The 133,220-nt window shown below is 43.3% G+C and overlaps 2 protein-coding genes across 2 annotated transcripts; one reads left to right on the top strand and one right to left on the bottom strand.

Moving 5' to 3' along the window:
* Positions 1 to 2,105: 2,105 nt before the first annotated feature.
* Positions 2,106 to 79,288, top strand: LOC143322654 (A disintegrin and metalloproteinase with thrombospondin motifs 20). The gene is made up of 39 exons (XM_076733980.1): positions 2,106 to 2,348; positions 2,527 to 2,888; positions 7,149 to 7,317; positions 17,436 to 17,683; positions 19,908 to 19,991; positions 20,693 to 20,817; positions 20,923 to 20,963; positions 21,306 to 21,411; positions 25,057 to 25,203; positions 28,363 to 28,504; positions 29,046 to 29,150; positions 38,234 to 38,379; positions 38,679 to 38,860; positions 39,636 to 39,772; positions 40,306 to 40,423; positions 43,548 to 43,643; positions 45,752 to 45,918; positions 46,002 to 46,131; positions 46,907 to 47,033; positions 47,154 to 47,364; positions 47,684 to 47,848; positions 48,435 to 48,605; positions 49,570 to 49,689; positions 50,666 to 50,773; positions 52,119 to 52,283; positions 53,052 to 53,321; positions 54,846 to 55,007; positions 55,279 to 55,455; positions 66,973 to 67,140; positions 71,453 to 71,626; positions 72,516 to 72,686; positions 73,191 to 73,397; positions 73,590 to 73,719; positions 74,611 to 74,705; positions 74,808 to 74,902; positions 75,027 to 75,160; positions 76,442 to 76,533; positions 76,756 to 76,860; positions 77,153 to 79,288. Exons 1-39 carry the CDS (start codon positions 2,258 to 2,260, stop codon positions 77,240 to 77,242), a joined length of 5,733 nt encoding a protein of 1,910 aa, XP_076590095.1. The 5' UTR covers positions 2,106 to 2,257; the 3' UTR covers positions 77,243 to 79,288.
* A 15,682-nt stretch (positions 79,289 to 94,970) lies between these two features.
* LOC143321687 (uncharacterized) lies at positions 94,971 to 96,508 on the bottom strand. The gene has a single exon (XM_076732202.1). It carries the CDS (start codon positions 96,379 to 96,381, stop codon positions 95,365 to 95,367), a length of 1,017 nt encoding a protein of 338 aa, XP_076588317.1. The 5' UTR covers positions 96,382 to 96,508; the 3' UTR covers positions 94,971 to 95,364.
* Between the last annotated feature and the right edge of the window lie 36,712 nt (positions 96,509 to 133,220).

Here is a 133,220-nt window from a genome sequence, read left to right on the forward strand (position 1 = left end):
CACTCGGCTCTCCATGATGAGAGCACAGTGACAGTGGTTGAGTGGAATGAATAGCCTCACAGGAGGTTTGGAGACTGAATGAATAACACATCAGGGAGGCATCAGAGGAGTTACAGTGGAGAGATTTTGCTCAAAATTACAATAACTTCATCTCGGGAGCGCTGAAATCCAGATGCAGATTAGCCAGCCTGCTTGAACACTGAGCCTCGCAGTGCGTTTGAATGGACTCTATCCGTTCTCTTATGGAGGTTTTCAACTACAGGAAAACTGAATGGGTGAAAACTTTGGTTGTATAAACAAGTTTGAACTGTTTCCAGGTGTGCTTTTCCTATTTGAATATTGAAATATACAAAATATAAGTGGGTTTTAGAGCCTGTCTGCATATATTGTGCCATATTCAGCTAAATAAAAAAAGTTTGGTCCATGACAGCACTGTGATTTTAGCTGAAATGTGTCCATGAAAGTTCACAGAAAGCGAGAGAGAAAGAGAGCAAGAGAAAGAGATGAGCGAGAGAGAGACTTTTAAAAAGTAATAGCCATGACTTGGAGACTAGATGTTTTGTGTCAAAGAAAGAGCTTACAGGATCCAAAAGTGTTTCCGGTGAGCCAACCGAGTCTAATTACTCACAATGCTGTGACATTAGTCTTCAAAGGACATGAAAAACAAGACTCCTTTCACACGTCCATCAACTCTGTGTAAGACTTTACGTGCCCAAATGATTAACGAGACGCTGACCACATCATGGCCAAGGAAGTCTACTTCCTCCAATAGATGACAGTGAAGAATGGCTTATAATGCCCTCTGTGCTAATTATTTTCTGCTTTGATTGCCTAATATTTTCCCACGAGTTATAATTATGTAGTACTGCTGATACCTCTGAAGTAGCCAAAATAATACATTAAATTAACAGTGGTCAGTGTGCATTTTATAAACACTATTAGGAACTGTCACAGCCTTGCACTGGTGATCTTGCTGCAGAAAGATGCACATATAGAACAATTAGAGTCAATTCATAGTATTACAAGCCCTTATTGGTGCAGACAGTATTAAGAATATTGCACCACTGGAGATCAGGATGTAAGAGGCTGCTGCAGTTTCAGTACATGTTATTAAGTTCACCTATGCAGCTGCATGCTGTGCAGTTCAGTACATCCACCCTCCAATAAATCTTTGCTTTATGAAGCTTGTTACATTAAGTTTTGATTTCTGCTGCACTGCTGCACTGAGCCAACATGTCTACACCAGTGTGTCCAAAACTGATATCAACCCTCCATCAAACTGGTACAACAGCAAACAGACTGGCCCACGAATGCTGAAGTTATTGAGCTTTACTGGGATTAATTAATGTATTGTAATCACTGAATTTCAAATTGTAATTTCTCACACTACTGCTCTGAAAAACAGTAACTCAGCACTGACCTCAAACACATCTTTGGCATTTCTGTGCTGCAGTTTCTTGTTATTTAAAGGCTGCCATGTGTCCCATACATCAACGATGAGCTAATAGTGGTGGATATATCTGCCTGATCAGTATATCGGCCTGTGCTCTGAAGTCTGTGGAGTAAAACAAATATAAAGTCACTATTGACCACCGCAGACTCGTCACACCTATCTAACATTAGCCTCATATGGCAGTATTACTACTTTAACCACAGCAGATACTGACTGATAAAATAAGATCAGTTTAGTGTTAAAGAGATCAGAGACTTTCCTCTAAAGTCTAACAGCTGCTGGGGACAAACCTTGAACTGAAGATGATTTTGGTTGCTTTTCACATCACGACTGATGCATTTCATTTCCAGGCATTTTTTTTTCAGCACCGCAGCACTCCAGCCTGCCCCATGTGTGGTGGTCGAGGCGCACTCACCATTGGCTCGGCAGCCTGTGGGGGCGTTGCTTCGCGGCTGGTGAGTGCTTAGGGTGCACGGGGTGTTCTAGGGATGGCTAAGGGAAAGCTTACTTGGCACTGATCCCTCCTTTCAGTGTAGACTGCGGTTTACATTAGGCAGCATTTTTTTTTTTTATGTCATGGGGATGAATGTGTCATAACGCTCAGAGAGGGGCAGTGGATGCATGTTTTAGCAATGCGATGAGGCCGGTGCACTTTGCAAGACTTGCGCTGCAGAGAGCCTCCGCGGATCCCACGACCTGTTGCTGACAAGCCGCGGAAAAGGAGAGGGAGCGGGGGAGCCGCTCGGGACAGACGGAGGGTACTGCCTTGGAGACGACAGCCCGGGTTTCTTCGCGGAGGAAATCATGCAGTTTGCAATCTGGCTGGTTGGACTCATGTGTCACCTGTCAGCACTTGTCCGGGACACTTTGCAACACCGAATGCATCCGAAACAAGGTAGTGTTTTGCTTTGATTTATGAGTGACACTGCTGAAGGTGTTTTAACAGTAATCTGTGTTTGAAGAATGATGCTTGCTGTGAGGTTGTCAGGCTGCAGCTGCGTTTATCACACCGGCACAACTCTGAATCACAACTTTCTCTGACTCTTTTTTTTTTTTTTTTTTTTTTCCTGCAGAAAGCTTCATCAAGCAACTGTCATCGTATGAAATCATCACGCCGCTCCGTGTCAATGACTTCGGAGAATCATTCCCCCACAAATTGCACTACAGGAGGAGACGGAGAAGTTTGGATGATGACCTGTCGGGTTTACGGGTTCATTACAGGATTGATGCGTTCGGGGAGCGCTTTCATCTCAATCTGACCGCACACTCCGGCTTCATCGCCCCCTCTTACACAGTGACACACTTGGGAGCGGACCAGAGCAACGCCGCGGACTCCCACTTCCAGGACCCGAGCGATATGCGCCACTGCTTTTTCCGCGGACACGTCAACGCCAAGAGCGAGTACCCTGCCGTCTTCAGCCTGTGCACTGGCCTTGTGAGTATCACTACTTTCAAACTTTTTTTTTTTTTAGACCCTTTAATCAAGCCATGCTGACAGGCCTCCACGCTTTCTCCCATTTCAACGGATTCCATCCACGCATGTCCCCCATAACCCGCAGCTTAAGTGAAGTGTGCAGGAGTGTAACAAGAGCAAGTGTTGCTGGGCTAATAATGTCACTGAGGAGGAGAGGGTGCAGCCCTGCGTCTCAGTGCCAGTGGGGTGATGCTGCTATTGCACAGTGCAGCCTGGCAGTGATGCACTCTGCTGGAGTGTTCATGAGCCAGATGCTAAAGATGCTGATCAGCCAATCAAAAAGGCAGATTTAACAAATCTACAGCACGTGCAGCTATTCGGTGTCTTTATCAACAACTTGTTTGCAGCTACAAAACACCTTTAAATCTTCACAAAATACGCTGTAATAACAGCAGACATGCTAAAAAAAATGAGTGGATGGTTAATCTAGTAGTTGATCACCAGAAATGTTTGATAATCGATTAATAATGGAAGTAATTTATCAATCTATACTAAGCATTTTGTGGTTCCAGCAGCTCAAATGTGACAACTTGCTGCTTTTCTCTGTTTTATGTTGTAAATTGCATACCTTTGTATTTAAGACTGGACAAAGGCTGGCTGGACAATGCCAGCTATTTGATGCCACTTTCTGATTCTGGGAATTATTTTGACATTTTTCATAGAGTATAAAAGTATTTGATTCGTGGGAAAAATAACCACCAGATTGGTCGTTAATGGGAGTAATTATTAGCCGCAGCCTCAAGAATCAGACGTTATCATTCAGTGTCAAACAGCTGTTTGCTTCTTGATTGCCCTTCGTCATATCTGTTAGATCTGATGGGGCTGTAAGGGAGTTATTAGGCTATAATGATTTTACAGCCCCATTATACCATCTGAGGATCCTGATGCCCAAGTTCTTTTGTTTGCTGACTCCTGTGTGAGAGAATCTGATAAGTGTTGAAGGGGATGACTTCATGGGTCACCTAAGGTTACTGGTCCAGGGGCAGGGGGTTGACCTCAGTCGCGCCAGCCGGATTCTGGCGTGGACTCTGCGTGGTGGGGGTGTTTGGCTGGCCACAGCAGAGAGGAGGACCATAGCCTTGGAGTCTCCCCGTCACAACCCCTATCAGTGACATAATCCTTATTTTAGATAGGTGCACTGTGTACAGTACCAGGATAGCATGTCACAGAGTGTGTATCAGCTGCATGCTTCTCAAACTCGTATATTCACAGTGCATGTAGAGATTGCACTCCTGTTGAAATCTGGTATAATAATAAATAAAAGGTCATTGTGTATTATCACTGTGTTGGGATTAACCGCCATTCAGTGCACCTTTGTAGAAAACAGACCACCAAATTAAGTTTTCTCATGTGTGTATAGTAATTTAAAAACGTGAGGTATGCAGGAATTATCAGGGTAATAAGCCTTTAATTGCCCCTCTGCCCAACTTTGATGTATGACTCGCTTATCCAAACATGTTTGCGTCCTTTTTCAAGCAATCTTTGTTGCTTATCCGCATCATCACTCATTGAGAATGACAGCACAATGGAGACAGCACCAGAGGCCATTGGGTCATAAATGTGTCCGTATCTGATCACTGGGGCTTAATGGCCGGGCACATTTTGTTGGGATGAGGTCATTAAGGAATAATTAAGCCCTAAAACAAAGGGGTCATTCTAGAAAAAGCAGGTTCCCCTTTCGTCCAGAGTTGCTCAAAGCCGTCCCCAGGGGGGAATTGGGGTGGGGGGGGGTTGAGGAGCTTTTGGCCTTTTCAAAGTGAGCTGTGACGGACAGAAAAGAGAAGGAGAAATGCTGTGAAGAGGTTGTGTGGAACTTAAGGATTGCTCACACCGTGGGAAATGTTAGTTCCTGAAGGAGAACACTCTCTCAGTTCACTCACATAATAGAAGTGTGTGGTGAGTCAGCCTGTCCTGAGAAATGAGGCTATCTTCATTCCTGCACCAGGCGATGAACGTCTGTGTAAAGATCAGCCTCATGACACCTTTATGTCCTGTTTAACTTTAGAGATTGACCGCAACTGTACGCCACTCATGCATGACTCAGCGCCCACGGGGTTTGGAAGTGCCTTTGTGGGATTTGATAAAACAGATGTGTGCCAACAGTCATTCCAACCATGTCATGAGTGTGACCTCGCTTCAAACAGGAGTCCCTCAGTTGCGAGGTCCAGTTCAGCACCCACTACTGAACAGCAACCATTGTGTCTGTCCAAACTTTTGCCAGAGTTGCTGCTGAGCTAATGCTGGGAAACCCTGAAACTCTGCCCCCTCCATTGACTAAACAGAGCATTTGTCTGTTCAGCCTTCCGTTAACACCACATGAGAACTTTTGAAAGGCTCAACCATAATCATCTAATTAAAGTTAACTCACCATAGATAGTGATTTATGAGATACAGGTAAACATCTACCAGTCGTAACGTCGTATAAATCATTCATTACATTTAGATCACTACAGCAGGAGTTGCAGTTAGGCTGCTACATTCTCATATTTAAGTATAATGTACCTAAATCTTTGAGCAGGAATAATTTGACATGCCACAACCGGATGAGATTAAGCAGAATGTTTTAAGTTCTGGAAGTGCTCCTCAAAAAGGAAATGTGCGGTTCCTACTGGCCAACCTCCATCTAGTGAAGCTGAGAGATGGCTGAAAGATCCAGAGCAGTTACTAAAGGAACCTGTGTTCAGGATAGATTTTCACAAGCAAATTCATTTGGAGTTTGACTTTTTCCTCAAGTCCAAACATACAGAATTTAAGTCTCTGTTGCTCATAGGAGTGGACTTGAGTGGAAATATGTTTCCCTGATTTTTGCTCTGTATGTGCTGGGATGGACTCCTTAACAGCTATATAAAGTCATGAATGAATGAATGAATGAATTTTGATTGTAGAGATAGTTTAGTGAATCCTGGGAAGCCTTTGTGACATTGCATGCTTTGTGCCTGAACTGACTGACTGCATCTTAGGTGTCTAACATTGTCTCTACAGCTAATGCTGCCTTTGTCTTAAGTAACGGATTGATTGCTGCATTGCAGAAGTAGTTTAATTCATCCACTCTGGTTTGTCTGAAAGAAGAAATGAAAATATTGAATGCTGAGTACAAAGAGAAACGCTGGGGCACTGAGGTGTTTTTCTCAGTGCTTCCATGTTTTCCAACCGTTTATGGTTGCACAACCTTCTTCTGCTCTGTTTATTTTATTAATAAGTTCCAATGTTTAGTGCCACTAACTGGCTTTTCTTCTTCATAAGGTGTATGTATGTTAAGCTATTGTCAGGCTTATACTATAAAAGTGATATAAAATGAGCAGGAACAGTCAAAGAGTCAAATCGTTAATTGCAGTTATTTGTACGACAGTTAATCATCATCTAAAATTACATGATCGGACGGCCCTATGTGTCAGGATTTCACAAGTTCAGCGCACTGCAACGCTGAACACATGTAACATCCAAGGCCTATAGCACTTTCGAGGAAGTGTGGTGCATATGTGCAGGCCAGCTAATCCTTCACCTTTTGAAAGGTATGCAGGAAAGTTACACATACAGTTTGTACACGTTTTCCATATCCGATTTGTGTGTTTTCCATTGTCAAACGTCCATCACCTGTGGGGATGGTTGTGGAATAATGCAGCCTTAAAGATAACATTCCAGTGTCCAATATCCTGTTTAAGTGTGCGCATGAAATTACCATACAAACACCACTGTGCCTCATGGCTGAGTGAGCTAAGAAGCTTTGTGAGGGACTGAGCTGCCAAATCAATATTAGCATTCCTCTGTCAGCAGCTCTGTCCATATATGATGATGTCACTCCTCCCAGTGTCAGGGTTGTGAGGGGAAATGCGTTTTCACAGTCAGGACAGGTACTCTTAGCAGCCTGTGCATAAAGGTTGGAAATGGTTTACCAAATCATGATGACTGAGTTGTGTGTCAATAAATGTATGAAATGTCTCAGGGTTACAATTTCAACAATAACTGATAGTGAACTGTTATCGATTCTGACCTTTCTGAATCAGCATGTTCTTTCAATTTGCACCATTCAAAAGCATGAAAATAATGTGCACCGTGGTACATAAGGGCAACGCAGAATGACTGTGAATAACTCACAATAGAGCTCCTTAAATGAAACTATGCCCTAATCTGTAAGTGAAGCCTACTCACATACAGTAGACACACATGCAAGCGCATGCTTCATACCAAAGCCATCAATGACACCTCTTTTTTCTGCTCTAGATTGGAACTTTTACGACACAACATGGTGAATACTTCTTGGAGCCTCTTTTAAATGCTGCGGGGGAGGAATATGACGAAGAGCACAACAAACCTCATCTTGTCTATCGACATGAGAGGAATAAGAACATCTCGAAAACTGACAACAACACAGAGCCCTGTGCTGCCTCAGGTAACAGACTAACTGCCTGTAACCACTGTCTGTCTGACTTTTGCCCACAAACACTTACCTTCTGATGACCTGCGTTCACTTTCTGAGCCACGGCAATAAACACTGCCCTAAAATGTAAATTATACTCAGTCACGAACTTTGGCTTGCAGGATACCCAAGAGATTTCAACCTTGAAGAAGGGTTGTTACTGAAAACTCCTCAACTTAATTAAGCAAAACGTGCTCCAGCACTGCCTGGTGTTTTTTCTCATGTTCGGCTGGAGTATTCAATCCCAGGTCTGTGGCTGGAACTCAGAGGGAAGGAATAATTACTTTTTAGTTTGCAGTTGCAATGAAAAGAACTGGAGAGGTTTTCCGCTTGGGAGGCTGCTTGAAAGTTCCCCCTATTCCATTTGAATTTTTATGGTTGAGGTCTTTGGGTGGCAGAGAGGCCCTCAAGAGAAAGTGGGGTGACCGAGTGGAGTTCACCACGATGGAGGGCCTTAGAGTCGTCCTGGCGGGGAGCTCCGTGGGCGGCCTTTGTCGTGCAATGCAATAAATCTTTAATGTGCAGACCGCTTGATTTGCTTGTTGTCTGAACCCGGCCATTGTCGCCTGGTGGTGGCCATTGTGTGCAGCGGCGGTTTAAAGAACTTGGACTGACCTGATGGGCCAGGGCAATACCTCGTTAATATGCTTTACCCTTTCACTCTCTAGGTCTGTGTGTGGTAAACAGAGACTGAGAAATCTGGAGGGTCTCTCAGCCCCTACTCTGAGGCACTCTTAAATATACTCTCCCTCAAGAGCCAAGTGGGTGAAAGCTTAGTGAATGACCCCTGACTTCTGATGTCCCCAGAACATCCATTGTCATTATTCAAGTCATCATTTAAGTCTTGGCTAGTTATCCTTTAATATCTACTTAAGATACATACTTGTAGAAATTATGTTCAGTGTACAGCAGGAAGCTGTGTGCATGGATGAGACACCTGTAGGGCTTGATCAAAGGGTAGCAGGTAAACAATGTCTGAAAAGAACCAGTGGGGCTGGATTAGGACTGTGAGGTGTCCTCGGCTGCGGCTCCTCAGCTTTATCAGATAGGCCCCTGTCCAGATGCGGTGATAAATGAGCTCTTTGAAGGCCATACTGAGCCAAGACTAACAGGCCTGTCCTGTCTTTTTATGGGAAGGAGTGCAGCACACGCGGCTACTAGCAGGTTAAATGTAAACACCGGCTTGGCGTGTGTTGTTCTGCTTGCAAAACACTCGTAGGAGCTGCTCCTGCTCTTGGATTTGGACATTCGGCTTTGGACTTTTAAAAGTGTCAAATGTTTTTGAGAAAACACACATCCAGCTCTGTGTGCTATGGTCTTGTCCCTGAATCATGTCTCTTCACTCCACTCTTCACCATGTCTGTACAATATGTCTGTCTTTCTTGTTCTTATGTTCCTCATCAGACTAAATCAGTGTCTAAATAGGGGGTTCCCAACCACACTTTACTGTTTAGTTGTTGGGAATCACAGAACCAAGTAGAGTCCTTGTTAGCGGGTGAATTAAGACCTGGATCTCTAAACAGCAGTGCCCTGAAAATTGAAATGTGTACCTTTCTGTATGGTACAGCAAAGATCACGGAGCATCTAGTCTAAACATTGTAGACAGTTTAACTTCGTTATTATTGGATTGCAGAGAAAATCTAACTGGCTACAAAAACTGATCAATGTTTCTCAGTGGCAGATTATGGATAGTTTGGGAGTGCTTGCTGAGGCTGGCTTGATTGTCCATTAGGAGCAAACAACAGTTCAAGGATTTGTTTGCCGAACCAAACAACAAACAATCCCACTGAATCCTGAGTCCAAGAGGGGCAAAGCGAGAGGCGTAGTCGAAGGCACGATGCTCAGGTCTTTACTAGGGGTGCTAGGTCAGAGACAGGCAGGGTCAATACCTGGAAAGCAATCCGAATAGCAATGCTGCAAAGTCTTGCATGAAGGCAAAGAACAATCTGGCAACAGGTGAGTGTGGAAGAGCAGCTTATGTACTGCACTGATTACAGATGAGTGCCAGGTGTGCGCCAGATGATTGAGCAGGTGGGCGCGGCTGAATGGTGGAGTGCTGGCTCAAGCAGGTGAGGAGATGAGAGGGAGAGTGGCAGCAGGTAAGAAGCCAACAAATGTGACAGTCATGTATGGGTTAACAGAAAATATGCTTTGGGCTAAATTGTTATTTAATTTTGTTTTGGTTTAGTGCATTTTTGTCTTCAGTATGACTCCTCTCCCCCCAAAGCAACTGATTTATTGAACATTAAGAAGTCAATATTGGGAGCTGGAGTTTGAGTGCTGAGGATTTTGGCAGGTTTGAAGCTTTAGAGGCCTTGTAGGTCTGAAACATGCCAACTCCCTCAAACACATGGGAATGCCGAATGCCAACAATGCCTCCAATGCCTCCAATCTGCTAGTATTCAACCCTTTCCCTCTGTAAAGACAGTTTGCAAGACCTGTTCACTCGCTGTGGTGGTGATTATTCTACATCTGGCTTTCTTTTTGTCTTGTACCAAAAGAAAACATCTTTTTGAAAATGACAAAGATGAAACAAGCTGCATTTTATCAAGCGGAAACAAAATGTGTATCAGCAGAAAGATACGTCTGGTGAGATAAGCTTTTCCCTCAGATATGATGTCTCAGTTGTGCCTTAGTGTGCTACAGACAGTGCCAGAACAACAACTGGGACTTCTGTATCTATTGAGGCAGTAAGAGTTTCCAAAGTTTGTACAGTCCCTACACACCTCTGTAAAAACGTGTTGAAAGGAGAGGAAGGCTATGTTTCCACATGAATTTAACAAAGATAATTTTTTTCAACTTGGTGCGTGTCATCTCTGACATGTACAAATACTTGACTTTTTCGTACATGTGCCGTCACTGTCTGTGAAGTGTCAGCAAGAGAAGTGCATCGATAAGGGCTTTTAAAGTGTTACATTGATGGGAAATGGTGTTTTGTTATTTCAGCAGTCATGACAAGGCCATAGACCTGTCCTCAGCTGCTTTTCTTCACTGTGTGTGTTCATGCGCTGTTGATAAAGCGCCACTGCATCTTTCTATGTGCTGTTGAATGCAAGTTTAGAATATGTTTCCGAAGAGAGACTGCACTAGAAACCACAGCAGACCAACACTGTATATCAGAAATGTAACAGTGAATCAACTCTGAACAGTGTGACCATCAAATTTGGTCTGATGTTGCTAGCGACTGTATCAGTCTTTAGTTTGTGTCAGCCAACCTGGGTGGCTGCCCCGCTGTTTGGAATACCTCTAGTGTAGGTAGCTGTTGAGTGGGTGATTAATGCTTTAAAGTCACAGAGTGCCTTGTTGTGCCTGGTTCTGGCTTTTAAAAGCCTCAGGAGAAGGAGCCTACTGGGCTCAAATCACAACACTGCTCCAACCTTTAATGACACATTCTATGGGGCATCTGTCTCTGAGCTTGCATGTGAATCCCTGCGTCGTCCTTCGATAGAGATAGCCACAAGGATGAGGGTGGCTACAGATAGGGGCGGGTTGTTCTCCCGTTCTCTCCGCTTTGCTTTCTAAAATCCATGTGAAGACAAGAAAGAGACTGAGGGAAGGGGAGCTGTCTGCCTGTCTAACGCCGTGGGGCGTCATATTTTGTCTGATTTAGAAACAGTGAATTGAATACAGACAGCTTGACAGCAAACATTACCAGCTGTAAACACCAATGTTCCTGAGCGTTTCATCCAATTTCTGGATGGCTCACTGAGGGCAGATGGGACAGCAAAGTGATTGCCTTTGATGTGACAATACTTGGCACACATGGCATCTGTGCCCCCTGACCCTCAACACAATCATTGTATAGGATTCCCCCCTTGGTGCCCACTGTGTATACATGGTGGTTCAAATGCTAGCATCAGGTTTTTGGTCAATGGGTTCATTTACATGGAAAAATACCCTCCCCCGCCTGGGGTTTGAACTACCCGACTTGAATCGCTGCCCGCTCTCCCTTTGCGCTTTCATGTATGTGAATGGAAGCACTTGTTGATTGTGACCTCACTTCCCCCTTTGTTTGGAGTCACTCACTGGACGGGTGGATGTGACCTTGAGTTTTTCCCCTCCTAGAGGTGCGTGGTTACTGGGCTTGCTGGCTTATTTGCTGGGCTTCAGTTAGAACTATATATGCATTAAGCTCTTTGTTTTCCTCTTAACTGCGGCTCTTGACAGGGGTCACGAAAGGTGGCCAACCAGGGTGTGATGGACTGGTGCTGATCACTCAGACAACCTCTTCACCTTTAGGGTTTGGTTTTAGATGGTGTGGAGCTTCTGAATGTCAGATGGCTCCAAAAGGCTTAGGCTTACTCCGTGCCCTCATGCCCCCTGGACACACTGAATCTCCCCCATTCCCGGAAGTACCTATTGTTGGCAAAAACAGTTTGTTTTTGGCCCTTTGTGCACTCACATAGATGTAGTCTGCTTGTGATTGTGTGCTCACATCCATCAGGAGTGCGTGTCGTCTCCTTGGCCTGTCCGTGGACGAAGTGTCCTGCTGAGTATTGGGAATTGCTGAGCAAGCGGTGCAGAGGAATGGAGAAAGGACCTCCTTTCTTCATTTGTTTGAGCAGTCCTAGCCTGCGCTGCATGTGCCTGTCTGCTTTGCTCCAGAGTTTGGCAGAGGCCCCAGCATTTTTCCCCAAGCTCCCACTGCCTGCCATTCTTCTTTTACACCTGCTTCTCTAAAGTAGCTGTCTCTCCCACTGCCTTGCTATTGGCCTACATAGACGAAGAATCAGAATTTCCTTTGATTAGTTGTTCTTTTGATTGGACGTAGCATTTTCTTTGGAACGCCAACATGATTATGTTAGACAGAATTGTCAAAGGTGTTGAAAAATGTGTTTTGCCATGCACTGACTGCCAATCTTGAGCCAACATGTACTATATTAGTTTTGCGTAATGTGCACATTTTCCCTTAAGAGATGATGCATTGCCTCAAATTTCATAACGCTGCTTGACAGATAATATGGTCCATTGCGCTCATTGTCGTGTGATTTTAAGATAACAGATGATCTGGACAAGGCTGAACAGGGCTGGGCTGCTACAGACAGTCTATAACTTTAATAGCTGCCATGTGTCTGCCTGCCCTGAGGCCTTAGCCCTATTGAACCCAATGTGTTGTGTTGTCTCGGGAGTTCCCGTGACAGATTCCAGCTGGGGCTATTTTCTGCCACTGTCTACTGTCTGGGCATTCTTAACAGATGGGGTCTGATTGGAATGGTTAGAGCAACTTGAGTGACAGTGACTGACTGTGTGGTGGCATGGGAGACAGTCAGAGGTGAGAGGGGGTGACAGGTGAACGACAGTTTCCCACTGAGGTGGACAGGGGAGGGGCAGTGCTGAGAGGTGGTCAGTGAAACATCAGTGTCATCGCCTGCAGCTCTGGTTGTTTATCATCTGAGAGGCCAGACATCGCTCAAAACAGCAGATCTACTTTGTTTATGTCAAGACAAAACTACTGTTTCAGGGTCTGATACCAGAATTTTGAACTTCAATGCAATACTAGTATAAAAAGACTTACCATAGCAAAAAGAAAAATAGTCGTAGGCACACGAAAGAGGTACACATTTCACTTGTGATACAGGAAAAGTCACTGAACACATACCAACACGTTTGTAATAATGTTCACAGTAGGAGGTTTGTTTCTAGCTGCAGTACTTTTGATACTATCAAAGGGATAATTAACAGCAATCATATCATTTTAAATACATAGTATCGAAAAAGCATCAATACTGAACTATAGCCGTGATTGGTTTCTGTTTTTTCTATGTATACATACTGTGATATTTACAAGTTCTTAATGCATGAATTCTGGTTTATTTCAAATTCTGTCATAATATATCATACTTTTGTCTATCCTTTCTAAGGTAACATACTCACCAAAGTAATTTCTGAGATCAGGTAGCATGGTGACATTGCTACTACAAAGTCCATTTGTCTGACTCAGCGATACTCTTCCCAGAAGATGGTGAGTCCAATGTTTTTTATTGCCAATAGGAACGATGGCCAAAACTAAGAAAATAAGATCCAAGTTACAATAAACCAGAATTGCCCTTCAAGGAACCACCTTCAGGTTCTCATTAGATGCCAAGTCAAAATGTTAATTTTTGGTTTTATAATGCCATGGTTAACATTACATTGTAAACCATAAACTCCTTTCTCAAAGTGGATTCCTTATGCAATAGAGATACCTCTAGACACCAATGAGGTTTTTTTTTCATCACTGTTTGTATGTTTGTTACCAAGATGCATAAAAAAAAAAAACTAGCTAAGTTCTTCGAATGAAATTTGATGGTGTAGCCATTAACCAAGAAGGTGTTGATTAGTTCTTGATGTGCATCTGGATCTAATGGCCCCAGTGTAGAAGAGATGTTCTGCCTTTTTTCCTGTAAACACCCTGAAAATTTCATCCAGTCTTCAGCAGATTTATTACACAATGAGCCTCCAGAAACTCTGTTTGATCAGGGTGATCCTGTAAACTTTGATGACGTTTTGTCTTTTTGCAGCTGGCTCTCCAGAACAATTGTCTAATATCATGAGTATTTCGATACAGACCCCGATTTCCAGTTGTTAAAACAACAGATTAAAAGAATTGCGCATGTTTGAGGAGCTGGGTGTAGGTATGCACCCAATGACTACTTTCTAGTTTTAATAACTACAGTCATCCATCAATCATTTGATCTACAGTATGTCAGGATGAGTTTCTTTAAATCTGATCCTCCGAAACTCAGTTTGATTCTGACAAAAGAAAACACCCCAGGCCCCTGCCCATCATTAGGAGTGCAGATCCATAAGTGGTGTTTTGTCTCCTCAGAGGAGGTCTGCTACTCCAAACACATTCTTCAGCTGACCACCATGCTGTCTTTAGCATGTCTTAGAAAGCTCAAAATAACAACTGAACCCTGAGAGCACTGTAAGTGCACGAAGCTCACCGTCTTCCAGTGAGGTCAGAAACCATGCCACTTCACTTTTAAAAGCCTTCTTCGGCAGCAACAATTAGCTGCCTTTGCTGCTCTCTGTCTAGCCACAGAATTGCACTTAATTGTGCCTCTGTCTGCAGGAGTTTCAACATTTTTTCCCCCTCTTGAGTTGTACTGCGGAGTGTCTGACCTTGTATAGAACCAGGGCACTACCTATACTCAATGTAACATATACTGTCTATTTAATTGGCACCCGGGCAATAGGGCGCTTTAACTCTCAGCGAGCAATCGTAAAAGAATGTTAATTAGTTCAACAATGAAATGTGTGTTCCCCATTGTTGGGCTCCTGGCATTGATACTTTTGACATAGAACTGAAGGAGAGTCAAAGAGCAACTCTTTGATCTAGACTGAAATCTCACTGAGTTCCTTTTGAGCATGCTGGATGGTCATGAATGGGCTCAAACAGAAAGTGCATATACAAGCATCAAAGCTTCCATAATTTAATGTTTATGAATGAGTGTGAACATATGGCGGCATTCAAACCCCTCTGAAATCTTGAAATAAACTCTTCAGTCATAATGTGTGTGGGGTGCTTGGTGCGCAATTAAACATGTTATTGAGTGAATACATAAGCATTGTTTATAATAGTCGTTGTGTTTGATTAGCTTTTGGCTCGGTGATAAAAAGATTTTTGCAAGTTTACAAGTCAAGTAGGCGTTGGAGCAGAAAAGTGAGTGTGGTGTGGGTCTGTTTCAGCTTTGTGCACACTGGAGCCAACCAAATTACAACATTTATAAATGCACACACTCATGCAGTGCAGGGCCCATTTTATTGTTCTCTGTTATGAGAAACCGCTGGAGATTTAAAGGCTCAGGCTCATGAAATTAAAGTGTAAAAAGGAATGGAATCTGTCACATTTTGATATTTTAAAATCAGTTCAAACATGCTAAATCCAGAGAGGTGGACATGCAGGTGACGCTGATGCGATGCCCAGTAAGGGTGATGTCATGTCTCTGTGTGTCGGGCGGGTTCAGGACGGTCACCCCTGTCTTCTCATGGTGTAAGTAGCAGCTCACTACCTAGTGAGAGGGGGATTTGAACCTAAGGAGATTTGGGAAAGGTTGTGTGTGGTTAATCTGCACTGATTCAAAGGCTATTATAACAGAGACCATATTTTCTCCTCCTCCTCCTCTTCTCTTTTTTCATCTCGCTTGCACTGAGACTTAACACCAGTTTCTGTAGATGTAGATACTTTTCTTTGATAATCCCTTTGATGTCAGACCGTCTCCAGTGATGAGTCTGTTTAAGGGGTTTAGTGTAGTGGGCTTGGCCTCGGAGAGATTTTTCCTGGAAAATACAAAGCTCTGTTCTGGCCCAGCTGCCCGGGCTGTGTGCGCGGGCACAGACGGCCTTGGCGCTGACTTGGATGCTGGCGCTGGCATGTGGCTCGGCCTCACGGCGGCAAGAGCTGTGTGCCATTGTGCCAGGGAGTCACGCTCCGCCTCGCGTGCCCACTGGGGGCATCGCTTGAATAATCTCGGAGTGCCCGATGAGTTTTCTTTCCTCGTTTTTTTTGCTTTTCTCTGACCTAACAGTTACACACAATCTCTCTCTGTTCCACTGTCTGGAAAGATTGAGTGTTGAGAAGACAATGGAACTCTTCACTATAATCGGGTTATCCAAAGTTGAGGAGGTTGTTTAGGATGACGGACTCCAAACTATGCTTGGCTTGTAACCACTAGCAGTCATATAATATGCCTGAATGTCTTTTCATTTTTAATTTATATGCCACTAGATTCAAGTTAATTTTTTAACTTGTAACCTCAGAAGCTGTCAGTCACGTCATTTGTCATGTGTGCAAACAACAAGCAAAATGCTTGACAGTTGTGATGCAATAAGATCTCTCAAATTGTGTGTTTGCATGATTTACTATTCACTCCTGCTACATTTTTGTGGCTGTTTATCTGTTGGCTGCTGAAATCCATCTCAGCCCAGTTGAGAGATGGTAGAAACTACTGCAAGCAGTCTGCCTTGCAGAGTATCACATGTGGCTATGCATCAGTGCAAATCTGGGCAGCACAATGACCTGTATGTATATACGTACTCCTCAGACGGCCTGTTTTAGCACAAAAAGGCTTTGGAAATTCATCCATTCTTTCCTGAAACATTTTTGACACTCAGACTATACAGACGATCTTTGATGTGTTCGTCATTAACTTGATTGATGATGTTGGGAAGGTTTTTCTTGGTCCATCACTTTAGAGTTTTTAGCATAGGGTAATGGGAATATACTTTTTTTGAGCCATTTGGAGCTTGACTACGTGGAGACTAGAAACCCTGCCCCCTCCTCTTGTTCCCCTGCTCAGGCTACAGTCCCTGTGGACATGGACATGCATGTATATGGAATCAAACCTGCTCTGACCTTAACTTTTGCAGGTTTCTCTTTTCCTTTCATCCAATGAAACAAGCTCTTTACGTCTGTGTCTGTGTCTCTGCCCCCGTCTCCCTCTTTTAACTCCACTCTGTCATGGTGAAGGAATCTATCGCTCATAGCCAGCTCAACACGTGCAGTTCAGCTGAGAGAATGTCAGTTGAGTATGCACAGTATACGGCTGACGTCCTGGTTCTTGGCTGAGGCTGATGTTGAAAGTGTATAAATGGAACCGTTTGAATCTGGGATCATATATTTGATTTGGTACCCTTCAGCACTATTGTCCATATTTCACTTGCCATTCAGATTATATATTGCCAGGATTCAGAGAGGTGGGATAATTTGAGGATTTTTATATCCTCTTGCAGACTGCAGACTGAGACTTGTCCCTCTGTGAGTGAAATGCCGTCCTGGGATTTTCTTTGCGTGGCTTACATTCATGCAGAGGGAGTGCACGCTGCCTGACCTGAAAACTCTAAGCTCACCACTGACCCCGTGTCTCTTGGTACAACTGTTTTCCTGAGCATTGGAGTGACACAATAATTTATGGCGGGCTTTTGCCATAGAAGCCCTCTGTTATGTCATTGGAATTCAGCTAAGCTAAAACCCTCGGCTCCTAGCTGTAGGTGTACCAGCATGGAAAAATTCAAGTACTTCATAGTCCAATTATCCCATATGGTCAAGATTTTAGCTCCAAACATCCTCTCCACATCATCACTCTATGATTTTTCTCCCTCAACAACAGAAGACTCCAAGAGGTCAGTTGTGTTGGAGGGCAGAGAGAATTTGGGAGAGGAGCTGGACTCGCTCACGGCCACGTTAGATGATCAGCACATTCATGACAACAACGGCACGCACCCCAGATCCCCACGCAGACGCAAGCGATTCCTCTCCTACCCTCGCTACGTCGAGCTGATGGTGACGGCGGATGCCAAGATGGTGCGTCACCATGGACGCAACCTGGAGCACTACATCCTAACAATCATGTCAGTAGTAAGTAAAATAATGTTTCTAAAAATTATTATTTTGTCTCAATGTTTTTTATTTTGCTCAGTATGAATAGTTGGTTTGGTGTGAGCTTGGGGATGTGTTATCATTGTAGGTGAACACTACTGAAAACGCGTTTATGTACGTATGTATGTTATCTTTAGTTTTACAGTATCTGTCCAGGTTCAAGTTTCAGCCCCCACCTTAATGACAACTGAAGGTGGCACAGCAAAGTGATGCTTTAAGCTTGGGGGTATAATGACTACACGCAGGGTAGCTGGTTAACTGGCGAGCTAACAGCTAACACACCAACCAACTAGCTTCCTGAGCTAGCTAGCTTGCTAACTGTCAATTAACTCCAATCAACGCAAGTTTTGTTGCTAACGGGAAAATATGTTGGCACAGACATTACTCAAGACATGTGTCCTGTCTGAAGCAGTTTATACACCAGCTAGCTAATAAGCTAAAAAAAAAAAAAAAAAAATAGTCCCTGGATTTTTGACCCTCCAGCTCTCCGTTCCACCAAGTTCAGCACTGTCCCCACAATGAATCCACATGACAGAGCTCCCCAATTTTGAACCTGACATGAAAGATTTTAAAATTTAGCTGTTTTAAAAACAACAGGGCCTAAATAAATCCTGTTACTCTATCAGACATGAACAGTTTTCATTTAACCTACATTTATAAGAACTAGTCCCCATGAAATTGTATTGGGATGGTGGCAGAAATCTTAAAGCCTAAACTATCTCCAATGGCATAAGCCAGATAAGAAAAAAATGTGATTTGGTAAACAAAGCCTTTTAAAATGTGAAACAAAATCCTCCCGTCCAGCTCTGTGTGTTTCGTTACGTTACTGTTTGACATTTTGGTTGTAAACCCTGTTGTGACCCGACATGCTGCTGCTTCAACAAAAGTGGGCCAGTTAATTGGTAAAATCCTGACTCAGCACCTTGACCTCTTTACAAGTCCCATATCTGACTGGGAGGGCTGGCTGGTAATCAGGCCAGTAACACTGTGATTGACTGTGCTGGGGGAGTCTGTGTGTTAAAGCAGGACAGGTTATCAATTGTACAGAACTGTGTGTCCCTTCTGTTGTGTCTCAGTAGTATGACAGACAGAATGTCCAAAACACTCATTAACTTATAAAGAAGTAATGATTGCCAGTGGACTGTTATCCTTAAGTAAGGCTGAGAGGGTACAGGCAGTGTTAAATGTGCCAGGGCACTTTTTATTTCCACTTTTGCAGTCAAAACATCAGTTCTGCCATGCTTACGTCTGCAGACCAGTGGTGCAGACATACACAAACGCACTTTTTCTTTCACAGCCTCGCACTCACTTTCCTCGAGCCGCAAGTTAACCAAATCTACCAAGTGAGGTTTTCAGGTATTGGTCATGCTGATTTTTAAGACATTTTGTGTAGAAAATATTAGAATCAGGCTTAAATAAAAAGAGCACCATATGCAATGACCTTAGTGTCCTCGATGGTAGCTGTGGTCTGCTGATGTTTCTTTGTACCTTCAAAGCTTGTTTTAAGCTAACTGGCCATGAGAGACACTGTTGTGATGCTCCAGTGTAGACTGTAGTCCCCCTCACTTCTGTTTTCTGGCACTGGTCATACAGTAACATACACTGTGACGTGAGCGTCCTGATCGATGTCCTGTGTCACACTTGACACAAAGACAGGCTCTCTTTGCCCACTCTGGACAGGCCCAGGCCACATTTGCCTCCCCCCCAGGCTAAGACAAGCTAAATGTTTATAGTGGACTAATGAGTTCCTGTCAGGAGGCCGCACACGGCCTCAGGAGACTGCTGGCCAACCGTGACTGGGGTGCACGAGAAAAGCAAGAGAAGCAGAGGGGAAAAACTACAGAGGGAATGTTTTGCTGTCCTCATAGAGGGGCTCTGAGCTCCAGCTTTGCTGAAGTTTCACATTTGTTGCTGGGTCCAGCTTTTAGTTTATTTTTTCTTTGCTAAGGTCTGTGGGGGAATTGTAATTGGTTTTAATACCCTGTTGATTAAACTTACCCTGAAGGAGACATTTTTTGTTTCTTCTGACTTCAATGAACTGTTGCTGTTATGATTAAACCCCATGGAGCTTAACCAGAAACCAGAATTTTCTCATTCCAAGTAATGAGGTAGGAGAAGTAGACTAGCTTTTATACTGTCTGTGCTCTGGTTCAGGTTTGTGGAGGTTTGCATTTTTTGTCTGTGTGTTTTGTCTTTGTTACAGGTAGCAGCGGTGTACAGGGACCCCAGCGTAGGAAACCTCATCAACATCATGATTGTCAAGCTAATCATCGTCCACAATGAACAGGTGAGTGCCGCGTCTTGAGTACTACCTGCATCCAGGTCTCCTATATGGCTTACGTCAGTGCAGGTGTCCCTGGCCTGGCCTTTTCTCTGTGGGGCCTGTTTGAAAGGACACTGCCTGCCTTGTCAGTCTCAAGCCTCAAGAGAGGTCTCTTTGGAAAACAAACGATACTATAGTGAGGCAGCTAGCCACCTGCAAATGAGAGGTGGCTGAAGAGGCCCGCTTTGCTTTGCTTTGTCATAGTATATACGTACATATGGACTATCTTGTTAGATGTTGCAAATGTTTCAAAGTGGATGACTACCGGCACCGGGTTGGATCTAAAATACCGAAACACCTCTACCTCAAATCTGCAGCTGTTCCTAGAGGTGGAGGACCTGGGGCAAGAAGGATGCTGTGCATATCCCAAGGATCTCTACGGGGCTGTTTTCTCTGTTTATTTGCAGATTAACTAAAAGACTTAAAGACCTGATTTTTTTTTTTTTGAACTGAGGTTGTTTGATCTTTGCCCTCAGTCTATGTCATTCTTTATGTTTATGCATCTACAACAGAGAGAGTAAAATATTATCATGACCAGGAGTCACGACGGTTGAAAAGTGCGGGATTTTTAGTGAGATTTTAAGACATACTTACGACAACTACTATTTGCAACATTATAATGCGTATACCCAGTTTCTTGATCACTATGGTTTCATCCCAAACAGGAAGGGCCCACAGTAAGCTTCAACGCTGCCACGACTCTCCACAACTTCTGTGTCTGGCAGCAGGGCCAAAACGTCCAGGATGACAGCCATCCCTCTCACCATGACACCGCACTCCTCATCACCAGGTACACACTCAGCTCCCATCCTCACATTGAAAGCAAAGCCAAGTCTCTCCAGAAAACTGTCCTCTTCAAAAAAAAAGGGGTAACATCATTATATGCTTTTTTCAGGGAGGACATTTGCCGGGCGAAAGATAAATGTGACACATTAGGTAAACTTCTGCCTTTGTCTTTGCACAAATATCTCCACCTCATGTCCATTACAATTAACTTTCCACTCTGTTAACCACAGCTCATAAACTGTGCAGTAATGAGTTTATGGCAAGCTGTCAGCTAATAATATTATAGTGACAGAGCAGAGTGGTAGAAAGGGGAGGAGGGAGGGAGCTGGTGGCGGTGCTAATCTCTTTCTTACAGAACAGAAGTTTTGATGGTTTAATCGCCTTGAACACTCAAGCAGCACTTTTTTTTTTTTTTTTTTTTCAAATAGCTGTGTGTCTGTATGTGTTTATGTTCATCTGTGTGTTTTTCTGTGTGTGTACGTGACCGCGTAGGGCTCGCGGAGCTGGGGACCATGTGCGACCAGTACCGGAGCTGCTCCATCAGTGAGGAAAATGGAATTAGTGCCTCCTTCACCATTGCTCATGAGCTGGGCCATGTGTAAGTTGCAGCACAGCACTTGCAGCAAACCCCAATATACACAAACACTCACACATACTGTATACACACACACACCCTATCTCACCCCCCCACAGCCAGCTTTGACCAACAAAAGCCCTCTTATCAAGAGACGTAGGGCGCAGGAGACACAGGTGCAAAACATAATAAAGTGAAAAACTTGACTTTTAATAACATGCCAGCCTATAATACCTCACCACACAGCTCAAGAAGTTAACCCTGTGTGTGTCAGGGCTTTGTCTTTGAGAGGGAGACAAGCTCAGAAGAAATTCTGGGTCCTCTGTTCTCTAAATACAGTAAATACAACCAAAGACCCTGAGAAAGTGACACATAGAGCTTTGTCAGACAGTGCAAGGCTAAACATTCGTTCGCTCGTTCCCAGAACTTTTTCATATATCAGCTCCAAATACTGATAAAACAAGCTGAAGATGTCATAGTGCCGTCATATGTTGCTTGTCTGTTCGCGAGTAATGGCAGTGTTATCATAACACGCCTGTCTGCCAGAGAGTGTTTTCACAACAAGCAAATATTGCCACATGTGTGAAGTGAAAAAATATGTATCATCTCCATCCAAGTGACCAAGTCAAAACATGTGGCTTTATCTCTCATATGGGGGCCTGTTTACTCCAAACATCCATCAGGCAAAATTATGGTAAATCACTCATTACCACTTTTTTCTTGTAACCCAGTTCAGTTAATTGAAATGTGGTGCAATTGAAGAAGCCTTGGATCTGACGTTTAGCACAGCGGTTCTCCTTTCACATGTACATCTTCCCCTGAGCGAGTTCGCTTTTGGGCATATTTTCGGAGGAAGATGAAGCATGCATCTTTTTTTGTCTGTGCTGTTCTTTCTTCCTGCCTCCCCTCCTCCCTCGCGGAGCACAGAAGAAAAAGTGATTGAGAGGTTTTCTTTCCGGTCTGCCTGTCCGTTTGTGTAGGATAGCAAAAAGGACCAGTGTCGTGTGAGCTAGTGAGCCAGCGGTTAAGAATGAAAGATATTCTTCTTCCTCCTCTGTCCCGCTCACACATTCTTCCAGTGGAGGGATCGGACCAGAGCAGCCAGATGGACGGGTGCACCCCCCTCCCCTCCTCTCGTGTGGATCTGTTTTTGCTGCAGTTCAAGCAGCTGGAGGCCCAGTTGGCTCTGCTTCTTGGCGTGGCTAATCACTGCGTTCACAGGCGTCAGCTCTCAAGGGTGTTTAGCACTCGAGGAAAGCCAGTGTCAGGTAGTGGGAGCCACTCAAGAGTATTGCAGATTAAAGAAAGACTTAGACTAATGGATAGGAGGCCTTTCTCAGATGACTGCAAGAACGTGTGATTACTAATAGCCATCATGGGGATTTTCAGGCGAGGCGGTGTCACTTGATAGCCGTTCAAAGGTGGCACATATATTCAAACGTCTGCATCACGGATAAATCACCCTGACATTTTGATATGACGTTAGAGTCTGCAGCCTGCAAACAGACTTTCTTGTTTAACGTTTTAAGAAGTATGAAAAGCTGCAAAACTTCACTGGCATTATCCTGATCACACATAACCTTAGCGAGCTGGCTAACTGGGTAAAATTACTGGGATTGTCAAAGATGGTTCCATTTGGGAGGCACTAAATTTGTAGGAGCTAAAATGTGTAATCCAGTGACACAATCCATTTTTCCCCTGCGGTGTCACTGAGCTCTGTCTCTGCTGAAGTGCTGATAAAGGCTGCTCCTGCAGACTGCGCTGTTTTGCTGTGGCTCTTATTTATGTACTGCCAATCTGGAGGAATTCACAACCAGGTCGCCGTCGCTCCAGCAGCCTGTCTTGCTCTCACAGTTATTTACGGCCGTTTCAGGACAGAAATCTGTTTTTGTCTTGCCGATGACAAGGGTGTGATTTGCAAAGCAGTTTGTTTTGATGAGTGCAGTGTCTGAAAGTGAGTGTACTTTAAGTAATCACATTTCAGTCTGGATGCTAATAATTAAGTGCTGGGGTTGATACTCTCCCAGTGGAATGGACTCTGCTATTGATCTGTCCCTCGAGGCTGCCAAGCAGAACCACAAAACTTCCTGATTTATGACCTAATTACACTGAAAGGCTCTCATCTCAGGATTTCAAGCCAGTGTCCTCATTTGTGTCCTTAAGATCTGGGTCAGCTAAATCATCATAATCTGTTAAGACTACAATTTAGGTGCAGCCTGTCACAAATCCCCATCATCATCATAAGAAAGGCTGCATTCTTGTGTCAACGTATTGAGATGTTCATTTTCAACTTGCTTGTCAGTGCGTGCATCGCCCTGGTGCACCTGTGCGCCATTGTTAGTGACAAAGAGTACTTTAGAAACACCACTTGAGCCAGATTTGATTTTGTCAGCATCAGCCAACAGCTTGATTTGTGTTTGCGGAGCTCATTACTGTGCCAGAGGCTTAATTATTCCCTGGGTGTTTGCCTTCAGGCCCTCGGTCCCCGTAGGGTGGGCCTCGTGCCAGCCATGCTAGGTCTTGTTTATGTGGCTGTATTGAGTGACCCACAGGATTGGCCCACATCCTGCTGTAAACATCTCAGACATCATACAGCTGCATGGGATCCAGTGTGTGTATATACATGTGCTAGCATGTGTGCATGCACTGCATTTATTTATGGGTATATGCCAAACCGCAGCACAAAACAGGACATCCGCACTGGACAACACTGTTCTGGACATGATCAAGAAAACTTGCTTTATGAGACTGCCAACTGAACACAGCCTGGATGAATTCATTCATTTATGGATACGATCGGTTTGTACAGCTGCTGTTCTTCTGTGAAGACTCTTGTTTTATTGTTTATTATGACTGACGCTGAAACAACTAGTTGATTAACTGATTTGTGGAGCAACATAAAGCAAATTATCAACGATTTTAATAATCGTTTAAGTTTTTAGGTCATTTATTAAGCCACATACCAGATGTTTTCCTGTTCCAGCTTCTCATTTATGAGGGTTTGTTGCTGTTCTGTTTTCCAACAGTGCAGATTGAATGTCTTGGAGCTTTGGACTGTTTTTGAGGTAATACAGGGAATTTATTTGTGCTTTTGGAACTTGTGATGGGCATTTTTCACAGATACAAAACACATATGTGTAGATGTGCGTGGTGTTGCTGCCCCTACCTCTCCCTCTGCATTAAGTCCTTTGAGAATGTGAGATGGTGACCTTTGACCTCTCGGCAATGAGCTGGAGGTGGGTCTCACTAGCATATTGGCCATGATGGCGGAGTGGATAGATACTGATGGTAAATGCTGCACCACCTACTAGCCCGTCGGAGTTTTGTTGAAGCCTTTTGAAAATGTAACTGTATAAACATTTGGGAGATTGCGCAAAGAGGGAGGCACATATGTTAAAAGAGACACAAACAAAAAACAGACGAATGGAGGGAAAGGTGCAGAGTGTGTGGTATTACTCACAGATGTGTCTGTGGCTACATCTGTGTGTGGTGGCCCACAGGGATGGTGAGGGGTGATCCCCTGTTAAAAATGGCTGAATGTAAATCTTGTGACATTTATCCTCCTTGCTCCGACTGAGCCATTAAGCAGCTGATAATCACTTTGTGTGTGTTCCTTATATCCTTCGCCCCATCGCTAACGCCCCCATTCTTTTTCTTTCTCTGCACCAGGTTCAACATGCCTCATGATGACAACCCCAAGTGTCGGGAGGCAGGCATGAAGCACCAGTATCATGTAATGGCTCCCACCCTCAACTATGACACCAATCCCTGGTCGTGGTCCAAGTGCAGCCGCAAGTACATCACAGAGTTTCTAGAGTAGGTACCAGCTCTCTTCTCCAGTTTTAAGCTGATTTATTATCAAAACAGGTTCTTTTCTCGTGGAAAAGCGACAGATGCTTCTCCATTTCTTTTCCAATCTGATGTTATCGCATCCACATTTTAAGTGTGCCATTAACTTTTACTTGTTGTGACGTGGCCAGCTAAACAATCTGCTTCTACGTCTCTCACAGTTCTCTGTAGACAGGTCAGCGCAATGTAAACTGTGTTGAGTTGTTATTGCCTGGTGTTGAAAGAGTATTTCCTGTTTGAATCCGGGGTTCTTCCTCAGCTGACCTTAGCAATGGATATTCTGCAGCCCCTCAGCTGTCTCTCCACTCAGACAGAGCCCTGTTCTCAAGATGCTGGGCAAACAGTAATCTAGTCACTAGCCTGCTTTCCGCACCAAAACCTGTAGCGCGGGGCAACGGCTCATTCAGCAACTCCAGCCCGCACCGTGGCCGCTGATGCTGGTGAAAGGCTTCGCTTTAAGATGGGAAATGTCAGTTATAATTAGATCTTCCCTGGACATGACCCTTTAATCTTTGCCTCCTTTCCACTGTTAATTGTGGAGGCCTTCACAAAGGATGGCCTTGTTGACCAGATGCATCTCGAGAGCGCAGTGTTAGGCGACGCCTCGTATGGAGTTTGAAGGTTGTGCTTCACATAGTTTCCAACCAGCGATGACCTCAACGTGGAGTGGTCGGAACATTCAGCTGAAGATGAGGAGAATCTCCATGAATCTCTCCATTATTTGGACCGCTCCATGTCAGCTTTGTTGGGTTGATTACTGCACAAAACCAGGAAGTACATGATGTAAATTTCAAATGCATTTGTGATGAACTGTTATTTGGACTATATAACAAACACATGCAGGTATGAAGAGAGTAAAGCAGTGTGGGAGCTGCAGTGGTGGGAAAGGCCCTTCAGAGTGTAGTCCAAGTGCTTTTGAAATCCGTTTCCAGCCAACAATGAGGAGCATTGATAGAAACTAGCACTCCTACGGTACTACTCCTGCTCAGCGGGCTGACCTGGTCAAGTACGTCGGTGTTTTGACTGCCTATTTTCCCTGAAGAGAAAATTCAATCTGCACCACTCTCCTACCAGTTTAAAGAACGAAAGGCCGGGCCACCTCTCAAACGTCCCTTTTCTAAAGGCAAACGATTCGCCTCCTCCTCCCTCTTATCTCTCTAATAATGTGCACTGAACTCCCGCACCTGAAAGCCGATGAAAAGCGTCCTGCTGTTGTGCGGTGTTATTATGTGTCAACCGCTACATAAAGCGACCATTCATTCCCTGTCTGGCACTGTGCCGTTTGATTTAAGCCTTAAAATCCAAATATAAAAGTAAAATGCCAATCTTTGACTGTTGCCACCCACTAATTGTTGTGTTCTCTGGTGTTGAAACCACGTAATCATTAGTAGTGGGCGAGCCCTATCATTTTCCATTACACAGCTCAAAAATTAGCCTAGCCACTCCAACGGCAGCCACTCTTCAAAACTCCCATGTGAAATCATTTTTAAGTGCTTTTTTTTCCAATATTAATAAGCTCAAGATGGATCTTTATGAACCGTATGTTGCCCCAAATTCAACTAAATCTCTGTGATTATCTTGTTCTGTATCTCCATGCACAGTAATCATTACATGCTGTCAGAGACAAAACTCTGACATGACAGCATTGCTGCAGTTTATTTGCCGCTGTTTGATCAAACACTGTGCAGTGATGCTCTGTGTCATTCAGCCCTCTGCAAAAAGCATCAGCCTGACATGCGAGCAGACTTCTTGCGCTGTTTGCGGAGGGAAATCCCGTGTGATGTACATGGAAACTATTATTGTTTAGTCTCTTAAGACAAGCACACAACAGCCAACTATAAGTCATTTTATAAATAAACTCACTTTTAAGTTTCCCAATGGCTGCCAGGTGTGGAATTTCTTCTGGTGCCAGAGAGGATTTGCCTCGCTGTCTCGAATCCACACAGCCAATACTCTTAAAAACGTAGAAATTTCCTTTACAAAATGACCACGCTGACCCGATCTCCCTCTGTGTGTCTGTCGGGGTCTTGATAATAATTCCATTAAATTCCAGGGCACTGATTGGACAGATGACCAGCTGCTGAAAGACGCTGCAATATGGGACTGTGTGATTCCTTGACAGGCTGCTCCATAGTTTTCTTTCACAGTATCGTTATTCTTTTTATGCCTTCGTCCCCCTGCCACCCAGCGCTGTTTGCCGCAGTTTCTTATGTTATGGCTGGAAATGAAAGGGGAAAGAAACAAAGTGACGTTAGCTGAGGGTAATCCCGTGTAATTATTGGCTTGTCACATCAGGTGCTGCTGTATGGAGCAGGTGTTTTAGCAGCTCAATCCTGGATTACATTTGTCAGAGTGATGCAGACATGTAGTGTAATTACACATCTATACATGTCTCATCCACAAGTTTCCTTTTTCAAAAGTAAACAGAAAAAGGAGAGATCCTTTGAGGCTCGGCTCGCTCCGCTAACATGTTTGACTTGCGCCTTTCAGAGCCGTAAAGGCTGATGATTTTAGATGCAGGCTTGTTGGTGCATACATTCAGTCCAGCTGTGCTTTTGTTGTCTCTGTTACTGTGTCGTGTCTCAGGGTGTGGCTGACATACAGCACAATCTGTCATTATCGTTCAGTGCTGGCGCTGGCACAGATTTATGTAACTTAATCAAGGTGCTTTATGAGTTCAAATTCTCTTTTTTGAGAGAAGTACACCTTGGATAAAAATGTGGTCAATGTGCAGATCCTTTTCAGTCTGTGTCAAAATGCTGTTTTATTCAGTCTGTGGCGCCTGACTCCAGTTTCATAGTGACAGCATTTACTAACAGGCCATTGAGGGGAAGTGGTGTCAGTCTCTCTGTTAGGTAACTCTACAGACCACCCACAGGGGAAAACACATCAGAGGATGATCACAGACAATGACATAAAAATGTTTACTTTGCTCTTATGAAAGATGATGGCACATGTTGATACTTTTTGGGGTCAGAAAATTCTGGATTATCATGAAAGTGTTCATACCATGAAAGTTTGCCTTGTGTACGTGTGTGTACACGTGTGCATTGGTCTGTTTGTGCGCACACTTGTATGAGTTTGTGCTTTTTCATTTACTGTACACACATTCTTACTGTTCTTCAGCACTGGTTATGGGGAGTGCCTCCTTGATGAGCCTGTAGGCAGGACGTACGAGCTGCCCACCCTCCTCCCTGGTCAAATCTACAATGCCAACAAGCAGTGTGAACTGATGTTTGGACCCGGTTCCCAAATTTGCCCTTACATGGTAAGTTGGCTTGCTATCAGTACAAGCAAACCCACACTTAAAAGTGGAGAAGTAAGATCTGGGATGGTTGTTGTGGACTCAGACGTACAGAAGAACCTTGTTGTTATGAACCTTCAGACATTTGAGCAGAGCAGTTATTCATACAGGCCAACAGAAAAGGAAACTGTACCCGGCTAATTGCGTGACTCTTTGTTGTAATACAATGGAATACATACATACAAAGAGGCAGTTTAACTCAGCCTATTGTTGAATGCGCGGCCACTAATTAAAACCTGATGCTGGGGCTTTTAAATGCATTTTGCACATGTCTGGAATATGACATATTCCAACCAACAAGCATATTTCAATGTTCAATCAAAATCACATTCTTCCTCCCAAAAAAAGACCTAATATGGCAGGAAATTGCAGTTAAGCTTTTCTGAACAAAGTCAAAAGTCATTGAATGAATTAAACACTCTGGTCATAAGTGTATCTTCCATGTGTGGGACGCTTGTAGAACGTTCTCGCACGATAGATAAGTTATTTTCTTATTTCCCCACAGAAACAGTGCAAGAGGCTGTGGTGTACAAGTGCAGAGGGGGACCATAAAGGATGTCGAACACAGCACATGCCGCTGGCCGACGGTACTGACTGTGGACATGGAATGGTAAGTTGGTCCATATATCATCTCTATGTGCAGATATCAGCAGCCTATAAATGCAGAATCTGTTGGTAAAGGACAAGGATTTGGCAGCAGGTTCGTTTTGGTTTCCGTTTGAAGTCTGAGTGGTAATGACCAAGTGCTACATCCTGATAGCCCTGAAACACTGCAGTGCACACACTTTTTAATGAACACACAGACGTTTTAATAAGTAGACTGAATGCTTCATGTATTTCCTCTGTTCCCTCATCAGCGTTGTAGTTAAAGCTGGCCTCAGTGCATTTTAGACAAAATACATTACTGGCACAAGCCAAACTGCACATGCAGTGCTGCTTTGAATCCTGATGCCTTTCCCTTCTAGTTTACTTCCTCTACCAAGAAAAAGGAATAATTTATCATCCATTACTCTCCTGCCTGCTTTCTGGTCGCTGGAACCCATGTAAATGTGGTCAGGTGATGGCCCTAGTTAGAAACTTGAAGCTTTACCCTCAGTGTTGTAATGGGGCCCCAACCCCCATTAGCCTTCATGTTCTCCTCGCTCTGGGATGCTATGCTAATTAGGGCTGAGACGGTAGGTCAGGCACTGAGGATACATGGAAAGAAGGGCTGCAGGGGAGGGGGGCAGAAAGAGAAAGAGAGAAAGAGGAAAGAAAAGAGAGACAGAGGGGGCGAAAAAGAGGGAAAGAGAGTCTTGAGAGGGAAAGGTGAAGACGTTGGCCCTTTGAAAGAGGATGCCGCCCGCCGTTCACAGTTGAGTCACCTTGTTGTGAACCCATGACCCTAAAACCTCTTTAAAAGGCGGGTGAGTGGGTCAGTGGTCAGGCCGTAACAGAGCCCAGGCTGAGGCCAGCCAGCGCTCTCACAAAAGACCTCACATCAGTGATTCTGCAGTGCAGGAGGTGGGAGGAGAGGAGGGAGGAGGAGGGCGAGGAGGAGGTACAGGGGGATGAGGATGTGGAGGGCTGGTGTTTAGCATTCGGAACATGCATGAGAAGGCGAAGAGAGAGGGAGAGAGGGAAGGAGGGTTCTCTTCTCTCCTTAACCTTCTGCCCTCAAGGAGTCTTTTGCAGTGTGGGCTCATGGAAGTATTATATCCCTTATATCCTTTCATCTGGCTTCATCTCCCTCCTCACCATGTTAGGTCCTGGATCAGCCCTGTCTACCGAGGAGAGGTTAACAGGGGATAGCTAACATCTTAATCCAACTACAACAACCGGACTTAACAGTAATGGTCCTGGGACGGCGGCTCCCAGACTGCTCTCAGCCTGTATGTGGGAGAGACGTTTGAGGAGACATGGTGTTAGTTTAATCACACCAAGTGGTTTGCTTTAATAAGCTGCAGACCCTTAGCTCAGTTTGAGCTGACGTAGCTAGATTGCAATAGATGTCTGGTGTTTATTGGAACCCTGTAAACACTGATTTGGTAACGTGCAACTCCAAAGAGACCTACCTGTTGGGAAAACCAATGTCTGTACCTAATTTTATGGAAAGCATGCAATAATTGTCCAAACATTTTGCTAAAAATCCAAAAATGTTAACCTTGTGATGGCGGTAGAGGAAAGATCACTGGATCAGCAAAGCCATCAGGATTCATCCTCAATTTAAAGTCAGACCATCCAATATTTGTGAAGATATTTCGGGCTGACCCAAAGTGGCAGACTGAGATGGTCATCCCTAGAAAACGATTGGTATGTGATCTTATAGTGGTGGTCGTTTTCTCTATGAACAAACACAAACAGTTTTCCTTCCTTTCTTTGTGTTTGAGTCGAGGCACCACCTTTGTTTGTAGTGCCGAGGGCCCGGTTTCATCTTCATGCAGGAGGCTGTTTGAAGTAGCGTGAGTTGAAAGAGAGGGGGACCCTGCACCGGCACTCACCTGCCCGCACAAGAGCTCTTTTATGTGGTATATGGTGTGTTTGTGTTCATCCTTATGTCAGCCTCAAAAGTCTGATAATCTGCAAACTCAGATGATTCTTCTTGATTCTCTTGTGTCAGCATTGTGTTGCTCTTTCTTTGTGCCTCTCAGTGCCTCTCGTGCATTCGCCCGACGTGTCTTTCTCGATCACTTCTTCCTCCTCGCCTCCTCTTACGACTCCTTTCTCATTCTTTTGACAAAGAAGTCATGAGGTTCAGGTCGAAGGCTTTACAGGGTCTTGGGTCGAGCTCCTGGCTCTGAGGTGTCTGTGGAGCCCTGAGGGGGAGTGTGTGTGTGTGTGTGTGTGTGTGTGTGTGTGGAAAGGGGGGAGTGTCAGATCTGGAGGATTACAGCTAAGGCCTCTATGGGGGGAAACTAGCAGCAGGTATTGTCTTAGCAACCACAGCTCCCCTTTGAAGATCTCTTTTGTGGCCTATCATTAGACCAAAGCCTGCCGTGTCATTCTAAGCGATTACACGGGAAACGTCATCTCTCGTAAAAAGTGCGTTTTTTGAAGGGCTCGCTGTCACCTCTTGTCTGGAGAGAGTTTTTGTTTTGTCGGGTTACGAAACAAAGTAGTGACCGCATCGGGTAATTGAGGTCAGTGCCCAAAAAGTGGGAGAGAGGCACGTCCCCTAAATGAAGAGTGAAAAAAAGTTTGTTTGTATACAGCTTAGTTGAAATAGGGCAGTGGGCACTGCAGGGTTCATGGGTAGTTTCCTCCCCCTCCGTTCCCTTCTCCTCTGACTCTCTCTGCTTCTCCACTTCTGCCTCCCTCCCTCTCTGTTGCTCAACGGGCCCTCTCACAGGGCGCTGGAGTGAGTAATGCGGTCACATGACCTCTTGGCGGCGCGTCTGTCATCTGGCTCAGTGGGCCGTGCACTAACGAGGGCATCCCATCACTTGTTGTCTATAAATACCGCCACCACACTCCCTCCCCTCCATCCTCTCCTCTCCTGCTCTTTCTCCCTTACTCCCCCCCTTTTCGGTCCCTCTCACTCTTCAAAAGGATCGTGTGTGTGTGTGCGTGTGTGTGTGTGTGTGTGTGTGTGTAACTGTTTGTGTGTGTGTTTTGATTGTGTGTGCTTACATGCATGCAGCACTTTCGTGTGCCTTTGCATTTATATGCTTGCAAAATTAAATACATGTAAGTGTAAGCACATGTGCATTTGCAGCTGTGTGTGTGTGTGTGTGTGTGCGTGTGTGGGGGTGTGTGTGTATGTGTGTGGATTAGGAGCCAGCCAGCGTGGTCAATAAGTGCCTGTCAAGCCAAAGCCAGCGACGGCTTGGCCCTGTATCCCCATCCCCAGCATTTGAAGATCCCCGCGCTGCTTCTCACCACGTCGGCGCTCAGTGGGTGGCACAGGGGAAAAAAGTGGCGACGGAGCTTGAATAAACTGCGGCGTTTTGTTGTGAAAGTTCTTATTGTTCTCAGTTTTGTTTCCTTTCATTCTCAACTTGAATGTGGCCTTGACTGAAGGTTCCCTTGAAAGGCTTTTTCGGGGGAATCTGTCACAAAACGACAAACGAAATATTCAAGAGTTTTTGATTTCATTCAGTACGATGGGCGCTTGCTGACCTTGCTGAGTAAGTGTAAAACCCAAAAAGCTTTCCCAGATACTCTTAATAGAGGCTTAATTGAGTGGTTAGTGTAAGTGAATAAACGGGAAGTTGTTTTTGATTTCCAGAACATTCCTCGGAAAAGAATGACGACCTGCTCTGGTTTCAGCCAATTAGAGTGAGATAGTGAGGTCTTGAAAAGTGAAGCCAGGGCAGAATGGAGTCTGTTGGCGGAGGCGGTGAGTGTTGGCTGGAGCTCCCTGGCAGCCTGACAGACTTGTCGTACGATGCTGGGACGGGGTGTGTGCTTTGTGTGTGTGTGTTCCTGTGTGTGCATGTGTCTATACTGGAGCTCGGGATTGCGAGGTTGGTATCAGTGTCACTCCCAGCTAATCTCTGGATATTTGCAGGATGTTGCCACTTTGATTTGCCATCATCACAGACATATCTGTGGATTTGGGCTAACAAGAGGATTGTTGTCTTAGCATTCACATAGTTTGCTGATGGACTTACTGTGTCCGGTAGCCATTGAGTGGAGCTTTCGTTGCTCGCAGTGTGGAAGGAAGCAACATGTGTTTGCGTGATTATGATGTGGTGTCAAAACATGGCAAAAATGTATCCTCTAATACACAGTTATTAAAATTAGGAGCCAGCTAGCATGGTCACTATAATTTAAATTGTACCTTTTCTACTGTAAGCATATTTTGATGTTAATACTTTCACTTGGAACGGAGTATTTCTACACTGTGGTACTTTCACTTGTAAAGATTTGAGTGCTTCTTCCACCGCTGGTTAAAACAAACACATGTCATTTGAAGGGGGGTCACTCGTAGTCTCACAGAGGATTATCACATGACTCTGCACTTTTCTCACCACTAGTGTTTTTTTTCTGTGACCTTTAAGTCATTGTTTGGGTTTTCTAGCTCACAGCTTTACTGTTTTTATTCACTCTCATTGCTCCCATGGCAAAACACTCAGTACACTACCAGCCCAGCACCAAACGGCAGACTGGCAAGGTTAGATAGAACTTAACGGAGCATTTACCAGTGCTTAAAGATGAGTATATAATAGAGTCCAAATGAATTTCCATATTAGCTTCATGTGGTGCCATTTTCTGTGTACAGCTTATTGTGCTGCCCCCAAGTGGTCAAATGAAAAGTGCAGGTTTAAAAATGAAAACATGCTAAAAGGGGCTAAAAATCTCTGTAGCGCAGCACAGCTGGATGATAATTCTGTTTTTTCACTGCAAGGGACTCCTTTACATATAATCAGTCATATAATCAGTCTGTCCATTGTCAGTGGAAAAAATATGAAGTTTCAGGAGTTAAGAGGTGTGTGTGTGTGTGTGTGTGTGTGTGTGTGTGTCTCAGCAGTTGCACAGAGATGATAATGAGTGAGAGAGACCAACAGTAAAAGTGTCTCTGAGGCACAAGTGAATGGAACAGCTGAAGGGGCAAAACTACTCATTCACGCTAATGACAACCCTTACACTTCTTGGAAAGATGTGGGGGAAGGAGGGATCACAGACAGTGGAAAAAGAGGATAGGAAACAAAATAAGGAGGTACAGCAGGTTGAGATACAGAGGTTGGTCGGGGTCATGGTTGCATCACGTTGTCTCCCTTGCTCTCACTTTCCCCTCCCTCTCCTTGGTTCTCCTCCTCCTGTCTTCACACCCTGTAAACACAGAAACTATGGAACTAACAGGGAAAAAATGCATGACTGAAAATTAGTCAGTGGAAATGCAGTCAGTAACAACAGCTGTCATTTCACGTGTTTCCAGTCCCCTACCTGCCCAGAGAGAGCTCTGCAGAGAATCCCTCACTACTGTGCAGCCTCATGGGCTCTCTGTCGCCTCTCACCATGGGGTCAACTTATTATTCACTGTCACTAGTGAATGATGTGTTGTGCCAACTTCAGATGTTTTAGTTTTTTTGGGATTGCAGTCGGTTTTAATTGTGCATTGTGGAGAGGACAGAGGACTCCTCAGAGACAAAGACACAAAGCTCTGACAGGCCAGGGCCAAAGTGAACTCTGAACCCATGAGAAAGACAGCGCAACATGAAAGGTGATGCCTTTTGGAAATGGCCGTGTTAAAATGAAAGGGCTTTTTAAATCAGTCCTCTGCCTTCTCATTCCTGCAGTGATGTATGGCTTGGGTTCAGAAATGAGGTGCTCTCTGCAACAGTTTCCTGGCAATTACAGGGCGCTAACTTCCAAGCCAGCCAGCTGAGGAGCTCAGAGCAGATGCTGCTGTCCTTAGATACTTTTCCCGCTGTCCAGGTTAGCATGCTGTACGGCTGAGTTGGTGTATTTAGTCTGTTGGTGATTTTGCAAAGATTTTGTGTATTTCCCTGCGTGCATTATATGTGTATCTGTATACAATGTGCAAAATGCATGCATGTGATGGCACTGTATGTGTATGCACATATGCACGTGTCTTGTATGAGTTTATGAGTCAGTGTGTGTCTTTGTGAAATTCCTAATTTGAAACACATGCTAGTCACAGCTGGACAGGTTTCTCTCACAAGACCTTCAAATGTCTCACCACATTCCCAATTGAGGGCAAATTTTGACAATCTTTCTAGGAAAAGGTCTGCTGGTGTCCTTACTGCTTGTTTGAGCTTTACAAAGACCGGCTCTCACCTCAGCGTTGTCCAAGGGTGTGTTTGCGCACTTCGGAAAGAGGGGTTAATTGGAATTGAGCGTGGCCCCCAGATGCCTCCAGACTCCTAGCAATCACTCTCACACTTGACACACATTCACACATGTGTGTGCACACACATACACACACACAAAGTCATGTGCATGCTCACATTTGCACACACACACACACACACACACACACACACACACACACACACACATATACATCATCTCACACAGATGTTTTTTTCCTTCCACTCCCCCCGTTCCTTCTTTCTTCTTTTCACCCACATCACCTTTTCAAGCCAAACAAAACGGTTGTAAACACAGGGTGCCAGTGGGGGGAGTGGAATGCCTCAGAGGCTTACACAGGCTTTGGTCCTCTCTGACAGACAGTCCGCCTTGTGTTTGACAGTTCCTTGGGTCCTGCCGGCTGGTTGCACTGTGGTGGTCCCTGCGTGGCCCTTGCAATTTCCCATAAGGGGATAAGGGGGATGGGTGGCTGTGGAGAAAAGGTATAGAAGGGATGCACAGGTCTGGGTTGACAGTCCCTAAACTGAGGTGGAGGAGGGGGGTGTGTAGGCTATAAGGGGAGGCAAACTCTTTGTTGTGACAAAGAAAAAGTCCTAGAAAACTTCTTCAATGGTTTTTTTTCCAAGAACTGGAGTCAAAAGCTCTTTTTTTCCTGAGGAGGTTGCTCAACCAGCAAGGAGCAGCACCTGTTTGCCCGTTCGTGGTGCGGATGCCATTTTCACTCATGCAGATGTTTTATCACGTTCCTTTTTTATTTGAATTGTTCTCTAAATCCATTGTTAGTGCACCAACAGCATTATCAGTGCCTTCAGTTTGCATTTGCAGTGGAGCAAGACAGGAAGAAAGACCCAGGCCATTACTCAGACCAGGTCTGGATTATGGAAATGTTTGTGGCTTGTTTAGTCCATAGCCTGCAGCTGTTAACACCTGTCTGTCATTGTGCACAGACTTTACACTCCATCATTAGACCGGCAAGAGTGTAAAACACACATGCAAACCAGGATAGAAGAGGCAGCGCTGCCAAATTCTCTGTGTATTTACATGTGTTAGTGCGTATGACTTTGCACTTTTGCAGGTGTTCACCTGGGGTAAAAGGCTGCAAGTTGTGAAATTATGTTAAATTAGAAACTTGCCAGATTAACCGTGATCCAGGAGATGACTTTGATTGATATTCTCCCTTGTTTATAAGTGTAATTATGAAAATCCACTGAAGCGGATCTCACATGGTTCTGTTCTCCGTTTTCATGAGTCTTCAGAACAGGCGGTTTTAGTCTTTTTATCTGGAGCAGGGGATTGAATGTCTTGTAGTGGATTGGGAGTGTGGCCAGTTGAAATGACAGCAGTTTCATTTCTCATCTGGAAAGAGCTGATAATGGCAAGAACGACTTGTGCATCAACCTCACAGACCAAACTCTGAAACACAGTCAAAATGGACCAACTGAGGTGGAGCATCCTCCTTTTCAGATTGCAGGTTTAAAGCTGTGTACCTGAGCAGATAGACCGCTGAACAGGAGAAGGGAGTTCCTGATGTCAAGCCAGTAATGAACTTTGTTCCTCTTGTTATCACAACTCTAGAGTTTCCTTATCACGGTGCCACTGCTCCCCGTGCCTGTGTGCCCGGACGGCGGGCTACGTACCCAGACAGACGCCGTCTTGTCCTGCATTCTTTCAGTGAACAGGACCCTTCGATATCTTAGTCACTGAGAAGGGGATTTGGTTACACACAAAGGGAAATGGGCCTGCTTTGCTTATGAAAGCAGTGTTAGCACTTCTTGGCAAAGGCTGGTTAGTGGTTACACACTGTTTGATACCAGGCGCCTTATTTTCCTTGTCAAAGTGGGTCTACTGTATGAAGATCAGTGTTATGTAATTTTGGATTTACAACCCAAGCCGAAGATGATTTAAGGAGTGAATTTAGCCTGGATTTCCTCCATTGTCAGCGCAACAGCAAATGGTTTTCATTTTGATATGTTTCTTGGCTAAACGAATATTGTGCTGTGTAACAGAAATGTTTTACATACATTTGGCAACATATGAGAGTCAAACTGACATAATTATTTGTATTAACTTATTTTGACTATAGGCTTCCATATTGTGTTGATGAAATGCATTTTTCTTACTGTTTTTTTTGTAACACTTTATATTAAGGTACACATTCACCATTAACTAGTAGCTAATTAGCATGCATATAGTCGCAAACTGGCTCTTTATTAGTCATTAAAAGGCACTTATTAATGCCTTATTCTTTGGGTTAAGGGATTAGGGTTAGGTTATTAAGACAGAAATTCACATGCAACAACATACTTACTTACTTACTTACTATCAATAAGCAGTAATTATGAGGTTATTGAGAGAAAACTGAATAAGGCATTAATAAGTGCTTTATAATGACTAATAATGCACCAGTATGCTACTAATATGCATGCTAATATGCAACTAATTAATGGTGACCTTAATATTAAGTGTTGCTTATTTTCCAATCAGTTCAAGCCTAAAGGTAAGTGTGATGTGATTTGTGAACTGCTGACTTATCACCTTAAAAAACTTCCCCAAACACATCATAGATTTGGCTGACTTCGAGGATTGTGGCACATGCTGTACTGGTTGTTCTGGTTTTGTCCTGTCTTCCGCTTTCTCTATTCCTCTCTGTATCCATGTCGCTCCCTCCCTCTTCCATTTCTCTTTGGACAGCTGGAGGAGTTGGAAGCCTTCCTCCAGGGTAAACAACTGCTGAATTAGGATTTCTTTTAAAATATAGCTTGAGATCCAAACAGAGGCTTAAGAATTCAAAGAGGAACACCACTCCCAGCTGTGCATGCACTAATTCTGCAGGAGAGTCGTGCACAAAACAGTCTGTGTTTGTCTTCAAGACCGCAGGAGTCACAGTCATGGTATTTAACAGGATCTATATGTGTGTTTGTGTCTATTCACATGCAGTACTGCAGACATGGCATGTGCGTAAACAAGGAGTTGGACCTGCAGCCAGTACATGGAGAGTGGGGTCCCTGGGGGCCCTACAGCATTTGCTCCAGGTCCTGTGGTGGAGGAACCCGGAGCACCAGCAGAGACTGCAACAAGCCAGAGTGAGAAAGGATCAGATAGTTATGGCAATCAAAATCATTACAGACTGTCAATATGTGTAAGACCCTGAACCAGTTAGAGATGTAATAAAAAAGAGAGCTGTGAACAAGCTGGAGTAACAAATCTGCATGTCAGAGTCACAAAGTGTCAGCCTGATGTTAGCCAACAGTTTCCTCAGTGTGAATTTAAATGTAAACAAAGTGGGTTTGAAGTCACAAAGAACCCGTCAAACAAGAGCAAGCATGACCTTTACACTGAGACTAAGCGTGGTGCTCCTGTGATCCATCCCGGCTCACTCTAGGCCCAGGAATGGCGGGAAGTTCTGCGTGGGTCGCAGGATGAAGTTCCGCTCTTGCAACACTGAGCCATGTCCGCGAGGACGGAAAGATTTCCGCGAAGAGCAGTGCTCTCAGTTTGACGGCAAGCACTTCAACATCAACGGTCTACCTCCCACCGTCCGCTGGGTCCCCAAGTACAGTGGCAGTGAGTGCACCAATGTAATCCTAAAGCATGTCGTTTGAATGTCCTGTGGTCACTTGAGCTCAAGATGAATGCTATTTACATCCATACATTCTAATGCAATTTTCCAGTAAGTCCACATTGTGTGTAGGAGGGATGTGTTGGCCCAGATGTGCAAAGCTATGATGTATTTTGATACAAGAAGTGAGAAGACTTCGTGTTGACAAATTGGTGGATGTGTCAGTAGGAGTGCACATCTGTTGTGTGTCTTTCCTTTGTCGTACTTTGCATACCCATGCTAAGAGCTGCCTGGGATAAACCTTGAGTTGACACTAAACAACAACAACATTAAAGCAACGCACAGCCCGTCCATATGAACATCCTGGCAGCTTTCCCTCTTGCAGCAGTATCTCATTCCTTGCTGCTACGGCCTGCCCAGCTACATGAGATTACCATCTGGCAAAGCCCACCATGTCTAAGTTACTGCAAGTGATTCATTCATTGAATTGATGCTACACAAGCAAACAGGCCAAGCCCCGGAGCCAGTGCGCTGTCAGATACAGAGTGATTTTTCCAAACAGCGGATTAAAATTTGACAATTCCAGCCAAGAGTCTGTTGAACAAAAATAAAGTAAATAGGTGTAAGATCAAAACAGGAAGTGTTACGCTTTCAGCGCAGGCAAGTCAACGCGAGGATTTTCCTCTTGTTATTGTTCAAGATTTTTGTTTTGCTAATCTTATTATCTTAATGAGCTACAGTCCAACTTTTTTCCATAACTTGTTTTCCTTCTCCATCCAGTTCTAATGAAGGATCGCTGTAAGCTCTTCTGCCGGGTTGCCGGGACGACGGCGTACTATCAGCTGAAAGACCGCGTCATCGACGGCACGCCGTGCGGGCCGGACACTTACGACATCTGCGTTCAAGGCCTCTGCAGGGTATATCTGATGTACACACACACACACACAGAAGCTTCAACCTCAGCATCAGCTCAGCCTTAATTCATCCTCATCCAATCACGGCACTTTCACTTTGTACTTTTACATGATTCACATTTTTTAATTATGGGAAAGGCTGAAGAAAAGGTAGCAATCAGAAACACCTTCAGTTGGCAAGAGGGTTTTTAAATTATTTATTTAGCTTAAGAATCAGAGGGGCTTTCTCGACACGTTAAGAAACGCAAAATAAGCTAAATGCTTATCAGAAATATTCACATTCTAAATTTGGAGATACATGGTTTTCGGTGAACAGGAACTGTATGAAAAATTGTAAACAAAGAGGTAATCAGTAACTAAAGCTGCCAGACAAATGTAGTAAAAAGTACAATATTTGCCTCTGAGATGGAGTGGAGACAAGAATAAAGATACACAAAATACACCTAAGTATAACTACCTTGAATTTGTCCTAAAGGTTGATGTTAAATCACACTAAATCACAAGTTGTTACCTTCTCGTCCTCTGTGGTCCTTCAGCAAGCAGGCTGCGACCACGTTCTTAACTCCAAGGCCAGGAACGACAAGTGCGGAGTGTGCGGGGGGGACAACTCGTCGTGTAAAACCCTGGCAGGGACCTTCAACGATGCTCAGTATGGTGAGTCCCGCTGCTCGGATTACATGTAAGGTACACTAATAGCTCCCAGTTCAAGGTGTTGCCATTAAACATACTGTGTGTCAGCAGCTTCTGCAGATGAACTGTGATGTATGTGATACGCGGTAAACATAGAAGAGCTGAGAAAGACTTTGGTTCCACGTGGCTGCAGCGCTGACATGTTACACGCTCATATTAGGTGCTGATGTCATGTCTGGTTATGTTTAAACATATTAAGCTTGATTCTCAGCAACACTGCGTGCTTCAGCTTAATTTGGAAAAATGCAGAATCTTCTCTCAAGCTTTAGAAAATGATTAACAACAGCGATCTCACTCTGTCGGGTCTTTCGATAGCGAGCACATATCTGACGTCACCCCTTTGAACTGTCCTGCTTGATGTTTTGCTTCGATGTGGGCCAACTGCTGATTGCATCCAATCCTTTTTTGGGTCTGGGCAGCAAAACAACAGAAGCATAAAAGCATGAAAGCCCTGGGTGTGGCCTCGGTCATGTTTACTCCGCGTTAGTTTGGCGCTGAGCTTTCGCGTCTCTATCCATCTGCTTTCTCCCTGTTGGCTGGAGGGTTCAGGGTTTAAGGTATCAAACCGAGCACTGTCCTCAGCCCTGGAAAATCTGGCTTGACCCAAAGAAAGAGAACACGAATGGGAGTGCAGCCCAGGCAGGATATCCCCTCTGCTCCGAGGCCTGTCGTTCTGCCTTTCACCGTTTCGTCCTTTTCATGCCAGATGTCTCTCTATTATTAGTCTCTACCTTTGTCTCTTTCCATCCATCAGTCTTTGTCTTCATCTCGTTCTTTCTTTCCCTTCTTCGCCAGACTAGACAAACCGAGTTTGAAGACCAGAGCAAACCAGAGAAACCAGATTTTACTTAGTCTTTTGGAGAAAGTCAAGTCAAGTCGTCGCTTTTTCCAATGCTATAGCGGGTAAAAACTTGACACTTGGATATTTTTGTTAGGTTTCTATCTTTACATTGTCAAGTTTCAAGTAAGTTAAGACTTAAAGCCATCAGGTGTAATGCACGCTTTATGTAGCGTTTCATTGTGGAAGGCAATGCAGCAAGAAAAGCAAGCTATGGTTTGTGTTTGACTGCATGTCTTTTGGCCAAGAATTCGTGACTATGATTGCCTAATCTGACACAATGACAGTCTCCAAAGACAAAAATATTGTGCGGTTTCATCTACGCCTGAAGTCTCATTTTTGAGCTTAAATCTGACTCAGACTTCTTCACCAGACCCAGTGGATGCTTAGACTCTGTACCCAAGCTTTGTAAGAGGACTCAGCTTTCTAGATTTTCTGGTTTCTTAACTTGAAACTAAAGCAATGAGTGCATAAAACGTAAACCAGCAAGACAAACTCGGAGGTTACATGCGTCCTGTTTCACAATGGAGAAATAATCTAATCGCAGTTAATACAAAACAAGCAAATGTTTGTCATAAATTCAGGCTCTATCTTCTGACAACTTGCATCAGGGTGAGCTGGTGACACCCTCTAATTTTCCTCTGCAGGCCATTAATTCATCATCTTCCCTCTTGCCAGTGGCAGTGAGAAGCATGTTTGAGGTAAACCCTAGCATTCCCTGAGTTCAGCGTGGTTGTGTTTTCTTTCCCTGAGGCTGTGTTCACTGTTCATTCCTGGGTCACTCTGCGGTGGCTGAGGATTGTGTGTGTGGTCAGCTGCTAAGCTGGGGAATCTCAGAGGCCTCTGACGGCTCGTGGATGCCATGTTTCCTCGGAGGGGGCCATGTTGGCGGTTTCTGAAGTTCATGCGTCTCTGTTTTTATATGAGCTTATCCTGTCCCTAGTGTTTAGGGAGGGAATTTGACATGACACTTAAACGGGAAACTCAATATAGGTTTTTTTGTGTTGAGGTGAAAAGGTCTTGGTTTTATTTTGAAGGAGTACGCAAGGTAGTTTCTTTTCTTAGTGGTGTTTATGAATATAGAGTAGCTTCCTGTACAGTGTGCCTTCAAGTAGAAAAGTTTTCAGTCATGACTGAAGTGATGACGTTACAGTGTGCGTGTGTGTGTGTGTGTGTGTGTGTGTGTGTCAGTGTGTGTCAAAAGATGGCTGATGTGAGGAACATAGGTAAACCAAGTGCTGCCCCCGAGTGGTTCAAGGTGTCCGACTAACCATCAGATCACACCGGCCCACACCTTTCCCCTCATTCCATTAAGCTGTTGCTTTATTTTGAAGGTAGCAGTAAGTACATGAGGTGAGCTGAGGCGAGCTGAGGTCTCATAATGAAATAATTGAGCGAATATGAACTCCTACTGAACAAAACATTTTTGCCATTATTAGCCATTATTGCACTCATGGTAATCTCCGAACCTCCAGTGGTTTTACTGGACTCACTCAGTGGCCAAACGTACAAAACCGTGGTCGCACCAAGCAGCTGCTCATCATAAGAACACTGTGTTACTAAGAGTGTCTTCTTCCTTGTATGATTGAATAGAAGTTAAACAGCATCTGTGTCTTTGAGTTGGGTCTCATCACAACATGTACAGAATGAGTGGATACTGATATGATCGACTGTGTGTCAGGATCAGTCTAAAATCAGTATAATGATGATATAAAACCCAAACTAGATGATGAAAGAGTAAGTGAGGAAGAGCCCTTTTGGTCCCTTTTTCTTGATATTTTTCTGATTTCATACCCTACCCCCTGTTAAGTCTCCATCCCCGCATTTTTGTCGTTGCCTCTTGGCTGTCACGTGCTCTCTCTCCCTCATGCTCACTCATTTTCTATGTTAGTTTATCATTGGACAGCAGGCCTGGTGTAGTAATTACAGGCCAAAGGTAGGTCCAGGGAATAATTACATATCATTTCACGGTCGGGCCTCTGAGACTAAAACAAGGCCTCCTGCAGGTTATTTGAGAGGACTGGACCTTTTTTTGTATTTTTCCAAGTGTGACATTTAAATCCCTGGTGGCTGGAAGTGGACTTCCCTGACTGGCGTTTGGTGTAGCATAGTGAAGCTATTATGAAAATCAAGGTGGGACCGCTCACCGCTGTTATTGTGGCTACTTTATTCCCCTTTGAGACTTAAAGATTGTGTAACTTTCCGTGCTCTGTCTGTCTGTCTGTCTGTCCGCCTTTTCTTCTTCTTCAGGTTACAACACAGTGGTGCGGATCCCAGCTGGAGCCACCAACATTGATATCAAACAGGTCAGCTACTCTGGAAAGCCAGAAGATGACAACTACCTCGGTGAGTGTGCTGCATGTGCCAGTGAAATAATGTGGTTTCAAGCAACACTGTATGAAATTTCAGGTTTTCTTGCGAGTTTCAATCCAAGATGGAAGCAGTCCAACCCAATAAGATGTATATATTACACCCTTTCAGTTCTCATCTCATAGGTCAATGCCATTATCCCCTAACATGACCGTAAACCACCCAGACTTGGTGACCCTGAGCTGTAGAGGCAGGCTTTTAGTGAAGGGCCAAACTGTTGTCAAACCATTTTCATGAGGGAAACTGTCATTTGTACTGAGTGTATGTGGAGGAAACGTGGAGGGGCGCTGGTCCATCTGGTCATGGCAAAGACGGTTGGTTGGGAAAGCAAATGGAGTGTCAGCCCCTGAGAAAGATAAATGAGGCAGCAATAGGTGCTAATTAGAGGCATGTGGAGTCCAGGCTGCATGAAAGTGGATATGGGGGTATAGGGTTAGATAGACCCACCAGGCTCAGAGTGTGTGTGTGTGTGTGTGTGTGTGTGTGTGTGTGTGTGTGTGTGTTTGCCTGCATTTGAGAGAAAGAGACAGAGAGGCAGAGAAAAAAGCGGAGAAAAGGAGTTTTCCCTAAGTTGTAAGGGCGTGCACCCATTTTCAGATGGTTCAAGTCAGGTTCAAGATGTTTCAAGTCAAATTGTCAGAAAACACATCTGGCAGGGTCTCTGCGCTGCTGTGAAAAGCTTCACTCCCGCCGTCGCTGTTGCCACAACCGCACATTGAGCCAGTGGTGTCTGTTTTAAAAGTGGTTGATATTTGCAACGCCCTGCGATTTTGTCACTCCGGCTGGTACAGTATGTAGGAAATGTTGTGAGAAGATCACAGCACTCAGGACATAAAAAGGAGACCGAGGCTTTGTAGTCGAGACTCCTTTACTTTGAAACACCCACCTGTTTAGATTTGCCTTTGCTTAGTTTTATTTATCTCTATTGTGTGTCTTTCTTTTGTCTTGTATTGTAGAGTCTCATCTACACATGTGCATAAGAAATACAGTTTCCCCACAGTGCTGTGGTGCAAAAAGTCTCTGCACACTTTGGGTCCAATGCAAATATTTGATTAAGTTTTTTGCTCACTAGAACTTTATCTGGGGAAATGTTTCACAACGAAGCTTAGAATAACATCAGGAGAGCACAACTATGCCACAAATACAACATAAGGAGCAATGGAGCTGTTCTGGAAGCTCATGGTGGATCAACACATTTTAAAGGCACCTCATTTTGGGTTTTCTTGTTATTTTTGACTTGCCAGTGTCAAAGCATACAACCACAGATACTTAGAAAGGCTTGTGTATCAGAAAACTAACTACATCTCGCTCTGTGCCACCATGTCAACTCATTTTCTCCTCTTTTCAAGCAAAAGATGTGATTGTGTGTCTACGCATTTTCTACGGCATTGTTGTTTTTTTTCCTCCATTTCTGCAAAGTGTCAGTGATGACAACCAGAGTCTGTAGATCATTGTCCAAACCTCACAGACCCCACAGCTGTCTCTGGGCTAAAGACTAACTGGCATCCAACATTGTGCAGACTTAAATGTCAACAAAGTTGCGTCGAGAGACTTAATCACATACATTGTTTTGGCATGCAGGCTGAGATTGTATTTAACTGCATGTTTCTTGGAATCGTAGCGTTTGAGGTAGAGAAAGAGGTGGTCGGTGTTCATTTTGGGGTTATGTGCTAGTTTGCCAAGTGTGAGTGCCTATCCTGTGTAGTTTATATGTTTAGGTACTTGTTTGTATTTGCGTTCAGTGGCGCTCCCTTGTTTGCATTGCAGTCATTAAGAAGAGTCACGCAGTCTAACTCCAAATAACAGCAATTTGGTACAACCAGTGTTTCAGCATACCTCCCCTCGACAATAGCTTTGCAGAACAATAGGCTGGCAACTCAAACATTGTTTACTTAACATATAGCCTGAAATGATAAATGCCACATCTTGTAAACATTCCCAAAACCTTGTTTCTGCAAGAGCCAAACTTGCTTTAGGGACCAAACATTCCTTCACTTAAAGCTGAACTCTCTCACATTCAGAGTTCTGTGTTTATGGCTTGTGGTCCGATTTCATGCTCTTATTTGTTCATCTGTTCATTCCAGCATTATCTGATAGCCAGTCCAACTCCCTCCTGAATGGGAACTTTGTGGTGGCCATGTTCAAAAGGGAAATCACCTTCAAGGGAACCGTCATTGAGTACAGCGGCTCGGACACAAAAGTGGAGCGCATCAACTGCACCGACCGCATCGAGGACGAGCTCATTCTGCAGGTATAAGGAGGGAGGCTTCTCCTGTTTGTTTTTAGTCACTCTTGAGTGTTTTGACCTCACCTCTCCCGCCATTGTCTCCACAGGTCTTGTGTGTGGGAAACCTCTACAACCCTGATGTCCGTTACTCCTTCAACATACCCATCGAGGAACACAGGGAGCAGTTTGTGTGGGATCCCTCAGGCTCCTGGCTCGAGTGCAACCGCATCTGTCAGGGTAAGATCTCGGTGTGGTGTCCAAATCCCCCGACATGAATTACACCATCGTTTCTCTTCAGTAAATCTTAAAAAGAGTTGTGCAGCTATGATATGCATAAGCACATGTTTTATGTGCTTTCTGGCCCATAGTTATTTCACAAATTGCAGTAATTGTTCTTGTGCAGAAAGGTTTATTGCTGTAGAGCTTTGTGGTCGACGTATGGCATAAATAAAAGAAATTTACCACTAAAACTCCAAAAGTGTCAAATTTATAGCAACCATAATGCGTCTTACAGCTCCTATTACATGGACACGGATCCAAGTGTCAGTGCACATTAGGATTAGCATTTCTCTTGCATCACTTACACACACCTCTGGATTTAAAAACGTACTCATTCATCCCCTCCTTCCATAAATCCCTCTGCTGGCAACCCCAACGCGACCCCAGCCAATCACATCGCCCGACACCTTCCCTTTAGCCTGGCCCTTAACCCGACTAAGCCCATCAAATTTCCCTTTTAGAAGCAAGTTAGTCAGGCTCCCAGCGGGTCAGAGTTCACAGTCGGATCCAGTAAAGAGATGTATTTGTGAGGTCTGAGACTGACATGGACCCCTAAGGCTGTATGATGAAGGACTGGATGTCAAAAAGCTGGCCAGACCTGTTAAAGGTGAAGAAATGTGATATTTTGGCAAGCGAACTGTCTGCCAGATGTTGTCATTAGAACCCTGCTTTTCTTCATGTGTCTCTGTGCATGTGTGTGTGTGTGTGTGTGTGCTTGCGTGCGTGTGTGCAGGTGAGCGAAGGCGAAAGGCAGTATGTGTGCGTAAAAGTGATCACCTTGAAGTGTCAGACCAACGCTGTGAACATTTACCTCGTCCTGTTGCTGTTACTGAGCCCTGCAACACTGACTGTGAAGTCAGGTGCGTGTTAATGCACAAACACACACAAACACACACACACACACACACACACACACACGCCAAGTTCATACAGACAACACAAACACATCCAAACATTTTTCCACGTCTTCCCTCACACAGGTGGCATGTTGCTGGAAAGAGCGAATGTTCTGCTAAATGCGGCCCAGGCTACCGCAGCCTGGATGTCCAGTGTATGAAATACAGCCTGATGAAGAGACAGAGTGAGAGGGTGGAGGCCAGCACCTGTGGAGACGCTGTCAAACCTCAGACAAGAGAGCCCTGCCATGGCGACTGTCTGCTCAAGAGCTGGCAGTACAGCGCCTGGTCACAGGTAGAGTCAATGCCAGAAGTGTATTGTGTAGGCTGGACAAACAGAATGAATTTAATTTGAAAGGAAACCATAGAGAGACCCCGGTCTAATTAGGGGCTTGTTTTCCAGGGCTACACTGTGCTCAGACATATCTTTTGGGTCGTTTTAGTCATGGTTTCATGCATAGAGGATGTTGCATCTTCAATATATAATTTTCGAACAGAAAGAAAAACTAAATTCTCTTGCAGAATATTTCGTATTTGCACTATAATTTCATTATCTTAATCATTCCATGAACACAACAATTAACTGAACATGTTTAATGCGTTCTTGCACGCAGTGCTCTAAGACATGTGGACGTGGGAGCCGTAGAAGAGAGTCTTACTGTATGAACAATCTGGGTCGGCAACTGGCGGACAGGGACTGCAACGAATACCAGAGGGTGGTCACTGAGACCTGCAACGACCAGCTGTGCCCGAAGTGGACCGTGAGCGAGTGGAGTGAGGTGGGAAGCTCTCAAACACGTCACATACACAGAAACACACTTACAAAAGCAGCAGTGCGGTTTGAATGCATCTGTGTTAACCCCAAAAGGAGGACTGCAAAGCGTAAATCTACAAAATTTAATATGCTTACAGTAACAAAACTAGCCTCCAGCACAGCTCAGCAATAATAGAGGTTAACAGTAAGGGGGGTATGATATAATGCAGGGGGTGGACCAGATTGCTATAAAATATAATGCAGTTATAAGGTTACACCGAGCTACAACCAGCGCAGCTCAACATAAGAGTCCTGCAATAAATCCTGCCTTTATGAAGCTTAAATTCAGCTTTTATTGACACTGTGTCAGACAGTAACTCTATGTTCATAAACACTGTTGTATAAATCACTGTTGATTTGTACTGCATAGCATTAAAAGGTGTTTCTGATACGTTATCCTCCCCCAGTGACAGAAACTGTTAGAAATCAGGGTTTACTGCCAACTAGTTTGTAACTAGTCTGTCTGATTTTGGATGTCACTTTGATATTAATTACTCTTTCTCTGCCTTTGCCTTTTCCACCATCGTGCGACACCCTCCGTCCTCGCGCAGTGCCTGGTGACTTGTGGGAAGGGGACGAGGCACAGACAAGTGTCTTGCAGCCCCGGAGCCGGGGAGGAAAAGCTGAGCGAGCACTTCTGCGACCCATCCAGCAAACCTCCTGCTGTGGGGAGCTGCGAGCTGCCCGAGTGTGCATCCTGGCAGGTCGGCGTCTGGGGAGCGGTGAGTCCTGCAGATGTGCGCGCGCACACACACACACACACACACACACACACACAGATAAGACATAGACACACTGGGGTGAGGTGACTTGAAGCAGTGTTTGACTGAGGAAATGGGTTTCACGTGTGGCTTGCTGTCTAGGAGTTTGACTCAAATCTGTTCCTGTGTGTGTGTGTGTGTGTGTGTGTGTGGTAACAGAGAGAGAATGCAGTGTGTAGGAATGACGGTGTATGTTTCAAGTTTGTGTGTGTGTGCGTGACCTGATACACCGGGAAGTTACGGAGGAGTGTGCTCTGACTCCAGCTGCCATTTCCTCCATGGTGCTTTCACTTTGGCCTCATATCCTGTCAGACTAAACCTGACCCACACATGCACACACACACACACACACACACACACACACACACACACCCACACCCACCTTCCTATGCAAGATTCTACATTTCCAGCTGTGTCTGTATAGATTGAGCTCTGTTAGGGTAAAGCACAAACTGAACAAAACATGCATGAATGGGCGTCTTTGGCCATTCATGGACTTCGTTTATACATATAGATCTAATGCCCTCCCACACATCTTTGTATGAAGTCAGTGATATTTACAGAGCTGGAATGTATTGGCTGGTTAATGCCTGTGTAATTATAATTTGCTGGTCAAATAAACCTATCCTCTGGCACTTCCTCTGCTCTCGTGTTGTACCTGGACGGGGTCGGATCACCTCGTCCGCAAGGTAAAAACTGGGTGAAGGGTCGAACCGAAACTGCGGGTTTGTATGTGACCGCATGTGTCCGTATGTGTGTATGCATGTCTTACTCGGGCTCTGTTGAGCTGAACCTTGACTGTGGCCTCGTCTAAGGTATCAACCTTGACATACTTAGATAGAGTTAGCGATAGCTTGCGGTTGACTGGACTTCTCCGCTCTTGTGTTTAAGCGTGTGTATGCATGTGTGTGATTTTGTCTTTCAGTGTGCGGTGACCTGTGGCCACGGCTACCAGATGAGAGCTGTCAGGTGTGTGTCGGGGGCCTACGGTGACACAGTAGATGACAGAGAGTGCAATGCTGCGGCGAGGCCCAGAGACAGTCAGGTAAAGAAAAAAAAACTTGGCTTGGTGGTTTGTGCTTGGGGTAAAGAATGAAAATGTAAGTCATTCAAGACAAAAAGCATTCAATGCTGCACACAGGAAACAATGCAGATGTAACACAAGGCTCATTACCAAAAAATTAAGTTAAAAATTATTTTCACCCTGTTTTTGTGCTTCATAAACCACAAAAGAACTGCTGATTGTTACCGTGAATCCTGCGACCAGACGTGCCAGATCTAGATCAGTGTTGAGCCAGGAGTATAGGCTGCTTTTAACTGTTGAATCAATCCTAAGAGACAGTCCTCCTTCTAAGCCAAGTTAAAGCTGCATTAAGTGATTTTTTTGACCACTTTGGGGTCAGTGGAACAAGCTGAAAATATACTATTGGCCTGTTCTCACTTTGACGATGGTCCTAAATCAAGCAAACTGCAGTGAAGCAACATCAGGAGCCTCTTTAAATGTTTGCCTGTTTTGCTTTGCTGTGACCCAAAGTCCACCATCGAGGTGGACAAAGACCGTAAGGCTGCAGCACACTTTTACCTGAGTGGTTTAAGCATCTTGCATAAGAACCTTTAGACACTGATGGACGCAGAGACCATTGAGCCGATGACCTTTCAGTCTCCAGATGGATGATCTGTCGCAGCTGTTGGGCTTGAGGTCACCATAATATGGACAGACGTTATATATACATGCTCTGGGAAAAACAACTAAACAATAAAGGGGCTTTCTGCAGTCGTGCTGAACAGATGTCTAAACGACTTGGTGTCTCAAGCATCTTTTGTTTGGTTGTTTGTGTTGTTTTTCTCTGATCTGCTCCTTTAGAGCAACTGTAGTTATTAGGCCTCCACATGTCCTGGATCTTTGCATCCAGTGGAGTCTCTGTAATGTGTTTACAAATGGTTTTGGCATATTTACTTCAATGTAGTGAATGCCACAATGGTTACTCATTTTATTGTGTTTGCATGTCTGTTTTTTGCAGGACTGTGAGATGCCGGCGTGTCCGTGGGCCTCTCCGGCACAAAGCACACCTCGTCCTGAAAACTCCGCTCAGCTCCTGACTCAGTGGAGATACGGCTCCTGGACTGCGGTAAGGAAACAAATAGGGTTTATTGGGTCCATCAGAGCACATTACAGCTGGTACGTTTACCTTATAGAGTCCAAAGAATATACAAAAGCAGTGCAGTTTTTGTTGAACAGTAAACAAATTCTTGTGCTGTTTCGTTCGTCTTTCTGTGTGCGCAGCTTAGGCGAAAACGGTCTGCTAGGATCTAAAGAAAGAATGAAAGATGAGAATACGGATGAAAGAGTTTGTATACGTGTGTGTGTTTATGTGTTTAATAGAGGAAAACCGCACTCATAATGATGGGTCTCAATGCATTTGTGTTTGCAAATATTAGGCTGACATATTAAACTTTATTGTATATCCCAACATTCCTCCATCTAGTACATGCTGTTTAGGATCTTGATCCTCTTTGGCATTGTCTCTTTTACCCCCTGCCGCACCTACACACTCACACACACATATACATCCACGGACACACACACAGGCTCCACTGTCTGGGCTGAGAGGCCCCTCTGTCTCTCTGATACTTTGCATTGTTACTCATCACAAATGAAAACCAGATTTCATCTAAACACGAGTCTACGGTTTCTAAGATTGAACCCCGTCTGTCAGTCTCAAAGTCGGTGTGAGCTCACATGTCAAAGAGGCCAGCGCCAGTGTGGTCTCAGAGACGACACACACATAATACCCACACCACATGCACACATACACTTGCATACATTCCCCCAGGGCAGCGGAACTGCCATCCTCTATAGAGCGTCATTGATATGAGAAAGATATTAACGTGCCTATTTGAGCTGGAGCCATTTGATTGCATTAGGCATTCATCCGCTCTCAGATGTTTGCTGTGTTGTCCCATTGAAGTGGCAGCGGTCTGACTGGAGAGTATGAGATGAAGGTTGATCAAGGATCATTTAAGGACACAACGGTAGAAAAAAAAACGACCTGTGGCGGCAGGTAGAGAATCCACAATGTAAAATACATAAAGAAACAACCCTGAAGCCAGCCAGCTTGTCAGCACAGGCAGAAAAGTGGAAAAATAAAAGAAAGATCCTTTACCTTTAAACAAGTTTAATAATCTAATGCAAACTGTGCTTCATCCCAAAACAGGATATTCTAAGAATTGCAGCAACATCTGGGTCATCATAGGTCCACCTCAGGTCCTATAGACCTATAGATGCATATTGTATACAGTATGCTCTTATTAACACCCTGAGCTGCTGTATGGCACAACTTACACAGCACTTAAATGTCATTTTGTCAGGAAAAGCAGAATGCAGTTAGTGAACCACATGATACAAACATTTTTGAAATTCCACGTAGGACAAGTATTTATCTCAGCTCTGCTTGTACCCGCATGTCCTCTCAGTGCTCGGTGTCCTGTGGCAAGGGGAAGCGGGAGCGTTATGTCAGCTGCAGAGATGCCCAGGGAGGGGTGGCCGACGAATCACACTGCGCCCACCTGCCCCGCCCCCCGGAGTCCTCCGCCTGCTTCAGCCCTTGTGGCCAGTGGCGTGCCGGGGAGTGGTCTCCTGTGAGTAAAAACATCCGTCACTGTGTCCAATCAATACAGATGTTTTCCGCTCTGGAGACCCTCAGTAATCACTCGCATGTTCGTTTTTCCAGCTATGTTAAAATCGCCCTGACACAGAACGGGCATTTGGTGCTGTGATCTTTGACGGTGTTGATTTGTGAATGTCAGCGTGGCAACAGAGCCGAAACGCTTGGTGATGTCACTTAAAGATCGCTGGCAGTGAAGCAGGCAGAGATGATTTAGACTGATGCTCTTGATCTTTTAATCATTTGTTCGTGTGAAATGAAATATCTCAGAGGACAAAGTCTTAAATTCATTAAATTGATGTCATTTTAAGTTGATTTCTACTCCTGTTGTATTAACACTTACAGACTCTTGGGGCTTCGCATCACAAGGCCTCACATCATGAAACAATACATGGGAGCAATGAATGAAAACACTCCCAACACTCAGGGCTGATTTAAAACCTCGAAAACGTCCCAAAAAATCTCAGTAGAGACATAAAAACTGAAAGAGGGTAAACAAAGATTACGTGTCAGAATATTTTGACGTTTAGACAGTATAGAACCACTGCATCACATCATGACATCACATGGGCCTGTGACTTGCTTCTCACAGCAATGCAGACATGTAGTTGAGTTTGATTTAAATGAGATGTCTATCTTTGGGAGACACCCAGCACTCAAAGGGAACCGTCAGAGGAAATCTTCATCAAGATTACATTTCTGTTCACCTCAGTTTTTAACACCTTTGCACTCTCTCCCCCAGTGTTCAGTGACTTGTGGCGTGGGACGAATCACTCGACAGGTGGTCTGCTCCAACTACCACCAGCCAGTGGACCAGTCTTTCTGTGACCCGGATGAGAAGCCGGCGACGGAACAGGAGTGTACCGCTGCGCCCTGCTCCTCCATATACCACCGTCAGCGCATCAATAACCAGCCCTACGGGTACCCCCAGGACCCAGGACGCCATCCTGGACACAGCAGCTGGAACGTGCCCTCAGCAGACAACCAGTGGAGGACCGGACCCTGGGGCGCAGTATGTTCAGCATGTGAAATTTTGTATTGATTTGTCATGTACGGGACGCCAATTGAGACGTTTATAGGCACACACACGTTAACATCCATAAGAAAAGCCGATGGAGAATTGAATATTTTTTATGTATGGACAGCATAGTGCACCGTATGTTTGAGGTGTTGTTATGAAGGTCTGTGTGTGTCTGTAAACACATTCTTGTGAACACATTAACTTGGAGGTAGCAGATGTTTTCATTTCCCAGGACAGAGGGCCATACATGGTAAAGGGCTTTACAAACAGCGCCAAGGGACGAAAGCAGTGCATGCTAAGGACTGCAGAGTGTATATATATGGTGTGTCAGTGCGTGCATAGACGTTAAGGACTGTGTAACCAAAAAAAAATCAAGGTTACGTCAAGCTTGAGCTTCGATTCTCTGGCTGAAATTGACCGGACACAAACGGTCCCAAATGGTTTGGAGCAGTTCAGGCTCTTAATTCTCTTAAAGTCTCTGGCCTTGAATCAAATTGTCAAAAAGTAGGCACAATGTGGCGTATTTTGCCAGACCAACCTTGCCTCAGACATTAGCCAAAGAGCTGTTTGTGGGTAGGTAGTCGATTAAATCAGTGTAGCTGTAACAGCTGCTCTTTCAATCTTTCAATTCAATCGAGTTGTGCTTATGTTTGCATTTGTGTTGTGTTTTGTAATAAGCACAAGTCAGTGAACAGATGGCTCCATCCGTCAGTTAACAGTTACTTCATCCACCTGGTTGTTTTATGGCAGAACTCTATTTTAGAGGAGATAAATGTCTTCTTGTGTTTTTATCTTCTTTTTCTGAAAACCATGAGAAGAACATTGTTATGCTTTCTAAATCCCCCCCAAGCAGAGCCATTCATCCCACCACACTGTTCAGTCTCACATGATGAACTCGACTGGAAGCGCTGCTGTTCAGGCTCACTCTGTGCTGTCCTCCCTCGCACATAGAGAGCACTGAATGTACTCACTCCCACCGACAGTCGGGATGTGCCATTTTAATTGGATGCAGAGTGTGCCTACTGCTCTGTTCAAGGCTGTGTTATTCAGCGTTGGACATTTTCCCTCATGGACTGATGTTTTCCATCTTTGAAGGATCATTTTGAACAGTGCAGCTGGGTTTGGTCTTGGTTAGACTCAGATAGATTCAGCAGAAAGGTTTTGTATTTATTCGTCGTCATTCTGGTTTGTAAACAGTGAAAAGGCCTGAATGTAATAAGTGGAATCTATAAAATACTTGACCATGCTATAATTTGTTTTATTGGACCCTTGTAAAAACAGACCAAATGCTAAATGCCTTTAAGTACTAGTTGAAAAGTAACCATAGTGTGAGCTTATTTTTGGCATAAAATGAAACAGCGGTGAATTGTAAAACATTTGCAGATACTTTCTTACAAATGGAAAATAATCATGATCAGCTAAATCCAACCAGTTGTGGCCTGTGGGTTTAGGCATATCTGTGTCTGTGTGTGTGTGTGTCGCTCTCCTCACTGACTCACTGTGTGTGCTCTGCAGTGTTCCAGTACCTGTGCAGGAGGCTTCCAGAGGCGAGTGGTGGTCTGTCAGGATGCTGACGGACGCAGTAACAGCTACTGTGATGAGAGGGTCAAACCCGCCGAGTCCAAGAGCTGCGACTCTGGGCCCTGCCCGCTGTGGAACTACGGCGTCTGGGGGGAGGTGAGGTTCAAAACGCTGCCGTGAACCTTTCTACATTTTCCCACACAGCTTCAGAGTTTCATCTTTATCGTCTGTTATGTCTTCTCTGTGTGTATGTCTGTGTCTCTCTTATCACTTACGATACCAAACACAGGCATTTGTTAACAGTCTGATAGTACTATTATTTAGGTCAGTTAGGTGAAAGGACACCAGTTTTATTAAGTCACGCACATTATAAGACACATTGTTATTAGTAATACTATTCAACATGATTTTTGTTTGCTAACCTCAGTGCACCCAGACCTGTGGTGGAGGGAGGAGGACTCGCCTGGTGGTTTGTCAAAGGCCCAGCGGGCAGAGGCTCAACGACTACAACTGCGACGTCCTGGACAAGCCGCCCGACATGGAGCAGTGCAACCTGCAGCCCTGCCCAGGCTCTGCCTCCTGGCACCGCCGACCATGGAAGCCGGTACGATAGTACTAACCCGTTTTCCTCCAACACTTACCTTCCTCACTGAGGGCGCGTCACTGTGAGTAGACACGGTGTGTGCGAAAATGTCGTCACACCTGTGTACTGAGTGTGTTTTTAGCCTAAAACTGTAGGAGATCCTGAAGTGAGCGCTGGGTATCTCGCGCCACTGTTGGTTCCCCAGCTCCAGCCCACCCAGATGGGCCCAGCAGTGGCATGGTGCTGATTAGAATCAAGAAAAAAAAAGGAGAAAATACACAAAAACACAATGCTGCTCCACTTAGGGGATCATTAAAAACACATGGATCCCATTTAGAGCCAAGGCTCCAAATTAAAACCTATAAATCAGGGCAGTGTTGTCCAACAATGCCATATATTTGAGAGGCATAACTCTAGAAAATATTTATTTCATATATGAGGCGTGAAGTAAATGTTCTTTGTTGTTATTGCTGTCTTCACCCTGTATTCGAAGTACACAAGTGTATATTTGTGTATAAGAGTTAATATTATGACCTTTATTGAGCAGCAACAAATGACTGTCAGTGTATTTTGTATATGTATCTTTGTACAGTATGATTTTGTTTTTCAAGTAGTTTTTTGGTTACTGAATATTATATTTAATATTTTTGCTGGTGCTCTTGGTCAGACCTCTCGTATCTCCCGATGAGTAAACACAGTTTGTACAGAGGAAAATATTTTCAAGACATGTTTCATTTGTATTTTTGATAATGTGTTTTTTTACTCAAGTTGAAATGCAGTTTAGAACGGCTTCATCTCTGTCAGGTCAAACTGTTTTAAACTGTTTTTGTCACAGCAGCAAAGAAAACTATTAAACAAGAGCCACAAACTAACCTTCAAAACAACATACAAAAGCTTCATTAAGAGTAAATGCCTTTAAATGCAGGATGATTGACAAATAAGCATTATTTGAAAGAATATTTCTAAACATATAAATTGTTATTTTATGTCTCAGTAAAGTGTATTGTCCAGTATATGATGTAGTCTATATCACATAGGAAAACAGGCAGAAATGCTTATAAACCACACTGTAAGTACACATTCGTACGTCCGTGTTCACCTGGTTTCTACTTGGCACAAGCGGTTGTTTTTGTGATACGTCACACAAACGCCGGCTCGTCCTAACGTCCTGTCTGTGAAAGGAAGTCAGTCTGAGGTTTGATCCAGTTTCTCTGCAGACGGCCACATGAGCAAAAACTTTCAGATGCAGTTCATAGCGATGCTGTGATACTTTGCCATTAAAATAAGGTGCTATTACATTTTACATAATGGTGCATTGTCGGTATCATGAAGACAGAGTTTTATCATGTTTCCAGGCTTAGAATGAATTTATTTATTGTGTCAGAGGTAGGCAGCAGCATCAGTGCAGCTTATCGAAAACTGTCAGCGCAGTAAATCGAGGTCGCCGTTGAGCCGTTCCCTTTCAGCTCCCATCATTGTCCATGCAACACACTAAAGCACACAGATACCTCCTTATAAATATTATAAAGTTATAGTCATTTGTTGCTGTGTCTCTTTATTCCTTTGGCCAGTTTTTGTATTTCTGAAGGATTTTTTTTTTTTTTTTTTTTTCAAATTAAACTTATTTATTTGTTTACAATAGATTATTAATTGTTGCAGCTTTAATGTTTTGTTCCCGTTTAGACTGATGTAACACTAAACTTGAATTGTTTGTCATCATACACACATGTCACCTGAACACAACCGGTCGGGGCCTTTTACACAATGCTAAAATACAGCCTGCTTATAGGCGACATGAGTGGCTTTGGCTCTGTTGCATTATGCTGCTGTGATGGGCTAGCAGGTAGAAACTACTCACTCTTGGCTACAGGTTACAGCATCATGTCAACATATACATCTGAAGCTCCGGCTGGTCAGCCAGTATAAAGCATGAAGAGCAGATTTTAGCTCAACAATAAGGTCAAAGGAAGCTTCAAAGAGAAACTAAACAACAGCTTAAAATCTTGTTTTTCCTCAACTTCAGTGGTTTAACCTGCAAATTCCTCCTGCATGGCTGCATCACGTTCCAGCTGCGATATGGCGGTTCATGATCGCGGCCATTCCAGACGATGCCTGTGATTCAGTCACACTTGTCTATTTTCGACAGAAGCCGCTCAAAGTTGCGTAGAGTGGATGAACCAGACAGGAAGTGAGAAACAGGGACGGCATGGTCAATTTTCAAAATAAAACACCCTGTGCAGACTCCTGATGGTATATCAACAATAAACACAGTTTAAATGGACAACAACAGAAACCATTTAGCTACATGACCTACTGACTAATGGCAGAAGCACAAACATGAAAAAAAAAAAAAAAGTCCAAATCAACAAAATCTGAGCACATCAAGCCATGCAGGAGACAGAATGTGACACAGCCATGCCAGCTGGACTGTCTGGGTAACCCTTCGCCCTGCTGCAGCGATGTACTCAAAGGTGTGTCAGCGCACCATGACATCACTGACAGGTGTGGTTACAAGTGCAGCCAGGCACACACTGATGGCAGAGGCTGCCATGCACGGTGCCGACCCCATTCAGACACACTCACAGAGCCATTTGGGGTTCAGTATCTTGACATGCAGACCAGAGGGGCAGTTCAGACTTTTAGTGACAACTTAGCTGCAGGATCCTCAGTACGTTTGCCGTGTACAGTCTGAGTATGCGTTGAACTCTGCTGCAGTGGCGGTGCAGCTTTGCAGATTCAGGCGTCTGCAAACAATTTGTGATCAGTCTGAAAATGTGACATGTAGGAATCCTGAATTATATTTTGGTTAAGGCAACATAAATTTATCACAGCACATATTTCAGGTGAAGTGTTGCAGTCGGGTCTGTATTTACGTCGCTGTCCTCGCAGTGAGGATGTCTGCAGTCTCCTCCTTTGTTTTTTTTTGCTTCTCTTGCTGTGTGTGTGTGTGCGTGTGTGTGCGTGTGTGTCATTATCAACCAAGACTTCCACTGCAGCCAAGACTCCTCAGAAATGGCAGTTTCACACCCACTCCTTCATTTTTCAACCCTATGGTGCAAAGTTGCCAAACTCAAGGGAGCAACTTCACTTTATTTTGCATATTTTGGTTCGCTGTTGTTCTTTTTGCTATTTATTTCATTCACGTGCAAAAATACATAAACATGTTGAATTAGCTTTTTCCCAATGTAAAGATTATTAAAGAAACATAACTGTGAAGTTTGTGTTGTTTCTCAATGCAATATTTTACTGACAAAGTAAAGACAGGATTGTATCTTATCAACTGCAGTATCTGCTTTGTAGTCTGAAGGGAGAGCACAATTTATGTCATGTGGGCAAGACACACACATAAATCATCAGTGCAGGGAAAAGCCTTAAAAGCTGGGCAAGCAAAATAAGGCACTGCAAGATAGTTAAACTTGGAAAATATAGTTTATTGCTTTAACAGGGGAACAGTTGCTTCGATACAGCAGTTATTGTTTAAGTAGCTTCATAGTATGCTAATATGCAGTACACTTACAGTGTGTTTATGCAGTATATCGTATGTAGGTGAGTTAATGTAAACGGCTCATAGAAGAGACTTAACATGGAGGTCATTATGAGGTATTTTGACATTTGACCCTCAGTTGACTCCACTCTGTTGGAGATTTTTCAGTAATCTTTATAATAATGAAGTCTTGAGGGGCATACTTGAAATGTGTTTCTGTAGTATCTGTAGTACTTTACATACCTCTGCATAATGTAGTGTAAAAACACTGCAGGCCTTCTCCTTTTATTACGCCCTCTAACAATTTATTTTGTAATCTCCCTGGAGGAAACACATGCAGTCCAAATCAAACTTTGGCGCTGGGTGGTACATCTGTTTACCATCGTGTTAATGGAGCTCTGGCAGGAGACCACCATAGTATTACTTTTACTACAACAATAATTGGTATTAATTCATGCTGGCAAGGTTTGTTTAGTTGAGAAGATCCAAAAACAAGTCCTGGGAAGCCAGTATTTACACGATTAATTGAATTATGTAGTTGATATTGTCCCGCATTCTTTAGAGGGATCATTCTTTGAAGGAAGACACACATTAAAAAAGCTTTTTAAAGCACCTGTGTGAGAAGTGATACATAAAGTATATACGATACCTTAGGCTTCAACTCAGAATATATCAAATTATAAATTCTACAGTATGAAATCTCTAATTAACCGACCGCAGTGAAGCATTCATTTAATGTAGCTCACTCTAAAACAGTCATTTGTCATAATGCTTAAACTCAAACGAGAGGCTAACATTGGCTGTTGAATCAGCTTCACACATGTGACTTCTATCACATATCACAGGAAGCCTTCACACCAGTTTTCAGATTTTAAATCATTTCATAGACCCAAAAAGTAAATATTTTCCCAGTGAAATGACAAATGTTCAGCAGCTGATGCTCTTTTAGAGGTCAGAGGGGGATAAATGGTCTGGGGGCTTCTTGTATTACATAACAATGTCCAAATACTTCTCATGGCTTCAGAGGGCGTCTTACCTCATGTAATGGCCTCTTCTGTTGGTCGTGTCTCCAGAATATTTGTCTATGCTACATAATCAACGATGGCAGTCACATCCGTTTGCAGCAATAGCTCATGAATTAGTTTTTGTCATTATTATTTTTTATCTAGCAAATATATTCTTCGAAAATATGTCTCACACATGCACTTTAATCTCGCTTTTTATTGTACTCTGTTTAATCCCTTCTCAGGAATGAAGTTAACACATCTGATATCCCACAGATACAGTTACTTGTAGGACATGTTAGTCAAGCCATTTCTTCAATGATCCAGTTTTTTTTCTCATGTTTCAGAAATAAGCTACATTCCAGGAAATAAACCTAAAGACTTGTTAACAGAGAAATGGCTTTATTAATGATGGTGTGCTGCCATCTTGACAATATTCACAAATGTGCATTGCTTCCTGGTAAACATTTGATCAAGATCTAATCTAATCTAATTCTACAAATCTAATTAAATCTTTACTTAAGTTTGTCTCACTGGATTCTTCATGATTTCTAATCGTGAACTGACTGCTTCAAAAACTCTGAATCACTGATTCATCCCCCAAATACAGGTCATCAAAACACATTTGTAATGTATAAAGAAGAAAAGACACAAAACAATTATCACATTTATTGCACAAATTGAAATTGCAGACATATAGTTCAGCATAAACAGTCACAAATGTAAATATCATTAACTAATGGTTATTACCTTAAAAGCAACACTGATGTCAAAAGCAGCAACAATAAGACTGTGTGTGATAAATTAGCGACCAAGGCACCGTTTTTGGTAATTTATACCTGTTTGTTGCTAACAAAAACATACCGTTTCCTGTCCAGAGCGGGTTTCCCATGGAGGGGGATCGCGGTTGAGCGTCTGTGAACTAATCATGCTTCAAATGAAATCCACATGCACAACATTGACATACTTGACTTTGGCTTGAGGGCAGTGGGCATGATTACTCTCCAAACCTGTCACCCTGGGGTCAGTTGGTCGTGACATCATTGGGCTTGTGTTTCCTGATCCTGCCCATACGCCAGTCGAGTGTGAGCAATCGAAGTGGCGGCTGGAAGGTCCCCCCCACCCCCACCCCCCCGGTCCTCACAGGCATGGTTCTTGTCATGGCTTTAATCTAAATCTGAGTCGGGAGATAATGTTTCATTTTGGCCTTTGAGAGAAAGCAAAATAGGTCAGTTGATGATTTGCTGGTTAGAAGTCAAGCACCATGGCCTGCAGATTTTGGCAAAGCGTTAAGACTTGGGAGGCAGAAAACCAGATGCTGTGAGATGTTATCTGAAGATTCAAAATATTTGGATCACAGCATGGCGTTCACATTAGGAATGGAAGTCTCTCTCAGGTCAAGCGGTTGGATAATAAGAGAAGTTTAACATATTGCGCACGGCTTTCTCTGCCAGCACACGCACAAACGTCCTCACAATTTATTGTATCTTAGAGCGCAGTTAAAAGATGTCGGAGCGACGCCTGATCTGAAGGAGCTGACTCTGAACCGCAGCGAGTTTTTTCAGGTCACTGGGAGAAATTAAGAGAGGAGCCCATCTAGTCGGGGTAGATGTTATTTTGTGGGTGATCCAAGTTGGGAGCAGATGCAGTGAGATGAAATGAGAGGAGACAGGGCGTGAAAGTCTGGAAGCGTTTAGGTGGGCCTACCCCAGGCTCATCGAACGATCGGGGACACGGCCTCACTTTGACACTGATAGACAGCACCTGCTTTTCCTCAGCTCGTCGCTCAAGTATTATAAAGTGCTTTTAAGCCTCTTCGCGTCCCTTCTCAGGCTCCACTTCAGTGTACTCACAAGAGGCTACCACGTCAGACCGGACGGGGCCTGGTCCTGTTTGGGCCTGTCGATGCTATCAGGTTGATGGAGTGAGTTTGTGGGACTTGATGTCTCTGTCAAAGAGCTTTTTTCCCCTCTTCTGGGAGCGACGGTGATGGATTGGGTGTTCTAGCCCACTAGCTAATAGTCCTTCTTGTAAGCTGGCACATAGACTGTGTGATATTTTAGCGACGCTGAACAGGGTTACAGATTTAGTCATACTCGTAACGTACTATTTGAGTGCGAGCTGGCTGCCTGTTTCTAATGGTTGGTCATTCTGTGGCCTGTTGTTAAGTTATTTCTTCAGTCCCTTTCTTTTGCATGGCTTTATGTTTATATCTTTTTTTTTTCTTGTAGATGTAAATGTAAGTCAGGATCTTCCTTTTTTTTATCTTTTCCATACTTACACTCTGTATGCAAGCTGTGGCAAGCTGGAAGCTATGACAGATTAGAAAAGCAGCTGCGTAACATTTAGCAGGAAGAGGGAGTTAGACTTGAATGTCCTGTGTCAAAGGTCACTCCTTACAACTTTACGGCTGCTCTGCTGTTTGTATTTTTCAAGCTCCGTCATCGAGAATTTCCTTTTTTCTATCGTTTCTGTCGCTGTTGCTCGTTTTCCACATGTGCAGCAGAGTGCTGAGCAGGGCTGCGTGTTTCAGTACAACACAGCGATGGTAAAAGCTCTCAGCGGAATGTTTAGACAGGCGGAAAAAGTCGGCTGTTTTGTCGTTTCATTTTGACTTATGGTTGCATGGTGTATCTTTTCTGAGTGGTGTTGACTTAAAAAGGAAACCGTGCTGAAGAAACTGTATATGCCTACTCAACCAGTTGTTTATTTAACTCTCTAAAGATGACAAAGTCAGACTTTAGGAAGCATGTGTCGTTTTAGCCAATCGGAAGTGACTGTCTGTCAGGAATTGCAATGACAGAGACAGGAAATGATATCCACATCTCACAATCAGTCCCGTCCGGGGATGAATAATACGGCAAAATGAACTTGTCACATCTGAAATTCATCATTGTATTTTTATTCTGCATGTGGATTTTTTTTTGCACATGCTTTCTTTGAATTCATCGTGTTATTTCTGTTGTGAGATTAAAGCTAAATGCGTGAGGTTGGTTAAGGTTAGCATGAGATGTGCTGGATTTACAAACGTTAGGATTTCACACTGCTCCTGTGTGTGGTTTCAAACAAGCCTGGGAGGCTGTTTTGGCCTGATGGATAAGAGATCTATGACTCTTGGCATTCCTCTGCCCCATGACGCCGCTCTTACCAGCTGTTCACATGTTGACAACATGTGTTGTTTTGACTTCTGTCTTTGAAACCTCTCTACGAAACAACACCACGAACAGAAACGCTGCCTGAATATTCTGTGACCTTTTATCTTCCTCGCTGTGATTTACAGTGTAATCTTTGCACCAGAGAACACGGTGATCCTGATGAAACTGTAATAAAAGACATGACTCTATCTAAGAGTGCATTCAGTTCCAGACTATTACTACTTGCTCTTTGCTTGATTTGGTGTTCAGATAAATGAAGACTTTGCAGGCGTGTGGTCGATCCAATAGAGCACTTAGCTTCATTTGAAGATTCTGCACCTCACGGCCTTGACAACACGTAGCCCAGGGTATAATTCTACACTCCCTTCACAGTCTACACTTGCAAGTTTGTTCTTGCTCCGGGTCAACACTGGGCTCCTTTGAAGAGTCTATGGAACCACAGTTACCATATGCTTGGTATTACCATCCTCTTGCATTGCGAACGTGCTGCAATGCGATCGGAATTCGACCTTGGCTCTCACATTTTCAGATATGGTCTCACTTAGAACTGCTAAATATAGGAAAAATAGAACAAAAAAAACTTGGTGGTCTGAAAAAGCCTTGACTTTAATTCATTCTGTTGCAGGGCGCCATCGTAACAGCTAAGAAACAAGCTGAAATTTAGAAATAAACCAGCATGTCAAACCATCCCGTTAAACACGAGTGTCTGTATCACTGATCTGGCAGAAATCTGATGTTTGGACAAAAACTCACATTACGATGTTTACGAGGGTCTTTTTGATTTCTAAAGCCCCGACATAAACCAGTGTTTTCAAAACACTCAACTTGGCTTCTATCGCCAAACAAAAAGACTTTTATAGTGTAATTATAGTTCTCACAGTAATAAATGTTTTCATGCACCGCTTGAGGCCAGAGTGATCATCAGTGATCAAATGAGCGCACATTTACGCACAGAGCCGTTTTGATCTCAGCTGAAGGGGTTAGCTGGGTTCGTGGAATTTACCTTCTTGTGAGGTGCTGTACAGTATCAGCTGCTTTGATTGCCATATTGGCTGACTGACAGATATTTAAACTCTAGCTTAGATGCCTGAATGTTTCCATGTGTCTTACTGGCTTACCTGTTCACAGTGGAGCAGTGGGTGGGGTCACCTCGAAGCTGCTGCCTGCAGGTCCTAGACAAAGACATAAACGCTCAAAAAAAAAAGCGTCTGAAATCAGTCTGCTGAAATCTGTCGGTATGAGATCGTATTTTGTTATTTTTAACAAAATCAGGCAAACTCTGCAGGTTGTTTTGTGGTTTTATAGCTCACAGAAAAGGCTTGAATTAGCTGGCTCTGGTTTAGCACTCAATTATGTGATTTGTTCCAGAACTGTGAAACACCATCAAATTAAGAATGCCGCTTTGGAGCCACTAAGTAGAATAATTAAGAGCTGCCTGTTCATTACGTATGGCTTTAAATATCAATTATGTCTTTCTATGCGCAAGTTCTGTTCTGCTCGGTGGAAAAAAGAAATCTTGTTTCACAAAAGCTGTTTTACTTGGCTGATTTTCAACTTTGTACAAAATCTAAAGCGGGTGAATCATTCGGTTTTATGGTAATCCACATTATGCCTAGATGAAGCTCACCGGATTATACCAGATTTAACGCAGCAAATCATGTGAAATTAATTTCTGGGACAACGTGGGCGGGCAAATCTGTCTCAAGAGTGTCTCATTTCCCGTGAGACACCATTTATTTATGTGTTTTTCTCGAGGAGTTGCTCTTCTTCATGTTAAAGTGGCCCTGAGACTTTTTCCATGCGTTCAAAACACACTCACACAACACATTAGCAACAGGAACGTAATGTAACCGAGACGCAACCAGTTTGACCTGAATATGACTTATAAAGAAGTCCAGATAAAGTACATGTAATCTAAGTACGGAGCACCAAAAGCTGTCATGGAGCTATCAGAATCAGGCACCAGCTTTCAGACATCCATCGTAAATTTCAAACACAGGCATCGCTGTTTTAGAGCTAAAGAGACGTTAACTTGTCACACTTGCAGCGGCTGAAAGAAAGTGATAAGTGGAATACTCTTACCTGAGTGGGTGCTGGTGAGTGAAGCAGCCCAGCTGTAGATCGGTGAAGCAGAGGTCCCTGAGTCCTTGCCCTCTTCTTGCTCTCAGAGGTGAAGCTGTCCTCTGGTCCCACGAGCCGTGCCAGCTCTCTGTGCTCTGTGTTACCAGCCCTGATTAACTAATGGCTGACAGATGAGGTTGGCAGGATAGAGGGAGGAGCACAGCGCCGTATAGCGTCTTTTCTCCCACCGTTAAAATGCAGATACAGTTCAGCTGGGGGAGCATAGCCCGTATGGCTGCGATTTCCTTTCTTCCTCCCTTTTTTTTTCTTTCTCTTTTTCTTCCTCCTGCTTTTACAGCAGTGAGGAGGGGCTAGCCCTCTGCCTCATCCACCCCCCCCACCCCCCCACCCCCCAACATGTTTGCCTGTCTCTGCTCTTGTTTGAGGTAGAGGGAGTTCTGTTATCATTTTTGAGTGAGTGTGCAGCGGGTATGTGAATCCACGCTCAGGGACCAGTCACTCGGCTCTGGTCTCGGCTTTGATGTTCTCCGTCAGCTGAGCCAGCCCTGTGTTTAAAATGCCTCGGTAATTACAATGTGTATGATGCATGTGTGTGTGCGGTGTCAACCACAGCCCCGCACCACACTTAAGAAAAAAAGGCTGGAGGTCGCTTTGTTTGAGGAGTTCAGCTGGAGACCCAAACCTTGATGCGTAGATATTTTTAATGGGAAAAAATTCATTTTAGCTCCTGGAAGACATTTGCACATTCAGATTGTCTTTGCGTGGTCCATCAATGGTAGTATGATCAGTACCATGAGCGCATAGGGGGAAAAAATCGTGTGTTTGGCGTTATGCAACATTCTGAGATCATAATTAGAGGACAATGCAATATTATGTTGATTATCTGGACTGGAAAATATGCTAAGACAAAATGTAACTCTCCTCGACTTGTGTATTCGATTCCAGCACCCCATTTTTGGAGTGGCTTTGTATGGGGGCGCTCACTCGTCAAGCAGAAATAGCGGGCACCCTAATTGCTGTCTGGCCTCATGGGGACCGAAGAATATTTTCATCGACAATCTCAGGCAAAGGCCTTTTTACAGAGCTTTCATCGTGGTGTCTGGTTTTTATTCATCTGGGGGTTTTTTTTCCTTTCTTGGCTCTTTATTCGTACCAGATGATTGTCTCGCCGTGCGCATGCATCCATGTTTCGCTCTGCATGTTTTCTTCCTCTGGCCTCTGCCGTTCACAGCAGCTCTAAAAGTAATTCCACTGTTTACAGGTTAAATAGTTGGCTGCATTCCAGCAGCGTGTGAGTGTTTGACCAAAAACGTTTTGGTTAAATCCATCTAAGTTGTTTGGCTAGATTTGTTTGCAGCCTGTTCACTCGACCTTGAAATGCAATAAGGAAGCTGTTGGGTGCGCCTTGTGTTGAAGTCTAAATGCAGTATATGTTGTACTACGGGAAACACTTTGTTGTGCGTCGATATCTTTACATCGGTGGCTCTGTTGCAGCAGACATAATACAGATAATCATTGCAACTCGCTATCACTGATTTTCATTGGAACTGCTTTCTATCAAAGATGGTTGTCTATGCGTCTGTTCACTAGAAATTCATCATTACATCACACTGAAATGTACACAAAATATTAGCTTCACTGTGAAAAGTCATTACAGCATAACAGCAACTTCAGTATTTATACTTTAATACCTGTTTGTCACCATGATCTTGACCACCATCACCAGACACTGAAAGCTATGTTCTTCAACAGGACTTCAACTGCTAATATCCCCTCTCATTCTCCACCCATCCCCCCCTCTCTCCCTCTCCAGTGCTCAGTGAGTTGTGGTCGGGGGACCAAGCAGCGGGAGATAGCCTGTGTTTATCAGAACCAGACCAAAATAGAGGACGAGCACTGCACTCATCTGCCTCGGCCGCGGACACAGAAGGCCTGTCGGGCGCGAGGATGCCCCAGTTGGAAAGCCAACAGGTGGAGGGAGGTATGTTTGCTCTCGTCGCCGTCTCCTCTGGACCCACAAACTCGCCCGGGCCTCCCAGGGACCATACAAACAGTAACTGCTGCTAGCAGCTGAGACACAAGCACAAACATCAGAGGTTGCAGATGTAGGACATGTACACACAGAGCACCTGTCCAATCACCACTCAGTTTATTCTTGTTCAAGAGTAATGTGTCATTTCCTCAAGTGTGAACTAAACACCGCAGGCTGGATTTGTAAAACTGTTTATGGGGCGCACTTGACGTTTAGATGTCAGGTTTGAAATATTCAGACAAAGTGTTGAAACGGTTGTTTAGTGTAATGTGCAGTACAGCTTTATGCTGAGGGAGTTCTGCTTTTGAAGCTTTTCATCAGACCACACACTGAGCAGTACATTACATATAAATTATCCATTATATCTGCCTATCTATCTATCCATCTGTCTATCTATTTATCTGTCTATCCGTCTATCTAAATTAGCTGTCTTAATGAAACACAGTTAGCATGGAGATCCAGCCGAGCTTGGCCTCCCACACAGATGAAAGCTTGATGTTAAGAATGACACACCTCCCGCAGCACAGCAGGTTTCTGTACAGTTGTACACTAGTGTAACCGGACACCGGCAGGGCAAAGGCAGTGCCTACAGGAGCCTCGAGGGGGGCGAGGTGGCAGTCACCCTGGAGCCGACCACACAGCCGAGGTATCTCCAACAAAGAGGAGACGTCACGTTGCGGTCCCGTAGGGAGGAAAATATTCCAAATCAAATTTATGACATCGTAGGGCAGACTGAGAAGGGGAAGGCTCTGTCATGCTCTTTGTCATGCTTTGTCCCATTACCCTGAAGAACAAACATACTGCGTGTTCAACAGCACACCGTTCCTCAAAGAGCTCGCATTGATTGCCTCTCAAACCTGCAGTAGCGTGGGAAACGTCTGTGAACACAGCACTGAGTTTTTAAGTTGATGTCACTGACTTGTTAACAAACAGCTGCCTGTTTACGCATCCAGTAGATACGGAGCAGCATTAGCATTCAGCTAGAGTGCCCTTTGTGTCTATTTGTTGAATGCAAATCTGATATTCGCTCATCATTTAGCTCTGATTTGCTCATCACCGACTCCTAAAGGACATATCCATCTCTTTAGCTGCCAAATGCTCCAATATGGTCGACAAGTAGTCACTAACTTTGTCTGCCGGTGCTGTGCAGGTTGTGTACTGTGGGTTTTTAGAGCTTTAGAGCTGCTGGAAATGTGACAGATGAGCGCAGTGACAAAAACACTAACAAGTAACGGGCTGAGAAACCAAAACAATGAGTAAGAAGGTGGTATAAAGTTCAGGTGATAATTATTTGTGGGTTCATCACCATGAGTGAGCCCTCAGCTAACAGTGTTTACTGATCACCCCCTTCTTTTTAAATTCCAGTTATTCTCAAAAATCTCCTCTTAGAAAATCCAGCGTATCCCTTCTCCATTTCCAAGTCACTGTTAAATCCCAAAGGGTCCGTGAAGACCCACGTCTGCCTCCCTCCCCTGCCACTCCTCACTCTTTGAGGGTGTCCTCCTCCCCTCTCACTCTCTCCCTCGCTGGTGTCTGGAAGCAATCATCTGCCTCCACATACCACCAGCAACCATGAAATCCTCAACTGGAGCATAAAGACATGTTTTATATCTTAATATCCATGCATGTGACAAGTTTGAAACCTCAGCACCCACTGTTTGATTTATTCCACAGCTACCCGGCCCTCTCAGTCACCTCTGACTGGGGGTGTAATGGGCAACATGTTCAGGGAGCTGTGGGGGTGTCGACTGCCCATTGAAGCAAGGGAACAAGAGTCATTTCCCTCCGTTTACTGGCTGCTTGTAATGCTGTGAACCTATATTTTTAGTGTAATATTTTAAATTGGTATTGGAGGATTGGTTCAAATTGCATTAAATATATGTTTTAATTTTTGCATGGAGCTATCCAGCTAGGTGACGCTAGGTTTTAATTTTCCTTGTTTCTAGATTTCTGTATCTGAAATATCTCCCCTGCACTTAAATACAACAGAGAGGAACTGAATTTTGTTTGAAGGGCATACAGCATTGAAAATACATTTAAAAAATGAACAGCAACATCTGTTTCCAGAACTGTGTTCTTGTTAAAGTGGATAATCCACAGCGCGGGCTGTCAACAGTTTTTATCGGCCCTGTAAAGCAGTTCCAAAGAAAACAAATTTGTTTTGTGGATTATCCAGAGGGACACTGTTCTTGAAGACACATTGTTGTTGGAGTTTTCAAATGCAACTGTTCAATACTGTGAACAGCAAAATGACATTCAGTCACCAGCAGCAGAAGTCTCAAAGGTGGAGCTCACAACCCAAAATGATCTGTAAGGTTAGATATCACTGAATGTAAGTGAGAAAATGTGTTTGGCAATTTGGGTGAAATGACCCGATACAGTAAGTTGAAGCTCGTTCAACACTGTAACGAAATCATTAAATAGTCGTCTCATTTTTCGTCTATAGTTTCACGATGTCCCCTCCGTCTCTGACGAAGTGGCTACAGGTCTTTTGCATGTATCGAGAATCAGGTTTCTTGAGCTGCAGCAGTTAACAGTGACTGTAATCGCTTTAACAGCAGGTTCTGTTTTCATGCTTTGTAAGATTTTAAAAAAGCATTTTTTTGATGTGAAGGTCAGATTTCCTACGGTGCTTTTTGTTCTCCTTCCAAACTCAAGGACTTGACCCTTCACATTCAACCGCACTGTACCGATAACACACACGACTGCAGTGAGACACGAGCAGCACAAATACATCTGGAAGTTTTCGGGAAATTTGATACTCGCTGTATAATGCACAGATTTTTGTGACTGTGTGAAATCACGGAGGCTCTTTTGAGGTCTGTAGGAGAGCCGGAGAGAAATCAGGCTGATCAGCTTGAGCCTCACAGGCCGCTTCCTCAGTATGCAGGTATGCTTCTCAAAGCACATCAAAGAGATGCTTCAGATAGACCTTTGTGTGACCCTCAGATCGTCTCAGCGTCTCACAAAGAAGGGACAAACTGGACTTGGATTCATTAAGTGCAGGAGCATCAGCAGGAAGTCTGCAACAAACATTTTAAAACATTATCACATGAAAGAGGATGAAATGAGAAGAAATGACACAATTATTCTGACAACTTGACTTCAAAAGTAATACAAGACACCGTCACTTTATTAAATACTCTCACAGTTCTACTTACCAGCAGCAGCCTGTGGTGGTTCATGTTAGCAAATGTCAGATTTAGCCATTAAACTGACATTATACTGAGTCAGTTCCCTGACTTCAGGACCCTCCACTCAGTTTTCTCATATCACAAATATTTCAGATATTCACCAGAGGACATGTTTGTTGTTTTCTGCTTGCTGTCCCATCATGGATGTATTAAGATGTCTCCCATTCATCACAGTAAAAGTTGCCGACCCAGCACATACGCCATGTCTGGGTTTACTCTTGCACATTGTGCCGCAAAATGCAGATGCAGCTCATGTTTCTTCGCCCTCCAGACCGCGCCATAGACTTCACAGTGAGATGACATCAAGCACCTAAAAATAGTGAGCCCTTGGGACAATTTAACAAATATTAAACCATCATGGGATAAAAATTTAACATACAAAGAAGCCAGTGGGACAAGTTGGCTGTAAATAATACGTCCATGCATTCAACCTGATCAATCAGGATGTCTTTAATGAAACTGACTTGAAGGGGAATTCAGTGTGAAGTAATTGCCTAGTTACACTACACTGTAGTGTAACTAGGCAACACTGTAGTGTAACTGTAGTGTAACTAGGCAACACTGTAGTGACTACAGTGTTTAGTATTGCATGACCGTAAAGATGGGGACTCACGATCACGGTCAAACTCGAGGCAGTAGAGGCCGATGCATCCTGACTTTAAATCCATTGTACTGTTCAAACTCCGAAAACACTGGATTCTACATTTCCCCGAGTGCAACTGCCTCATAAATGACCACAAAAATCCAAATAAAAAAAATCCAAGCTGAAATGACTTCTGGGTTATTTCTTTGAACATTGTAAAGCTCCCTCCAGAGAAACAGCAGAGATTATACAACTGTTGACACAGGCTGAGTAACACTCCTCATGACGAGTAAACTGGGCTGCATGTGCAGCATCAGTGCAGTGCTCCTCTGACACCAGCTCCATGAGAGAAGTGAGGTTGAAGACAAGTAGCATATTCATGTTATATTCCTGGCTGTGTACTGTACAATAAGAGAAACACATGAACAAATACGCATACCATGAACCGAGTTACCATCTTCTGCCTTTGTGTCTGCTTTACTAGTGTTCTGTCAGCTGTGGAGTCGGAGTTCAAAGCCGAGATGTTTACTGCAGACTAAAAGGCACCGGACGGGTCAGAGAGGATCTGTGTGACGCTCACCAGCGTCCAGCCACTACCCGGCCGTGCCAACCTGCAGAGTGCACGCATTACACGTGGGTCGCTGGTGAATGGGAAGCAGTGAGTACAGACTCATTCTTTTCTCTTGTGTCCTTTCTACAGTCTCCCTCCCACTTTCCTTGTTCTCAGTGTGAGACAGATGAACAGATGTTTAACCATCTTATTAAGGTTTTTATTGGCTGAGATCTCTGCTCTTTCTCTGCACCATTAAATAGACGACACGCAGGTACCTTCGCTCTCTTGCGTCAACCGTGAGGGCTTTGTTGATATCCATCAGTCGTTAAATCATATCAAACCTCAAAGTACTGATGGCCATCATCCCTTTTGTCCTGCTGAACATCGCTGTTCTGTGTCACGCTAGCAGACTGTTTTCTTTTCCTTGCTCCGTTTTCTTTAATGTCCCGTGCTTTGTCCTTGAAAGTGAGGCATAAAAGAGGGGCACCATGTAGGGACATAGCGCTGTATCCTCCTGCTGCAGGAATGTTTGCAGTGCTCAGATTCCTGTCTGTGTTGCCTCGAGAATTTACAACCTGGTTTCTTTCACAGTTTGGCCCTGAAATCTTTCGGATTTTCAAGAAATACAAAGAAATTCACACAGCACACTCTTTACAGAAATTGATTTTAAGATTCTGGTCCACATCACGACTCTGAAATGCTCCTGTGAACCATTGCTGGGCCTGAGGGAAACCCGCTTAACTTTTATCTTTTGTGTTAACCAGAGCACATGTCTGGGATTCCATTCCTTGAGAGCTAACGTTGCCATTGTCACAGAGCACTCAATACTGATGTAAACCTTTACATAATTAAGCGTTTCCATTTGGAGAGCTGAAGAGGCAAGCAGGAGTCTGAGGAGTCACTGATGCCGTTGCTGAAAGTACAACACTGCCCCCCCTCTGCCAACTCCTCTTCATTCTTACTGATTTCTTCCCGTGTTACATTCTCCTTGTAGTGTAATGCAACCTGTGGAGACGGCATGAGGAGCAGGAAAGTGGGGTGCATGGGCCCGGGGATGACACCGGTCCAGGATGATTACTGTGAGCCATCGTTGCAGCCACCATCACATCAGACCTGCAAAGAAGCTCCCTGCCACTACATGTGGATCACAGGGGAATGGTCGCAGGTAGGAATAAAAGAAGAAATAACGACTGAGCTTTGATCTGCAAAAAATGAAAGAAAAACTGTTAAATATTCAGATTTTTGGGCTCAAGGATTGTTTTTCTTATCCAACCAAGTCTTCAAACTTATTCAGTTTTGAAATTATATTATTATATTATTTTAAACTCTCCCAATTAGCTAAAAATACATCATCAGCAAGCTGAAAAGAGGGCTGTTTTTCTTAGCTTGTGAAAAAAAATGACATTTTTGGACATACATGGTTTTCACATGCTTGACAAATTTTCTCAAAATTTTGATTGATAAAAAATGTTTCTTATCTGACTACTAGACTACAGCACAACATATGTATTTCACTAGAGATGAGTTGAATAGAGGGAAGAGGGCCTGAAAATGGGTCAAACTATAGATTCTTATGAACAGCACTGATGCACAGGTGAAGATATCTGTGCAAACATTCACTCATGCCAGTGTTAGTAACTGTCAGCGCGTGTGTCCTCGTGTTGCTCAGTGCTCTGCCAGCTGCGGTATCGGCTACCAGCAGCGTAGATTCTCCTGCTCCGTGGCGCCCTCCTCTCGGGCTCCGCGCCCGTACGCTGCTGCCCAGTCCTCCTCCGCCAGCTCAGGCTGCTCTGAGCCCCAACCTCCTGGCACCCGGCCGTGCCTCTTCAGGGACTGCCCGCACACAACCTACTGGAAAGTTGGCCCGTGGAGCAAGGTGAAACAGAAAACACTCATTAGGCAGCGAGAAATCCTCTTTGGCTAATTGCCATTTTCACAAAACATTTTGATGACTTGCGCATTTTTACAGCTCTGCTGATGAATCTCATTTGTGGATTTGGATCTGGCTGCAGCTTATTTGTTCATTGTTTAGTGACTGTGCGATTGAATGCCTCTGTGTGTGCAACAGTGCTCGCAGACCTGCGGGGCAGGCGTGATGGAGCGCAGAGTGGAGTGTGTGACCTCCAAAGGCCAACCATCCAAACACTGCCGTCCCTCAGAAAGACCTGAGTCTCAAGCTGCATGTCAAGACAGAGAATGTGAGCCAAACTCTTCACTTCCTTGATTTCAAACACCCAGAGTTCTTGATTTGGCTGTTAGGTACAAAACTCCAAAAATCTGCCATCATGTCCAACTTTTGTGATCCATGCAGCGCTTCCTGCCAACCAGGAATGTGTAGAGAGATGGTATTAAATTGACTGTGCTGTGTATGTGGCAACCAACACCGTATCTGATTGTGTTTATAGAAACTCAGCTTTTTGCTTTGCTTTAACACATTAGGCAGAACAGCGGTCTCCACTTCCAGCCTCTCTGAGTGATTGCTTAGTGGAACAATAAATAGACAGTCAGCAGTTTTCTTCAAATTGTGATGCAGACAGTCTGTCAAAGCGCCTCGGGGGTGTGATCTGGACCGAGGCAGCCTTCATTGTGAACTTGCGAGCGCTGTAAAAGTCGGCAGTGGGCCAGAGTTAGTAGGTTCCCCCACATTTCTGATGTTTCAGTACTGGCGCATTGGCCTGTTCATTCCCGACATGGCTTCTGCCAAGTCAGGCACTGCCGAAATTAAAATGATATGCTCGGGTGACAGCCAGTTCTGCCGTCAAGTATTAATGCTAATCAGCTAATCAGCTAATCAGCGTGATATGAGCTCTACAGCGCTCTGGGAAAACAGAGGAGGCAACACAAATAATGAACCAGCTCTCATTTAAGAAGACGAGAGCCAGGTTACAGTCCTCTCTCAAAGTACTGTTTAATTTATTAGCTTTTGCAGTCTTTCTGGCATTTGCTGACGACAGATTTATGGACTGGCTTGCGCATGCAGAGTGGCCAAAAATCATGACGTTCAAAGGCTGGTAGCAGTCAAAGTTTCCTGTTCCCTTCCTGTTGCAGTAAAAAATCTCTCCCTCCTGCATTCATAATTCTTCTCCCAGGCCAGTTGTTCACTTCCTGCCGAGAGGTCCAGATGAGACAGGGCGTGAAGATAGATGGCGAATACTATCTCAAAGTCAAGTCCCGGATCCTACAGGTGTGTGTGTGTGTCCTGTCAGAATTGCTCCTTCACACTTCATGACTCAACCCACGGCTTCCCCACAGGCCCTCATATGTGTCTCGATGTGTTTGGCCTCAGATTTACTGTGCTGAGATGCAGACTGATTTCCCCAAGGAGTATGTGACCTTACGCAGCGGTCAGACAGACAACTTCTCCGAGGTGTATGGGCACAGGTGTGTATAATGACTGATAGCTTCAAATGGGGTTACATAATGTGTAAACCAGAATTACTGTGTAAAATATAGTGTTTGTAGGAGTGTTAAATGAATTCAAACACTCATTCTCCTCAATACAAAGGTTGCTGAACCCCTTTGAGTGCCCGTATAACGGCAGCCGAAGACAGGACTGCGACTGCAGGAACGACTACTCAGCGGCGGGATACACGCTCTTCCACAAAGTTCGTCTGGACCTGAGCTCCCTGAGGATAATGAGTGCGTAATTACAGTGTGATTGCCTCACATTGTCTACTGTAATGAGACCACACATTGGTGTTGTTTTAACCCTCAGATGCCTCGTGTAGGGCTTAATAACGCCTCGTCCAAAAGTGCGTGCTGCTCTCCCCACACTCTCTCCTCTCAAATCAAAATAATAACCTCTCAGGCTCCGTGTTCACGTCACTAGGCGAGGACTTGAAACCCGGGCCTCTCAGCACAAACACGTGAGCACGAGAATAAAGGAATGCATGCGTGCACATACAGTGCAGACATGCGAGCCCGCTCTGGAGCGCAGACAGACAATATGGGATGCCGCACATCTTTTCTTTGGCAGGCGCACATACGACATGAGCGCACACACCCATGAATGCATCAGTATCAAACACTTGCTCACACTAGCATGCGAGCAGTCACACATTCACAGACACACACACGACAATACACACACATCTTCAGGGCATATTCCCCTGCTCATTACTAAAGTCAGCTCCACCTTCCCTGTTGTGTCCAAGTATGCCTTTGATTAGGGTATGCGGATTAGTGTACAGTGTGTGTGCGTGTGCTGAGGGGAAGTTGGATTAGAACCTACACAGTCATCCTCCCATCCTCTTCGTCTGGTCTGGGTCCTGACAGCACATGTTCCCACCCTCCCTCCCTCTGCATGGTACTAATTTCGCTCTCAGGCGGCTTGACGAGAGCTGGGGAGGGGGGGGTAATGAGTTCAAGATGAGGGGAAGCATCCAGTGAATTTTATCATCACTTTATACAGGCAACGTGAAGCGAGGGCAGGAAAAGGTACCGGTCATGGTTATCATGTGTGACAACGCAGGATAAATAGGAATGAACAGGGGAGTCAGGGCGACACAAGACTTGATTTACACCAGATTACTCACAAATCTAGTGTAATGGGGTGGTTTCACATCGGTAAAATACCTGAATTCATAAGCTCCAAGTGTAATAAACCTCTTTTTTATTCCATTTATTGCTTTTGTGGAAAAGCAACGCACAAAACATCCAGGTAGTCATTATATAAAAGCAACATATAGCAAATTGGAGTATTAGTTCATGACTTTAATTTAAAAATGCTAAAGGTTCAAGAGCACTTTAAGAACTTTTTTGTGGAAAAGTCCTGTAGATATAATAAAACTTAGAAGTGATATCAACCTTGCAATGAAGTTCGAATTCACAAACTCTGTGTTTTTTAGCTTGGAGCAGTTGTCTACAGTCTGTGTTTGTTGCACATTATGACTCCAGATTTGTATCTTTGCTGTCCACCAGTGACAGACCTGCAGTTTTCCCAGACTCTTTTTGGTCGACCCGTGCCCTTTGCCACAGCGGGAGATTGTTATAGTGCAGCCAAGTGTCCACAGGTAAGTGAATGTGTATGTATGGTTGTGAGTGGCGTAAAGCTCAAAGACGTCCAACAACTCTGTTATTCCACTGGAGGTGCTCACTGCATAGTACAGTATAGTATACTACTATGTGCTCCGTCTGCTATTATTCCCTCAGACCTTTTCTGCAAATATGGCTGAGCTCGGCCTTCCTGGGTAAAAAACTGCTCAGAAATAACTCAACCTGATGTGTGTTTTCAGGGCCAGTTCAGCATTAATCTGATCGGGACTGGCCTCAAAGTGGCTGAGGCCACCAAGTGGACATCTCAGGGCAACTATGTTTCCATCAAAGTCCACAGATCTGAGGTAAGAAGCTTCGGGCAGATTTATGAAATGCTTGTCTTTTGAATGACTGATGCTGTTTGGCTTTTGAGGAGTGGGTTTTGTTAGAAATGTATAGTTGTAAACTTAGTGGGTCGTCATTGTGCTTCGTGTTTTGGAGGACTGGAATGAGATTTCTTCGCTCTGAAAAGCCATGCTGTGTTTCCGTCTGATTCACTGAAGAGGAATCCCCACTGACATTTATGAAGCTTCCATCCTCTGCGTAAGAAGCTGCCCTTTGCCCACTCTTTCCTCTCTCATTTGTCTTTGTCTGTAGGACGGAACAAGAATCTACGGTCGCTGTGGTGGTTTCTGTGGGAAGTGCATTCCCCAGGCTCACAACGGCCTACTCCTTCAAGTCCACTGAGGGCCATGCAGAGACCAAACCCCTAAATCTATCCTGAAGACAGTAGCCCAGGAGCATGCAATAATTGTGATTTGTTGGACCCCGTAGTCATCTGTGAGTGTGGTGGAGGGGCATTTAACAGTAATCATCCTACAGTAATTCCCCAGTTCCCAAATGGCAGCTAAAACATCCAAGACTGTGCAGTGCTACAGTGCCACTGCAAGGTCCTTCATCCAAACTGCTAACTCTGAAAGAGAACCGGCTGTATTTGCTTGCCGAATATGTTGCAAACACGCCTGTGCTGTACAACGTAAAATGCTTTCTTTTTCTGACACTGTTACACATTTTTTAGCATCATACAAAGGGATACAGTATTTCAAAACACTGGGAAAGCAACTGCACGAACAGCAGAAAAACCTAAATGGACTCTTCTCTCTGGTCAAGAAAGAAATTCCCATCATTAAAAAACACTTCTTTGAATGGTATTCTGTGAGTCACTCAGAGGTTGCGAGGCAAGCAGGAAGTGACTGCACCTGTAATGCAGACACTTCCTGTTTGCATCTTTACCCTCGGACAGAGCCACATTATCTGTCTCCGCCCGTTTCCAGTCTTTATGCTAAGCTAAGCTAACTGTGTGCTGGCTGACTAGATTCAGACATGAGAGGGGATAAGAGCATTTCCCAAAATGATGAACTATTCCATTTGGGCTCAAAATTACTAGAAGCAGTAAGCTAGCGACTAACTACTGATGTCCTTCCAGACCTGCCTTACGTCAGAGGTCAAACTTCGTGAGAACAACTACAGAGAATTTTAGTTTTCATTGTTGTGTGTTTCTAAAGTCTGTCTGCTGTCAGGTATTTCACAACACGACTTAAACATGCATGGACAGTCCACTGACTGGCAGGCATATGACTGTCACCTGGAGACAGAATTAACACTAGTGCTGTGAATATTCCATATTTCCTAGTGTTCAAGTACAGTATAAGAGTTTTCTGTGGCTTTTTTAAACCGTGAGGATGTGTTTTTCTTCAACTGCGCCACACAGACGAGTTCTCATCTGTTACGCCGTGACACAGTATCAGGTGTGATGTCTCACCTCACACCCTCCACTGGGCCTACTGTAGGTACCTGCAACCCCTACCTCTCACAGACATCCATACTCTACTGAGATATGTGTTGTAATATATTTATGTTTGAGCATATTTATTCTGTAGTGACTGTAGATATGTTCTGTGTTTTAAGGTACAATGACTACTACCGACGGAGAAGCCATTGTCTGATGTTTCTTGTCTTTTTTATGCTTTGCTAAAAAAGGTATTAGCTGACTACTATTTGTAGTGTGTAACCACTAACCTTAAATGGGGATCTTTTGAATGGTGCTTTTGAACTACTGGAATTACCTCTCATTTTGAGAAGGACAACACTGGCTTTTGGCTCTTCAGCAGATGTTGGATCTTCCTTCATGCATGTAATGGTCCTCGCATTAATGTAACTGAAAATCTGGCTGTGAGATATATCAGATAAACCGCTGCACGAGGAAATCTGCCCTTGAGTAGTACTTAACTCATCATGAATGACTTTCATCATGACCGCTACTACAACTGTCAAGCAACCTAACACGTTGGTACTCTGATGTTAAGCTTTAACCAAAGTTAGTTGATAGATGCAGATTTTTTTTTTCTTCTCAGACAATGCAGCTTCTTTTGATTTAAAGAATGGCTGTAAATAAAGTCAATGAGCAGCTAGAAAACCTTTGGCCATCATTCATTTTTATGATGGCCAATTGTTCTATGAGGTCTGTATCAGAAAGTTAAAAAATACTTGATGCACTATGTGCCATAAATTTTGTAGAAATGTAATCCTGTTTTTTTTTTTTTTTTTTTTTTTGTAATAACCGTTAAGATTTGTAACTTATGATATATGTGTATTTTTAATATTCATACTTGAATTGTAAACAGTGTGCTAAATATTGAATGGGCGTTGGTACTGAGTAGAGAGACCGTGTGCTTGTTTGCCACGCTTTATCCAAAGATGTTTTTAAAAATCATATGTACCTACAGTGTGTATGTAGCCTGTATAAAAGCAATGAATGATTGATTCTGGTGCTATGATTACTAATCATACCAATACTGTATGTCTTCCTCTTTTACTAACGCTGTAAAAAAATAAGTAATAATAAAAAATGCTTTGCAGCTGACTCACAAGTTGATTTATGTTCATTTTATTTGCATCATACATGTAAAAAAAAACACTTTCGAATGGATGGATTTCCACTGTGTGTTTGACACTCATGGTCGCTGTGCAGACCGTGAATCCCCCTGACTTTTACTCTAGCACCACCATGAGGTTGACATTTTAATATTTGCTATTTTCCATCAGAAGAATTTGCTGTCACTTCAGTGATATTCTAACTTTTCTTAAAGCGCCATCATCAGGTCAAAATTCTAACTTGTGCAACACTTTGGTTTATGATTAAATGCCAGTTGATTATATTCCCATCAGCCTCAGCTGTACTTTGTAACTAATCAGCAAGTGTTTGCAGCATAAGTAATATGGTCAACAAGTAAAACATTATACGTGCTAAACATCAGCATGTTAACATTGTCACTGTGCACATGTTAACATGCTGATGTTAGCTTTTAGCTTCAATCACTGTTTTGTCTGAGTACACTTACAGAGCTGCTAGCATGGCTGTTGTTACACCATCAAAGATCCCCTCAAGACATGATTCAAAAAATATATAAATGTTTTTAAATTTTCTGTGAATAAAAATTTGTCCTTTTGCACAATTACTTCATGAAAGTTCCTAAAATTAAATCTACTTCTAATCGCTTATTGTAAAAAATCCAGAATCTATCAGTGTGCAAATATTGTTTATTTCCAAATCTTAACTACATTTTGGCGAAATTTTCCCCCTTCAGCCAATGAAAAAAAAAGCATCTTTCTTGTGTCAAAGTCTGCACATCCATCCTTCTGCACAGTGAAGTTCAAACGCCCGAGTGACGTAACAAAAGGAAAAATGAATGGAGACAAACAACGTCTTAAAATGTAAAAGACTCAGGTCTTTGTTATCACTACAGCAAAGTTTCTTTCCACTACAAAGAGACCAATTGGTTAATAAAGGAGGGCAGCAGGTCAGCACTGGGTGGGTGCTTGTGCTCGCCAGATTGTGGCTCCATGTGGATTCACTTAGTGCTGCAGGTTGCATTTCCACAACATGACTTTCTAGAGTTCAGTTCCACTTAAGAGACATATAAACAAAGCAAATACCTTTAAATCTATTTCTCACTGAAGTGCACATATCAGAAAGCTCTGGAAACAGCTGCCAACTGCCCAGTGACTCATCAAATTGTTATGTCAAATCAAAGAATGAGGTATGTTCCCTGCAAGCCCTGAAAACTTCACCAAAAGGTGGAAAGTGCCATTTTCCAGGAATTTTGTCACCATAATGACCCGGTAATAAAGGTGCAGGTACTTCAGCAGAAGGCAAACTGTTTCTATACAAGCCACTTTTCCAGGGCTCATTGCACAGAGATAGCTTTGTACATTAAATGAAAACAGATACTTCAGTCCCTCAAGAACTACTTTGATTTCTTGCCAGAAGCCTGCCTTGTTTCCTAAAATCTAATCTGAGGATTTGGAGGAGTCCCGAAGCGTAACAACAACTCCCCTCAAAAGCAGTTTTCCAGTGAAACTTAAAGACTCTCCAGGCTATGGATAAGTTAGGAAAAGCCTTCCTGGCCTGCTTGCTGTGAGCATAAACCAGACATCTTTAATGACAGAGGCGAAAAACACAAACCTGCACAGAGAATCCTCATAAAAGACGTTAATGATTGATGTTTATCATGAAGCCTGGTCTGCTTTGAGGCAGCAGCACAGACATTACAGTACAGTCTACACCTGCACGCTGCTCTAAAGAGCGTGCAGCATCCAGGTTTTAATGGAAGTATATCTCAAATGTTTTCTGTGCCGCTGATCATTAAAAGAAGTACAGCTGCATCTAAAGAAGTATTTGTTATTCAACAGCTGCAACAAAATTACAACCATACCTGCATCTTAAAATACAGGCATATAAGACTAACTGGTTAACATTTAACACATCTCAAAACACATCATTACTTGCAGCGATATTTCTGGTGAATTATGCTCTAAAAGGTACCAAACTAGGAACCCAAATGAATGTAAACTGAACAAACAGTGACCCCTATTGTATCAAGCAAGAGCCTACATTCCCTGTCCCTGCTGGAGGCTGCTGCTTAAACTCCTCCTTGCTGGCTGACACTGGAGTCTGTGGACATGTTACAGCCCAGAGGACATTGTGTTTAAGTATTTGTGTGTCATCTCTGTGTGTTTTTGGATCTCTCTCTGTGTCTCTCTGGTTAACCTGCCCACTTAGTGTGTGATGGGCTGCAGGTGAGGCTCTCTGATTAGCGGAGTGAATGATTGTGTGAATAGGTTTCTCAGTGAGTTGGGGAATTTGATTGGTCCTAGTCTGACAGCTGTAGGTTTAAAGACCAGGTCCCCCCCCCCCCCCCCCCCCCCGCTTCTGTTGGCTTTCTTCCCTCCACTTCTAAGAAATGTTTGTTTGAGCAGGTCATTTGTTAATAATTTTACATTTGATTTGTTGATTCATTAGGACTGTGAGCACAAAACTCTCTAAAGATGGTGATGAGACACAAGCTGAAGTTACTTGTTTGCAGCATTAGCGCTCCATCAAGAGTGTAAAAATGAGTTCCTGCTCCTTGCAAAATATCAAGACTTAGCTCAATAACAGCACCAGGCTTCATCAGATTGTTTTCTCCATGTTCAGCTCACAACTGCAGAGAATCGTGCTGCTAATTAACCTGCCGAGCAGTGACTAAAAAGGCTGAAAGAGCAAAAAGGCTGCCATGTCTTTCCTCTCTAAACCTTTGTATTTACTGCAGTTTATCCTTCCTAGTTGTAATGAGTACAATATCTTCTGGTGTATGTGCCGTTATTGCATATTTTTCAAGTTTTCCCCAGCAGATATAAAGACTTGAGATTGTAGGAAAAGCACAGGTGTTACTGATAACATTAACAATGTTGTATTCAAGCATCCCATTAAGCCATGCGTGACAGTGTGGCAGTGAGCCAGCATGCACAAAGACCCTAACACTGAAGCAGCTAAATGCAATTCAGCCATCAATAATCTTATTATTTACTCCTGTGCTTGTCCTACTGTCGAAATACCTTCTGTATAACAGGACACATGGGGTGATTTTCCTCATCAATCATAACAGTGATTTGCAAGGAGTGAATACGTCCAGTCTTACTCTCACTGGAGCTGAACTAATGTATGGTTAACTCTTATGTCAACTTTGCAGTGCATCTTCGTTGCTGACCAGTAGATGGAGGTAAAGCATCATACGATCACTGGCTGGCAACCCTCCATGACTTCTATAGAGGCCTATACTGTGACCAGAAATACATACCATTTACCAAGTGTGTGTTTTTTGTTTGTAGTTGTTCCTTCAAATGTATTCTCTGCTGTGCACCACGTGTCATATCACTGCCTCTGGTATTTCTGAGGTCCTGTTTTCTGTCCGCCGGTACTGGAAGCGGTTCATTAGTCTGCATAAACAAATGTTCCCGTGTGTGCACTGTATATCATAACGGATTGATTGATTGATTGGTGCACTAGGCTTCTGTATAAACAGTGTGCAGAAGCATCAAGCTGCCAAGTCCAGCTGTTCTCAACAATTTCACAGTGAAAGTTGCTGCAGTAGGAGAATGTTGTTATAAGCAAGCTCACATCCTCGTATACCTCACACATACACACTCATCTCCCAGTTTCCAACACGGACCCGTCCATCCTAGAGTGGAACAGTTGTCCTTGAACAGTATCACTTTCATCTTTTGATGCACCATGTCTGCTTGAAAATCCATGAAAACCACACAAGATTACAGAGTTATCTCCCCTACCAACTGGCCTATCAGTAGTTTAAGGATGGAAGCTGTTGGCACTTTGCCTCACAGGCATCACAGACTGTACTGTCAGCCTGGCTGCCAGCTCTTTTGAAGGAAATCATGTCAGCTTTGACTTTAACTGGCTGAGACTGAATGAGGTCATTTTTAGGTATTATGTTACATAGTCTAGAGTGTCCATTTTGTAACAGCTGCATGTGATGTGTGGCGGGCTGTAGCCTCAGTCCAGAGCTGACCACCTATTCGCTGCACATGGCTGGGTGGTATGTTGTCAGAGACAGGCATGGTCCAACTGGAGGAGGTATGAAGGGGTTGGGGGGTTGGTGTCAGGCCCCTGGGGTCTGCATGTATGTGCCAATAGCCTGTATGCACATGTGGTGTGGTGAAAAATCGACTCGCATTGTTTGATCCGTGAACATGAGACTCTGGCGTGAATCACACATTAAGGCTAGTGGCAAACAGAAGACACTCACTGAGGAATTGTTTTTTTATCTGCTCAGGGATCTTTCCAAAAGAAATAAGGCAATATATCTTTTGACAAGTCGTTTTTTGTAGCCATTATTGATGTTAAAGTAATCTATTCGTAGCACAAACAAAGCTGCAGTTCTCACAGTGAACAAAGCAAAATAGTCATAAAAGCCTGCAGACAGTCATTTAGGAAATGCACACATTATGACCAGTGGCAGTGTTTTCGTTGTGGAAAATACTTTCCCATTGTAAAACTTGTGGCTGTTAACCAGCCTGGAAAATGTTGCCCCGTGTCAGCATAGTTAGAGCGAACGAGGCAAAGGCCAGACTCGACTATAGCTGTGAGCTGTGGCCTCTCTTTTGTGTGTGCAGCAAGCAGGCAAGACACTGGATAACGAGGGGGGGGCTAATTATTTTTAACAGCTTAACGCTCCAATCAAATGAGCTTTCTGGAGATTTTTACACACTGTTGTGGCTCACGTCACCAGGGTATATTAAACCTCTTAACTGAATGTCGCCCTTGTTCGCTCGCATTTCACACTAACAAGAGGCGTGCGAGGTGTGTACAGTACAGTCCGGTCACTCACACACATGCTGTCATGTGATGACACAGACAACAGAGCATGCAAGCAGCTGAAACCCTCCCAACAAAAAAAATCCCACATTGTCTGGTTAGTGGCTTCAGCATTTTGTTTTCCTCATGCTTATGGTCATGAGGGAATTCTTCTCAAGGTAGAACAGATCCTGTTTATGTTTGTGTGCTCAGTTGTTTTCCTGCTGCGGAGGACTGGACCAGAGGGGATGCATCAAACTTAAGAAAACAGCACTGACAGTGTTTTGACCCTCATGTTTTATTGGAGTCCTCTCTAACAGCTCCAAAATAGTACTTAAAATTGACACTCCATAACTTCTCCTTACTTTATGAGAGTTGCTCATAAACATGATTTTGAGCTGACAGTCTGCTACAGAAAATGATGCATCACTTCTGTGACATCAGCGGTAAAACATGATTAAATACAACTGAGATTCATCTGTGACTGATGTTGACAGTGCTTTTGTGCGGCGCCACCCCTCTGGATCCAAAATATCTGCTGAAGAGTTTGTTCATCAGAGGTCTAACAGGGAGTTACACCTCTTTGGGCTCTGACTGATCCCAAATAGAGGTAACTTCACAATGTAAGACAATATACTGTACGTGTCTTTGTCTGTGAATCACTTTTCAGAAAACAAAAAGAATGTTTTTTAATATTAAACATTAAATAGTTCCTTAGTTTTCTACTTATCTTCATCAAATGTTCATGGTCAAGGGGAGGGTTATCGTTTCAATACTTCTCTACATATTATTTTAATAAGGTCAGAGGAAAAGACAGACATTTTTGGGACCCCAAACTATGAGGAAATAAAGCCAATGTCAACAAAACACAAGAGCAAAACCTGCACAAATTCACTGATTTGAGGCTGAAGCTTTTATTGTGAAATTACTGTCAAAATGCAATATATTTTCCTCCTGCAATTTGTATGTGGAGGATATTCACAGGAAAAGTGCAGGTGGCCTTGCTTCAGATGAGCTAAGGAGGGCACTGTTGTCTAAACTAATTTCCGCTATCTTACTACCTGTAACGAAACACCTGAAAACGCTGACTGATAAAGAGATATTGCAGACATTCATAGAAGCAGCAAAGAGCAAAGAGCGTATCGGTCTGATCTGTCAGTGGTAGGTAAGAACATTTGGAAGTGATTTATGTGGTGTTTTGCACTGATCCATAACCCTGCATTTGACGGGGTTAACTCACATCAATCACTCCTCTGAAGGTCCTCCGCTCTCAGAGCCACTTTTTCTCCGTGCTTGACTAAATAATAGGTTCTGGTTTCTCGTACCCAAGAGACACGAAGACTAGCCCTCCTCTGTCATGGTGGAGATACAATCGACGGACACGAGAAAAATGGGAAATTCCTCGACTCCTAAACATTTGGTTGCACACTCTCTATGAGCGGGACTCAATGAAAATAACTCCTGTTGGGGTTATCAGTCATTCTGTCTTTGCAGCAGAGTGTGATCATATTTAACCCACAAGAAAGGCCCACTATTGTCCAGCTATTCATCCTTCAAAAGGCCCTCAAAACCCCAACAATGTCCCCCCCCCCCAAAACATCTCCACCCCTCTGTCTACCTGCTCTAATTAACAGCCAGTCTATGGGCAGCTCTCATGTGTGGAGCATGTCTTCCTGTCTGGGCTGCAGACAGAGTGTGTGTGTGTGTGTGTCTGCGTACCTCTTTGAATAAGACTATTTGTTTGATTGTGTGTGTGCGTGCGTGCTTCAAACACACTCAAGTATGACCACAATCACACACGCACACCCGTGCAGCAGGTCTATTAGCATGGCAAGAAGGGCACTCACTCCAGTCTGTCTCATGGTGGTGCTACTCAAACACAGACAAAGCCTTTTCAATGGGACAGTACAATAGCCAATGAAAAGCTTTTATCACTCTCCAGGCCATAACAAAGCCCTCCAGCCCCCATTTGCCATCTGAGGATGTTCTAATTGTATTTATTTATTTCAAACGTACTTCTGTTAATTCAAAGCACTTCTTTAGCATCCACTCAGCGCCTGCACTGAGCTTTGAGAGCAGGATTTAGGGGAGAAATAGGTGTGTTTTATGAACTTGAGTGGAAGGTGGAACAGAGACGCTGATTGCCTCCAGAATGCAAAGTGTGTGTGTGTGTGTGTGTGTGTGTGTGTGTGTGTGTGTGTGTGTGTGTGTGTGTGTCTGTGTGTTTGGTGGCTTGCTCCTTAACGGGCTAGATTACATGGACACACACACCTTCATTTTACATTTCTCTGTGTTTGAAGCAGCTTTTGACTTAATTATGAAATGCTGCAATCAACCACCTTTGAATCTGGAGTGGTGCTTCTTTTTTAATCACATTCCCTAATCCAGAAACACAAGAGCAAAATTGTCAGGAATGTTTTAAAGTGTGTGTTTGAGCTGCTCGAGCTGCTAATTTTACAGCAACAGGCCGAGCTAACTCGCTCATTACCCGCTGTGGTAACCCAGCGCTACTTCCCAAGCCAAGGACATAACATGAGCGAATGACATTATTCTGTTTGGTTCAGCTTAGGTTAGAAAAGCTGGTTCTAGATGTTACCAAATCGGAAGTTTAGGCAAACGTTATTGGCTCTGTCCTGCTCTGTACCAGGCTCACACTGTTCCTTGTTGTACAGTGCTTTTAGCTGTCATTCTTGTATGGAAAGTACTCTATGAGTACAGTTTATTAGTATTATTACTATCATTATGAACACAGGCAATAAAGAATAAATCTCTGCCGTCTCTGCCTTAGTTACTATACAAGCAGACAAAATAATATATTCCATTTTTCACAATGAAACTGAAGGCTTGACCAGGACTAACTTGCTACCCTGCAACATGAGAACAAAGCTACTCCTTCATTCCTAAGTCTACATGATTAAAGGCTGTTGTTTTATCTGGGACATGTCGCTTTATCCTCTGTCTTTAAGCATGGTGTAAGTCATATTATAGCCATCAAGTGTATATTTTATATGGAGGCAAAACGTGAAAAAAATCCTGAAAAGGAGATAATGTTAATTAGCTAGCTAGCTGCATCTGTCTCCCGATCTCTTGGCAACAGTCAATATTTCAGCTGACAAACCGGGAGAGAAATTTTTCATCTGTGTGAAACCTAAAAAACTGCCATGAATTTTTGAGTGGAAAGCCACTGAAACTGTGAACGACACGTGAGCTGCAGGTCTAGAATGGAAAGTTTGACAGGTGTGCAGGTCCTGTACACACTGCACAAGTGTGAATATCTTTTAAGATTGCATTTTTTAAGATGATAAGCATTGTTGCCTTAAGGAGCTAACGTTCCTCAGCAGACGGGATAGATCTGGAGTCTTTTCAAAGAAACAGAGCAAGTTTTCTGGAGGTCAGTATCTGTCTGCGGAGAGAAATGAGGTGTTCTGTGGAGTAAATCAAAGCAGTGGCTGCTTTGAAACGTCCAGAGTAACAAAGATTCATTCTTAACTTTCACGTCAGAATACGTCTGCTCAGTCTTTCTGCTGGAACTCTAAACATGAACCACGTAGCCACCCTCTGCCCTGAAGCTTCCCCGTGTTGTCTTCAAAGCAACCTCAAACTCAAGCCTCATGCCATCACCCCTCGCCATTGTTCCCGTTCTGCACGTGGACGTCCCAGTCAGCCCTGAATGAAACGCAACATGTCCAGCAAGAAAGATTCATGAGCGCTTCACGTGCCACGATGGCAGCGGGATTTTTGATTCAGTCTTTGCACTCCATATGGTACCGCAGCTCAGCAACGTGCACCACCCAGCTGCCTGCGACACATTTACTGGCACAAAGTGCAGCATCAGTGGCCACTTTGACCAGACTGTCTGTCAGTTGCCATAAGGACAGATTTGACTCAGATTAATTGGCCCAGAAGACTTGTTAGACACATGATTACATGTATTCTAATTAGACAGTCATGCTCAGTGCAGTATTAACCCTTGCGTACTGATTTGAAGGTGAAATTTGTATTCTTTATGTAATTATATTATATAACTGTCCTGTTTGACCACTTCTGACTACAGACGGCTAAAAATACACTTTAAAGGTGGCTTGTCATAAATGGCTCATACTTTGTACCTATTATTTCTGAGTTTAGGCCTGAATAAACAAGACGAAAAAAATTCTTTTGTCTGGGTAATTCACTCAAACAGTTTGTCTCCATGGCAGCAACGAATAACCTGCAAACATACTTTTTTTCCCCCGTCTTATCTATTTCGGTGATAAAGTACTTTTCAAGGCAAGTTTCCAACACGAGGCCAGTGCAGAAAGCAGAGTGCCTTTCAAAGACATTTGAAGCAACCGAGGCCACACAGAGAGGCCGCTGGAGTGTTGTGCTGATGCTTTGTTAGATACTAACGGCATAGCCAAAGCAAAACCTTGTGTTGTACGCCCTCCGTCGCACCTTTACACCTCTCTCATCTTGAACTATTGTTGCATGGCCCTTCACTGACATGCTGTCATCCCTGCATGAATCCACACACACAATAAGGCTTAAGGGATCCTTTTCTCTGAGAGGAGATAGGCCCATAGATCAAGACAAAGGCATCAAACTAACCAAATTATCTCTTCTGGGTGTTCCTCAAAAGGCATTACAGCTATCTCAGAGAATCATCCTAAATGCCTTTGCCCCACATGTCAAATCAGAAAGTCTTATTGTGCAAAATGCACATCATAAGCAGTGGGATGTATGGTTTTTTTTTTTTTCTGTATTTTTTGCCAGGTTGTAATTTTGTGTTGGCACACACTATATCTCCAAGAATGTTACACAAATGTTTGATCTTTGCATGAATGTTGAGTTTGTGAATGCAAGATGCTTATTAGAGCAGGAGGTGGAATTTTTCTCCCGCCTGATTTATATCAGGTGCAAGACCCTGGATGGGTAATTTGGCTGATAGAAGCATTTTTATTACAGAGCTGTGTTTGTAGTGGAAATGATAGGCCTGCTTCACGGCATTTGTGGACTGGAGTTTACCCCCTTTTCTTTTGTCTACAGCTGATTCTCCTGGAATGTTTGTTTAGGCTCATCCCCTGAATGCGAGCTTCACCTGGAATTCGTAGCAGCGCCCGAGACGGAGAAGGAGCTGTGGGATACACCTGGTGAGGGACAGCAAACAGATGAGATGAGATTAACTACCCTGTAGTGCATCATTTAACCACTCTAAATAACACAGAGTGAAGCAATAGAGATAGAACCGGAGGAGTAAACTCTTAAAGCAAGTGAAAGTACAGACTTTGTATTTAAAGCTGGTGTGATTTTGATATCTAAGACTGGTGGTAAATGTGTTTATTCAACCACTTCTGGGAACACTGGCTGCAGAAACCCCTTTAAAATTTATGCAAAAAGATAAAAAAAAAAATGTTCCTAACAAGAACAGGCAGTGTTCAGTCGCTGCAGGCTCATAAAACCAAAATTAGTAGAATTAGAGATGTAATTGGCAGAATTTGTAAAGAGTTTAAGTTGATGTCAGTTGCAACTTTATTCCCTTAAAACGGTTTAACTTGAACAGCTTGGTTGTTTGCACAAATAGCTACAGAGATTTCTTCACCTTCACCAAAGATCTAATGTAATGTGCTGCTGTTCTCATCTGTGGTGTTCACATCCTGACGTGGAAATGGTGGTTTGAGGGAAAGAAGACACACGTTAGTTTAGGTGGATCATGTTATTGATCCAAATTTTATGGAATATGTTCACAGAGGCAGAGGAAGAGCATTATTTTACTGACATATTGAATCATCTGGTGTATGGGTGCGGCAGAGGTAAAGCACTAGTTCAGCTTCAGTTCCTGATAGCATTGCCTACAGCTTGGTTGTATATTTCCACAAATCCATTGGCAGGTATGAAACCAGGAAGCATATTTCCATCAATCATTTTATTGTTTTTCTACTCATTTTCATTTTGCACATAGATCGTCACTCATAGAGTCAAGGATATAATGCGTGTTGTCACCAGCAGGGGGAGTTCATAACACCACCAACTGCTCTTCTAGCTGCCCTCGACTTTTAATATTCACATTTTAACAGTAGCGGACATAAACGCACACTAATTTGAATTTTCTGTAGCAGATTTTCAGAAAAAATGGTTAAAATCTGTGTTACATCGGGATGGAAACCTGGATGGAATGAGATCCTTGCTGCCACAGCAGCACCTCCTACTGGTCGGTGTGGGTGCCTGCATGGCGGGGTGGAGCTGGACCTCTGGACAAAAGCATGAACCTCCTGAAGTGACAAAGTCTTGATGAAACTTCTTGCACTCGGGTGAAAAGTATATAACACAAGTATTTCTACAACCTCTGCAGGGTGGAAACATAAAAGTGTGTTTTTCGGTATTCCCACTGGATCCATACAGTGTCTTCAGATATATTCAGCATATTATTTTTAACCAGTGACTACACAATACACCAAGTTACAGCAGCTCTTTGCTCCTCTGAACTATTTTAAAGTATCTGCTGAGAGCAGTGATGTTCTGTATCATGTCTGTAGACCTTGGTGCTGTCACATTCCTTCACTGGATACAAATGGCAGCAGCGCTCCTGTCTGTCAGCCCGTCTCTGACAAAGGGCTGTTGTTTTCCCAGCCTTTTCTCTTTTCACACGCCAGCCTCTTTGGCTCAGAGCAGCTGCTGGCATTAGAATGAAATTATGGGAATATTTGTTCTACTCGCTGTTAATTATAGTCTGAACATTGATTCTGTCCATCTCTTCTTCCTGTATGACCCCCGTAGCTCATGTTCTGGATACATGATATGGAACCAAAGTGATTTATATATGCATTCCTAACTGGTACAGATGCCAAATTTCAGACTGGACCAGCAAGTTCTCAATAGGATCAGGAAGTTTTTAAGGTGATTATTGTGAATTTGCCCCACAGAAAGCAAAGGCCACCACACAGAGCTGGACAGCCAGATATTTATGTTTGCATTTCTCCACCATGACCTCAGTAAACCCATTCATGTTTTCATGAACTGTTGTTTCAGAAGTGCAGGCGTTAGCAAGGACTTAGCATCAAAACACAGACATGAATCCAAAAACCTATCAAACCTTTCAAGGCAATGTTTCTCTGTTATTTTTCTTCCATTGGCTCATTAAAAACATGTGCTTTCTGCAACTTTAAGACATCCATGAAGAAAATCATAAAATTGCTAGGCTGCAGATCAGAGATGTGCTGGAAGCCTATTTGTCACGGGTTTTCATGGACTCAGCCTCTGTAGGAGTCTCTTCCACCATGTCAAAGTAGACAACGATGGAGCATTTGGCAAGGGTGCGAGGAGCAGACAGAGAAACTGCTCTGCAAGGGAAATCCGGTTAAAAAAAAAAAATCCTTTCATAAACAGAGATTCAACAAGCTATCCTTGTGTAACCATGACAAAGACGCACACACCACAGTCAAACTTTCCGAGGACAGGATGTGTTGTCGTACAAGCTTTTTGGTTTACATTTTATTTCATCCGAAATGTCTGATGACCTCCTTTCCCAGAAGCCTGTGCAAAATTGATGTGAGCAATGTGTAATACTCCTCACCTTCTTTAAGGACTCATAAAGTACCGAAGGTCTTCGAGTCGGAGGGTCCTGGCTTTAATCGACCATGATTCCACTCCTGCTGATGGAGGCACTGGAAAAACTCCTGTCCACAGTACATCTCATCAATTTTTATTTCCTTTCCCGGAACTTTTTATTTTAAAGAGTTACTGTGAGGTCACATAAATGATCATCCCGCTGCAGCTCTGACCCTTGTGCAAAGCTGGAATGTGATTTGTGTATATTTTGAGTAATAACATCAGACGGAGGAGTAAAACGAGGACGTAGTTGCACACACTTTATAAATACCACCTTCACACTAAAAGGTAGGGCTCAGTGTTTACTGGATGGAGACTTAACATCCATCAGTGGATGTATTATAGGAGCTGAATACCAAACTCAAAGATGGCGCCCAGTCACTTGAAAGAAAATTGCTCATCTGCTGCATAAGCCAAAAAGGTTGTCTAGCTTCCACATTGTGCAGCCTGTTGCACACACAAATCAATGATTCCCCTGCTGGCCTCGTCTGCATGTTCATGTTCTTGGCCCGTAGACTTTACATTGGGATGATGTCATGCAGATGAAATTCAGCTCGTTGTTCAGCTGCACAGACTGCAGATTTACTGTTTTGGTTCACACACACCTCTGTCATTGGATCATTTTTAGAAACTATTACTATTACTACCACTATGTTAGAACTCGCTGATGAACAAAATGGAGACCAAAAGTTGAGCTGCAAGAGAGCGAGACACAAACACGACTCCAAGTAAAACGCTGCTCTGAAACTGCTGGAAGTTGACCTTGTAGACTTAAAAGGTGACGACATATCCGTGTTCGCGTGTTGCTTCTGCTGCCCCCATGTGGCCAAGAAAATAACATTTTGTTTGGCGTCCAAAAAGCTGTTGTTCTTAGAAGTTACATTTCAGCTTGTGATGTGACAGTTACTCACATGCTTCGATGCAGTCCATGAACAGGTCAGATGAGAGTCGGAAGATGTTACAAAACTCGCGCGCACCAAACCTTGTTTTGTCCTCAGACATCCGGTGTCTGCGAGGTGCTAAATCCTGCTGAGGTCTGAAAAGTGGGCTATTCTGCCTCCTTTAAAAATCAGTGCAGCCTGATTCCTCAGCAGATTTGTGAAATTGATTTGGTGTGTTGCAGACAGCCACAGACTGTGCAGAGCCAGCCCACAAATTGCATGTGTGGTGTGAAACCAAGTGCGAGGTGCACAGATGGAGGAGAGCGAATAAATCAGACTGGTGTGCTGACAGATACAGTGAATTTGATTCCTAATGGGACATTTGAAAGGGACTTAACACCATTTTAATACAATGCTTTATGTTCAGCAAGACCACAACCGAAGCTTTTTACTCATTTTCCACATTTAAAAGGTTTTAAAAGTCATTACATCACTGTTTGATTTTCAAAAGTACTTGTAATTGGCTGCATTTTCAATAAACTGGGGACTGATTGGAGGATCGTGGCTTCAGCTAATTCCCTGCATTATGTGCTTTAAGTTTCAGGAAAAGCACTGAGGTCACTGAGTGCTAAGTTGGCTCAAGAATGCTAATAGGTCATAATCATCTCTGTATTTTCAGGCAAATCTGATGAAAAAGGCCACAGCGCTGGCTGACCTCTGATTTTCTGATTTGGTTTGTACTTTCCCCAGACTTGGCAGCCCGTGACAACGAGAGAACTGTAATAAGAATTATCTGACATGAGTATAAATACTTTCCATGGGTAATTGACCCTTTTCCTGGACACACACACTCCAAGATCAAAAGGGTATATCCTCTAGACTCCAAGAGCCACTGATTAAACACATTTCAGAAGTATTTCCCTTCCATTTTCAGGGCATAGGAGATGTGTTTCATTAAGTTGTATCATGAAATGCGGCCCCTTGTGTGTGTGCGTGTGTGTGTGTGTGTGTGTGTAATACAGGATGCCTATATATGTGCATGTGTGCTGTCGATCTGTCTGTCCGTGTATATGGTGCACATTTTTAGCTGGTGAGGGGAAGTGACGAGGCGCGTTGCCCACCATGTCTCAGTGTTTCTCAAGAAAGACAAATGGCGTTGTTCCAGGAGCAGATACCAGCTTTACTGCCAAATCCCTGCCGGCTGGACCGAAATTTCAGCCATGTAAAGAGAGCAGGAGTGGAGCAGGGCCTGACAAAAGATGACATTGGCTTGTAAGTTTTAGGCGATGACGCTCAGGGGGATTCCATTATGTGGCTGTCACACAGCATTAGGCGAGACAGCAAACACTTTCATGTGTGGATTACCATTTACCCATTGGAGATAATAGATATTTGCCTTAGCTAATCCATTCCTCTATTGATTTTTTTCTCCCTTTAATAACTTCTTGCAAGCAAGCAAATTTTAATAAGTGCAAGAATGCTGACAAGTAAGAAGCTGGAACAAAGGGCTGTGTTTGACACAGATAAGCTGCTTAATGTAGTTTTCCATACAAATATGAGCAATGTGATCATCTCTGACAACCCTGTTTATTTCAAACACAATACAGGTAAAAATACAGTGTGATTACAGAAAATCAGACTGTTCATTTTGAAAGATTATCATTTAGAGTGTGTGTAATTATCAGTGTAGCTGCTAAAAACAGTCTGAAAAATGAAGAATATGTCTTTGCTGTGACACATAAAACAGTTCTCATACTATACGAATCAATGTTTACCAAAACAAGCTTAAAGTCATATTAATAAGAAATGTTCTATATTTTCTTAGTGTCATCAAGTTTCTCATGAAAAGATGACAACCGACATGAATCAGTATGAGCAAGTATTGTCTGTGTATCCAAAGCCTGACATACCTCTCTGTGTCATAGATCACCATTGTTGTCCCAAATCTATTAAAAACACTGAACCACGCCGTCACATGTTCCTTCATTATAATGAACGCTGCCCCTGGAGTTTATTTGGAGTTGATCTCTCTCACACACACACACACACTGCTAGAACACCAAATGTGTATTAATCCGCCGCTGAAATTAGTTCCCAAATAAATCACAGTGTACTCAGTTTAGAGTTTTATAAAATTATTTAGCCTTTTCAAAAAATGTTCAGTTGGAACCGATGAACCTGTGGCTGAGTGCCACATGCAGGGTTAAGATAGCTGGAAGGTACTGAAAGACAGAATAAAGCTTTGTTGGTTTTAGCTTTTTCATGAGATTTGCTGATAATATGAAAAATGTATAATATCACCAACCTTACCTTGATTTATTATATCAACACTTTGTCTGGAATTTGCTTTATTTATAACAATTAGAACAAAGTACATCAGCTGTGCAGTTAAAGAATTCACAAAGAAACAGATGAGAACATCCATAACGTTAACAAACTGGAACAACATCAGTTTTGAAATTCACTCGGCAGTTTCTTGTTTCATAACGTGCACAACCCTGAACTTCACCACCGCAACTGCTACATTTAAAACAGTAACAACAGATCTAAGCCATGGTTTCACACTTAAAGTTGCTAAGAAAAATAAAGACATTGCAGCATCAAGTTCTCCCTCCCAAACTCGCTGCACATCCTGATTTAGCCTGCTGATTTGCTAAAAACATCTCTTTTAGTTTTAGTTCCTCTTCTTGCTCCAGGTCTCAGTTCCGCATTCAGACGTTTGGTGTCTGGGGGCCCTTCGTCCTCGGTTTTGGCACCGGTGAAGGTCGTTGTTCTTCAGCCGGCGTGGAGAGCTGTGGAGGTGTGTTTTCAGTCGGAGCTTCAGGCTGAGAAGCACTGTTGTAACAGCCACTGGGTGAAGGCTCGGGGCTCGGGGTTGGAGGATCCTCTGTCGCGTGCATAGTCTCATACTCTGGGCTGATGGAGTCCGGCTCTCGTTTGCTTAAAGAAAGCATCCCGAGCTCCCCTTTATCCCTCATTCTCTTTTGAGTTTTGGTACGTCTCGGACAGCAACATAATGCGATGATAATGGTGAGCAAAAGCAGAATCAGACATGTTCCTCCCCCAAGCACTGCCACAACGGTTTTGGATGCAAAACAAAGCAAAGTTGGTGGTGACGGACTTTTACAGGTTACACGAACAGTGTCGCTCTTCGCCTGGCTGACTTTGTTTGCCACACCACATGTAAAGTTCCTCTCCCCTTTCAGCTGTGCCAGGGATATGCTCAGCTTTTGTCTTGTTTCGCTTGTTAAAGTATTTTCGTCGAGTATCCATGAGAACGCCAAACCCTGAGGATTAGCTACATGGCAGTTCAGATTGACAGCACTAGACTTGAAGTCGCAGCTATAAGTGAGTTGAGGTTTTGATACCTTGTCCATCATACAGAGATTGCCAGTCCATGTTTTAGCCAATGTGCCATTGGGATTCAGCACATTTGCCTGGTACGCCCCTGCACTTGACAGTTGTAGGTTCTTCAGCAAAAGAGATCCAGTTGCAGAGATGTCCCCTGGCTTTCCAACAGACACTCTGCCTTGCTGTCTGTAGAAAATGATTTTGTCATTATGAGTCCATCTCAGCACATGTGAGTTAGCCAGTCGGTCGTAGACAAAAGGCAAAGTCAGACTCTGCCCAACGGCAGCGTAGAGCTCACATGTGACCTTGTTTGCTGCTGAAAGGTTGATGAATCCTGACAGAATGATAACTCCGAGTGTGGTATGAAAGCACGCCATGATGGACAAAAAATAGACCAAGTGTTTAATTATTTCCTTTGTCCTTAATCTAATCTGTTGATTAGGGTAAAAAGTAGACTAAGAAGCAGTCCTGTCAAGACAAGTTGTCGTATTTGCAACCAGACTACAACTGGCACATAAATGACAGACTTCAAATCCGTCAGAGAGAAGTGAATCCTCAGTGGGAAGGAAACACTATTAGCCAAGAGTCTACTCTCAGTTCTCTTAAGACGACAAAAAAACATCACCAAAGTCGTGTTGCAACTACCATTTTCCTCTGACATGAATAAATGTGACTGATGTCGTAATTCATTCTGAGCATGACCTGATCGCAAAACAATGGTGGTCAAAAAGTTGCTGAACGAAACCATGAAATGAAAGCTTCTATTTTAAGAAATATTGACTGTCATGTATATAAATAACTCTGAGCTGAGTATGTTTTACCATATTGTGAAATTGTACTTTGAGATATTCAGTTTTTATTGGAAGAACATTTTAAATTTGTAATTTATTTATTAATTTATCTAAGCAACACATACACAAGAGAACAGGATCAAGAAGGATTAAAGAATCCAAAAGAGAAAAAGAATAAAGAGCAGTGAAAATGGGTCATAAAAAGCACGCAGGCTGAGTCAGACAGAGTCAGAGGCGACTGGCGGTCACTCAAAACTCTGCCTGCCAGTCTAAATGGTGTCAGACTCATCCAGCACAGTGGCAGACGTCCATCTGTTGACTGCACTTTGTAAGCCAGCCGCTGAGGACCACCGACTCAAACCCACTGATACTTAAACTAATAATATGTAGTATATAAGACACACCAAAAAGGGTAAAAACACCTTCAAATTCTGCTAAATCTCCTGCTGGAGAGCCTGGTGGAGCTTTGACAGCCACTTGCAGCATATTAATGGCCTCTTTACGAGAGTCACTGTGTGGGTAACTGTGCTGGAGCTGTGCGAGGAGAGGATCTCCTGCTGTGCCTGCCAATATAGAACCGTAGCCCTGCTGTTTGTTTGTGGTTAACATTAGTGCTCTTCAGCCCTAAATATCTCACCAAACTCTGAATATTCCACAGTTATCGACGGGCTCATGTGTTTTACCGCCACTAAAATAAATCCTGCTCATGTAACAGCATCATTTTTCAGGCCGTCCTCCCAAAAATCACAGTTTCTAACGACCCATATTTATCCTTTCTGTTAGGCCTCAATCACCAGTGGCCATAGTAAGGATGACGGGAGTGAAGGAGGAAGTCAGGTGACACAGTATAAAGAGTGACAAAGCCCATGTAGGGAGGAGGTCTGGGTGCGCTGATGGGTCAAACAAACACAGGACTTTCACCCAGGAGACCACTCCTCACAAGTGAAACCACTTCACTTATGTAACGTACTTAAGGTATATGACATACGCAGCGCGTATGACTGGGGAGGGGTGAAAGAATTCGGATGAAGCAAATCCAAGCAAACTCATACAAGCTAATTTTTAACAGAAAAGGCTATTTTTACATTTTTTTTTGTTGTTGTTGTTGGAAAAATCACCTGCAGTACCATCATATGCCAACAGGAATAAATGTCATCATGTGTACAGCATAAAAAATGGAGTTCTGTCTATGTCTTATATCTTGGTAGGTTTCAATGGTACAGGAGCTGCATTAAGTGACAATTTTTGTAATGAACTAAGTGGCTGTTTAATGTGAAACTGGCAGTACTATTTACACCATTAAACTAGCTCAAACAAGCTGAGTGAAACATAATCAGAACAGGAAGTAAGAAAGCAAGAACAAGTCAATATTGGACATTTATCACGTGTCCACAAACACAGCTCCAGTGGGAGCTCGTGTGGCTCCGTATCTGCCAGCTAGCAAATGTCTGCTAACAGCAACTCGATGCGCTGACATGGTACGTTCAGTGTGTCAGGGCTGAGTTTGTGTTGATTTCAATCTGCCCTCTAGTGGTTAAGAAAATCACACAATGCAACTTTAATTCTGCAAAAGTTAAACGATTTACGGGCCTGCTTTGACTTGACATTTATGTATGTATGTGAACACACTTTGAATGAGCAAGGATCTGGAAGACATTACACGAATAACTCTGTCAGGTCATAACTGGGTGGATATGTGTTCTGCAAACAGGCAGATGCAGCCAGCAATACCCAGTACAATATTAATAAAGTATATTAAGTTAGTGAAAGATCACGAAAGGAGTTCCAAGATTTATCATCAGACAGATATTTCCCTGCTGGCTTTTGCATTATTTATCCTGCTTATTGGTTTTTGCCTGTCAAAGAATACAAATGACTTTTATTTGTCTACTCTAAATTGGTTTAGTCAGGGCTGCCTCTCCTGATAAAGCAGCTGAATAATGAGAGGCCTTCGTCTCATGTAAGTATCTGTTGCAAATGCTTTTGTTCTGGTGCCCTCAGTCGAGCAGCTCAGCTATAGGGTTTGTGTATTTTATAATGAGAGGCGGTCGCCATGCTGTCAATTAAAAATAAAATTAAATAATTTCGATGGATCTTCTCTTGAGAGATGAGCCCTTGTAAAGACAGCTGCAAAACAGTCTTTTGCTTTTAACAAAAAACAGAAAACTCCAGCTGAAGCCAGTCATATTCTGACCAAATTTGGTCAAGTGAGCAAGCATTTTCCTTTGGTTTGTAATTTGGTGACTGAGCTGGAATTTTTAATGTTCATTCGCGTTATTAAATTCATGGTATTAAATGACAAATTTGCTTTTTGAAATGGACCCCGATCATCAAATCATCATCTTGTGAGCTCTCTGTAAATCCCCTACAGCATTATTTCCAGTAAACCAGAGTCATCGTTCAGTTCACGTCTAGAAATACCCTTGTCATTCTATAATTCATGGCATCCACAACCCTCCAAAGTACTACTATAACTGTGTTGGCTCAAGCCACACTAGAATGAGTTCATTTTGCACTCCACAACTATAATTTCATGCAATTAGCAGTGATTCACAGTCTCTCTGTAGCTCTCAGCACCTTCAAAGGTACCCATAGCAAGAAGAACACCTGTTTCTTTTAGTTTCACCGTCATTACACTTTTTCCTACCCTGAGGGAATAGATTGATGTAAAATGTTAGCTATTCAGAGGGGGCGTACTGAGCGCTGAATGCAATGAATTCCTTGTTACAAATGTTGTAAAGATTATATCTCCAAGAATTTTCCCTGCCAGCTCACGAACAGGAACATGTGTGTAAAGGTGCATGCACGCGTGGCTCACAGACAGAAGGATGAAAGCCGAGCAAACATATGGTATGCTTGTTTTTCATATCAAAGCTGACATGAGCCAAAGGAGGTGTCTGCTCCCAAACTCTCCACCCTTTTGATCACTGTCTGCAATACTGTACCTGGCAAGAAAAGCTTACACAGAAATGCAGTGAAGGCTGTCAGCGGCCGAGCAGAGTTTACTGATGTAGCTTTTAAATTTCCCTGTTTCAGCACCTGCTGTCGTTGTGTCAGCACCACCAGCAAAAGATCAATACATTAGAGAGTATGAAAACGTTTATCAGATCTTTCTTCATACTATAGGCCATTATGTAATGATCCAGCTGGTTCCCATTAACTGTATGCCTGTGTGTCTCAATTCTCACAGAACAAACACCTTGCTCGAATAAAGCCAATTAAGGGGAAAATTGCTCTCCAGGAGTTGAAGATGAACATTTCGGATTGGTTGTGGCTGTAGGAGCTGAACGATGTTTCACATGCAGGGCGGTTTCTAAGTATTAGGACAGTTTTGTCTTACTGTTGCGTATTTGAAGTTAAATAATAAAAACATGAGGTCAACGTTAACTTCCGTCTTTAACTTAAGGGTATTTAAATTACACATCTGATAAACCATGGAGAACTTATATCCATTTCCACACAGTATATAACACCCTCGCCTTCCTCCACTTTCATCACACAGCAAGTGTTTCATTTCAACTTCAGTGTGCTGGACTGGAGCCAAAACAATGAAAAGCATCACTGTCCTAATACTTGCAGCCCACACAGTACAAAGATACATCGCAGACATTATTGTTTGGGGACACTCATAGCACCACTCCAAGAGAGCAAAATCAAACACTGTGTCTTGCTAACCTACAAATGTTTTCCCCATTCGCAATCGAGTAAAACTGATGTTTGCACCTCATAGCTCCTCTTTAAAAATCTATTAAAAGCATCAACAAGAGACAGAATGGCCATGATTACTGTTCTTGACAGAAAAATAAATAATGAGGCTTCTTGACAGAATTTGCTCAATAGTGCTTTTTTATTGTATACCTGGACTGGAGGCTTTTGACTGGGTCATATTCTTACATCTCTTACGAAACAACTGTGCTAATTCTGTTCCCTTCTGCTCCTGTCATTCACTGTTTCCTGTCCCCGTCTCATCTGCAGCAGTATTTCCTCATGTCAGAGATGGCGAAGAGGAACCGAGCTGCGCTGAAGACAAACTTGTGTCTGATGACATAGTGACATAATGCGGCACAGTGCCTGATGTCACCGATTTCGCAAGACTCTCAGTGTTCGGTTCATTTGTCATTGTTGTAAAGTTCAGGCCTGTGAGAGGCTGATGCAGGGCCCTTGTGACGAGCTTGCTTTGAGTTATTATATCGCAGCTGTAATATTAAAGCTGCTTGCTTCTTGGCAGGTTGATGAAAGTGTGCAGAGGTTTCACAGCATATTTGAAAGTTGAGAGTAAAAAATAAAAAGAGTCCAGTTTTCAGATACTGGACGCGCATATTGTTGGGAGCTTTAGGGGCAACAAAAGCTCAAGTTGACCTAATCATTAGAAATGATGATCCAGGCATTCTGAATGTGCTTACTGAGCTAATGATGACAGCAGTCATAGCCAACGACAAAGAGCTCCCCTTCACTCACTACGATTTTATGCAAACAGTACCCTGTGTGCCTGATGTCGAATTAAAGCCGACCGTTTTATCATCCCTTTTGATCCCCTTCTGTAATATGCCCTCTTAATAGGCTACAAAGTAAGGTCTGAATAGACTGGGCATGGGTTAATTGGCCCCAGTTCCTGGTCCCTCAAGCTTTCAGGCAGGGAGCCCGTCTGCCTAGCTGATGTTTAATTCAGGGGCCCAGATGGAGGCGTAACAGCCTGGCTGTGAGATCCTCGACTCACACTTTCACCAGACGTGGCTGTGGCGCTGGATGGCCCCAGGGAATGACGGGGTCTGCGTGGCCCCTCCTGCTCTCCACAATACGATCGGGGACAGTGATGTCACTCAGAGCCAAGTGCTTTCAACTGGATGGACAGATGCTTTCTATGGGTCACACATTTATAATGTGCCGAAATCAATCAATCAATGGAGGGTGAGACGATCCGCGGAGAGCTTTCATGTAGAGTATACATTTTGTGAACTTTGATACACGAATCTGGGATGTTTTCTTTCAAAGAATGCTTCAATTTGAGGTAATCGAGAGCTGGAGGGTCCATAGTAGAAGCTAACAAATTCTCGTTGGATAACCGTGCTGTATTAACTGTGCTGCAGAGGAGGAAAGTGCAGAACAGGAGTTTGTGGTGCAAATACGTCTCTTGAGTAAAGTGTGTGAAGTTATTGTCCAGGCTAATGTGGCAGGCTAGCACTATCATGTTGCCGGCAAGCTAACATGTCACCAATTAGCTCACCAGCCACAGGATCTTACCAATGTAGTAGCTACGTCTCCAAGATAAGCACCTATTTCAAGTGAACTTCACCGTGCCACTTTTCAAGTCAGCCAAGTCAGCTGTAGAAAATGTTTTTTCATTAACAAAATGTATTGGTTTAAACATGCGAAAGCCTCAGAAAGGCTAAATAACAACAACGTAAGGGGTGTTTCAAAATCAAAGAGTACACTTATGTGTCAGAGCACTCACATAACAGAGCCCCAGATACTTTCTGAATTTCTGAAAGACTCTCTGTCAAAGTCTGGAGTGGGAGGCGTGTAGAAACAGCTGTTTGCAGCTTGCAGTTCTCTCTCTCTCTCTCTCTCTCTCTCCCTCTCTCTCTCTCTCTCTCTCTCTCTCTCTCTCTCTCTCTCTCTCTCTCTCTCTCTGCCTCTCTCTCATTGACTGCTCCTTCACTTCCCTGTCATTTCCCTTCTGTCCGTGGATACATAAGTTTGAGCAGAGGGGGCGAAAAATACAACTGAAGGGGCTAAGTGAGGGGTACGTGGCGCCGGGCCCAAAGTAATCTCATCATCCGACGGTGTGCGCACATAATAATCATATTAGCCCTTTCATTTGCATAATCCTGCATAATCCCTCACACAGCTCTATCCCATTAACCTTGTAATTTTGTTTGGATTATATGAGAACAGCAGTGTTAATGGACAAAAAGTGTATTCCTTTTGAATCCTGGTGGCTGTGACTGAAGTTATAGACTAAGGAGACCAAGGTAACTTAGATTCTGCCTGTTTAGAAGAAGTAAATATCTCATGTGTCTTCTGTTCCTGGCAACCTCTGAAGTTAAATCCTTGCTTACCCTGGTGTCTTTCAGGCCTGCAGCACTGCTAAATCCAAAGGGAAATTGTGCATCCCATGAAAATGTTTACCTCTTCCTTGGGTACCGTCCAGGAAAAATTTCCTCTTTAAAAAAGATTTTCTGTCCACATGTAAAGCCTGCAGCCTCTGCAGCCTGTCCTCTTTTACACAGTGTGAGTCAGTAGGTGTGCTGAAGTAACACGGAAATGTTAAGAGTCGCGTTCAGTCGTATTTGTTTCAGGAAGTTTTTATTGACGCCGCAGGAGTTTCATGATGGCTGATACAAAATAAGCTCTTCATATCATCCACACGTCAAGAGAGGAATCTCATCACAAGTACATCATTTTAATGTCTAATCAAATCTTGCGTATCTCCGGTGTACTTCCCCCGTTCTCCATCGCTCACATTAAGGCACGTTAGAAAGGTTTCACAGATCAGCCCCTGCAAGTTAAAGTCACTCCCACTATTTCCCCAAAATGGTCGCAGAGAGAAAAGCCAGACCTTTTCTTTTGACAGGGTTCAAGAGATCACAGTTTATATTTCCTCTTGCATTACATGGGTCTCTAAATTGTCTGGTTTTGGTGGTAGTGGGGGATACTGCGCTTCAAACACAATATAGGCTGGGGCTTATCATAGTTGACTGCTCTGGTGCCGCCGCCGAGGAGGAAGCCGCTTATATCATCTTTGTTTTGTTCTGGCCCAGCTGTTTTTGCTCACCGGGTTGACCAGCTATCTGTTGATGCTGAGGACCTTTGATGTGCACGGGGAGGCTCTGCATAGAGGGGAATCACTCTGGCACCGATGACCCCAAAACCTACCTTCCATCAGCCTGGTGGAGTTCAAGTTTAAACAACTTAGAAGGATTGTTTTTGTTCCTCTTTTCCTTTTTTAAGGGGGGGATCTGTTCTCTGGTGTCTCACTAGCCAATGAAAGCAGGATATTAATATGAGACATTTTGTGACTGCCTGTAAGCTCTGCACATGAGCAACTCCTCATTAAGTTAGAGAAGCTTCATTCTCGACAAGTGTATTTTATACCACAACTGTCCCCCGACAGTTTCTTCCAAACCTGACGCTCCAGATGGTTTGTTACGCAGAACCATCTGGGAAGTCATCCTTGGAAGTGTTTGGAAAAGGGCAGGCACTTTCAAAAAATACTTGGCAGGTGATTGGATGAACCGTGCATCATTTATCACGGGCTGACTTCAACCAATCAGATCAACGAACCATATGATGGTGCAGCAGGACTCTTTCTGAAGCCAGACGGGAGAATAGCGGAAACTTGTTTTACATGCAGAGAAACCCTCAGTGCCGTATCTGCAAGTCGTTCCTCACAGGACGCTGATTGAGCTGAACCACTGTGGTTTGGCCACAAACACACAGCTTGAAGCCTGGCAAGATGGATCGTTGCGTGATCTTGTGTGATCACGTGAATCCGGCTGTCTTGCAGGATAAATTACTTGTCAGTTTGTATTGAAACAAGATTTGTAAGTCCTTTAAAACCATCTCTAGAAAATGAAGTGAAGTTAGTTCAACAGCTGGGGAGAATGAACAAACAACTGTTTTCTGCGATTTCACAACAGATTATGTACACTCGTACTTGCCTGGAGGTTATCCTGTGGTCTGCACTTTGCTTTTATGACTAATGAACACTTAATCCTCCACAGATGAAGCATCCCACTTGTTCCAGGGCCTTTCCTTTTGTTTTCTCTTTGCCAACAATGTTGCCAAACCTGAATGTTATAATAAAGACCATTCTCCTGATCCCCTGATGTCCCCTTTTTTTCTAACTCCGACTTTTTCTGAGTCTGAATTTAAAGAAATACCTTAATTACTTTTATTGAAAGTGGATTTTTCTTCTCTCTACCGTCTCACCTAATTTTTACGGCTTTGTTTACTTACACATGACACTTTGCTGAACAGTATCCACACAGATCTTTAGTTACCTGCCTGCCGTGGAACTTCTTTTAAAAACAACTATCAGTGAACGGTGGAGGTTTTGGATAAAAGCTGTGGGGTAAATCAGGAAACCTGTGATTAAATACTTGTATTTCAGCTTAAGTAACTCTGTTGAACAAGCTTAAATACAGAGTGCGATAGATGGGCCAAAATAGACACAGTACCGGACCATAAATCACTGCACAGCTGCAGGTGAGAAATAGCAGCCTGACTAAGCGCAATGAAAAATGGACAATTTCATCGCGTTGACAACCCAGAAGAACACATTGTCAGTTTTATTTATTGTTAAGGTTTACTGAAGTCAAGAGTCTGGGACTACTGCTTTGTCAGGCAGACCGGCTGAAGAGTCCCATCAACATTCAGCTGTGGTACTTTTCACAGCTTCTACCGTCATTTTTAAGTTTCAAAATATGATACCATTTTTTATTTCTCTAAACCGCGGAGTACCAAGTCTTGGTCCTCTTTAAAATGGAAAGGCAACCAAAAATGCTTTTTTTTTTTTTGGTGGGTTCAAGTAAACACACAGTAAAACCTTTTATTTCATCCAGGTGATCCTCACTACTGTGAATCTTTATGTCCTTTAGGGTTTCATCTCTCTTATCTTTCCCTCTCTTTTTTCAGGCAATGCTGAGCAAAAGAGTTTCCAGCTTCATTAACAAAAGCTTGCGTAATGAGTCACATCTGGTGGCTTGATTTCAAGCACCTGGCCGCTAATTAGGAGTGGAGTTTATAAAGATGAGCAGTTTGATCGGCTTCTTCTTCTCTGTGGGAGGTTGGACATGAGCCTCACTTTTGACAGAGTATAAAGTTTTTTAGCCTTCAAGAGTTTCAAATTTCTCAGAATTTGGAAAGGGATGTGTGTTTGGTTTGGGTTAGTCATAGTTTGACTCACTGCTGCAGATACCTGCTATGAAACCAACTCAAACTCAAAGCTGTGCACAACAGCAGTCCACAGACAGAGCTGGCCTAAGCCTGATGATTCCCAGCAATGATTCCTTCATTTTACACTGAGTCATTTAATTCAGTGTTGATTTGTTTGACATTTTGTGAAATAAGCTTACATGTTTGCTTGATAAGATTTGGATGGGAAGATTGATGCTGCTCTGAAGTTTATGCACTAAGTACAGGGCCAGAGCCAGTTGCCACTTAACTTAGCTTAACATAAATACTAGACGAGGGGGGAAACTGGTTGGTTCGGTCCAAAGTTCAAAAATAGACCATCTAAAGCTCACAAATCAACCCTTCGCTCTTTTTGTTTTTTTTTTTAATCTGTACACAGATATGTTAAAACGAAAACTTGTGGTCTTATGGGCAGTTTTCATGCTGTGTTTTTTAGCAAACAGTGGCAAGGTACTTTTACTTTCTGTAGTCCCAGAGGTTACCTGTAAACCTCACAATGATAAGTCTGGATAGTGTGCAACAATGTTTCTGTCTTTGATAGATTTTTAAGAGTTAACATTTATAGTTGATTTTACAATCTGTAAACTTAAATCTAAGTGATAATGTTGCATGAACATGAGGTAAAAACAAAAAATTTGTAGAACTGAAAATATTTATTGAAGCTTCAGGTGTGCATGAAAGGGCATGAAACAAACACAAAAGATATCATCAGCCTATATGTATGGGAAGAAATGTAGGGGAACAACAGAGCAACAGAGGAAGCATGAGGAATTGAGCTCCATCAGCTCGACCTCCAAACAATCGCGGTCAAGTTGTTGAGTAGCACCAGACAGCTCTGCTAGCATCAGCATGGATTCTGCTCAGCGGCTCTGATCCACTTCTGTCACTCTGGTTTTGATGCAAAAGACAATTTGAAGTCTGATTTGAGCAGCCAGAGAATCTGCACTGAGACGCATCTGTATAAATCTGATTGGAATAACATTTCAAACCTCCTCTGATTGTGGCTTTGCACAAATCGCATTTCATGTGGTTTTTCGCTGTCCAGACTAAAATCAATCTGGATACAATCTGGATGTGCCAAAAAAACGGATGTGGGCTGGCAGTCTGAACAAGGCCAAAGAGTCTGAATGCAATGAGTATACAGCCTTCACAGTACTGCAGGTCTGGCAATGCCAAGATCTACGTCCATATGCCAAACCATCCATCACTCTTCATTCCTCTCCTCTGCTTCCTCCTGGCTTGGATTAGCTCATATGCAGACAGGATGCTGCTCTTCTTTAAATAGTTTAAAGCCTTTGATGTGGGTTCAAATGTGAGAAAAGATCAAGAGATCAAAAACCTACTCACATCCAAGAGATAAAGCCGTTGGTCACGTCTGTCAGTTGAATCTGACAGAGCAATAGAAAGGCTGTGCTCGAGGTTTGGTGATAAGGCTGCAGGGATTTTGGAGAATGAGACTAGACTAGATATCTTGTCTGGAGCGATAGTAGGGTGTGGCTCAAACTGATCAAATCCGCGCAAACAGTTATTTACATACAAGAAATTCCACAGCAAAGGGGATAAGCCGAAAGGAAGCCAGCAATTCTGAAAGTGATTGTTCTCCTCCCAGTGCTTTGAAGTGTTTGGCCAGTGTCTGCTCATGTCTTTAATGTGAGGACAACAAGGATGGAGCCTTTCCAGAGATTAGCCTGTATCAGATTCAGCATCATCCAGCCACCTCAATCTGTTTTACTGCTGAAAGACATACAGGCTCTCTTGTTTTTTGTTTTGGCAAACTGACAGAACAAGATGTAATAGAATTTTCCATGTAATCAAATATGAAGGGGGAAAAAAAGACTGTTTTTTAAGGGCGTGAAGCTTTTACCTTCAACCCAGGGCATTTTCCTCTCGGGTATGAAGCATTTGAATGTTCACAGTGATGAGAAAACTTCCTTTGACTCGATAACACATTATCATTTAGTTCCACAATGAGAGTCATTTAAAAAAAGCACCAGAAAATCCAAATTACTTTTCAGAAATGACTGCATGAAAATTGTGAAGCATTCCCACAACTCCGATTCCGAGAAAACAGATTTGAGGATAATTAAATGCTGAGGTTGAGTTTGTCTAACACTGGGAACAAAAGACAGTCTCCCTCCCTCACGCACTCTTGCCAAAATGCACACACAAACTTCACAAAAATGTCTCCTGTCTTGAATGGAGTGTATTCTCAGAAAAGTAATCTGGCTTTAAATGCAGTTATATTCCATAAATTTATTTTATCACCAAACCCGCAAAGAGAGGAGGCCTCCTGCAGAGTATGTCCTATCCATGCAGACCATATGCATTCATTTAACACAGAGCTTAACTTCAAATGATTGTTGAGAAGGATATGGTGGCCCGAAAGAAGAGGTCATCCTTTCTATTCAGCCGTGACACTTTCATGTAGGTTAAACAGCTTACAGCACCCTGGTATGGCGCCCTGCCCCTGGCAGCACACACTTGGCTGTCTGTGGATACAAAGAGAGACAGAAAGGGGGGATTTAATTTAATGCAGGAAGAAGGCCATTCTGTCAGTTCCTCGTAATCCTTGTGCTCCTTAATTCATGGGTTTTAATCAGGCTGTAACATCGACCTCGCCAAACATTCCTTGAATACTGAAGCTCCTGTGTTTTGGTGTTGGGTAAAGTTAAAAGACAGAGGAAGAGCCAGTTGGCTGCATAAGTGCCATGAAAGAGGATAGTTTGTTGTACGAAAGAGAGGACAGTAGGATTTCCCATTCGCCTCTTACAGTACAGAACAAACCGCTTGCATGACCTGATGCATAAGGAATTAATGAATGCACCAACCACCCAGTATAGTGCCTGCAAATATATATTGCGTTCTAAATATGCATTTCAAACACATGCAAATTCAAAACACCCAAATAAACCACACATGATAGAGGCAATTTGGTAGACAGATGAGAACCCAGCTCTACAATAATCAGAGTATGGCTTTAAGGCCTGGTCACACCAGAAAGGTGCACAGTGGAATTCATCTATGTGCCTTTGTGAAATATTTGTTTGCAAGTTTGGTATCGTAGCGACCACTCACAGGGCAAGTAGATGAACTACTGTAGCTGGGAGGCTAACTGTTAACACGCTACCCAGCTGAGACATGCTACCACTAGTCAGCCAGGTTCTCTCTCCTCTGAAGGGGGATATTAAGAACTCTCTCAGAACAAACAACAATCTCAGCATAGAAATCTGCACAGATTTCAGCCCACCTCTGTAAGCCGATCCTCTAATTGCAGTGAATCCATTGGAATTAATTGATTTGCCAATGAAGGGTCAGGCTTTTACAGTCCCATTACTAAAGTATGTTTAAGCACTCTGAAAATTAAACTGGTGCTGCACCAGTACAAGCACAGTCTTCAGTTCTAATGCAAAACAGACCCCAGTTCCTATGATGGACACCTGACTGCCCCTCTTTGATAGGCAGTCAATGGTCCATGTCTTCACCGATAAATACAGTTGCTCAACTGATCCACTTTTCCACACATTTTAGGAACAAATGATGGCAATTAAACTACCAGGTAGAAAACGAGAGGGCAGTTTAGTGTGAATGAAAATCAGAAATTAGTCTTGTGTGGGAAGCACTGAAATCAAATGTTGGACCATTCTGTTGTTGTTTCATGCATACATTTTTTAAAGGTGCAATATGTAAGAATAGGCCACCTGCTGCATTGATTCTCCAAACAGATAGGGGGCAGCATATCATCAGAGTAACTGCCAACTGCTGCTAATTGCAGCTACCATTAGCACAGTTAGCCGTGCAGGTAGTGATCCTATCATCGATATATACTCTGCAGAATAATATGTTTGCACTGAGTGCAGAATTGAACAAGAAGCATATTTGTGAATGCGTTTCAGCCTTGTGTTGTGCCAGAGGGAGAGGAGGTAAACGGGAGAATTTCAAAGTGGGTTGTACCTACAAATCATAGAGATAGCGGGCGCAATTGTAAATCTTGTCGATGAGAGTTTAAAAATGTGGCTCCATTTGCCCTGCAGTGGAATGCAGCGTTGTCTCCGATAAGAGCGAGGTCTCTCTGCAAAGCCTGAACATGCCATGGGGGCAGAGGCCTTGGAACCACTGCTGATCTAATGATATGCTACACCTTTACTTTGCATGTCTGCCAAAAGAGAGATAGAGAGAGGCAGGGAAAGTATGAAAAAGAGAAATCCCCTGTTTAGAAAAGCATTATTTAGAAACATCACTGCAGCGTCACAGAATATTTCAGGCCACAATAAAATGTAGTTTACTAGAAGTATTTGACTGCAGCCGCAGACGATTTCCAAAAGATCCTCAGTTAGTTTTGGAGTTGATTGAGGTCACATGAGCACTGCCATAGATCTCCATTGAAATTCTGGATGGGAACTTTACCTGCCATTTATAGTCAAAACTAATGAATTACAGAAAATGAATGAAATCCCTCTCTGATCTGGAATAATAACGAAATAAAGGCCAACAATGTGTGTCATGTGACCTATCTCAGCGTCAGCCGTGGTTGCCAAGTATAGCTTACCAACCACAGGTAACGCAGAGTTCAAGGATAATCTGGGGATAGTAGAGGTCTTATAAACTCTCAGCATGCTGTGTTTGTGATAACATTCCCAAAAGCCTTGACAAAATATCACAGATGGTTCCAAAATCAGCCTGGAGCGATTGAAAGCAAATTGGTGTTTTTCTTTGGACAGCGTTGAAGACTACAGCTCTCAGGATACTCAAAATGCAATCAAATTTGGCATGTTTGTAAAGGCTTGCAAACTGTTGTCGCATACTACCCTGCAAGCTAATGCCTGTGCACTCACTATGACTCAAGTTCTTTCAACGTGGCGGTGTCCACGGCAGATTCCTAAATGCTCGTTTTGGTCAGAAACCCACTATTTCAATAGTGGGAACACAGAAAATTTAGTTTGCATGTTTTTTTGGACCCCATTTATTCATATTATGTGATCCTTTTGGTCTGTAAGTTAGACAGCTGGTTGAGACGCTCCAAGCAAAGAACTTATTAAATTGCTTAAATTTTACATTGTTTTCCACATGAAAAAGTCATGTGATGGCAATTCTTCCTTTACTGAGATGCAGCCTGCCAGGTTGTACTCTTGGACTTGAGGTCTCTAATTTCCAGCTGACTCAGTACTGTCAAAGTGGCCCAGGATGGGGTGTGCTTGAAAGGAACCAGTGTTGAGAGAGCAACATGTGATGAATCATAGAAATGTTGGTGCACACTTTCACAATGTCTCCTCAAAGATATTCACAGTGTTGCATTCACAACATAATATGACAGAAGTACTGAAGTTTAAACCCTGCATGCTTGCTAACCTCCACACACTTGGCTATTCACTGCCTGAAATGGAAATGATGAAAAATGACAAATGGAGCCACCCCCACCTATCCTGCCGTGGAAAGGTGTAGGAGGATCGGGCATCTCACATTGTCCAATCCGTTGCACCTGAAAACGCTGTTTCTCCTCATACATGACAACTATTGCAAGACAGACTCATGCAGTCGCTGATGAACCGCTGTCAAAAAACACTTTATTTACCTCTAATTTTGTCAAACTGTCAGCTTTATGGCTTCTGTGGGAGACGTGGGTAAAAATAGAGCTATTATTTACACATTCCCTGCCAGTCATCTCACAGTCTTTGAGTTTAACCCAAACACTTTGGGTCTGCTCACTGCCGATTTGTTTCCTCTTATATACAATGTAAGAGCTCAGTGTGGGGATCAATGGTGCTCGGACAGCTGAAAGCAATAACTCCAGAGCGAGTGAAAACACTGCAGGGACTGAATAATTTCTGGCATAATCAGACCCAAACAGAGTGTTGTTGATTATGTCAGTGCTGCTTATTCACTGACAAACACTGCTGAGTTGGAGTTTTGCTGCGGCGACTCGCAGATTTATGAGACTACATACCTTACACAAGCATATTTAACAGAAGAAGCATGCACTGTAAGCTGGCTGATTAGCAAGAAAATATGGCAGGATGTTTTGAACTCAACACAGCTGGTGGCAGTTTAGGATCCAGTCCACTCTACTTTGTACAAACTAATCTTGAAGCTCAAAACATTAAAACAGATAGCAGAGTTTTTCCTGGGTTTTCAGTGTCCTGACCCAGCGAATTAAGACTGAGAGCCAGTGTAACAGTGGCCTGACCCTCACCACCACTAATAAAAGTCAACTGTTATCAGGCACTCAGTATAAGCTCGGCTCTGCGATCCTTTCCACATCCCTGTTTACAGGTACACTGACCCTGCTCTGACCTTACATTTGGTGAGTAACTCTAGTTAACATCAGGACCGGGGTCAAGAGGGGAGGAAGGAGCAGGAGGGTCAAAGGTCAGCCTGTTGATTTCATGCCCTTAATTTAGACTGTCACACACATATTATGACTGGAGACAACCAGAGAGTAAACTTAAAGTTGCCTTTGATTCTTTTTTCTTAACAAGGCTGAGAGCCGCCTGTGAGCGGCAGTGCGTGAAACTGTAGCTTAAAATGCAGCAAAACATTTAGGTCACAAAGACGCGACGACGAGGTACCACCGGAGAGAAGCTAATCCGAAACACTGATGCATTAGCTTCAGCGGCAAATTAAGTATTTGGATACTTTACTGAAGTAAAAGTACTAACGCTACTATGTGAAAATATTGCACTGTAAGCAAAAGTCGTGTATTCAAAAACGTAAAGTATGTTCAGCAAAATGGACTTAAAGCATCAAAAGTACTCATTGTACAGTGAAACAGTCCCGTCTGTGTTTTACTATCATATCTGATGTTTTAGATGTTTAAGGCTGAGCACATTTTAACTCCTAATGTACTGTTGGGTAGTTTAATCTACAGCAATGCATCATATTCAATAAGATCATCACGTCTGTAGCATTGCTGTCCTGTGGGAATCACGTATCTCGAAAGAGTTAACTTTTCATGAGCTCAGAAAAAGAGCCTGTTTTCAGCTTTGATGATGCTTTTTCCAGCTAATCCATGAGAGCTTTTTAAGAGTTTATTTAGCTTAAGAAGTAGGAGAGTTTTCTCAACACATAAAGAAACACTTAATCCTTCAGTTGTGTCAAAAAATATCGAATTCACCACATTTGGAGATATGTGGTTTTCACTGGGCAGGAAGGGTGTGAAAAATTGTCATCTGAAAAGTAACTAGTAACTAAAGCTGTCGGACAAATGCAGTGGAGTAAAAAGTACAATATTAAGTCCAGAAGTGATCCATGTTTTTACAAACTTCAGAAACACAGAATTTACTTCACATTCAGTGTTTAAGATGGAAACGTCTGGTCACATCTTTCAGGAATGAAGGGATGAGTAAACTCTGGGTGTATTTATATCACACTCTGCATATACATTTCAGGAACATTCCTTGAAATGAGGCTGCAAGAGACGACAGAGCACGCAGTAATCTTTGTATTCCACACAAACAGTTATTTTAAATCATCTTCACATAAAAAAAAAAAAATCTACGCTTTCCCTGTAATTTCTTTTCATTTTAATTTTAGGATATATCACTTCAAGGTTTGATGTTATGCAATGATTTGCCTATCATCAGGTTGTGCATTGAATGCATGCATGTGTAAAAGTCAGGCATAACTTTATATAACTACACTTTATATAGCTTATGGCGTAGCTACATGGAGCCTATGTAAATCCCCACCATAGCCTATAATGTAGTTAATGCATATTTCCTTTCCATTCACTGTTGCTCTATGTCACAAAAATTAATGACTGTAAATGTTTTGGGGTAAATAATTAAATCACATTCTGATCCTCAACAATACATTTGTTTACAGTTGGGACGTAAATGGATGAAAATTGATGCTTAGTAGCTCCCATAGGTACTGAAGACTGCAGCGTAACCTTGTGTCAAGTACAAATCCAGCTTTAGTCCTGTTTCTTAGCCTGAAAATGCTGGAATATGACCATTGTATCAGGACAGGATTATATAAGGACATTATAACATTTCTGTATTGTTATATTGAATTCAATCTATCCTTATCCATATTATTTTCTATTTATTTTAGGGAAAAAGGCGATTAAAATATGTAAAGCAATTACATTTCAATTAGAGAATCATAGCAGGTCTATAAGTGAATGTCAACAAATATTACATGTACTGTAAAACTGTAATAAAACAAAATAAGACTCAGCTGCACCTACTTTCAGTGAACTGACTGTCCCCTGGGTGAATCAATAAGAGCAAAAAGCAGCACAGCAGAGAGATAGCATCACATTTAACCAGATCTGAGAAGTTCTCCACGGACTTCACCACCCAGGGGCTCACTGCCTCCCACTTTGGCCCACCCTAGTCACTTCCTGTTGGGCCACTCCTCTCCTCTTTACTTGTGGAGAATGCTGGATCTCAGTGGAGTCTGACAGAGTTGCACTTAGCATTAGGCAGCCTTGCTTGGCGTGATTGTGGCAAAGCTTGGAGGAGTGGAGGTGGGTTTGATGTTATCAAAGGTCCTGGTTGGTCGCGGTTTGGTGGGGGGGGGGGGGGGGGGGTCTGGACCATGGGCAGCGGCCTTCTGTCTAATGACCCTCTGTTGGCTGGTAATTGTTGCCTTGGCTTAGGTTCAAGCCTTTGTGCGTTCCGGGAGCCAGCAGTCATGATCAAAGTTGTTCTTAACCTAGCAATACCTTAATCCCCTCAGTAATAAACATGGCTCGGTGACAGAGGCCACTCTGGTTTCACTGTGGATTATAGCGGCCCTCCAAAGCTTCAGCTTCTTTATTGATATCCCACGTTGTGCCTTTAGCCAGACAGAAAGGTGGAATTTGCTCGGCCCGATCAGCAATCAAGTCCCGCCTGGATCTGAGCCATGTTGGTGCTGTTGGTTTGCAACTCATACCCTGACGAGCAGTGATGGACACTGTGGTCAGCAGAGGGACAACAGAATCCCTCTCAGTGACAGGATGAATGGAGCTATTCTTTATATCAACTGAAATACGGTGGGACTCATCTGAGTGGGATTACAGATCAAGGCGATCTCATAAGACCTTTAACAAGCCGTTTAGCCATTCCATAGATTCCACTGATACCTGGGTGGGTATAGTAATGTAAAACAAAGGTATATAGATGGAGAGGTGTTCCCCCTGAAAAGCCATCTGTTTGGCTTTGCTCAGGCAGGCACTAATGCTTTTTAATTTGATTATTCATGAGTCAGTGAGTCAGAAATACTGTCTTATGAGTGCTAATTTAAGATAAATTATGATTGACATGACAGAACGCATCTGCCAATGCATGCAGTGGTCTCTTGAGGAGAAGCGCTGACAGTGATGATGGTAGTGCCTTCCCTTCCAGTGTGAAGGATCACACATATTGTAACATTCAAGGCATTTGCAACATACAAATGACAAAAAGGCTAAATATCAGTCAAAGTGAAATATGCCCTAAACCAAAAAGTTGGTGTGAGGGTGGCATAAAAGAGGCGATTCACTTGTTCCTGCAAGTCAGTAACCATATCCAATACTTACACAGATAAAAATGATGACTCATGAATAATATTTTTTGTCATTGCCTGATAAAGTCAAGTTCTGAGATTTTCAAGTAGTGGTGAACCAGTACAGTCCTACAAGGTCAGCTCTGCAGCTCGCTCCTCTGCTCTACTTGAGCCTTGTGGTTCAAGGCAACATTAGTTACTACTTGCAGACCCAATGTCCTACTGACTGCTGACTGAACTGTTGTATTGTGGTCGATGTAAAAAACAGGTTTTGCAAGAAAGACACATGGAATAAAGATTTATAACATTATAAAACACAATTATAAGATTGCAATGCAAAATCAGTGACAATGCTTTCTTGCTCTATACTTCCTTATAGGCAACATTCACGTTCACCCCAAACCTTCTCACATTTGAATACAGTTTTAAACTATATCTTTCCTGCATTCGATCATCTGACTCTTTAAAAGCAACTCAAAAATCACAAATCCTTCAGTGTCTTTCAGGACACAAGCCTGTTTTCTGTACAAGGCCAATACATTTTCCTTCCCACAGTGTAAACATGTTATTGCGGCAGACAGAGCTTCAGCAAACACATGCTCACTCACTGGCCGTCCGTCGTGATTGACAGCGGTGGTGTGAGCACAGGCGCCAATTTACGGCTCTGAATGTCACAAAAATATGCCACAATACTCTTGAGTGTCGCCACAGCGTTTCTCTGTGGAATATGTGGCCTATCTTTGTCCCATAAACCAAATTTTGCCATTGTAAACATAATTTTTTGTATCTCCCATGATACCATAAGTACCTCTGGTAAAGGCTGTAGATTGTCAAACAATTTCGAAAACGTTTATTCACTAAGTAAAGAGCATGTGAAGAGCAGTGTAAGCAATAATAGATCAACAGGGTTGCAGATAGATAGATGATATGAGGAATTCGCCACATGTACAGATGCAGACATAGGCCTGCTGTAGACAGTGAATGTGTCTCCATACCAGCCACAGCGCTGGACACCTGTTTTCACTTACACAACATACCAGTATCCACTTGCTTAAGCCAATAAACAGTTTGAGTGAATTATTGTACTGTAAAAAGTAAAAGTAAGAGCAGTGAGCACGCCATTTTCCTTTTTGGTGTTTGAGAATGTTAATAACGTTTCCACCTCTCTGATTAGAGCCCTTGGTTGAAAATCTTCAGATGTGAAGCTCCTTGCAACCATTGTCGACGCATAATGAACGCAGAGGGGAGAAACAAATGGTTATTTCTTTCACATTTGTATAGACAAGGCAGCACTGACGCCTGCGGCAGGCAATCACAGTGACTTCACCACTCATTACAGAAAGAGTTTTAAACGTGACTGAGTTCATCTCCTGCAAAACAATCACCATCTCTTTCTGTTTCTGCTTGTTGGTCAAATCAGAAACAGTTTTGGGGAATCAACAAAATTAGAAAACTGATTCAATCTGCGATTAACAAATGCAAACGCATAAAACATCATGTGCACATCATTCACAAGTGGTAAATCTGGATGCGTTTAAAAATACAACGCTGTCCAGTCGACTGTAAACGCTTTGTTTCGCCGTAAGTGCTGCTCCTCTTTCATCTCACATGCTGCAGAGCACGGACAGTCCATACAGAGCCTGAATTTCTCGGTGGGTTTTGTCCCGTCTCACGAGCCCGCTGTCACAACCATCATCGCTCCAGAACAAAAGCCGTAAACAGCGAGCTCTTTGGTATATTTCTGTGTTTGAGTTCCTATGATTTATTATCCAGCTGCCCTCAAATATGTTCCAACTTGGCAGCGACTTCTGCTGAGGATTACCAGCAGCCGTGGCTAACAGGCAATTGAATATTTATATACTGCTGAGCAGCGGCAAACAAACCCCCTTTTGAGGGTCAGCAGTGTGAGCTGTGAAATCGTTCTATTTATGCGCTTGTTTACATAACTCTTACAATATTTTCATGCTTAATGAATGCAAATTCGATCTCAGTCATGACCTAGCTCAGGGGTTAAGTGTTTGACAAAATGCATACGCAGAAAGTGCAGAGGGAAAAGTCAAACAATTCGTTCCTTCTACATAAAGGGCTTTGAAACAGGGGTGGTCACCCTCTGGCCAAATTGGCCTCTTGTCCCGGCCAAGCCATTGAGGACAGCGAAGGCCGCATGTTCCTTGCCAGCAGCAGACAGGCTTAGCAGCCACAGAGCAGGGCTCTTCCTCTAGTCCCTAACCTGAAGGTGTGCGCATTAACTTTGTCTGGCTAATCCTTATGCCATAGAGAATAGAGGAGGATTAAGACTTTAACCCCTTCAGAGAGAGAGTCTCGTTCTGGAGCAGAAAGGGCCCTCGGCCAGCGTCTCTCTGCTGGAGCTCCTCTCGGACTCATTGTCCCGTCACGAAGGCCAGCTGTCAGTGTCCTTGGGATGACGAGATGAATGAGGAGCCCTTGAGCAGTGCGTCTGCTCCCTCTGTTTACTGAGGGGCCTCTTGCTGTGTAAATCATGACTTCAGGGTAGAACAGGACTTTACACTGAGAAAAAACCTGTCAAATTACTCTCTCTTTACATTGTTTATTGTTTATTTACTTGGATTAACGGTCGACCCTGTCTCCAATGTCATATATTGTCATATTTGAAAAACGTTCAGTGACACCAAGCAGGACGCTGGTCTCCACACCGTTCATCTAATGTGAAGGCACACCTGATAATGAGCCTAAATTGTGTTAACGTGTTCTGTTGTGCATTTGTCAAAACAACGTATGGTCCCTTTTTAAATATTGGATTTTAAGTAGATGTAACTGCCAGTGATGGAGTGATTTTCCACCACTTTCTTGACTCTTTCTCTATTCCTCTGCTTAGAATTATTGAAAGACGTGACATGAAAGCAGGAAAAGGGGTCACAAGCCAAAAAGGTCAGGGAACACTGCTCTTGAGTCATATACTGAGCCTGGAGACCGTTTTAGGGCCAGTGCTGATGGCTCAATAGAGAAATGTAAAGGCAGAAAGATGTGTTGGTACACCTGCACAGTTTATGCCGGACTGGGAGGGGAATGTTGAACAGTGTGCCCCCTCAGCTCAGACTGTAGGTGGTCTGGTCTTCACACCTGCCTCTGCATCATAGCCCTGCCAGCCACACAGCTGCACCACAGCACTGCCACTCACTTCACACCATGTCTTAACAGTGTTTCTGCATCACAGGTATTTAACCCCTTGGGCTTATATCATGTGGAACCTGTGGGGGCTCCACTGAGTGATCACTGATCAAAACACACACTCACTGATAAGGGTGCTGGGTCACCAAGCTGAATCCCTCCATTGGACGTAAGGCTAATCAGTGAACCAGCACGGCTAATGTGTAATGTTTCGCTTCACTGCTGTGCAATTGGTGGTCTTCCCTCCCTTTGCCTCCTACATGTCTTGCTTGACTCTTCACATCCATTGTGCCACCTGAGACCCCGCATGCACCTGCATGATCAGACTTCTCACTGTCACTCTCTCAGGTTCAACGTGCGGCCAAAAAAATACCACCAACAAGAGGTTTTCTCACAAACAGATGTCCTGAGAAATCCCTCACGTAGGCTCTCACAGTCACCCTACAATCATCCAAGACTGTGAAAGCTCCCATTGATGGTGTAAGCTTGAGATAACAGTAAACTGTCTGGGATTGTGGTTGGCGGTAAGGGGAGTGTCCATTTCATGTGCTTGACTCAGCTCTTGCTAAGCGGGATGAGTGACGGAGGATGGGTGGAAGGAAACCAGCTGTTTTCCTGATGGTTACCGCAAAGGTCTGGACCCTGTGCATGATCCTTACCCATCCTGACCTGGAAGTCAGCTCTGCTGTCAACAGCTCTTGGGAATGAACATGTTCATCCCTTTCATCTTGAAGTCTCGGTGACACTGGCAGCACCTTCTCATCCCGGCAGCTTTCAGTGTGAATCAGCAACTGTTGCCTGTGGGGCAAAGTAAGCCGATCCTGCATGTTACAGAGTCAGCTGAGAATGATTAGGAAGAGTTTCATTCAAATTTTCCTTGAGTTTTCTTTTCACATGAAAAAACTGACTTCTTTCATTTATGAGTGTGTAATAAAAATGTTTTGCTTACTGGAAAGCGCCTTAAGAAATGTCAGTGATATCTGCAGGATGGTTAACCATGATAGCTCCCCCTCCCCCAGACGGCCTGCCCACTGTTTCCAATGCAAGTGCTCTCCATTTGTCTTCGTGGATCAAATGTCCCAGCGACTGCTCTGTTGATCAGCAAGCCTCCTTATAAGGTCGGAGCAGAGAGAGCAAAGCCTTGAGCGAGCCTTACCAGCCCTTTCCCTTTATTTACACAGACTCTAGGTGCACACAAGCATGGAAAATCCACCAGCGTATCAGACTTTCTTCACAAGCTCCAGGAATATCTTTATTGTCAAACTCATTCTATTCTCTGCGTGTCCTCTCAGTTCTGTACCAGAAGATGGACACGATTTACACAAAGTTATGTTAACCTTTAAGAGGGCTTTGCAAAGCCTTTTCATTGGCGTTCCATTAAAAGGGGTTGTAAATGTACATGTGTGGCTCAGTATTTCAACTATATATGAAACGGTAACTGTCTGACTTGTTGCCAAACACCATATCCATCTGTGAGACTTTAATGACTGATTTCACTTCATATCCCTTAAGCTTATACATTAAATTCACAGAGGTCCTTACAGCAGAGATCAAAATTCATATTGTGGCTCATGGAGAAATGACAGAGTCCCTTATAGCATGTGAAACAGGAATTTCCTGCGCTGGAGGGCTGTTAACCTGAATCTGAGGGTTAATCTGTCTGGAAAACGGTAATATGACTTTTTTTTCCTGCTTAGATTTGGACATGTGACTGGTTGAGTAAACATGTATTCAGAGAGGGCCCTGCATGAACAGTACCTGCATTCAGCCCAGCAGTCTCCCCTCGTCCCTTTAAACCACTTGCTACAACACGTGGTGACAGAGCTTTGTACAATGAAAATTATTCTTAAAGGTTTTTAAGCTCATTTTTCAAGTTTTAAACAAACTTTTTCAGGCAAAACATGCAAAGAATTAAACTTGATTTCTTTTCCACTACAGCTGTTATTGATTTTTTTCCCTTTTTTTTAATCAGCCAGACATTTTTCCAGATCCTCCAAAGATATTTAACATGCTTAAAGGCTCACACATGCTTAGTTTATTAGTAAACCACTAATGGAACTTAAGGTAACAGGATTGTGAGGCTTTGCCGCCACAGCTGCTCATTTGCCGGGACTTTACATTTTAATTATCACAAGTTCCAGTCTACCCAGGCCAATTAAAAATGATGTATGGTTTTATGTTGAGACGAGTGCTGGCTCTCAGGAAACGCACATCCATCAAGCTAACAACGCTTTCATTTACCATTTAGGCTCAAGATCGGGTCACTCTGATTGGCTGAAATGGCTGCTGTGCTGAGACAACTTAAATTTGAAGGAAAATTGTGTGTGAGAGGGATGTTGTTGTTATTGTAAGGGGGTTTCAAGTTGCATTTAATTGAGAGTTTTTTATTATGCCGCCATTTTCCCTTCATCTTTTGTTTTTCTTTCCAGGTTTTTTTGTGCTTTCATTTACCCTTTGCAACATATTGCAGTGCAGCCACTGTCATTACATCAATTCAGTGACATTAGACTTTCAGATTTGGAGATTATGCAAATTTAATTAGATTTTTTTTTTTTTTTTGTACAGTCTCTCTTCGCCAAAAACTTAATTCCTCACTGCCTTTTAATGTGGCCACCCAGACTCTGTCAGCATTGTCAAGGTCAATTCAACCTTTGTTTCAAACCTCCGCTGTGAATCACCTGCTCAGGGGGGAGTCCCAAACCTGCACACACAGACATGTAGAAGCATCATCGTGTTGCTGGAGACAATGAAGAGTGTGTGCGTTTGTGTGTGAACAAGAGGGAGAAGTCTTGAAGAATCTGAATAATTGCACTTACTTTGTAAACCTTGCACAACTTGTTTTGGCAAAAACCTATTTAATTACAGCCGTGCCAATAAAGTCTCCAAATGAGACTCCTTAGTGTAAGTTTTCCACCAAATTTAATGAACATCGCAACAGGATCAACATCTTGACCAAATAAGTGAAGCCAGACAAACGTATTCATGTCCCAAAGGTGAATTATCATGACTGGGATGTTTGTCTGCATTGTGGAGACTTGGCTTGGCCGCTGAGCTGAAGGTCTCAGACATGCAGTTATACAGATAATGAGGGAGTGGAGCCGGACAGGGACAATCAGACCTGTGTGTGTCTGTGTGTGTGCATGAGAGTGTGTGAGCACATGTGCAGAAACAGCCGTCAGTGCGTCAAGCCAGCGTCAAGGCTGGCAGACAGTAACAACTACCACAACCGACAGCAGCTTTCAGCAGTTAACACACTTTAATGAATGTATGCAAGGAGGCGCAAAGGCTCCAACCACCAGTGCTGCAAATCACTGCAGTGATACATCACATGAATTTCTTATGCAAAAACACTGAGGACAGTTGACAAGAATGGAAAAAGCTGAACGCATGCATTAAAACTCCTGTAAGCTGCTTTCCATTAGAAAGAATGCCTCTGCTTTGAGTCTGACATTTATGAAGGTGAGTTTACAGGTCCCTCGTGAATGTGCTCTGATTCGTTAATGTGGGGTAAACCTGTTAGGAAATGCATGCATGTTTCTTTGTATGTCTGTTAGCTTGTAAAATCAGCCAGCCAGTTAGCCAGCCAGGCAGCGAGCGAGGCCCTGGGGCAGTCTGGGTAATTGCTGGCGAGTCATGAAGGCCAAATGGAATGTTTACTCTACCCTGGGGTCAGCAGGCGTTATGAGAGCGCTCTTCAAAAAGCCTTGACAAGATTTGCAATGGGCCACTTTGTTGTTGCTGTCCCTCTTTAAAAGATAATTAGCTTTGCACCGTGGCTAGTTTAAAAGTTTTAAAGCTTTGCTCCATGCGCACCTTTTGTTAGCTGCAGATAAATGTGAATTGAAGAAGCTGTTTTTGTTGTACAGTGAGGAAAATTTTCTCACTTCGCTGTGAATTAAATACTCAAAGCTTCCTCTCATTGCCGTTAAATATCCCATGTGTCATAGTTCTAGACTTATAGGCTGTAAATTATGTTGCAGATGCAGGACACAGGTAAACACTCAAACCATAAACAGCTTTGTTTGTCAATCCCGCCCATGCCCTATGTAAACCTCACAAATCAGCATGCTGAGTATGATCTTTAAGCATAACTGTCAGTTGCTGAGGCTGTGGCCTGGCCCTGGGCTCTTGACCCTTGACCTCTAGGCACTGAGTTCACTGAGTGGTGAACCTTGTGGCTCTCAGGCCAGACCCTCCTCGACTGGTTGGGAACCAGGCAGATGCCCCAAGGACCAGAAACAAGCTTCTGTGTCTGTATGAGTCAGGACTAAATCGACCTCATGGCAGCAACAACTCAAACCTGTCACATGTTCAACGTTGCTGAGGCTAACTTAACTTAATAGCAGGTCAACCTTTCCTCTTGTGTCTGCACAGGGAGAGTTGCTGGCTGAAAAGCAGGCCGGCATTATGATTCCTATCTGAGCCCTAATGCAACCCCTCAAACTCATGTCTGTGCTTTAGATATTATCCTGTCAAGAGCAGATACTAATTGACAAAGCTGTAGACGGTTCATATTTTATGGGAGAGTATCCTGTGGGAGCCGAAGCACAACTCCAAGAAAGCCTCCCTTCCAGTGAGTTATGTTATGTGAGTACTGCTCTGCGTCCATCCAAGTAACAACCACATAAAACTTCAAATCAATTTATTCTTAATTAAACTTGGTCAGTAAATGGCTTGTTCCACAAGAGCTGGGGACTCCTTCGGAGAGTGTCAGAGTGATCTTATTTCCTCGGCTGAGTTGCTGTTCTTGGCAGTAAACAACCCATCACGTCCAAGCCAAAGTCTGTGTGGTTGTAATCATTTTCCCCTTCATTCTTAGCTGGCGCTTTCGCCTTCAGCTTGTTTTCAGCAGTTTGTCCAACTCCTGAAGCCAAGTGAGTGTTTGAAGCGTATTCTTGTTAAAGGGAGAAGTCGCTCGTGTTTCTCTGCTTGCTATTGGTATTTTCCATTTAGTCGGGCCCAAACTTTAAAACAGATTTTGGATGTGTTGTGGTGCCTCGCGCGTTATCGTGGTGTGTGGGAACATTTCAGCTTTTATGAGTTTGCACTATGTATCTCTCTGTGCACATGATGTAATGATATGAGTCACTGTTGCCTCTGCAAACAGTCAACTGATGGAATTAAATAAATATGGGTTAAGTTACCTCCACGATAAGCAAAGATAGGATCTGTTTCCGCTGGGTAAGGTATAGGGGAAGTGTGATGATACAGTAGCAGCCTGTTCAGGGGATTTCATGTGAAAGCCCCTCTTGTTGGCTTTCCTGCTGTCCAAAATCCATGCGACAGAGATCTCTGTTGGGATAGCAGCGCTGCTTCCCACCACAACAAAGAACCCGGGGGCTTCCTGCTTTAAGGCCAATACTCCAGCAAAAACTATGCAAGCATATATCCGCTGGAAACTGAGCTGTGAATCATATCAAGATCCTGCAAGAAGGGGATGTTTTCTTGATCCCCGAACTGGGCTTCCCAATGTTCTGTTGGAGAGAAAGCACGCCCAGAAAATGCAAAAGTAGAGACAAGACTCGTGAAAGAAGTGTAATGTGGAGTCGGGGCTTCCAATAACCTGCTGCTGGTACAGTGGAGACTTGTTCAACTCATCCACAAATCACACCATCAGTGAGAGGAAATGGAAGGGGCAGCGTTGTCATGAAAGCCGGCCCTGTTCAGCGCTGTCTGTGTGGTGCTAGAATCTCAGCTCCTCGTCAGGGCGGCACATCTTTCTGCCATGAGGTCATCTGTGTGATCTGGGGTGTCATAGGGGCAACTACCCGAGTGTGAGACAGACAGTCATGCATGCTCCTGGCAGTGAGCTATGCAGAGGCACCTATCCCTTTATCGCAGCAGCGATCGCACAAATCATTCAGTAAATATGCTCATATAACACAAACACATGACAGCACAGTCACACACTGAGGAAAGCATGGCATTTCTCATGTTTATGGTGATTAAACTGCTTTATTTGTGGAGGACTGGACGGATTTTTAATTGTTTACCTTTTATAACTTAGCCTGATCAACAGTTGATAAATGCTTAATAATTAATTTCAGGTTGTTCAGTAGCTCTGGGAGCTAAAATCATTTTGTGAAACATTGCTGATGTCACCAATGTAAATTAGGAAACACACCCCAGAGGGAGATTGGATTCAGGATCATATAACGTACGAAGACAGCAATCAGTGCAATGCCAATGCTAGCATGCTGATGTTTGATGTGATGGTGGCGCTACATGGGATGTCAGGGCATCACCAAAGTACTTACAATTCATCCTGAGGAAACATGAATGTTTGCACCAAATTTCACGACAGTCCATCTGACAGTTCAGCCTGTAGATGCTATTTCACAGCAGAAGTGAAAACTTCAATATGTCTCCATACAACCCCGATTCCAAAGAAGTTGGGACACTGTGTAAAAGATAAATAAAACAAACTGTGTTAACAGTTTCCCAAAGTGTTCCTGAGCCCATGTAGTAATATCCTTCATACAATCATGTGTTCACAAAGTGGTGAACCTCGCTCCATCCTTGCTGAGCCTTTCCAGGATGCCCCTTTCATACCCAAAAATGATACTATCACCTGTTACCAATGAACCTGTTTACCTGTGGAATGTTCGACACAAACCTTTAGGCCCAAGACATCACTCACATTGTTGAATAGTATAAGCCAAATAGAAGTAATATGGCTCGTGATCTGAATTATGCCTGGATGCAACATCTGTGCAAAGAAATGTAAATGCTTATTAAAGGTAACACAAACAAAACAACACAGATGCACAACAGGAATTTCCCATAAGCAAAAATTCAAACTTAGAACCGCATTTCTAGAAGTCATAACAGAATGACAAGTATAATTGTAGATGGTTAGTATATGGTGGTACGCAGGATCCGCTGAGGGCAGAAGGTGTTCAGCCAAGTCTGATTCCGGTAAAAGGGCTGTGAGATGACACAACACGTTCAGCTCAAACCATCTGCAGAGCTGCTGGCCAGACTCAGGATGTGCCAGAATGTGCCAACTGCTTCCTGTCGGCTGCCCAGTCCCAGAATGTCAGAGAGTGTCATCTGGATCAAAGCAATAGGCCATCAAAGACTCATTACCATGAACGTGGAATAACAATGTCATGCCAGGCTTGATGAAACCATGATGTGTGTGTTTACAGAGTGGCTGGTCATGAGTGTTCTTGTTGGCTTTACACCGAAAGCAGAGGTTTAATTCCTGACCCCAGGTTGGCCACTAAGAGCAGAAAACTGCTTTGTGGAAAATCTGTGTCGCTTTATTTGGGGAAGGATCAAACCGAGAGTGAGTTTCCTAATGAAAAGCTAATAAATGAGTGTGTGCTGGAGGAAGTCTTGTGTGTCGTCCATCCAGGCTGCACTCTGATCAGGAATGTTAGTTCACTTCCTTACCTTCTGTATCTGACTGTAATTACAGGCCTTGATATTTCCTGCTGCAGTTTACAGTGCTAACAGAGTGATAGGGCCCCTGTGTGAGTGACAAAATCATGTTCGTGCAGCTATTTTCAGCAGCACTAATGACCAAGATGAATGTAGATTTCTCTGATAAATGAAGGATTAGGAAAAGTGTGTTAAATAAAGCTTCACCTACAGTTTGTTTGCTTGTCCCGTGTGCCAAAACGACTTAGTGCAGAGGAAGAAACGCTGCATATTTTGGGGCTGTGCTGCATAATTGAAAAATGTTGGGTATCAAATGAAAGGCCACAATCCAGGTGTGTGTAAAAGTAAATGCTAGCACTTTTTTTGCTGGTATGTGAAGACTTGAGAAAACATTTTTTGTGCACCTCGTGAAGGTGGGGGAATGAAAACAACATGGAATGAATGCAGGGCCTCAGAGCGCCGTGTCCGGCATGTGCTGACGAGAGCCAGAGACCAGACCTAATCCACACTCCCGGCTCGAACCAACAGAAGCACATGCATACGCACAGAAAAGTGCATGCTCATGCACAAACACCCCAGAAAACTGCCAATGCTGCTCAAAACTGCAGTCAGTTGGTATGGGGGGCAAAATGTGACACCAGCTTTTCAAGATAATCTCAAACCACAAAAACTTTGAGGTACTTTACTTAAATATTTCCATTTTAGATACTTCATACTTCAACTCTACTCTATTTATTTTTTTATTTTACAGCTATAGTTACAAGTTATTCTTTAAGATCTAAAATTCTTTTTCTTTCGTTTTTGATACTTTTAAGCACATTTTGCTGTTTAAGACTTTTACTCGTAATTGAGTATTTTGTCATTGTGGTATTGACGCTTTTACTTAAGAAGACATCTTAATCCTCCTTCCATCATTGACTGAATCTTGTCAGGTGAACCGACATTTGGGATTAAAATATTTGAACTGTTTTGCGAGGAGGTAAAAGATGTGTTTAAACATTTCTCAACATGTTTAACATCTGCTGATAGTTTTGTGGTTTGGAAAGCATTCCAGCTAGGTGATGCTCTGATGGTGATCGCCTAGGAGGCTGGAATATCATTCGTTTCTGCTGGACGCAGTCATCAAATCCCTCCCTTTACTTTTTTTCTCCTCCATTTTACACCCTCTGAGGACCAGACAAGAGCGTATCTGTGACAGGCTGCTGGTCAATGCGAAGTAAACTGACATGTGGTATGTAACAAACTCACTCACAAAACAACTTTTTATCTAATGAGTCCACTTTCTCTCTCCGGGCCTTTCAAATAGCTTCTTTTTGACAATGGCTGTCTGGAATAAGCTGCAGTGCTGCGGTGCATGACTGGCCAAGGCCCGGCAGGACCAGAGGCCATAAAGCATCCTCTTTATTCATCAGAGAGGCTGTCTGGGGGTATGAGTGGGAGCTCTGGCTGGACTGCAAGCACACTGGCCGGCCTTAACTCACGGATCCTCCACCCTCAAGCTCACAGCAAGCATTTTTTTGCACAGATGAAAAACTATTTGGTATGCAGCTTATGATAACACGATGAAGAGTGAAGGATGTATGGTTCAAATTTTGTGCTATATGTGGATAATCATTGTCACCAACACAGGTTTCTGCTGTGATTTCTCACCATGAATATCATCAGATTGATCAGACATGTTGGAACAATTCCCTCTGTTACTTTTTAGCAAAATGAGCTCCGCTACATAGCTCTTGTTGCCAAAGTGAAGCAGTAACAGTCGTGCCTTCATTTAAAAGTAAGCTGACTCGCCCCATTTCAATCACTGAGCAGTTCATTAAAACCCCCCCTCATATGGATACACAGGGAATTCCTCTCCTCTGAGTTCTGTTGTGACCTAAATAGAAGACCACACCTACGAAAATGGAAACATGAGCTTTTCAGAGAGCATGTAGGAAAGTATATTCCTCAAAGTGAAACCATATGACTCAATCTCTCGCTATGTTTTTAGCTGCAACGTTCAGTCAGGGGGAAAGGTGTTGGGGAACACAGAACTATTCTCAGCTCGCAGCCGACAGAAAGTTTATTATGGTCTTCGCACATTTAGGCAAGCTGAGTGTGGTCCTTCGCTTCTTTGCAGTAATTAATACAGTATCCCCGGCTTCCAGTGTGAGGAGAGATTGGATTGAGAGTGCATTTCGCCCATTCACAGCCACCAGTTTCTGTGTTTACATAGTTTACAAAGACGTTGAAAGATTACTGTCAAACGCCATAGAGGGGCAAAGCCACCATGTAGGTTTAGCTATTGCATGACCAGAGGGAGTCTGCGCTACATGGTCCTGTGCAAAATCAAAATATCTGCACAGTGTCTAAAGGCATGAGCGTACCCAGTTGTTTGGGGAAAGGCAATGCTGGTAGTTGTGGGATTATTAAAGGAATGCTCTGACATTTTGGGAAATGAGTTCATTTGTTTTCTTGCCTTGAGTTAGATGAAAATATGAAGCTACAGCTAGCAGCCGATTAGCTTAGCTTAGCATAAAGACAGGAGGCAGAGGGAAACAATTATCCTGCTCTGTCAAAAAAAAGGCCACCTATCAGCACCACTAAAACTCACTAACTGACATGTTTTATGTTTGTTTGATCAGATACAAAATCTGAAGTGTCAAAAAACAACACATTTTGTGGAGCTGGAGTGTTTCATGCTTGGGCAAAAGAATAAGTGTTGAACCTTTTCAGCTTTCGACTCATCTGTCATCTGGAATCCCACAATGCTTAGCAAAACGATTCACTCATGTCCCGCAGAAATTGAGTGGGTGGAGCTTCACTCTCTTTCAGCTATGTTTTTGGTCTCTACCAACTCCTGAAGGAAATATCTGCCCCTTTTGCTGCTTAATGCTCCATGATGCTACATATACTGAACTTAATCTCTCTGATCAAGCCAGATCTCAGTCTTAGCTTTCAATCATAGCACATTTGCTGCTCATTCTTGAATAAAAATGTAAATCTGCCTTTTTATGACTGAGGGAACTTTATATTCAGTATTTTAGCTACATCCCTCCTCTATTGCTGAGCACATGCACCAGTGCATTTGGGAACAATAGAGTCCATAGTTTCCTGTGACAATCACTCTTTTCCAAGTCTCTTGCCATTACTCATCGGTGGCATTCAATTTGTCAATGTAGTACTCGTAGTCATCTATTAATGTCTGTCTGCAGATGCTGCACAGCCCCCGAGCAGGGATTGCCTGTTCTCCCTGCTCGTGGTAGACACGGTCCCTTATCACAGCTCGCTGAGCTCACATCTATTAAGATACACCATCTGCACTGCAACATCTCTCTTATTTCAACCACGTTTTATTTATGGTCTCTCCCCTGGCTGCTTTTTGAGGGAGGATCTGTGATGGGGAATGAAACTTTGACAAGTCTGCTTGCCCACTGAGGATGGTTTTTATTACTGCTCTCCTCTTTTTGCCCTACATGCACAAAGTAGCTTATTTAACTTTGTAAAGACAGCCAGCCAGTGACCAAACCAAAAGTTTCATGAGTTTTGTTCTACCTACAAATAAAGTGTTTTTCCTTTAATCAGAATGACACTTTTGCCATTTATTTATTCCATACAAACCCAGTTTTACTGCAGCTGAAAGTGTAAAACACACAATTCTACATAATATGAAATATGTTTACAGCAGCAAGTACTGTTTCATCAGCTGGTTATGAGAACCACTATTGAATCACAATGTTGTGCTGACTGGCGGAGAGAAAACAAACGTTTCTATGATTGAAAAAAATGTCTCAAATTATGAGTTTTAAAGCAGGAAGGCTACACCAAGTCTGTCCACCTTCGCCTGCCTGTGAGCAGCTGAGCTGTCAGGGGGAGGATGGATGGGCCCAGGGTCTCCACATGTCAAAAGCAGAAGTTACTGTAGCGTGGAGAGAGAGACACACAGAGAGGGAGCTTTTGGTACACCCTCAGCTGACCCACACCCTCGTCCCCCTCCCTCCACCAACACCCCCTCCAGTCAAAGCTCCCAGACACAGGCAGAGGGCGTGGGTTGTTTGGACACAGCTGGTGGACAGGCCACGGGCTCCGACAAAGATCAGGTTGAATCAAGTATCACTGGTTCCTCCACAAAACAAAACACACAAACCCTCGTTTTGTTGCATCGTGATGGTTGGAAAAAGTTGCTTTATTCTGATGTCCTGGAAGGATGACACCATTTTAGCACTTCTTTCCTCCTCTTCATACCGTCATAGCACATAAAAAGAGAATGTTCCATTTAATTCACGCTACTTTCTTGCACCACTTGAAGTGGTACTGACTGCTTGAGGGTTTGGACCATTTTGGGTTATTTCAGCTGTGGTTTGTGCTCAGGCAAAAGGGTGTAAATCCTCCGAGCGTGAACCCACTGTAAATCTGTACAGACTGTCAGACCTTCTTGTGTTTCCAATTTGGCTTTATGACACAGTACACTTGATATGTGCTTTGTATTTCATTATGGGCAACCAGAGATATGTGTGAGGGACGGGCGCAGCGGGGGTAATTTAAGATTAATAATAAACTAATAAAACGTCGCCTTATTAATTTAAAGAAATGCTCTGTGACTCATTTCCAAAAGATAATATGTAGCTGCTCCTTTTTTGGTGATTGGAGTGTTTGCTCAGACTGAACATTATTACTTTTCTCTTATTATTTTCTCCACAGCATGGTGCTGCTAAACCCATCTGCAGCCATTTATTAACTGCAGTCTCATCATCTAGTGAACAAATGATGGTGAACCCATTCAGCTCAGACCCGATCACCTCCTTCCTTTCTTTCTCTTCATTTCTCTCTCTTAGTTTCACACATATGCACACACTCTGCCAGCTCAGAGCTATGTTGCTGACATCTCCTGCCTGGTCAAAGGGGCCAGTCAGATGGTTGAGTCTGAGAAAGAACAGTGAGGAAACAGTTTAAGAGGCATGAGTCACTCTGCAGACTATGTCACTCATGACACTGCTTCAATCCACTCATCACAGCTTGTCTCATTCACAGTGACATCTGTCTGGCATTATACTGTGGTATCACCGTAATAACAGACTGGAACAAGTCTCATTTTCCTCTGATGTCTTATTGTAATGTTCAGAGTTCAACTGCCCTGAAGGGAAGTCATAATAGCCTCCACATTAGTCACCTTTGACTGTACGTAGCAGCTTTAAAGACATGAGTATCAGTGTGAAGGGTTAGTGTTGGTAGTGTCTTTTCTTTTTTAAATTTTCTTTATCAAAACATTTTAGGATCTGTCATAAACTGGATAAGATCATATATTAGCTGCAGTAATTTCTGCTCTTGTCTGTATTGAATGAAGTTGTTTTTGCTTGCTGAAGCATTAATGCTTTTTTTGTCCACTAGGGGCCAGAACTTCAAAATGAGCTGACATTATGGCTAACATGGTAGCACACAGTTGCCTATTTACGTTCATCAGACATGGACAAACATTAGATTTCATTTTGAGTCTTGTTTAAGTCCAATTTCAGCAATTTATATCTAATGTTTATTTTTTGGTTTACACCTGAGAAAGTAGAGTATCTGCAGTGAGGTTCAGTTTTTTGATAAAAAACAGCTGCCTGCTGCAGCTGCAAACAAGGTGTGTTAAGAGAAGAGCCAAAACACTAAAGTTCTGGGTAGTAAAACCGAAACAATGAGCTTGTTTAAGTTTGAAAACTCTGGGATTGTGTTGCAACGGGTGGAAACGGAGACATTTGGAAACGAGGACAAAGGCATCCATGTTCGCCTCCTGATTGGGTCTAATCAGTCGCAAAGTGTCCTCCCCTGATTTGTCACACCCTGATCACGTGACTCTTTTCCGGAAGAAAAGAACATCAGCCTTTATATATCTATGATCTTTGACCACTGTTGTGCAGTTAAATTCTGCATTTTATCATGTCATATCCGTTGTTGGGTGCCTTAGTCTGGACAGAGGTTCATTTCATTTAGATATTTTAAAATGAAAGCACATTTGTGTGAACATAGCCACAAATGAGCTGGTTGATAATTCAGCACACAGCCATTTGACCCTTTGTTATAACATTGATTAGTGCAGCTTTAAAGCTTCCAGCATCACAGTGAACCGTCTGAAGAAGTCCAGCCGAAGCACTGCTTTGCTTGACTTTGTATGACTTCAAAAAGATCTAAAAGTAAGTTTTCTTCAAGACTGAGTTTAAAAATAGTGTTTCCCTTCAAGCAAGTGAAAAAACAGATGATAATTTTTAAGACAAGTTGTTTTTGTGTTTTTTAAGAATGTGTACTTTTTCAAAGATGGATATTTTTTGCAGTGTGATCCAGTCTTGGCCTACTCTCGCTCTCTGGAATAAACCGTTGCCTAATATAACCCAGAACAATATGTATGCCTTGACAATGAATTATACTCCTAGTTTACCCTGTATTTATATCTTCACATTGGCCCGATCAGCCTCATTGTCCAACTCAATTGCTGTTTCAGTGCCGGCTGAAAGAGGATAATTTGTCTTCATCAAAACGTGCCTGCAGAAAATGTGAACATTTAAACAAGCTTCCTCTGTCTGAGCTGTAGAGAGCTCTTATTTTTCTCTCTTGCAGGCATATTTTTAAATCCCACCCCATTATGATGGTGACAGCCTATATCCGCAGTGATGGACACAGCTCCACTCCAACCGTCACCTCGCTGACATTTAAGTGTGTAGCCGAGTTTTGTATGTGTCTGTGTGACTGCACACATGATCCATTGCTGAGTGTCTCAAATGCCTCACGCCTGAAGTAGGAAAAAGGAGGGCGATGACACTCCCCGTTGCTCCCGGCTGATCCCGGGCTGGGTGCTTGGATCACTCCACACCGGTATTTTGTGCAGGAGGAGTGTTGGGTTAAATTGATGGATAAGCACTTGAACATGAGAAAGAGAGCAGTCGACAGGAGTGTATACACAGACGTTATGCTACACCACCTGAGTGGCAACACCTTTTGTCCCTCTGACAGCTACTCAGACTTTGCTATAACTGATCTCCAAGTGGCTGCAGCCTCTATTGTATGACAAGCTGAAAAAAAAAACAACTCAAGGTCAGTGATTTAGTTAGCATGTATGATTTTTAATTGTGGGGCCCTTCTATCCACTACTAATTGAGTGTGTAGCAAGATAGCAGTCAAATCGCAGTCTTTTATGAATATATGAGTAAGAATACAAGGTTTTATTTAACACATCTGTAAAGCCCATACAGGAGAACTGCAGTAGCAGTGACCTCTATATGGCCTGCAATGCAGATGAGGCCCAATATAGACTTCATAAGATGAGCTGCTTAAACAGGCTGAGATATGCACATTTGAGCCGCTGGGCTGGTCTGCACGCAGGATGTTGAAAGTGCCGTCTTTTGTTATTCTCTACAGTGTTGAAAAATAAAGTGGAAAAAATCTCCTATAGAGATTAATTTCTATTTACGTTAATAAATAAAAGCATAATCTGTATAGATTTTCTATGAAATATGTACTTATATTTTAAGAAAAACTGTGATTTGCCATGC

This window comes from Chaetodon auriga, chromosome 6 (assembly GCF_051107435.1).
Source record: "Chaetodon auriga isolate fChaAug3 chromosome 6, fChaAug3.hap1, whole genome shotgun sequence".
NCBI classification, from domain to species: Eukaryota; Metazoa; Chordata; class Actinopteri; order Chaetodontiformes; family Chaetodontidae; genus Chaetodon; species Chaetodon auriga.

Excerpts from the sequence above, each read along its gene's own strand:
- LOC143321687 (XM_076732202.1), bottom strand. The coding sequence starts at position 96,381 with ATGGCGTGCTTTCATACCACACTCGGAGTTATCATTCTGTCAGGATTC.
- LOC143322654 (XM_076733980.1), top strand. The coding sequence starts at position 2,258 with ATGCAGTTTGCAATCTGGCTGGTTGGACTCATGTGTCACCTGTCAGCA. Across the intron at positions 29,151-38,233 it reads CTGACTGTGGACATGGAATG|TACTGCAGACATGGCATGTG; the intron begins GTAAGTTGGTCC and ends ATTCACATGCAG. Across the intron at positions 48,606-49,569 it reads AGGTCGGCGTCTGGGGAGCG|TGTGCGGTGACCTGTGGCCA; the intron begins GTGAGTCCTGCA and ends TTTGTCTTTCAG.